Here is a 113942-nt window from a genome sequence, read left to right as displayed (position 1 = left end):
CTGTGGACTGCATTAAGAAAAAATTTTTTTATGACACCTGCCTCATGAACTCCTCAGCAGGGGAGAACCTGCAGGGTGACGGAATAAGCCATTGTGTTAAGATAATGCCTCCCAGACTTATAGTAGCACACGCTGCATCTGAATGTCAAACAAAATCTGCTCTTCAAAGGGTAAGCTGCCTCGCACGTGTCTAAGGAGATCACATGTCATTCAAGTAATGTGCACCTAAAGCGTGGGAAAACGTGCTGCGTGACAATGACGGCGCGTAGAGAGAGAGAGCTCTGCAACATTTTAGGCTGTGGGGTTGTTTCTACACTGAAAATCAAACCTGCTCTCAGCGAGGGAAGCTGCGCTGTGCTGACTATCAGTGATTGTGTGTCAGCTCCATAAACAGGTTATCAGCTGGATCTCATCTTGTATATGAAAAAGGAGAAAATGACTGTGCCTGTACACCGGCTACAGCTTGTAAACTGACATCGTAATCATTTTTTATGGGTGTCAACTGCTATCTTTAAACTGCCACTGACAGAAGGCTCACCAACTTAGCCTTTTTCAATCCCATTCACGAAGATCAAAAGGTGAGCCGACCCTTACAGAATTATGCTACTGGAGATAAAGTTAGAGGGGAAAGTTTGAGGCCTGCTGTGTGTCTCATGCGCTCCACAGACTATTGTTTGCAGTCACTTTCTACTGATGTCAATATGAAACAAACAGATGGACTAACAGATGGACAGATTTATTCATCCATCATGTCATCTTTCCCTGACCTGTTGCTCTTCTCTGACCCAAATTTCCTGAAAATTGAATGTGAGACCAAAGGGCACAAGCCCGTTACCCAACGAAGAACTCTGCAAACAGCAGATTATCATCCCTGCTTATATTTTCAAAATGGCATTTCATAATATTTAGAATAACTAAATTGGAAGGTAATCTCTTCATAATACTCAGTGGCCTTTGTCATGAAATAGATGGATAGAATTAATTCCCTAAAGCCCCTTTCAGTGTAATACCTTATGGTGTAATGTTAAAAGTGTCATTTCATACTGTTGTTGAGAACTAAAGAGTTCAGAGCAGGATGACTGCAGCTACTGATGCAGAAAGAGGCTCTGTTGCACTTTGTGGACTTTTCTCTGGCATTTGACAACTTTTTACGACTATAGGACAAGGTGCATTGAATTTAAGTATCTGCAGTAAGAGCTGCCGTGTGCTTCTAGAACATCTCATCACTCATGCAAACGAATGACTCGCAGTCTCTCAAATTCAGGTGCTTCATGAATATTTTACTTGCACGTAAAGTTCAAACAAGGTGGGAAAAACTGCATAGCACCTTGATTACCTGTAATAAAATAAAAAAGAAATTCTGTATATAGCAGTAAAACAAACATTTTGGTGGCTAATATACTGATCCATTCTTTATTTAAAGTACACAGGCTTACGTGGCAGTTTCAGTTTGTTGTTGTTGTTGTTTTTAAAAGAATACCCTTTACAAAATCACAGAAATCACAAAAAAAGACATGGAGTTTAAATTATTTTATTTTCAGAATCAAGTGAAAATCATCTCCAATCCTGCTAACCCTGAAGAACATGGATATACTCCAGATGGGTGACAATATAAAAAAGTACTTAAAGTGTCTTAGTTAGTTGTTGGGCCACCTTGTCTTGGCAGACCAGCTTTAATACACCTTGAATCTGAGTCTCTGCAACTACATTTCAGTGATAAACACCAGTCTTATGAAGGATATTCTCTCAGGTGGTATGTTGATGATGGTGGTGGAGAACGCTGTCTCATCTGTCCAGAATCTCCCATAGGCGTTCAGTTTGAGATCTGGTGAAGGCTAGAACATAAGAACCACATTATTTTTGTTCTCCTCAAACCATTCAGTGACCCATCATGTCCTATAGATGGGAGCATTGTCATCCTGGAGGAGACCAGTCCCATCAGGATTGAAAAGTTTCATCATGGCACAAAGGTGATCACTCAGAACACCTTCTTCTGAGGGGACAAGTGGATCCAAACCATGACAGCAGTTACAGTAGCAAAGCCACCAGATCTGCTCTCTGCAGGAGACAAGGGTTCAGTTTTTCCTTTAATTTGTTACCCATCTGTGTGTTTTGGACTTTGATAGTTAAAAACTAAACCATGAGATGTTAAAAAACAACCATTTTTACATATAGATAAACTTTCTTTGCATATTTGTAAGAATTACAGACCAGTGGATTAGTTTAAAGATTAGTTATCAACTACAATCAAGTTTGCATATTGTAAACTTGATGTTTTTTAAAAATATTTTTTTTGATTTTGTTAGTTATAACTGCCTACAGATGGACTCAGTTATGGATACAAAGAATGATGCAAAATTAACACTTATCTGAGGCTGTATTAGTACCAAGTAGCAGCCCTCAGAGGAGACATGAAGCCAACAAGTAAAAGCCAAAAAGTGCAGTCCCTTAAATGTCCACTTGAGGCTATATTCAAAGGCAGATCATCCCCATAGACCCGAATGTTAAAATGTCCGTAAGAAAAAGCATCTTTACAGCCTGGTACAAATACAGTTTTGGCCTCTGTAGCTAACTTCCCTGTTCATGACATCTGTACGGGGGTAATTTTAAATAATTCACCTATTTTAATTTTATTAGGGCTTAAAGTTATGGATAATTAAGGACATGGCTGTTTTGGATAACATGCTGTTGCTCTCACAAAACAGTCCATGGCTCACCTCAGCGCCACTCATGCTGTACCTCTTTGTTGACAGGTGGAGCCACCACACTGAACTTTAAAACCGCTGTTCAGGAAACTACGGGTAATGTCATGAAGGAATCGTCCATCTTTATATACAGTATATGGTTATTACATGCACTTACTGTAAGTGCTTGAAAGTATGAAAGTGTGTTTTATGGGAATAAATTGTGTCGTCACTATACTCCTCAGGTAACTGATCAGATAATGGACAGGATTGCCTTTTCATTGGCTGGATTTGCTTTCACATTACTTTAAAAAAATGTTAAAAATGTTACCTGTTGCATATTATACATTTACACTATAAGCTCAGTGTTGTTCTTTCTTCTTTGATAAAGAAAACTTTCTACTCAGTCGTCTCATGTGTACAGGGCTTTTCTATCTGCAATGCATTATACATGAGGAAATATCCAAATGTAAAATAACATAAACTGTTGCGGAGGAAGAACCTTTGTGTTTGTGCTCCAGGAGAATCAAGTGTTATGGTTGTTTGAATCGGGATTTAAATGCAGAACCTCATTATCATCATCTCTATAATGCATTACCAGCTGACCCTCACAGGCACAAGTGTGTTCCTTAATGCATGAGAGCAATATATGAAGAGGTAGACTACAATGCAAAGCCATGGTACCTTCATCTTTTGCAAAATGTTGCCGGGTAAAAGACCCTGAAGAGCACTGGCCCAACCTTTTACACTACACTACTTTAATGGTGTTTTCAACCACCTTTTTCCCATTAGGTTCATCAATGTTTTACTACCTCTGCCTCTGTTTTTTCATGTGAGTTGATTTTAAAAGCATAATTCAGAGAATTTTTTATTTTTTATTTTTTAACAAAACACAATAAAAATTTCGGTTTGATTATCACATTTTCAGTTTTTAATCATCAGAAAACTTCAAGAATCTCCACAGTTCTCTGAGCATTGTCCAGCAGAGGCTTTACTAGCAGAACTTTTACTGAAATGATCGTACACAGGCACGATTAAGAATCATGATAAGTTAAGGATCAACTTCAAGGAATCAGCTTAACACATATATAGCAATCAGAGCTTAGTCAACACACAGCCCTTCGGCACAGCAAAAGACAGAAAGAATTGTGGTATTTGAGTCACAGAAGCAGCAGGGGATAATGTGCCAGATGTTTTGGGACCAGCCCTCTTTCTTAGAAATATTTACCTGCTACTGGGGTATTTTGTATGTTCTTGAGATAATTAAAGCTGCCGATTTAGACGTCAGAGTCACTGTAAATTAATTCTGCTTCAACCCAAGCTAATTATTTAACTATTTATTCATTTCTAAACTGTGTTTCAGTGGGATTCATCATGCTGCAAAAAAGCAGGTCCTTCTCTTGCTCTATTATTCAGGGCTCAGTCAGTCACAGACAGTCATTAAAGTTTCATAGTAAGCAATTTGGTGGCTCAGTTATTTGCAAAGTGAGGTGAGTGCATATGTGAGTACCATACCTTTGTTGTTTGTAGCCAGAGTTTGTATGCTTTTCAAGCCAGGGGAACAACATTCTGGGCTCTCGTGTTGTTGACTTGTTCTTGAAGACACCCAAGGGAGCATTATTGTACCATAGAAGCCACCAGGTCACAAAATACAAACACAAGTTTGTTTGACAAGCAGATTTCAGCTGTAAGTAAGATTTAAAAAAAAAAAAAAAAAAAAAAAAAAAAAAAAAAAAAAATATATATATATATATATATATATATATATATATATATATATATATATATATATATATACATATATATATATATATATATATATATATATATCAAGAATCACATTAGTAGAGCTAAAAGAAATTAAGGTAGTTAGAATCCTTCCAGTGTTAAAAGTTGACTATCTACTATCTACTGTGAACCTTAATTAGTGATCAATGTATACCTGCACTGCTTGTATTTGCCAGTTAAAGCAGATACCCAGCAAAGCTGAATGTAATGGGAAAGTGGGTCATGTCAGATTTGTTCAACAACATAAATAAGAATTTATGCACAGACCACAGGGAATTCAAAAGAACTTAGCATGAGATGATTGCGGAGCAGCAACGTGCGCTGATTTATAAATACAACAGGAGAGAGCTGGTTATTCCCCGTAAGGACGTTTGTTGATTTTACATGTTTATAAATTACAATGACCAGTACTTTTATCATTTATTGACAGAGGCAAAAAAGAGACCAAGGAGATCAAACTCATAATGGACTGACTGGAACTGGGCAGTGGACTCTTAATAATTACAACCAGTTTGGTTAAAAACACAGATGTGTGTATTGTTTTTTTACTTCCAAGGTAACAGTTGCTATAATAGACAAAAATAGTAGCCTCTCAAACAATGTATCTGACCAAGAATCTGCCAACAAAAATAAGGAGAGACCTTGGGAGATGCTGTTTCTTGATTAAGATATAATCACATGGTAATGCTATTTTTAACCATTTCATATCCATGTAAATTAGATTTTAAAAAAATGTCTCTTCAAAATTTCCATTTCAGTTCAATGCTGTTTAAATGGGCTTTGCTAGCATGAGAGGTTCAAGAACTATCTATATCTATATCTGCATCTCCATCTACATCTACATCTGTATCTGCATCTATATCTATATCTGCATCTATGTCTACATCTATATCTATGTCTACATCTACATCTACATCTGTATCTGCATCTATATCTATATCTGCATCTATGTCTACATCTACATCTATGTCTACATCTATATCTATATCTATATCTATATCTATATCTATATCTATATCTATATCTATATCTATATCTATATCTATATCCCAGTCTTGCTGCCAAAGCACCTCTGACCCATCAGGGCCTGGACACAGGATCTGCGTGGGTTTCAGGATCTCACAGCTACAGATGATCAAACACATTGAGATCAGGAGAGTCTTCAACTATTTGTCGTGTTCCTCGACGTGTAGTTATGAGCAGTTTTTATGATGAGGGCTCTAAGCGTTGTTGCCATGAAGTGTGGGCTTCATTTGAAACAATGTTTAGGTGGGTGGTATGTGTCAAAGTAACATCCACATAAATGCAGGACTCAAGGTTTACCAGCAGAACTTTGTATTGTAACAAGATAAACAGTTTTATTTACTGTCAGTGGTTGTAATGTTGTTGCAGATCAGTGTATATGTACAGTAGATTGTATGTGTGTGTGTTCTTTTCTTGAGAAGATTTTTTAAATTTTAGAAGCACATCATACTCTCTGAAACCTTGAAATTATAGAGCTGAACGTGTTCCGTATTTCAGTAAATGTTTTACACAGTAGGAGGAAATATTTCTGTCTTAGCATCCACCTGTTGAATGGTGACCGCACATTCTCCTCTGATTGTCTTTTCCAATTACTAGTTTGTGTTCACTGAACCTGTAGGATCTGCTTCTGCTTTCTATGTCTGACAGTAGAGAAATATCCAGCTAAGTCATGTTTTCTTTTTACTGCCAAATAACATTCTAATCTACTGTGGCTTTCAGATTGTAATGTTTCCAAATAAGTATCTTTACATTGCGCTATAATTTGTTTTCCTCTGACTGGTGTTGGTAGACAGTGTTGTTGTGAGGTTGGTCAGAGAGTGTCTGAGAGGGGGCACAAAGTCAGACTGACATAAGGGACTCTTTACTGGGCTCAGCTAATGGGTTTGAAGGGCTTTGGAGTGGAGGATGTCTAAGGAGCTGGATTTAAGGTGATTAAAAACTTTGAGTGCTCTCCTTTGAATGTTAATTATCAGTGGATATGTCCTTGATTCTGCTCTACATGTGTCTGTTGGTGTTTTTCTGTGCAGAATTCTGTACGTTGAGAATCGTTGGATGTTTGTCCAAACAGGACTGAGGCGAACTAATACCTCTCTGCCATACAGGGGAATGGGCTGGATGACACTATTACTTTTCAATGTATTTTTTTTTATACTGTGTAGTGGGGCCTAATGAATGACAGGGATTCACTGTCATGAGCCACATTCTCTTTGAGCCCTTTAGATTTCAGAAGATGCATCTGAGTATCTTTGAGCAGAGCTGACCTTCCTGGCCAGTGTGACTGAGAGAATAGAAATACTTCACATCCTTATTCATACCCTTTAGAAAAACAAAAAAGCATTTATTGATCTCTCCAAACGTCTTAACATACACTTACTGTATGTCTAAAACCTTAGAGATGCAAATTGCACTCTGGGAAAATAAGCTGAATGTTTTAAAATGCAAAAAATATCTCAAAATATAAAAAAAACAAACCTAAAAATTTCTGTTAGACAAAGGTCATAGTAAAGTCAATGATGTTTGGACTCACAGCTAAGTCGGCAGAAGCTGTATTACTGACTAAAATAGCAAGTATGGCCAGAAAAGCAGTGACATCTCACAAAAACTTTTTAAAATTTCACTCCTAATAAATAAATTTTGCATTTGCTGTCAGTTTAATTCAAATTATTGCAAAAATAGGTCAGTGGTCACGATGGTAAAAAAGAGAACAAAACAAAAACAACTCCTTATTACAAGTTCTATGCTGGATAACGAATCCCAGATAAAACCATCATTTACTGCCCATGTTGGAATTTAATTTCATGCTCGATTATGCTGTTCTGTGATTGATTATTGTGTATATCTTCTTTAGAATATCTACACTACCATTCAAAAGTTTGGACACACCTTCTCATTTAATGTTCTTTTCTTTATTTTCATGACTATTTACATTGCAGATTCTCACTGAAGGCATCAAAACTATGAATGAACACATGGAATCATGTAGTAAACAAAAAGTGTGAAATAAGTCAAAACATGTTTTATATTTTTGATTCTTCAAAATAACCAACCATTGCTTTGATTACTGCTTTGTACACTCTTGGCCTTCTCTGGATGAGCTTCATGAGGTAGTCACCTGAAATGGTTTTCCAACAGTCTTGAAGGAGTTCCCAGAGATGCTGAGCACTTGTTGGCCCTTTTGCCTTCACTCTGTGGTCCATCTCATCCCAAACCATCCCCACTGGGTTTAGGTGTCCATCACTCTCCTTCTTGGTCAAATAGCCCTTACACAGCCTGGAGGCATGTTTGGGGTCATTGTCCTGTTGGAAAATAAATGATGGTCCAACTAAACACAAACCGGATGGGATGGCATGTTTCTGCAGGATGCTGTGGTAGCCATGCTGGTTCACTGTGCCTTCAGTTTGGAATAAATCCCCAACAGTGTCACCAGCAAAGCACCCCCACACCATCACACCTCCTCCATGCTTCACAGTGGGAACCATGCATGTAGAGACCATCCACTCACCTTTTCTGTGTTGCACAAAGACATGGCAGTTGGAAGCAACAATCTGAAATTTGGACTCATTAGACCTAGGTACAGATTTCCACTGGTCTAATTCCTTGTGTTTCTTGGCCCAGACAGTTCTTCTGTTGTTCATCCTCAGTAGTGGCTTCTTTGCAGCAATTCTAGCATGAAGGCCTGATTTGTGTGCTACTTGAACTCTGTGAAGGACTCATGTGGGATCTAATCTGAGGTGCTGTTAATTTGCGGTTTCTGAGGCTAGTAACTCTAATGAACTCTTGGTCTTCCTTTCTTGGGGCGATCCTCATGAGAGCCAATTCCATCATAGCGTTTGATGTTTTTTATGACTGCACTTGGGGATAAATTCAAAGTTCTTGAAATTTTTCATGTCTTAAAGATATGATGGATTGTCGTTTCTCTTTACTGAGTTCAGTGGTTCTTGCCATACTATCAGTTACAACAGTAGTCAAACAGGGCTATCCATTGGGTATTAACCGTAGCTCTGCACGACACAAGTGATGGTCTCAAACACATTAAGAAGGGAAGTAATTCTACAAATTGACGCTTTACAAGGCACACCTGTTAATTCAAAACCATTCCAGGAGACTACCTCATGAAGCTCACTGAGAGAATGCCAAGAGTTTGCAAAGCTGTCATCAAAACAAAAGGAGGCTGCTTTGAAGAATCTAAAATATAAAACATATTCTGGTTTGTTTGACACTTTTTTGTTTACAACATAATTCCATATGTGTTCATTCATAGTTTTTATGTCTTCAGTATAAATCTAGAAAGTAGAAAATAAATAAAATCAATAAACACCATTGAATAGAAGGTGTGTCCAAACGTTTGACTGGTACTGTATATATTAATTTAATCTTTTGCACCACACTATGTTGCATTTCAGTTTAGCCCTTTGATGCACAACATGGGTCAAAAGTGACCCCTATTCAATGGAAAACAGGTATCTCTTGACCCATGCTGCCCATCAAAGGGTGAACAAAGCATTCAGGAACGAAGGATTCTGAAGCATCAGCAGGTGATGATGGTGTATATGGATCATGCAGGATCATCTGATGGGACAGATGAGTGAGAGCTACACTGATAGATGGGCTACATTCAAAGCTGTGTAATTGTCATTGCCATTCTAGCAGTCACCTTGATGTGTGTGAAAATGTGTGTATGTGTGCGTGTGTAGATTTCTGCTCAGCCCTTTAACTCCAGCTGGCTGATTGATCTAACAATAAAAATTAAATCAAAGGCTGGAGCTGAAGTGCTACATGCATCCCTTATATTTTTGTTTCCAGTCATTTCTTTGTCACAAACTATCTGTGATTTGTGCTGAAACGTTCATTAATGTCCATTACTGGTAATTACGCTCCTCATTAAGTGCAGGGTAGAGGGACCCATTAGGAATGATGACTCTGACCCTGACTCAAAGTCTCATTATGAAGCCTTGAGAGCTCCCTTTGTTTACGCATGACACATTTCACTGTCAATACGCAACAATGGGAGGTGAAATTGTATTGACTGAGTTTCTGTAACTTTTTAATTTTTTAGAAGACAATAAACTTAATATGAAACCAAATAAAAACAGATACTGCAATTCGTCTGTTTGCTGAGCCCATACAGGCAATCTGATGTTTCTGAGTACCACTTTAGTATTCTGGTTACATTTTTTTAATTTAAAGATTACTGCAAATACCTCAGAGAATATGAGAATATTAAGAAGTGATTGACGGCTTCATTTCAAAAGGCACAAATCTGCATCCTATAGACTCCTGTAGCAGCCAGTGTGCATTGTGCGCTTCATTATAACACAAACTTAGCCTTAACAAGCTGACCTTTCTGTTAAAACCCACCTGCCCAAGAACTAATTAAGAAAAATATCTGAGATTTTCCCAATAGTTCCTTAGATACGGGCTCAAAGTAAAATTCGCCGCATAATTAGGCTTCATTATCAGTGAAGGAAACATCTGAGTATATTTTTGAGGTTCTTCTTTTTTATACTTGAAAATTTGCATTTTCTTGTGTTCCACTGCCTTCTAATCATCTACATGTATCTAAAATAATTAATGAACACATAACGATGTTTTACATTCAACAAAATATGATGGACTTCTCAAATATGATACATTCTGATGAGTATAAAGAAATAAATCAGAGTAATATCAGTTTGACTACAACCACCTCCAACTTCCAGATACTCATTAAATGGTGACACAAGTAATTACAGTCAAACAACATATTAAATGTTGTATAATGCATGACTAAATAGGTTCATAAGTGCCTCTACTTTTGTTACAAAGTCATAAGTAGCTGTGATTAAAATTCAGGGCAAAAAAGTTACATAACATCTCTCATCTCCGTGTAATTTTTGAGTTTGAGCTACATTTAAAGATGTTCAAGTGGTGGCTGTTCAGAGGCGTGTTTCAGTGGCTGAACATCTTAACAAATATCTAAATGCAGAGCAAACGGTGTTTTCATTGCTGGGCTTTAATTGATATGCAGGCTGTGTGCGTGAGAACAATGAAGTGTGCTTTGGTGTGGGCTGCGGAGTGCCACTCAGTGACCAGGAGAGGGCATCTCAAGTCCTGAAACCGAGCACCACTGAGCTCTGTAGAATCCTCCACCAACATCATTCCTGTTGCTATACAACTGATTTATTCTTGATGCCACGGTCAACGTGTGTAATCCACAACAGACTGCGCCTTTTCCCTCCGCTGTCCGCGCCTGGACCAGGAGACCGACCAACTTGTCGCGTCTGGACCACAGTTTCCCGTCAGATTTCTGCACTTGGTCGTGTTTCCAGTCTCTTTTTCTTGCCACTTAACCCAGATTCAACAATTGGCGACTCGCTGTTAGAATGTATTTTATCAGCTTCCCACGACAAGCGTTGAACAGAGTCATTGTCAGGAGGCTGCGAGCCTGAGCGCGTCCGTTCCAAGGGCTTCTGTAAGGTGGCAGTCAGAAAGAGAGAGAGAGAGAAAAAAAATATGCACGATCAAGCTGATGTGCGGTAAACTACACACAGAGGTTGATGCACACCTTCTGGAGCTGCTCTCTTCTCCGACAGGTGTGCGGCTGTGAGCAGAGCGGTTCTGGCTGCGGCGCAAAGTGCGTAGATTTTCCGCGCAGACGGGCGTCCTGGTGGCGGAGGGTCCAACTATTTGGGCAAAACGCCGAGTGCGTCTAACATGTGGACCAGGGACGCATGCAACAGAGAGCCCCGAACATGAGGAGGAGCCGACATCGCGCAAATATGGGTACGTACCCGCCATCCACAGCTACTTACGGCGTTCATTTATGCGCAAAGTCTGTTCGCCTAATTACAGTTCACTTAAAGCTGATTTTTGCTGCTGTCTTTGCCCCCCCCCGCGGTGTTTGAATGATGGCTGCAGGCTGGAGAGGATCTGAGGGAGGCTCTTCTCTCATCAACTATCTGACAAATTATGCCTGATCATTCACCTTTCCAGTGTCTCCAGAGCGTGACTTTGACAGTGACAGTGAACAAGTGTGTGCAGATTTGCCACAAACACCGGGATGCAGATTTAGTGAGCTGAAAATAACCCCCCCTCTGTTAACAAATGCCTCAGAATACAGTGCGGGTGATGCTTCTTGAGTCAAGTAAATGTGTATTGTGTGGATTTTATTCCACTCTGGTCTGTGCATCATGTGTGTGCTCTTTAATCTCCTACTTTTCTGTGTGTCTGCAGGACTTTCAGTGCTTTTCAGATGGATTGTGTTCACAGTGGTGGTGCCCGCCTGGCTGCTCGCTGTTCCCAGTGGCATCCGTGAGCGTCCCTGCCCCCAGAGCTGTAGATGTGATGGGAAAATAATATACTGCGAATCCAATGCCTTCCGTGACGTGCCAAACAACGTGTCTGTCGGCACACAGGGCCTGTCCCTGCGCTACAACAGCCTGGCGAACCTCAGAGCCCACCAGTTTGCAGGCCTGAGTCAACTAGTTTGGCTCTACCTCGACCACAATTACATCAATGCCGTGGACGGCCAGGCTTTCCACGGCATACGGAGGCTCAAAGAACTGATTCTCAGCTCCAATAAGATCACACAGCTAAAAAACAACACTTTCCACGATGTCCCCAATCTGCGTAATCTTGACCTTTCCTATAACAAGCTGCAGGTTCTCCAGCCGAATCAGTTTGTGGGTCTACGGAAGCTGCTGAGTTTACACTTGAGGTCAAACTCCTTAAAAACTGTCCCAATGCGAGTTTTCCTTGACTGTCGCAACCTGGAGTTTCTAGATATTGGCTACAACAGGCTTCGGAGCCTCACCCGTAATGCCTTTGCAGGACTCCTTAAGCTCATTGAGCTTCATTTGGAGCATAACCAGTTTTCGAAGATAAATTTTGCTCATTTTCCGCGCCTGACTAACCTGAGGGCCCTGTATCTGCAGTGGAACCGTATCAAACTGCTCACCCAGGGACTGCCGTGGATGTGGACTTCCCTGCAAAAGTTGGACCTGTCCGGAAATGAGCTCCAAATGTTGGATCCGAGTACATTTCAATGCCTGCCTAATCTTCAGACTCTTAACCTGGACTCCAACAAACTCAGCAACGTCTCCCAGCAGACAGTGGAGGCTTGGATCTCGCTCACCACCATCAGTCTTGCTGGCAATTTGTGGTTCTGTAATCCCAACATTTGTCCTCTGGTGTCCTGGCTCAAAGCCTTTAAAGGCAACAAGGAGTCTACCATGATTTGTGCCAGTCCCAAGGAGGCACAAGGAGAGAAAGTTACTGATGTGGTGGAGACTTATAACATCTGTACAGCCACGCCGAGCCCCGTCCCCTCGACGAAAGCGCCCCTCACCTCTGTGTTCCCACCTGAGCTGCTGCCTCTTACCACAAAGTCTGTGTCGGATAAAAAGCTGATCTGGAACAGGACGGCTTCTCCGACCCCCACCGAGGCCTCCCCCACCATCCCCCTGCCAGACACTGAGTACGTGTCCTTCCACAAGATCATAGCTGGTAGCGTGGCCCTCTTCTTATCTGTGGCTATAATTCTGCTGGTTATATATGTCTCGTGGAAGCGCTATCCCACCAGTATCAAACAGCTTCAGCAGCGCTCAGCAGTTAAAACGCGCCAGAAAAAGGCACGGGAGACTGAGCGCTCCCTTAATTCGCCACTGCAAGAGTACTATGTGGACTACAAGCCTTCACACTCAGAGACTATGGATGTGCTGGTTAATGGGACAGGACCTTACACATACACCATCTCAGGCTCCAGGGAATGCGAGGTATGACTGTTGCCCTCCAAAAATCCATTTCCACTGCGAGGCATGAGAGGTAAATTTTCTTACAATCTGCGGGGAAACACACTTGTTTTCTCCTGTGCTCTTGTCTGTGTGGGGATAAGGAGGCAAAGGTCAGTGCATGGTGACTTGCTTGGCAATATGCTGGGTTAGCTCTGTTCCATATGATTACCCAGCTGTTGTTCTGAATCATGCAATTTTATTGCTAAAATATGAACCCATTAGCTGAAACTGCAGTGGCAGCTCCTCTTCCTGGGTACCTTACATACGGTGAGATGAATTATACACAAAGTAGCTTCAGCTTTCATTCCTGACATAAAAAGAGCTCATTGATGAATCTGTGTGTTATCAGCCAGCCTTTTATTTATTCACAAAAGGCTCGCTGTCCTGAATGGAATGATAAGAATGTATTCGATCAAGTCACTGTGCAGGTGGTCCCCTCCTATCCTGTGTGTTTGCTACTACAGCTGTAGTAGCAAATATACAAGTCATGTGAGTCTTGATATTTGTATTCTGCTGCATTAAATATGTAAATATTTACAATCATAGCAGCTGATCATATATCACATTCTGTTTTCCCGCCTCTGGCAATTGTGTACTTTGGTTTTTAGTCATTAGTTTAATTTACAAAGTTCAAACAGTCACCGCAGGCTGGGGAACACTATAAAGGCCTGCAGCCAAATAAAAGTTAAATTATGCATTTGGGCTCGATTTCTCTCTGGTATTTGTGTAACTACTGCAGTGAGAAACTGCATTATGCTTTTGTTTAATCTGGGGAATATATAGAAGCTGCTCGGCTACATGAGTGAAACTTTCCTCTAAAGAGTTCAAATTGAAATTCTCATCCTCAAGCCGGTCTCCTCCGCACGACTGACTCTGAGCCACTGTACGGCACGGAGGGATTGAGACAGAAAGCCTTGACAGAAAGACTAATCAATTTGCTCATGCTTAATTAGGTGCTTTTTTGCCTGTATATTCTTTTTTTTCTCTAATGCCCTGCATCTGTCTTCCTTTGTCCGGCGGCTTTTTCCCCCCTTTGGCAATATAGCTAAGTGTGATTAACAGGACATGTTGTAGTGTCAGTGGAATCTTTTGCTGCACCTTTTGTAACACTGACCAGACATGTTGTAAAATACAGGAGGCACATTTCCTCTCTGCTGTATCTGTCAATGAGTTTTATCTCACTGCCACACAGCTCAGTTGCTCTATTCTACATGGAGCCTATAAATCATATAATATGTTTCAAGTCCATGGATTGTAGTGTAGCACTGGTTCTCCTCCTGCTGTGTCCTTTACTAACATCGCTGGAGAGGCTGGGAGAGTTTCGTTGTTTTCAGTAATGTCACCATAGTACAAGGTACACGGGTAGCTAAATCAGCTCTTTGTCAGATTATCTGTGGCAGAGCATTTCTCAAACACAAGGGAAGCTGGAGGTGAGATGGTCGGCTTATCAATCTTGTAGCTTTCATGTGAGAATGTGGCGTGGGAACATTAAATGGCAGACCTAATGGGGCTTCTGCTAGCTAGAATAACTAATAGCCCATCAGAGGTAAGGAGCCGAGACTTCCCTCAGCTTTGTTATTCCTTGCCCTCTGCAGCGCAAGGGAGCAGCTTGAGTTGTTAAAAATGTAATGGGATTTTTTTGTGCGTGTGCATGGTTGTGTTACATTTCATGCCAAACACTGCAATTCAAAGTAAGAACACATACTACAGCTGGACACTTTTGAAACTACCTGCAGGTTTTTCAGAATGTTTAAGTTAGATCCGTGTGTTTACACAATGGGCTCCATTATTCGACCAAGTGGAATATTATTATTATTTTTTACTATTATTAGAAATTTTATGTGGATCAGAATCCAGCATAGATTACAGCACAAGAAGCCTATGATGTGCAAAGATAGTGTCTCTGGCTATTTGCATCACAATGCAGGCAATGCAGCACAATCTCTTCTGACATGTGAGAAGGCTTTTCAGTTTATATTGAATACACACAGTGCTGAGTGTCAAGAAAGATGAAAGTAGGAGAGATGTTGTATCCGAAAAGGCTGCTGCAGGGCTCAAACCCACACTCAGGAGCATATTGGAAATGCCAGCACCCAGTGCGCCCCCTGCACATTATTTTAGCTATCCCAGATAGAAAGCACTTAAGCTATTAACTGCATTTTCAATTAGGAGTAAGAGCTTTGTAATTGAAGCCTGTTATCTTCTGCACATGCCCAGACCAACAGACGTGGAGTTAATTTGTTTCTATAGATTTCCTCCAGCACGGCTCAGCAGGTTGGCTCAGACACTGCAAACTGAACTCACGGAGTGTTGAATTTTGATGAACACTTTGAACTGTGCGCTTCTATGGTCTTCCTGTGGCACAATATTTTTTTTTCCCTTGTATGTCATCCACTTCTGTGCTCACAGAGCAGCTGCAGCGGTTGCCGTCCGTCCACAGATCATCCTCTGTAAAGTTAGTTCAGAAAATATTCAGGTGAAAATCCCACCATCTCAGCCAAAGGCAATTTTTGCACTCGGATAGAATCTGCAAGCATTAATAAGGTGAGGAGATCCTGCTCATAGATAATTAAAGTGGGCTCTGGGAAGGCAGATGAAGTGAGGAGAAAGGAAGGTGTGCCACCGCTGCTGCATCGGAATGACACAAGTGTTGTGTCGAAAAGACAAGACTGAAATAATTACAGCTTGAAACTCAACTAATTTCTCAAGCTGGCAGAGTGAGAAGCATTGTAGTGTCAACACTCTGATGAGTTTGGGCCGGCACAAGCCTTATTCATGCATGAAGTTGTTTTCATTTTCTGCTGCCTTCTCAGAGTGTGACACCATGTGTCTCTCTCCTGGTTATATATTTAAACCTAAAGACTCCTATGGATCTAATCAGTGTTTGCGCAGGATAAACCCCCAAAGCTGTGGGTACATATCATTCAACAAACATCAATTTAATTTGTAGGCACTATGATTAGAGCCCTGCCTTTAAAATGTCAGAATTGAAAATCAAAGATGATAGATGATCAAAATACATAGTCAATACTTGCCAAGATAGCAGCTTGCGCTTCATCGGTGCGTAAATGCACAGAAGGCAGGCTTCCATCAAGTGAAGGAAGCTTTGACAGTTTTTAATATTTGTTGCCAAATAACGGCTAACCACATAAGTAGAATAGCCTATAAAAAAGAACATGCTATTTCTGGAAATATCACAATGCACATATGCTGAGGGACAGCACACGATGATGCAACTTTTTTGGCACATTTATGACAATACAGCACAATATGCCGTAATGAAAAATAACCTGCATTTAGTGTGACAGATGAAACATCATGCTTGCTTTAAACTACTCCCTAAAAAAGCTGTACGTTTTGCTATTAATTCTCATTTTGCTTGGTTGTCTTGCTGTGTGGTGGAATTGAAAATTACTGTTACTGCAAGACTGGGTGGCAATGATCCATGGATCCACAGAAGTAGACTACTTAGCTTTTATCATAGCTGATGATTTTGTGAAAAATGGGCTCTGGTCAATTCCATTCAAACTCAGCTGTAGCAAAATGCAGGAAGAAACAGCCTATTAAGTGAATTGGCCATAATGGCTATTACACAACATCATTTTTTAGTGTCTCGTATCACATGGTGTTTTGTGAGTGGTGATGTACTTTTTTAAAAATCGATAGATTTTTCTATCTGATCAAGCATCTCAACCTGGCTCAAGGTGCTTTGTTATACTGGGGATATGTAGATAATTATGAAAATGTGTGATTTATATTCAGTTCATATTTTTACAGCAAACAAGCCAAATAAATTGCTCTTGAAAGCCACAGCAAAATAAAGTGTTACATAACATATATATTTTATTATTTAAAGGAATAGTTGGACATTAATGGAATCACACTCATTCACTTTCTTGCCAAGCGTCAGATGAGAAGAATAATGCGACACTCTTATCTATAGGTACACACACAGACACACACTTTTGTCATTTCAGCCGACAGTCTGTCTTTGATGTTATTGTCCAGCAATCACAGTTCAGATGAGAGATAGATCTGAGTTCCTAAAAATGTTGACACCCACATCTGAGTCACCTTCAGTTGTTACAGTGCATGCTCAAAGCAGTAAGTTTAACAAGCAGCACCACACTTCCCTGCCCTGAATCTTACCTCTCAGGCTGCATACAGGCAGTCCTGATCAATGGTACGTGTCCACAGTTTTTGGATGTTGGGGGTTGTTCTGCTTCCCAGCCTTGGATGCCTGGCATACGTGGTGTGAGGGAGTGTCACAACAGAAGATTTACATTTGCTCTACATGAGGAAACCAATACAGACAACACCCACCTACGCCTGTGCAAACATTGGCTGCAGCTGATTGGATGAAGGCTTCTCTCAAGGGTCTGTCTGCTGCTGGTTTTAATACATGATCAATGTGGTGACTTGTACGGAAATGGATGTGTTTCTGAAACATTTGAGATGAGAAATCAGCAGAATCTGGCGATCAACAAATTAGTTTCAAGTTTTTCTGGTCTTTTCTGAGGTGTTGAGGGGCGGTTGGACACCCCTGATTTGCAAAAAGTAGGCTAAACCTCAAATTTATGCAAATAAGGAGCAGGTGCAACTCAATGCATGCATGACAACACTGCCAGAATGCATTGTACACCTGCTTATACAGAAAATATTGTGAATGCTTCACAATATTTTTTAAAATGAAGGATTCTGTGGATATGTACCATTATTCCTGGAGGTTGCTGGACAGTATGTAGCCTGAACATAAGCTGTAAGAAGAACTGTGACCAATAATTTATGTTTTAATTTGCATTTTAGGTACAATATGTAACATTTTCACATTAAAATGTCATTACACAAGTAGACTAAAGATTTTCAAGCTGTTGTTTGTATTGCTCCCTTGTGATGGATTACACTTATTTTAGTATGATTGTGCTGAGCTACTTCTGAAATGAATTCATCACAATTCATCAAAAATTCATTGTAGGAATGCAATGACAATAAACATCCTTGAACCCTTGAATCACATAATGTTGGTCAAAGTGCTCAGTGTATCTAATGCTAAGGTATCTATATTACATTAGCTAATGTCACTGAGGCTTTTCCATTAGAATGAAATGACATGAGGTGAATATAAGTGGCTAAACATAACATCAGTATTACTTTAATACTTTATCTTTGCCTGAGGTACGTCACATTTTCATCGACAGGTGGTAGTTAGGACAAAACTCCCATGATGCCGTGTTGCTATGCAATGTCATCAAACTACAACTTTTGTTACTGTTTTGACTGAGAGACCCCTAGGGCCAGCAATCACATTCTGTGCCTTGACTATTCCCCTAAAACAAGCAAAAACTCAGCATCAGTCAAAAATACTCCTGCAGTAAAGATGTATTTACAACAAATATCCATTAAAATGTATCAGGTAACAACAGGAGAAACTAAAAATAGTTTCAAGTTGATATAGACAGTAGGTTTGCATATCATTTCTAGTTTTTCTTACTCAACAATCTGCCAGACTATTTTTGGCTTGTTTCCAAGCAACCTTATAGTCACAACAGACTGTTTCCAGTGTTTATGCTAAGTTAAGCCATCATCTAACTCTTGGTGAGACAGCAAAACAAGTACATTCCCAAAAATATCCAGGATTTCATTCAGCGGAGATTTCCTACTTTGCTATCATCTGTGATGCTCACTCATTCAGCATAGAGACTCCATATCATACCAGCCTCTGCATATGTCAGTGTGTAAAATGTATCTGAAATGCACATAGCTGATCCTAGACAGTATATCCCACCTCGTTCCAGTCAAGGCTGCGATTTCAAGCTGAGTTAAAATGTTGCAGAGGGATTCATTATCACAAATGCACATAATCAGACCTCAGACCTATCTTTGGTTAAGCACCTCTCAGGCTGCTGTGTGCGTGGGGTAAGATCTCCTCCAAATAAATATACGCTGCGAAATGTGTGATTCAGACTTCTGACAGATGTTCCTCTTGGAGGTGTGATGTCTGCTCTGGTGAGGAGGTGGAATACATTAAGAAAAACTTAGCAGCACAGAGAGGAAACAGGAGATCTGTGCAATAATAGCTTGTCATTTAGCATGTCCTGTTAAAATGAATAAGGAAATGTTGTTGTTTGATAATAATTAATCTTAGCATCTCTTCTTTCATCCAATTGAGGTTTTCAGGATTTTGTTATTCTCATTAGGATGTGCTAATAGCACATGTCGCGGCCAGCTAATAGCTTAATCTGGCACAGGCGGAAAATATGATGTTCTTCCTCCACGCTTCAACACAGACAATATTGAATTTCACTCAGGGTTAGATGTTCTTATTTACAGAACATACACGATAAACTGCTGTTTGTGCCTCTTGCCGATCATTATACATTCGCATAAAGGCTTAAAGCCAGACAAGTGGTGGATCATTGAGAAAATATTGTGCTGTTGAGGACAAAAGAAATGAAAGTCATCACTATGTTGGCCTCCAAACCTCCGTTTTAAATTGAGGTCAGCATTGATTGACAGCATCATTAACTCCGATATGCACTTGATATTACACAATAACCCAGTCCTTCACTTAAAGCCAAGATCAAATGAACTTATCTGTTAGAAGCAAATCAGGTGAGTCAGTACATGTTTGGACTATAACTCTACTATTACAAAGATGTGAAAATTATTAAATGGAATTAGAAGCCCCATTTTGACCCAAACTAATTTGGAAGAAAATGAAAAGACCACAAAGATAAGCCAGACTAATTCATCCCTTCCCGTCACACAATCTCCAGTGGTCTTCCTTTCCTGCAGCCACACACAAACCATCATGAATATTTAATGTGATATTAAACACCCCCACTTCTGTTTTGTGTTTGAGGCCATTTTGTTCATTCAGTGGCGAATCGGCTAAAACCAATTTTCTGTTAATTAGAAGTATGTTTTGGTGGAAATTTCACATTCCAATCAGTGAAAAACAGCTGATGTCGATCATCGGCCGGACTCATCACTGAAGACAACGGCTGTGCAACAACAGCAAAACACAAGCAACAGACTGCGTCCATGCTGGAAGTCCTGTCAGAATGTATGTACTAACAGTAGTGCTCTGAGCTGAATGCTAACATGCTCATAATTACAACAACATGGTGATAGTTTTGTGTTTTTGCATAATGATGTTTACAAAGTTATCACTGATTTTTATTAGGGTTCATCGTCAAGGGACCAAGAATGTCGGTACTCAGTTTCATCCACTAGCTGCTGACATTTCTGTCTGGAAATGAACAAATGTCTCCTGTGTTTATTTTTTCTTGACCCAGCTAACCTCTTCACGTTCCTCCCTGACATCACAGTGTTAGAATATTTGCTCTCAGCATACAACAGTCTTCCTACAGCCACGAGCAGTCTTTATCACTTAGTGTCTTTTTCAGGCAACCTCGTTTTTCCATTTTAATTCACCTTGTTTTCATGCGAGGACAATCTGCTAAACTGAAGTCTATCAACTGTCAATCTTATCTGAAAAAGTAACCTCAGCTTATGTCTGGAGGAAGTCATCGTGTAGTGTGGGACAACCTGGCTGGGTCCTGTACTAAAGAAGACCAGTCCCAGTGCTTCCAGTAACTCCAGGCCAGTAACGTTGACCTCACACATTGTAAAGGCTTTTGAAAGACTGGACCTGGATTCCCACTGGTCAAGCCTTCACTGGATCCCTTCCAGTTTGTTTGATGACCAGATTTGGAGCTGAGGATGCCATCATATACCTGCTCCACAGTGCCTACACCAACCAGCACAGGTCAGGGAGCATTATTAAAGTCGTGATTTCTTCAGCACCTCTTACATTATTAAGCATGGATCTGAGGTATGATACGGAGACCTGCAACCTGCAGAACTTCTCAGATAACTCTGCAGTTGTAGGATGGTGGTGCAACACAGTATCAGCATAACAAAGGAGCAGTGATTGACTTGAGGAGATCCATGACTCCGAATGCCTGTCTTTACATTAGGTAAGAGATAGTGGACATGGTACAAAAGTACAAATATCTGGGTTTTCACTTGGATAGGAAACTTGACAGAGACAGAAATTGCAGTTTATGCTTTTTCCTGCGGAGGCTCTGGTCCTTCGATGTATGTGGCACCATGCTGAGAATGAGTCTGTGGTGGCCAGAACCATTTTCTACGCTGTTTCTCTGTGGGACCAAAAGCCTGAGGGTTCACGGTACGAGAGGACTCAACAAACGTATTCAGAAGCCAGGCTCAATCCTGAGGTTGGACGTAGACAGCCTCCATACTGCGGGGGAGAAGTGAATGTAGTGGACGAATCGACTGCTCTCACCCTGCACATAGCCACAGACAGTCTGTCCATCGCACAACCTGTTTTTTATTTAAATTTAAATCTTTTCTTTGGCCCCCAGCTCCAATGAGGGTGCAATTTCGACTAACATTTTCATGCTGTTACTACAGCCTCATAGCACTGACAGAACACTGCTTGTTCCTCAACAGCGCTGGATTACACTGATTCACTGATTGTTCCTCTTTGTCCTGAGTGAGCGTCTAACCTCCTGTTTGTATCAGTAGTGCCCCCTACAACCCAAATCACAATTGTGACAATCCAGAGACTCTTGTCATTGCAGTTCACCAGATCAGTAAGGACAAGCCTCCTACACAGGTGTGTGCATCTATGCCCTTATCACACACCATATTGTAATTCCAAATTTAACCTTTTTTAATTGTCTTTCCTTCAAGATAGACAGATTTCAGTTTTATTCATTTAAATTAAGGAGCATTACTCACCATAAAAAGTTGGATCAACTGAAAGTCTTGGTAACTCAAACAGATCCTGATATTGCGGTTTTATCTGAACTGTACTGTGAGTGTTCCTGAGGTGGCTTTGAATGACTAAAAGCTTTACTGAATGGATAGAAAACACAAGAAGAGGTGCCGTGACCATTTATACAAGAGCTTGTTTTGCTTGTACTGTTAAAAATGTTTTGAGTTCTTAGCCCTGCAAGCACAATAGTTCTGTTACTGAGGTTTTTTGAGAGTGTGCAGACCTCTTACTGCTCCCTCCTCAGCTACTGAGGAGAAGCTGATCTTTTAGCTCAACAAAAAAAAAACTCTGACATCTGATTATTTGATCCAAATCTGTAGCAATGTTCGTCATTCACAGATAAATACGGACCTTTACAGGCTACATTTAAAAGACACCTCAGAGTCATTACTGATTGACTTCATTTTAACAAACAGAAGAGAAAAAGAAAGACAGAAAAAGAGTATTTTTTACTCTGTTTCTGTGATCATTGTCCAATAGCCTAATTCAAAAGATCTAGGATGAAAAAATATGCATGAATATGGTGATCAAATGGAATTTTGACACTTTGATGAACAGGCCTTCTTGAATGATCTTTCGGCAAGTCATATTCATCCTGCTAAAATTCCAGATGTTGAATTAGCTCTTGTCCATTCATTTTTGTCTTTCAATTCAGCCAATTTTAATTTACCTTTTACACAACACAACACAGAATAGGTCAAGTCCCTGGTTCTCAACAGAAATCTCACCCTTAACTACAGTCAGAAATGAAACCTGGTCTCTTGCCAGGTTTCCCAAGGACCTCTATCACTGGCTTCTTTTTAGTCAGCTTAGGAAAAAAAATGCACATTTGCAGGAAGAGGAGCTAAATCTATGATTATTTATGTATTTTATTTGTGCATTATTTATGTCAAAATTCTGGACGGCAATGTATTACCCATAAGTCTTCCCTCCCATTTCCTCCTCTCACCATAGATGATGGGTGTTCAATATGTCAGACCACAAAGAGATTTGTGTAGCCTGGAACAATCATTTTGCATCTGCTGGTAACTTAAGTCATATAGGACCGCTTCTGTATGCTACTAATCCTCATATACAGGTAATATGAGGCCTCATTTTACCTCACAGCTGCTCTGTCCTTGTGCCATTCCAATTGCATTACTAGCTATAGATTAAAAGAATATGCTTGTTGAGGATACATGTGATCCCTGTTTCTTTAAGCTTGCTGCTTGAAACTGTAGTCAGCCACATTAAATGCATCTTTCATTTTTCAGTTTTAGCTGGTTTTAACAATTCCTGGTCTCGAAGGCCACTTGCATAACCTCTTTACATAAAAGTGGTGAAACATCTGACCCTAACAATAGGCTTACCTCTAAATTATCATGTGTTTCAAAAATCCTTGGATCTCTATTAAATAATCAGCTCAAATCAGTCGTCTCAGTGCTCTGTATTTCAGGGACACGCCAGTCAGGTTTAAGAGAAAACAGAGTGTTGTTATTGCTGTCACTCTTGTTTTAAATGATTTTATTACAGCTTTGGATAGAAAGAAACTCTTTATCGATCCCTTAAAGGCAGTTGATCATGCTGTTATTTAAAAAAAAAGGCTTCATTGTGTTAGATTTGATGAAATTGCTACATCTGAATTTGAGAAAGAAATGGAAAAGGTGTTCCACAAGGCTCAATCCTGGGGCCTGTTTTGTTCACTCCTTATATAGATGATAAAACCTAATGTACATCTCTGGTGATGTTGTCTTAAACTTTTGTGTGGATACTGTTTATTCTGCTATTCCAGTCCTGTTTTTCAGAGGTAACAGTTGCACTCAGTCAACATAATTTAGTTCTTAATGCAGGCAATACTAAATACATGATCTGCACCAGAGCCAGAAACACTATTTATGATTATCTTGTCATATCTACAAATACTGAAAGGGCTAACAAGTACAAATACCCTGGAATATGACGGTGACTTTTAAATATCATGTGAATAAAGGGTGAGCAAAACAAGACAAAGTAGTTTTTGAAAACAGGAATAAATCATGTTTTGTGCTGCATTATAGAAGGACGTTTATGAAAGCAACTGTTCGATAAGCATGCATGCCTGAGCTGTGACTCTTAAGCTCTTGGACACTGTTCATCACTCTGCACTAAGATTTATTACCAGTGTTAGCTAGAATACTCATCGCTGTGAGCTGTACGCTGAGGTTGTGCTGCCCTCCCTCTCTCTAAGGTGTGATAGACACTGGGTTTTATTTATTTATAACCATTTTACATTACTTTGCTGCTCTCTTTTAATGTGGGTCCTTATCAAACAAGCTCAAATTATTGGATTACGCAGGTGCCGGCTGTTTTTTCTGAGCTTTGGAAATCCACTTTTACTTACTGTGCACCTGCAACCTAGAATAACATGCAGAACAATCTTGCCTCATTTTTATCTTGAGGGCAATTTAGCTTTTTAATTCCATCTTATCTCACTTCCAGCTGTTCTGTTTATAGGTGACTCATTTGTCTTTAATCTTAATTGCTCTAATTATTCTTAATGGTTTAATTATTCGACTAATTTTTAATATTTTTATTGCCATTTTCCAGGTTTCGTAGCTGTATGCCCATACTTTCTCTTAATTTGAGTCTTTGCGAGGCTACATTGTAAATGAGGCTTTTACCGCAATATTTTGCCAAGTTTAAATAAAAGTTGAATGAATGAGCGAATAAATGATGCTGTCAAAACTCCTCTCCATCATGGCAAACATCAGCGCTCAGAATAACCAGAGAAGCGTGTGAAGAAAGAGACCACGAATGACTAAATGCTCTGTTGAACATCACTGGAGCTCTTCTTCATGTAGCTATCCTGTTATATAATTTCTCTTTGGATGAATTTTATCTTTGTAAATTAGCTATACATTTTTTAATTTGTCAATTTTTAAATTTGAGCATCCATTATGAAACAGTTTCCCTGCCGGGTTAATTAAAGTTCTTGAAATGCCTAAAGGAGTTACTTTCTGAAGTAGCTTTAATGCTCTGCTGTTGAGGGATTTATTTTTGCTCCTCTGGACTGATTTTGTTGTTTGAAGATATAATGTCTCATGTGCTGCAACATTTCCACTTTGCTATAACTCCAGGGGTGAACTTCTAGTTTTGGTGTCAGACACTCTGAAAGATTGGCCCACAATTTTACACAGGCATTCAACAATCCATCATAAAGGCGAAATGCGTTTTTGAAGAGGCACAGAAACCAATTTCTCTGTTGACAGCAGCCTCAATAGACCACAATGCAATGCACCCTCACGATGTGCTGTGGTTTGAGTGAGGGGTGTGACTTTTTGACTTTCACTTTCTCCCAGTGACTGTTGCCGTACTTTGTCTGCCAACACATACGGCAGAATCGAACATAAAGATCCTCACTCTTTGGAAAGGCAGTTAGGGAAATGCAGGAAATCAGTAGGTGACGCTGGAGCGGATGTGGCGAGTTGAGGGATTGGTTACCTGAAAAGGGATTTCCATCAGGCCAATGTTAAATGACTGCTAGCATGCACCAAACATCATAGCTTGATGATACATAGCAGTGTATGTGTATCCAAGGGTGGATTTTTCCATCAAGTCTTCAGTGTGAGTAGAGTGGAGGAACAAAAGAACTATTTCAATTCTCAAGGAGTCCAGAGGTGTCCAATGTCTCCTCCTTGGAAAAAAGAATTTGCGTTTTATCAGTATATTTCTAATAACTTCTCAAAAATCTGAATCCCATATCGAGTGTCTTATTATTATGTCATATCTATCAATCAGTAATCACATGCCCTGGATTCCCTCAGTTTAAGCTTCTGTTCACTCAGTCAGCGACACTTCTACGTTAATGGGATTTGACAGCTTATCTAGCACTTTATGAAAAGTCGGGCACCGCAGACAGAATGAATAATATAACATGAAAATATTAGGCATAACATTTTATGCCATTTTATGGTCACAGCAGCAACGTTAATTTTTCAGCGCAGTTTGAAGCAGTTACTGCCTATTTAGCCCTTCATTTTTTATTATGATTCATTTAATTAGAGGTATTAAGACAGTTTGACTGAGATGCTGTAGTTCTGCCTGCTGTGTCACTTTGATTCACTGCAAAAGAACTTGAAAGCGATACTTAAAAGAGAATGAAATGTTGATTAGGCACGGTACTACGTGTCCTAGTAAGTTGGTGGATTACCATTTGTATCTACTCCCTCCTCTGTATGAAGACAGTACAGCTTCTTTTATCTATTTTTTTCTGCTGGGGAGGATTTTGATGTAATGTTCATGTCTACCTCAAGAATTGTACTTCCCCTGAAACTAAAACCCCTTCATCATGTAGCTACAAAATCTGAGTCTGTCTGATGGGACAAAATGGGGAGTCAGTCAGAACAAAGGAGACTGATGCAACATCTCTGCCATCTTCTCCTCGGGTTATTGTGAAATATGAATATCGACACACTGACAAGCTCACAGTGATGCTTCTGATGTTTGGAAGATATATTTGCCATGTTCGCTGTCTTAGTTACTGATGCTTTTCTTGCGTATTTGGAAATGCAAACATATTATTACAAGTTAAGCTAATCTTAATCGTGAATTTAAATGGTCCGGTAGGGCTGGATGATTTGGGAAAATATCTGACAGATAATTGCAGTTCAATTTGCAATACTTTTTTCCCCAAATCCTCACTGTGTAATAGTTAAAAGACAGCCTCCAATCCTTTTTTGTTCTTACCTTGTTAACATGTCCATGTGGCTGCACTGTACTGATGACAGACTAAAAACACAGATTCAGACTTCCAGGATCTCATATGTAGCAAATCTAGAAAAAACAGTCCTGTTAACTTACAGCGTGGGGCTTCCTGTATAACTCTTCTTCAGAATTGGTTTCTGGTTCAAACATGTATGGCTGAATCTCTCCAATATTACACCTTACCGTTGTGTAGCATAGACTAGTTGGGTCAGTATATAATTGAGGGACTTTTGAAGTCAATGGGATATATCGTCCCTAGATTTTTATCAAAAATAAAAACTCTAGCGTTTTTTATGTTCATTATGATCATGTCTTTTCAAATTCCATAATTATCTATTATGGAAACAGTCATTTATCAATAAGAAATGACTGGATATCACTAAACTGTTGACTAAATAACCATCCGAATTTAATAACAACCACCTTCTAATTAGCTAAACAATAATAACATGAGTTTATTCAAAAATTGTTTTGATTGTGTTCTTTATATTATGTTGAGATATTCATGACAGATGTATATCCAATTTTACATGGAAAATATCAAATTGTGTCTGTGTCCGAGAAATCACTTTCAACTCAGTTACCCATTCCAAAAACACCTCTCAATTATATACATAATATGAACAAGAATCTTTCTCTAAAAAAGCCATGTGGTGTTTGGTTATAGGCGGCCATGTTGATTTTAGGCCTGAAAAGAACAAAAGTGTCAGCTATGATACCTGTCAACTATGTTACAAAAAGTCCCACAATTATATATTGATCCAGTTGTACAGCGTTTGAACAGTCTTAGGTGAGCTGGTGTGATTGAGTTGCAGCAGTCGGTGGAAAAGAGGGTTGAGAAAAGAGTGGTGGCCTCATAGATCTTCATTCTAGAGGAATTAATGGTGTAGAGTCATTTTAAAGAAGCAAATACTTCTAAACATGTGACAGAAATGAGTTTAAGGGGTTAAATCAGTGACTAGCGAGGAACTTTCAACATGTGATGGAAAATTACCACGAGATACCAACAAAAGCTGTCACACAAAGAAGCCAGCATGACTTTATAAAACCCGCAGACACAACAGTTTAAACCTCGGGTTTGATGCATTGCATAATGTATATCCTATTGCAGGCTTTGTGATTATGTTAGTTGCGCTGTTTGAAACCAAAGTTTTGATTGATGATTGATTAATTGTTCAGCCCTATGAGACCAATTTTAGCTGAGGCTGTGGGAGGAAAAAAAACAGATTGCAAGTGCAAGTAGCAGAAAACAAGACTACGATTTGACACTAGACATTACACATAACAGTCTTTTGAGCTAAATGATGTTCGCTATTTTCACCATTTAAATTTAGTGCATCCATGGACTAGCATCATAAACTGTACAACTAACAAATACTGCTGAGGCTGATGTTCCTACAACTAATCAGTCATGAACTAAATAATTGGTGAAATTATGAAGTATACCACTCTCGTTCAGAAGTTTGGGGTCACTTAGAAATTTCTTTATTATTTGAAAGAAAAGCATTTTTTTCAATGAAGATAACATTAAATTAATCAGAAATCAAGTCTACACATTGTTAATGTGGTAAATCACTATTCTAGCTGGAAACGGCTGATTTTTAATGGAATGTCTACATAGGGGTACAGAGGAACATTTCCAGCAACCATCACTCCTGTGTTCTAATGCTACATTGTGTTAGCTAATGGTGTTGAAAGGCTCATTGATGATTAGAAAACCCTTGTGCAATTATGTTAGAACATGAATAAAAGTGTGAGTTTTCATGGAAAACATGAAATTGTGTGGGTGACCCCAAACTTTTGAACAGTAGTGTATCTTAAACATAGTGTTAGGGGTCATCAGCTATTACATTTAACCATGAGGAGGACGTCTGCACAACATTTTATAGAAATCCATCACAAAAGTGGAGACCGAAACGCAGACATGTCTGTGTGATGCTTCAGTGAACGACAGAGGGATCCAGAAATCAGTAGGATTCTTCTTCTGAAGACCATAATTATCTGTGATAAATATAATGGCGGTCCATGCAGCCGTTGTTGAGGTAGTCTGAACTGACAGAGAGACAACATCACGCTGGCAGAGCTGGAAGATCCAGCCTCATTCCTCAAATCTATCCAAGTTTTATTCAGAATCTTATTATCAAATCTCGACTAATTCCACAGCTGTCGCAGCACTCTGAGCAAATTGACTCGAGGAGGGAAATGTTGCCAGATCCACAAGACATTTCTGTGCGGTAACGCCAATGAATGCTATAGAGACGTTTAAATATTTGCTGGCGTATAATTTGTTGTGACATGTATTGTTCACAGGTGGAGGGGGAAGAGGGATTCATGTCTCCGGTTTCACTCTGAGCGCCAATGCATCCTTTTAAATCAAACAAATGGGTCAGCCCTTTGTTCCACGGGAATATTTTTACTTGCCCTATCTAAAAGGCATATAATACACTCGGATCAGCAGGGGGGTTGCTGCATTCTAAATTTAAAAGCATTTCTGGTTTTGAGTAGGCAGACAGGAGGTAAATATTAACCAAAAATTTCTCTTCAGGCTGGCCAAAAGGATGGTTAATTTGGTCATTCGCAGAAAAGGAAAACAACACTATCTATGCAATACAGTATGTGGGGCAGATCAGCCTGTTAGGATTATCTGTGCTCTGACTGAAGAGAATTTAAACAGACCTCAGCTGATTTCAGGCTTTCTTTTGCTTCAACTCTCCATTCCCCAGGTACCTTACTCCATGTTTTAGTGCCATGTTTTCTTTTCTCCCGCAACATCCTCTTCCAGCCATGCTTCCTCAGACAGTGAGAAATAAACATGTCAACAAATCAGGTAACCTGCAGCAGGTAGACAAACTGACAGACGGCTGCTATCAGCAGAATTTTACATTTGCCTGCTTTCTTGACAGTACTTCAGAGTAAATTTGGGTTTTTTTAGCCACTAAGACAAGAATCCCTGGGACTGCAAGTGGCATTCTGCAGGAAATCATAATAAAGGAACAGAAAAGCAGCAGAATTAGCCAGTTTACAGGGGATGAGCTCATTTTTCTCCTGCTGTTATATTCAGCAATCAATTTAGCTAGAATGACATATTGACATAAAATTAGATTCTGGTTTTAATGTTGCTAAATGGGAGAGATAATATAGAAAACATTGAGAGCAAGGGGGAATTTGGTTCTGAGGTGAAGTTGTCATTTATGCAAGTCATCCAACAACATGACGCATAGAGAAGATTTAATTTTGCCAAGTGAATCATGCTTCAAACACAAAAGCTGAATGATGTTTTTCTGTATGTATTTTTAAAAAATGTTTCCTGTAGGAAACCTGAAGCGTTGATGCTACACAAAACATTAGGGTCAGTGTAGCTTTTTTTTTTTCTTTTACAGCCTTTTGTTTAATTTGCATCATCAAAATGGTTTTGAAATTTGAATCGTCCTTTCTTTCAGTTGCTTCTAAAATTGATGATTTAATTAGTTAAATTCTTAATTGTTCACATTTGCATTGTTGCTTTGGAAGACGAGTTTCAAATACAGTTTTTTAAAAAGCCCTCTTTATTCTAATTTATTGTTACTCTGTTGGTGCTTGTGGTTGGACTGTACCATTAGCCCCTCAGGGGAATAGCCTGCAGCAGGCCATGGACCCAGTGTTTCAGTCACATTATGTATTATATAGCGCATCTCACTGTACAATAATTTATCAGCTACCCTATTTTGGGACAGTTTGGAGACATATATGAACATTACTCATAGACTGGAGCCATAGGCTAGTGTAATGTTGTTGTTCTGGCTGCTATTCAGATATAAAGTAGCAGCCTTCAAATACCTTTTGAGAGTACTTCTTCCAACCACTGACCCAGAGGGTGTGTGTGTGTGTGTGTGTGTGTGTGCGTGTGTGTGCGTGTGTGTGTGTAACCTATGTATGTAAAGCTCCTTTCAACCATGTATTTGCAAACACAAAGTTTTATCCTATAGAAGGTCCCAGCTGGTATCCCAGGCAACAATGCATGCTTGAATGGATTGATACAAATTCTCAGATGTAGCTTATAAGCTAATAAATGCATGAATGAATGGAAGAATGTGTAGCAAGATAAAGGAACAGAAAAACTGAGCGAAGACAGCATTTTGTTAAAGGCTAGTCTGACTCACTGGATGTCGGCTGCAGGAATAAGGCTGCCATCGACTGCTTATTTCAGGGCTGTGTTGCTGTGTTGCTGTTTTCAGAATCCGGAACAACAACAACAACCTTTGCAGAAACCTGCCACACTGAAAATGTTAAGTTTTTCTGAGGATTTGGATCCTTCAGTGCTAGTTTCTTCATTGAATTCTTCATTTCAATGACAGTGCTCATCTCCCTGTATGACTATTTTGAGAGGTTGTGGAAACTCTATCTTTCGCTTAGCTACACCCGGTTCAAATGTGATTGGTTTAAAGAAATACAAACAAGTGGAATGACTGTTAGGTGCAGCCAGACCATTATGTTCTACAGAGTCGACCGGCTAAGTGAGACTAATTGATGCCTATTATGTAGTGTAGCCAAAAAGTTCCAAATGGTCAGATGCTATTTATATTATTTAATGTGGTTGTGCAGCTGGGTACATGGTGGGCCGTAGGCTGTCCCGGATGCTAATGGTACAGTCCAACCACAAACGAAAAACAGAAATGGAAAACTAGAATAATCATCTGAATCCAAATCCTAAACATGAACAATTAAAAAAGATTAAACTGCGAGACGTTTATCCATTTGTGCCGTAAGCTAGATAAAAAAAAGATAATGAAGCCCATTTTTAATTTGATTCATTTTTATGGTGCAAAATGAACAAAATGAAAGTATCACATGGATTCAGTTAGTAGTCGGAGTTGACATTTACACATTTAAGGTCTCCTTCTGTTCACTTGTGCTCTTGTGTGTTTACCTGGTTGATGCCATTCATGGGGGCTGATGTGAAAGCTGTAGAAAGAAAATAACAGACCAAGACTGCTGGAAAGGAGGGTCGAGGTCAGTTTTAATCCGATCTGTGGTCTGACATCTAACTGACCAACCACAGAGTTTTATTATACCAGATCTGTGCCTTTAATTCTAAAGCTTCATCCATCTTCTCGTTATAAACTGTTCAGGAAGCGATCTTAGCACTCCGTTTAAATGATACAAGCTTATGCAAATAATGTTGGTCACCATGGTAACATGTGTGGCTGTCAGTGTTGGAGTGTGGGGACTTTCCTTGATCAATCAAGCAGTCAAAAGCTGTTAAAACTGCTGTTGAACATGTATCCTACTCTTTGTACTTTGGTACTTCAGTAGCTCTATTAAGACATGACAGAAACACCACCTGTTTATAGCATTAGTCAGTTTGAAGTTGGAAAAATTCTGTATTGCTCATAATGATTTCCTCATGACCTCTTTGTGCCACTAGACAACATAAATACACCACCAGTCCCATATGAGTGTTTTTATCTATAGCATAGTGTTACCGGTCAGTTATGATGGTTTGATCCAAATGTAAAACGTGTCTGTGTGGAGCACTTGAAAACATATTCCTGGGCTTCCTACCTGTTGGGCTTGTTGTTCATTGTTTTCTAGGAAATGTCAGCACTGGAAGCAGCTCCGATCACCAGGTGGTTCTACCTGAATAAACCACTGAATGTGTTCACGGTTGCACATCCCCCCATTACTGGCAGGCATGGCTCATGTCCAGCTTTGTGAACATCTTCTAGTTGGAGAGAGATCATGGTTTGGGTTGCGTGAAGGTTATTCGCTGCTAAAATAAAATCTGCTTGGTTGGACTCAGAGAATTATTAGTTTTAAAAAACAGTTGGATTTTAGGAATCTCAACAGCAATTGATGCCTCATTACCCCTGAGAGCAGAGACTTCCACCTGGATGTGCTATTTTATTTTTGCTTAATTTGGTCCTATTCTGATGTAATGAATAGATTTAGAACACAGGAGTAAATGAAAGGATGTCAGAACAAAGTGCAGCCATGTTCTGCAGAGCGCCTCTACCACAGATAAATCAGTGGGTGAGATTATCCCTGGAGCCGGGAGGAGAGGCATTTCATCAATTGGAGATCAAGACTTTGTATTGGTCTTTTGGCCCATACACGTTTGACTTTACTGAAACCTGCCTGTTTTCGGCAACTGTAGGATCTCAGTCAATCCCCATTTCCATAGAGCAGAGGTGTGAGCTCGCTGCAGTGGCAGAACTGGGAGGTCGTGTGCTTCTGTTGCTCCAGAGGTATTTTTTTCTCCTTTTTCTTCCACCCACCTGTCAAGCAGCTCTTCTTCTTTGAAATAGTGTAACTGTGTTGCTCAGATATTGTCCTCAAATGCACGACGATTTTCAGTCTTTATTCTTAGTTTTTTTGTTCTTGTCTTTGTCCAAACCTGATTTTACTGATTTTATGGTCTACTGTCAAGTCTAATCAAGGAAAATTGACCACTTTTAAATGGTAAATGTAGTCCTCTGTATTAAAGCAGCTTAATTCAAACTTTAATGTCTTGCTAAGGACATCATGGTATGATGGAAACTGCTTTTCTGCAGAGCATTTTATTGCCTGCAGTGCATTTTTATTGGTGAAGTTTTCCAACCACATTGAGCCTGTTACAGGGACGCAGTCCTACAGTTTGAAAAATATCTCTTAATGCTCTAACTTGACATTTCAGTGCCACAACACGCTTGAAATAGTCAAGGATGGGACTCAGCGCGTTTAGATGTCTCAAGTGAGCAGAAAACAAGGGTGCTGATATGAACCGTTATGAGCGGCAGCATTTAGTTCAATCTGCATCATGTCAGCTCACAAGTCAGAGACGCACAGTTCACACATAATGTTGGTGTCATGCATGCCTTCTCTGCTCTCTGGAGCGCAGTCATACACATCACACACTGTGACACGGTGGCATTCATTACCAAAGGCTTGTGGACATGGTGGCAGTTATATCCAACTGCAAAGTGGAGATTTTTTTTTTCCATTGTGGAAACTATGAATAAACTCCTCATCATGTCGTGTTTGACAGCGGTTTCCAAGTCAGGCGGCTGCTGGTGGTTTTTTCCAAACCATTCGCTGACATTTACTGCAACAGACACTGGAAGCACATGACAAGGCCCCAGAAACAGCCATTAAAACTTGTATTTTGGCAAAAGGGCGAGCTGACATCCTCATCACATCCCTACTAATGTACTTGCAAGATGCTGAATAGGGAGTCTCATGAATTTCTCTTGTGATTTAAAGTGTATTTATATTAACTGGTTACATTCACTGAAAGGCTTCTCCCAGCCAGCTATGAAAGCACTTGTAAGATTATGTGTGCAGTAAGGACCACTTTATACTTTTTAAAAACTATAAATGTTAATTTTTTTCTACTAATTATCTTTCAGACATTTTGTTGTTTTAAGAATTTCCATTAGAGTTCATTTTGCAGCAGCAAGTCCAACATTGCATAATTTACAATTCTTAATAGCATCCAGAATTTTTGAGTAACTGTAGAGACAAGAAAATCTCTGCCTGTGTTGGTATGACTGAGAAACTGGAAAAAAGAAAGTCCTAGTTGAACTTCCTGACATCTCAAAATTACTTCCATTAATCATAAGGCAACAACCATGGACTCTATTTACAAGAATCAATGGTGCAGTTTATCAGGTTCCTAAAAAAAGCTCTGCGGATCTTCTCAACATGGCAGAGAAACGGCAGGACACTGAGCTCTGCTCAGATCATTGAACTTCTCACCCTATTATGCAAAGTGAGCCCAGTCGCTCTGCAAAGGAACACCATTTGGTGGCTTGTGTTGACGAGGTTTAAGTCCCACATAGCTGAGGGCTGGAATAAATAGTAACCAGTGGAGCTGGAGCTTTGTTTGTGCCTCCACTTTGGTGACTCAACATTTATGACCACGGTTGATGTTTAACCTAACCAGGTGTTTCTAATTATGATATTATAACCAAACATTTTACTTCTTTACAAGCTGTTATTATAAGAGGAAAAGAAATATGACTTTGCAGTTTTAGCTTTTCATTATTAACTCAGTTTTTGGTTAATCAGGTCCAGTGATGAATGTGTCTATAAGTGGATGAGCAAAAACTGATATTTTAAAGAAGGACAGAAAAAATAGACACACATATACCTTAATGTACCTTAAAATTGCATTAAGCACCTATTTAACTGCTAGGAGCCGAAAAGACTCACAAAGACACACAAACAACCCTTGGCTCTGTCTGAAATCATTCTCTTGTTTTCTCATTCATTATTAATTTTACAATACACAAAACAAGGCACTATATCTGTGGCACCATGGAGGTGTTGGTTCAGCTGGGTCACATGTGTAATCTGCTTCGAGACAGAGTACTGGACCTTAGATGGACCACTTTCTGAACCTGCTCAGTAATGACAGAACTGTCCTTGAATGTGGTTTCATATTAACTGAAATGTTTAAACCGTTGCGTTCTCACACATTTAGCAGAAACAGGGCTGCATAAGCATCCCATTAGAGTTCTGCTTCTCACCTCTGACAATTACCTTCATTATCAATTAAACTAAACAATAATTTGAGCATTTTTTCAATGAACTGAATATTCATTTAGCCTGTAATATCAGGTGAGTGGTGACAAGTTCTTAGAGGCTACAGAGATAGCTTCAAATTAACTGCTTTGTTCAGCAGACAGTAGACAAAATACTTCAGTTATTTTACTTTGTCTCATATATAAAGAGAAAGGCAATAAATCCTGCTACATGAGAAGCTGCAACCACAGGATGTGACAGCTTTCCTTAATAAATATTTTAAAAGATTAATCCATTATCAAAATAGTTGCCGATTGCTTTCCTGAGCGTCAACTTAATAATTAATCAAGTGATCAATACAGTCTAACAACAAATGTTGCTATACCAATGTGGATTTATAGTTGAGGTTGATTAGATCAGTCCCTATTGTTTTAATGTTAACATTATTTAAGCAGATTCAGTGTCTGATCTGACAAGAACACTGCAGTGAGTAAACAAGACATCTATATCCAGATTCCTACTGGTTGGCTTTGTTTTCTGTTTTTCTCTTTTGCTTTTAACATTCATCTGTTTAACAGTAGTACAAGTGTACCTCATTATGTAAATAGCTGTCACAGTGACAAATAGTGCTTCTTGTTTACAACAATGAATTTTATCAAGCACACATGCAGCACACTTACACACAAACATGTAAAGGCTTAGCTGATATCATACACTACCTCCACGCCACATATGAATCTCTTTATAGATGCACGTCACAACCACTCAGGCTCTAAAACCGAGCCAGCTGCATTTATGAGTCAGGTGTGAATGACAGCATGACCGTCTGTGGTGCTGCTCACACCTGACATTAACATGCATCTTGGGTGATCCAATCACAAGTGGACAGCTTTAAGTGCAGGTGTGAAAGCACCCAAGATGCATTGAGGGTGCACTAAGAGCTGACACTACATTGGACCGCATCGAAGGACCGCCTACTTAACTGATGTTCTCTGCATGAGTGGAAATACGCACTCATTCTCAAAGCATGTAGTCTGACTCTGTCCACTATGTCTGAGAATTTAAAAAAAGCACATATAGATATATGAGCAGTGCATTAAACCTGTTGCCTGATTTTGGTTTGCCTGGAATACACCAAGGATTAGGACTTGACCCAGTTTTTTTTTTTTTTTTTGCTGTACCTCTTTTTAAATTTTCAGCAGACTTCGCGCCTTTTAGAAACAACTACACATTTGCTCTGTGAAAACTGAAATGATGTTTATTTGCACATTGAGCGGGGAAGTGAGACGCAATTACAAGTGGTCACTCAAGATGAATGTGAGGACTCATTCTAATGCCAGGTGAGAAATGACGCACTCAGAGGTGTTCACTTGTGATCACCCAAGATGCATGTTAATACCCGGTGTGAGAGTGTGTGTGTGTGTGTGTGTGTGTGTGTGTGTGTGTGTGTGTGTGTGGAGGCCTGTCCACTCTGTTTTCTGCTTTCTGCCTAAAGCACACTGGGACTGGCTCCAGCCATTGGACATGGATGGGACTTACAATGCAGCACAATGAAAACAGATGTATGCTGTCATTGTGGAGAGGTAGTACTGTCCAAACCAAGTGCATCTGCATACCGAGAAGTAAAACAAGCAGAGGTGAGAGCAGGGTGCTACAAGCAAATATGAATGTTGACAAATTGCATCTAAATATAATTATGACTGATGTGTCATGAAATACAGGTATATACAGTAGACAGATGAGAGAAAGGATATCATCAAAGGACGAAACATGCACAACTCTGTTTTGCAACGCTTTGTACATGAAATCGGCTTTAAAACATCAAATAGTGGGAGTATATATTTTTATATATATATAGAACAAAAATGAAAGCCAAATGTGTGTTCTGTCTAACAAGGCTAAGATGAAAACAGCCCCCTACTGTGGCCATCGCCCCCCATCGTGGCCGTATTTTATCACAGGGCTCAGTCATTAAAGTGTCACACATGCAGAGGCCACCAATCTTTAAAAAGAAAACCTGACAAACAAACGCCGCCCCTCTTTGTTAGCGGGTCTCTCCTTCAGGCACAGCTGGTGGAGTTTTCTGGCTGTAAGCAGGAGTGAAGTCGTGTCCTTGTTGATACAGTGACTCCTACAGGTCGGTGTGTGCAGAGTGAAGGAGATCTGAGGATACAGCCTGACCTCCCATTTGCTAATTAGCACTAAACGCAAAGTACATCTAAGGCTGATGACATTGTCAGGTGTAAATGGGGAGCTACTGTCTGCACTGCTGTGGGGGAAATATGTCGTTGACTCCGAAGCGTTCATCATCAACCTGTGCACGGATAATTAGCTCGCTTTGACAAATGAAGCAGCCAACAGAATTAGCTTGATCTCCACAGAGCTATTGATGATGAAGCCTTGGATCTTATACACTGTGACTCGAGACAAGATGAGTCAGTTTTCATCTTTTGTGCCGTTCACCTTAGCTGATTATACGGTAGCCAGTGGAGAGCCAAGACCACAGGGCTAATTGGTCGTTGTGAAATGATTTATATCAGAGAAATGGACACGTGCCAAATGAGTAAAGCCTCGTGATGACTCATGTGTTAGGATTGGGCCTTGAAGTTTTTAGCACTGTTTGTGGAGTACAAAGATGTCAGATAGCGAGAAAGAAAGACATTTGAGTCCTTGGTGACATGCGGGGGTTTCTCTATTATGAAGGCACATGGGGAGAATAATGGCATGTGTGGAACTGTTAGGATTGCCATAGTAGTGATGAGAATGTTTCTCCTTCAATGAATCTGGAATTTGTCAAATAGAAATCTTCTCCAATTTATCTTAGCAATGCAAGTTATCTCCGTTGTAAAACCACTTTCTTTCTGTTACTTATTATACGTATCAATAAATCAGAATTTGACTGAAGTGGATTTTAGTGATGCTGGACCCTACACTGACTGGCACAGTGTCAAAACAGATTTCGGTGGGTGATAAATACAACCCATCCAAATCATTTAAATTTTATGTAAGTATATTAGTCAGCAAGTAAATTTTAGAACGATGAGTAAATTCTATTTACAGCCACTATTTGTTAACAAGTGCAACAATAAAAATAGCACATACACTGTCGTTCAAAAGTTTGGGGACACTTACAAATGTCCTTATTTTTGAAAGAAATGCAGGTTTTTTCAGTTAAAATAACATTAGATTAATCAGAAATACAGTCTAGACGTTGTTAATGTGGTAAATGACTATTCTAGCTGGAAACAGCTGATTTTTAATGTAATATCTCCATAGGGGTACAGAGGAACATTTCCAGCAACCATCACTCCTGTGTTCTAATGCTACATTGTGTTAGCTAATGGTGCTGAAAGACTAATTGATGATTAGAAAACCCTTGTGCAATTATGTTAGCACATGAATAAAAGTGTGAGTTTTCATGGAAAACATGAAATTGTCTGGGTGACTCCAAACTTTTGAACAGTAGTGTATATCTCAAGGTATCGTCATGATCAATATGGTCTCCTGTGTCTGACACTATTTTTTCAAGCAATGCTAACTTGAATAATGAATAATCAATGTTGAATTAGTCATTATGCTGAATTAAAATCAAATTAAAATCAACAAAGCTTATGAATGGTCACTGAAATGTCGCACATGTAATTTTTTTGTATAATATATATATATATATATATATATATATATATATATATATATATATATAAAAATAAAAATTTCCAGATTTGACTTGTGACTATAGATGCAGTTTTTATGCAGCAGTGACCATTGAAATTGCAGTTCTTATTATTCATACTGATAGGGATCTGGAAATACCTGAGATAAATGCCCAGGAGTGTAAACTAAGAAACCTGCTGAGTCCAACTCACCTATAAGTACTTTGCTTATGCTGACTTGTTCTGTGTTGTTCCATCATATCTACAGTTGAGCTGCTCACGTCCTGTTATTTACCTTCTTGTTAGACTAGAATCTTTTTCACCATGAATCCAGGAGGACACTGAGTTGATGACAATTCCTGCATCAGTACAGATGTGTGCGTTGAGTCTGATGCTCTGTGTGTTGTTCAGAAAGGAGCTGCGAGGGGAAACTCAAACTGTCCTGCTGATCTCTATCAAGAGTGAGTCACCACTTGCCACATTATTTTAATTGTATTAGGTACTGGTAGACACATTCCAAACTGTATCTCATAAATTGTCCACCCCTGCAAATCATGACTTAATATTACTCATATTTTAGAAGTAATAAGCTGCGTAATGTATTAGGTAGACTTTACATCAGTTCTTTTAGTGTGTCATAGCTTTCAACTTTAGGGCCTCTTTCCTTAATACATAGCGTGCAAATCTACTCAAACAGACTGGGTGAAAATTGGTACATCAATTATTTTGAATAGTTTCTATAGGTTTGTTTTTACAGTGCACGTGTCACCAGTATTTTAGAAGAATTACACTAACTGGGGGGAGTTAGAGATTTAAAGTCCTGCCCGCAAAAACCGCCTGAACACACATTTCTCATTCGCAGCTAAACGTGACCCCAGACAAGAGGGCAGTGGTTGGTTTTAGTGACCCCTGCCCTGCTGCTGTCCAGTTAACCTTTAAAAATGAAAAACATGAACTCTGGCTAGCTTCACTTATATAATACTTTTCATGCAGCATAGTAGTTGCAAAAATGTAAAGGTTCAGAGATAAGGAACACTTCATGAATATCTGGCTGCATCTCATCACTGTTGATGCATCCTAAAGTAATGTACATGTCTTTTTTTCTCCCACTCTATGGGCTAATATATCCAAGTCTTTCCATTGCATTTCAGCTTTTAAAATAACACTGACTTACATAGTTTTTCCGACTTCGTAAGGCAGCTTGATACTCTAGTCGGCTAAAATTTCAAATGCAAGCAAGGGCAACTTTAGGACTTGTTGCTGTGCTTGTTGTTATTGTGCTGGGAATTCTCAGAAGCAACTGTATCTCCTTCAGCTGTCACTGTTTTGCTGCTATATTTAGTAACTCCAGCAGTGTCTCTGAATGGAACCCATTATCAGGTTTATCACCTCTGTGTGATTAGTTTAACACGATATTTAGCGTTAGTGCAATCTCCTTTTTCTGTGTGTACAGCACTGCACCAATCTTACATACATGGGAACATCTCTGAAACTGCACTGAGGAATTAATATTAACAATGCAGCAACGCGTAATCAAAAGGTGTTGCTTGTAGTGACCCACAGATAATTATTGCTGACATTTTATTGCCTTTCCGCCCATTATTTGGAATTTACAGCTCACGGCCTTACTTTTGGTTCACTCTCTCATCCAGCTTGTTTCCAGTCACAGCACTGAGCTGTTTTTCGTGGAAAAGCCCTGATAAATGCACTGTAGATTCCCAGCAGAAAACAACACAGTTGCAGTTGCAGCTGTATTATTTGGAGGCTGCTCACTCACTAGATACATTCAACACACTGTCACCATACTATATGCTAGTATTACAAACCCTGCTCATTTATATTGATTATTCAGCTGTGGATCCTTGTTAATAATGTGCACAAGGCATTATGCACAGGAGGGAGTTTGTTTATTGTGTGTGGCTTTAAGATATGAATACGTCCACATACAAGTTCTGCAACTTGTGTAACATCTGGCTGGCTTGTTTTCTGGAACCACTTCTTGTTGTAATCTTTTCTTAATGCATCTGAAGTGTTTTTATGCACGCGTTCTTCTGCGTTAATTGCTATCCAGATATAATTTGATTGCACGAGTTGGAAGTGTACCGTATGGTCGATATATTCAACTTCCACAGTGACGACTGTGAAGAGAAGATGACAGAATAATAACGAGGCTGTGCTCAGTGATGACACTGTGGGAAAGGTATGAGGGAGAGGAGAGGGTCAGCAAAGCCATAGATATCTTTCTCTTAGCTGTGCGAATTATCATACCAAGGACCAAGGTGGCCATCTCTCCACATGTAAAGAGGTAAAGCAGATCAAAGATTAATCTTTAATTCATTGCATAATCATTTGATTCTCTATTTCTTTCATTCCCCAGTGGCTGATGCTATGTTTGAGATAAACATGCAAATGATCCTTAGTCTGTAGCTATGTAATTAGTCTGCATCCTAACTGTCTGTTGTATGATTTCCTGAAATCATTTATTTCCGCCAGACAGTTAATGAAAAAGAACCACAGATGTGTCACTGCTCCTTCATCTTCTTCATCTTCATATCTACACTCTCCAATTTCCTCCTTTCATTTTAAGTCCGTTTAGCCCCTCTGAGGCGGGCAACAAACATTTTAGAGCCCCTTGTGGCTCAGGTACATGCTAACCATCTCATTGCCCCATAAAATGAGATCCGTGCCCTTATTTGCACCAAGGTCCTGTAGCTCCATCCCTGACACAATGGGAGAAAACAGCCACAAGGCTGGCAGATCGCATCCATGGGCAAGAGGTTCAATTACTTCAGTTGTCATGGAGCAATAAATGACAAATTAAGTGGCTGGCACCAAACACTGCTTGAAGGAGGCTGTATCAGAATACTAATGTCAGCTGTGTCTGACAGTGGGTAAAGAGATAGACAGCAAAAAAGCCCCAAGTTTGGCAAAGGAAAAACAGACTGCTTCTTTTTCCAGCAGCATATATTCTCTACTCCTTGACCTCAGTTCAGAATTATTAGGCCTCTTGGCTGCCTGGTTGTCTGAGAGATAGTATAGCGGTGTGTTAATTGCTATTTAAAAGAACACCTTGTTATTTATAGGTACAATAAACAGCAGACTACATTGTTCTGTTGCATTCGTTTGAACTAACACTTTGTCTTGTTAGATTCTTTTCTGCTGCCCATGATCTTTGCTACAACAGACTAGAACAGGCATTGTAATCCTGTAATTAATAGAGTATGCATACAGAGTTTAGTCCCTGGCTAATGAAAGTGCTCTGTTGTGCCAGTTTTCATCACACTAAAAATCTCTGCATATAAGCCACACGAGTGCAAGTCTTTAATGCACATTAAACACCAGGAAACAAATTCCACACATGTTAAACGGGGGAATTTTTGCTGCTCTCTGTCTCTAACCACTAATGGGACCAGATATGTTGACCCGATGATGGGTGCTGCAGGAAAAACTGTTTTTACCTAAATCAAAGGACATCATCAGACTCCGCATGTCAAGCTCAGCCTCATGTTGTCAATGTAAAACAGGAGCTGGAGCATATTTGTCTTGTGTAATGTGCATTACTGAGTGAAAGAGAATACATGGATGGCTGGCTGTGGTGAGATATGGAGCTGCAGAGGACTGCTGGCCACCACCCACACCTCTCTCCTCTGCCTTATTAGCTCAGGAGGAGGAAAACGAGGAATAAATGAATAAATTAGGCCCCAATCACATGCTTAGGAGGCAAAGTTTTGGCCAACTGAGATCCAAACGCACAAAATATCCCACTGCTGGCTATGATCCTCAAGTTAACAGTTCAGTTTGATCCCATGGGAGTTGTCCCTAATTAGCTCCAACTGAATAATTGCATGTATGTGACCCGGAGTTTAAAATGAGTCATCAAAGATTTGTGATGCTTTATAAAAGGAGAATATCCAATTTTGATATTATAACATAATGACAAGGATAATTATAATTATAATATATTATGTAATAATTGATTTTGGCATACATTTAGCAGATATAGATTTTACACATTGAGTAGATATGGAGAAATACTAAATTGGAGTTGTGCTTCTTTTCATTAAGACTGATATTTACTGTCTTTTACTCCTGTTTTAGTCTCAAATCAACTGATCTGGAAGAAACTATCCTTTGCTATCTCTAGTAAATAGGCAAAAGTCAGCTTGTCACCACCACTGTCTGTCTGCCATTGGTCTGGTAGAGTATAGTGTGTTTATCTGAGTTTTTTTTTTTTTTTAAAAACACTGCCCGTTGCTGAAATGAGTCTTGTGAGACTGAACCAAAACAATCACCGGAAAGAAGCTGGAGCTAAGCAGAACTGCAGAATCAGGTGATATTTCTCTGTGAGTTCATCTCTGCTGGTGATCCTTTTCAATTTACACAGCCACATGATTCATTGTTAATATAAAAAATATTGATCAGTGCAGCTTTAACTCACGTTTTGATTTAAAGGCTCCATCACACATAAGACTGGACCAAAATATCGTCCAGCAGTTCTACCGTCCTCACTGTCATGCCACTAGCACGGCTAAAAATACGGATTTTAAAACAGAGCTGCGTTGGAAGTTTGAGTTAATGTGATTGCTGAGCATAGCAGATTTAATCGGCTTGTTTTGTTTCCCCATTTTGAGCACCACCAAATAATAAAACTGAGACCAAACTGAACAACTAGATCTTTGTAATCAATTACATTTACCCTCTCCAGTCCTGCCGGGCTTAAAGACCAGATGCAGGGTTGTGCCTTTGCCCAAAAAAGAAAATCATTTTATATCACTGTTGGATGCAGACGGACCCCACTGACATCTGTTACACCTCCCTATCCTTCATCTGATCAGTGCATTTAAATGTATGTTGCTCAGAAAACATTGAGGTTGCTGACCTCCAGTCCCCCTGTTGCCTCCACTCCCTCCGCTTGCTTTTCTTATGTGATTTATTACTGTACATTCTGCTGGGTACATTGCACCCTGTTCAGCAGACAGACAGTGTAACTGAGTCATGCTGCAGTAGTTCTGTCAGGGTAACAAAACGTTAGCACTGTGAACTTACATCCCCAAGGTGACCTCCAGGGAGATCCTGTCAGGCTACCCAAGGTGACAGCCGAGCACCTGAGGTACGCACCGCACACGGGGAACGCTCTGCAGTAAAATGAAGGAGGGCATCACACGGATGAGATTCATTCATCTTAATAAAGTGGACCGTCAAAGTGATGTGGCTGCAGAGCTGCTAGTTAGACAGAGGAAGACATGCAGGGAGACAGAGAGGGGAGTGAAGAGGAGCAGACAGGCCTATGGGAAAGGCTTCTCAGCTGTAAACACAATGTTCCCTCCACAGCATCAGTCCCCTGAATAGAACAGAACCTGTCTACCTGTTGGCAACACCCCGGCAAAAAAAAGCTCATTTTGTAGAAGTGCTGCAAAGCGCATTTTAATTTGACACCCCAAATGCTTGACGGCACAATTGTTCTTTTAAGTGAAAATCTGTCACACTTTCATATAAATAAACGTGTTTTACTGCTCCACATCATTGGCTGACATACTGTAGCACAGCAGGGATTCAAAGTATAGTCACATCATGGAGGCTGTTACATTCCTGTTTTAAACACCCACGTCTGTGAGGTTTCTCCCACAAGATATCTGCTGGCATTCGGGGAATGATGCATTTTATGTTGCCAGCAGTTTGTCTGTAATAAATACTGTGTAGTTAGCCCAAGCAGCGAACGAACAAAGGAAGCAGCATCACCCACAGACACTGCAATTTATTCAGCTTTATCAGAAAATACAAGGACCAGGATGTTCCTCTTTGACTGACAAGTAATCTAGTGTAAAAACAAAACAATAGTGACAGCTTGAGTGGTTTTACTTACAAGAGTGATGGCATGGGGGAGAAAAGTGCACTGCATCACCTCTTACCTCCTCGAGCAGCCAATTCCTGTAATATTTAGGACTGATTTACTGACAAAGAAGGATCCAAAAATCCTTTATTATGATGTAGACTGATTTTTGCTTGTGAAGTAGTAGTTTTTATAGTGTTTGGCCCTTGAGCCCAGTAGAGAATTATGCCTAAGATTCCAGCTGTTTTAACAGTGTTGTATAACTCCATGACCAATTAAGAGTCAAATTAATTTTGGTTAATAACCGTCTTTGTAATTTCATTTTATCCATTGAAAGTCGGCATTAAATTGTGGCCTGACCCTTAATCAAAGCTGCTAAAACCCTGCAGTGTCAAAAACAGCGTGTAGCCATGCAAAATCAGTAGTTCTTAACTTTGTTCAGATTGATGTTCTTGTGGAAAAAGGAATAATACTGGATCCATCTGTGTGTGTTTATGTGTGTGACCCTCATTGTTGCACACATGTCAAAGTGAGTAGATCCCGTAATAAAGCGTTGCAGCAGGTTCATTACCATTAATTACATTTTTGCTGTCTCTACACAAGCATCAGGAGGAAAACCTTGGAAGATCAGTTTTATCATTTTATATTTTAGTCTAACATAAACAGTACAAATGCAGAGATTTTTTAAATATATTTTTTTTAAATTAAGGATCTGTTGAACAGCAAACACGTTGTGTCACTTAAGCCTTCCAATTCATCCAATATCAGTCAGGGTCACATCACTTGTAGAGGTGCCACGTTCACAAACAAAACGTGTCCCTAACAGAAACTACATGTGACCTGAAAGCTGTTTCCATTGTAGACTGTGGCCAGTGAGGCATGTGAGGGCTTTTTGTAACAGTGACTGGCTGGAAACTGGCTGGGAGACAACATATTTCAGTTTCAATTTCTATATTTGAAAAGGGATGGTGTACATTAATCAACATACAGATAAATATAAACATACCTGAGGTAGTTATAAGAACATTTTCATTTTCATCATCAGTCCCTTTGCCTGATGTTGCTTGGCATCCAAAATTAATAATCATATAAAACAATCTGTACAATGGGGGCTGCACAGTGAATCAATGGTTAGCACCATCACCTTGCAGCTAGAAGACCCCTGGTTCACGTCACGGCTTGGGATTGGGATCTTTCTGCATGGAGTTTGCATGTTCTGCATGGGTTTTCTCCGGGTTCTCCGGCTTCCTCCCACAGTCCAAAAACATGCTGAGGTTAATTGGTGATTCCAGATTGCGTGATTGCTTGTCTCTATGTGTAGCCCTGTGATTGACTGGTGACCTGTATCCCCTGCCTTCACCCTAAGTCAGCTGGGATAGACTCCAGTCCCTCCATGACCGAATGAGGATTACGCAGTATATGGATAATGGATGGATGGAATATGCACAATTGTTAAATCGACCTACATTCTAATAAAAGCATCGACAATACAGATAAACAGCATATCCAGTTCATAAAATGCGGTTAAATACAGCATTATACACTCAAAGACACACACATATATTGTATAATCTCATGGAAAAAGAGGGTGTCAGTGGTGAGATTGCTGGTTTTCAATAAGTGCTTTCTTAAAATGATGCTTAAAAATGCATACATAGACAGGGACTATTGAATTCCTCTGATGTGATGCTCTGAAAGAAAAGACGGTCTGACTAAATTCAGTTTTCCTGCGTGGGATCGTGAAGTCTCCCTTCTAGCTGCACCTCTGCTCTGCTTGCAGTAGATTTGGAATTTATGAAGAGGAGCAGCTAAACCATACATACCATTGTAAAGCAGACAAACATATTTGTGCTTGAAGATTTCAGAACAGAGCAGATTATATTTCTTTACAATATGGCAATCACGAAAAGTGAATCGCTTCAGCTCTGGTTTGTATCACAACGCCGGTGGCTTTAGGTTTTATACGCCTACAGCAAAGGAAGAACGAGAGTTTAATGAGACAGGCAGAGCTGAAGAGCTGGTGAGTGAGTGAGTGAGTGAGTGAGTGAGTGAGTGAGTGAGTGAGTGAGTGAGTGAGTGAGTGAGTGAGTGAGTGAGTGAGTGAGTGAGTGAGTGAGTGGGTTGAATGAGAGACTCAGAGAAGGCTACCTCTCGGTCATGACTGCTGAGCCGGGAGTGGGAGATGAGACGTGAGCCGGAGGAGTGACGGAGTTAGTGAGTGGGTGAACAGGAGACTCAAGCTACCTTCAATCACGACTGAACCAAAGACCCAAACCTCAGTCACGTGAATTATTGGTGACATGTTGCCTACTGCTCCCTCCGTTTATGCGAACAGGTGAAGAACAAGCATGTGAACAAATCAGAGCACATGCACTGCCTGGCCAAAAAGAAAGTCCCACACTCTAATATTTTGTTGGACTGCCTTTATCTTGGGTATGGCACTCATTCACTGTGGCATCGTTTCGATAAGTTTCTGCAAAGTCAAAGCATTTATTTCTGTCCAGAGTTGGATTCATTTTTCACCAACATTTTATATTGATGATGGCAAAGTCTTCTCCAGAACATCCAAAGATTCTCAATGGGGCTGAGGTCTGGACTCTGTGGAGGTCAATCCATGTGTGAAAATGATGTCTCATGCTCCCTGATCCACTCATTCACAATGTGAGCCCCATGAATCCTGGCATCGTCATCTTGGAACATGTCCATGTCATCAGAGAAGAAAAACTCCATTGATGTGTTGTGGTGTTTTGTGATTGAACAAATGATAAAATTAGACCAATGGGATGTATGAATTAAATTTAAGAGCTAACAAAGATAAGATTGAGAGACCTAACCTGTTAACTGAATAATCCTGTGGAAAGCAGCAACCCAACAGAAGACTGTGGAGCCCATATAAGGCATGAGACAGGAAGTGCACTTCATGAGTTGAAACCCAGGGCACGCTGAGCCAAGCAGAAATAATGCCAACCTAGCAGAAATACAAAAGAGGAGGTGGTCTAACTTTTGATATGCATATTTCATGTGTATCCCGATTGGGTCTTCAGACGATGGGTTGTGGCTTCCAGAACGGAAGAGGAGTGTTTAAGAGAAGGTATATAAGACGATGCAATGCTTTGCGTAGTCAGTTAAGATCTCAAGATTTTGCTCATGTTTGTTCTTACAGCCTCTGTATTGAAGAAACATTACTCACATCAGACTCTGAGGACTGCTTGAAGACTCTTTCTTGAAAACTTTTTTGAAGACTCCAAGTTTTGATCCAGAATTGATTTTTGACTATGTGTTTGACAAAGCTGCCTGATCATCACTGGTCCCTAGCAGGCGGATACCACAACAGATGGAAAGATCGGGTCATTCAGTATATTCAAGTAGTCAGCTGACCTCATTCTTTGCGCTTATAACGTTGATGAACCTGACCAACCCAGTAATTATCCAGTGGAAGGCTCTTACGTATTTGCTTAGTTAAAACCAGGTGGAGATTTTTTTTTTTTTTTGGCCAGGCCATGTATTTTAGATGAACAGTGACCAAAAAGATTGTTAGATTTTGCACAAGTCCCTTTTGGAGCTACAGAAGACATAAACTTTTATCACATATGCAATAGTGTTTCCAAAGAGCTGTAAACAGACTTTGATGTGTAACATCAGTGGATATCTCCCAGAAGCTAAAAGCATGTTCATCTCATGTACAGAAATAAAAGAGATGAAAAAACATGCATGTGTCACTGGTGCTGTACAGATCAAAGGTCATCACATCAAGTCTGTGTGAGATACATCAGCTGTGTAGTGTTAGCTTTGATACACGTGCATGTCCTCAGCTACATTGTGTCTTGTTTCTGAGGTTATAAACATTGTTCCGTCAGTTTACATGCATTAATCAGCCGTAACTGAGCACGCCATCAGATGCATGTTCCATCTCATTTAGTTACAGAACAAACAGCTTCATGCTCCCACTGCAAGGGCTGTTTCCATCTTGCCTCAATATCTTGTTAAGTTTTAAATGAATATTACATAGTACACGGAGAGTTAATAACCTAATTAAAGCATTTTTGTAAATAAATAAGTTGCAACCTGACTTTAGACCCCAGTACTGATGGAATCTTGCATTAATGGTGATGAATGACCTGAACATGCATAAATAAGGGATTTAAATAAGTCTAAAGTAATTTTGTTGAATTATTATGACCTTTTTGGTTTTTTCAAAAAATGACAGGATATTTTGTCACTTTATTATCTTGATGAGTTATCATACAGACAGGGGAAAAACAGTCAAGAATTTAATTCAATATATCAGCAGTTATTAATTTCTTGCGTGTTGCACAGTGCTTGAGTTGATGTGATGAAATCAACACACCTTAAATGTCAGCATGACAACTCAGAATATTTGTTTGTGTAGGATTTCTTGCTTGATGTGCTTTAGTGATGATATGACCTTCCAGTGATTAAAAAATGTCCATGAATTCAACCGGATTATGCTAGCTGCAAATGTTCTATTTCCTCATTTGGAGAAAGAAAAGGCAGAGCATTGATGTGGTGGACCCCCATTTCATATACTGTGGTGTTTTCTCTAGTGCACAATTGCACATGTTGAGCAGGTGAAAACAGCTGAATGACAGCACAGTTATCTACTGCTACAGGGATGCAGCTGCATGCAAGGACACCACGGTTCAAGATTCCTCCTGTGTACCAGGCCTGAAGGGAAGTGACATGAGCAGCGCCAGTGACACTGAATTAAAACAAAAACCATTAATCTCAGAGATGAGTTGCATAGAAATGACAGTTTGAGACTACTAAATGTGGGGCAACACTTTCAGTTAGTTTGACAGAGAGAGGAATGACACCATAATGTGATTCCATGCAGCAGCTATTGTGTCACAGCACTGGCCTCACGCCATGTCGCTGGAGTTGTATAATATCCTTCTGCAATTTTCACATCTCATCAAGGCAGAGGAAGCTTTGCAAGACCTTGGTCCTTAATATCAAGCTGATCTTCCTGGTGCAGATTGTTCTTCTGTGGAAATATCACGGGAGGCTAACAGCTGGCTGCAGTTCATCTCTTGTCGCCTCACATTTTCAGCCACATCAATATTGGACAAGTCTGTTGAAGTTCAGAGGCGGTTTCAAACTGTAGCACTTAGACAGATGGCCTTCCTCTAGGCCTCTTTGGAAGAGAACAAAACAGGGAAAAACCAGATCAGATTTTTTTTTTTTTTTAACTAGAGTTCATGGGCTTGAATAATTCATGCAGTTTTTTTCCTTATAGATATGTTGGTTTTTTTTAACTAGTCATAGGAAGGGAGGTCAAATCCAGAGCTGTGAAATTATGTGTATGCTTGTTTCAGTGTTGTTATCCTTTAAGATTTAACATCAGAGTAAAAACTAGAGAGAAGATTCACATTATGACAGCACATAAACTGTCATGTGGCATATACAGACACACAAGCAAGTGCAACGGCGCACACGTGTAATCTTCCGCGGCATTAAGAGTTAGACATACAGCCCATTCTGTAGAGTTATCACCATGGAAACTGGACAGAAGTGAAAAGCCTGTACCACGGTGCATGGAGCAACGGCATGACAACATCCTGGGTCCTACACCGTGACATTTATATGAGATGGTTTAGCACAGTGCATAAACTTTATCTGTCAACTTCTCTGAAATGCAAAACATGGAGATCCTTTTTCACACTGTTGGTTTATTTATTTATTTATTTATTTTTTTGCTTTGCTTCAGCCGCTGCAGTGCCATGGAGTTAATGCAGTTCACCTTGAGTTGTTAGGTAGGGGCCGGGAATGTAAAAAAAAAAAACCAAATGTGACAGTGGTAAGAGTAATGAAAATTTGCTGAAAATTCCTCCGCGGCGCTACTCAGTCAAATCAGAAGCAAAATTTGTTCTAATATGTTGCTTTAACTGTGAGCTCTCAGATGGTTGCAGGGTTTAATGCTCCAGAAAGTCAGCTTTTTCAGTGTATCCTTAAATTACAGAAAGCATTTTTCTTGCTAACCACTGACTCAAAAAAATAGTTGTCTAATCATGCAACTGAACTATTTTGTGTTGCTTTGCAGACTATAAAGCCCGAATTTTACAATTCAAGAGCTATTGTAAATGTGCACTACTTTTGTGTATTTGTACACAGATGGCCTTGCAAATTATAAAGCTGCTAGGATAAGTGTTTTTCCACTGACAATGGATGAAATAAGTGCATTCAATGTAAAAGGTGTCCTTTATAGTGTTCACACCTCTGCAGTTCTACAGAGTCCTCTCAGCCCTCTGTTTTGGACTAACAGCATTCAACTTGAACTCATTTCATTCACTGCCAGTCTTTCCAAACGCGCTACGTGCTACAAAAGCTCTGATAAACCCACTATATGCTGCCTTTCTGCGGCAAAAAACAGACAGCGGTTGCAACGATTTAGTGAACATAGTGGAGCATTTAGCAGCTAAAAAGGCAGATATTTCCCTCAGGAGTGAGTTAGAGACAAGACTAGAGCAAAAAGAAAAGACCATATAGGACTTAACCAAGCGAACAAGAACAGGTGTTGCTGCACATCTGCTGCATGACAACAGTTTGCTTACAAATTAGCCATGTAAACTTTATAAGGTGAGAAGATGTCAGTTTTGTGTTTACAACTTGATTTTACTGAACCAAGTGACCAGTAATAATCTGCTGTTTGAGAGCACATTTGCTGATTGACAGGAGACTAAGGTTTTGACCAATTATGTTTTTATAAATGTCTCTTTTTCCTTGACCTGGAAGAAAAACCGTCATGAGGTCAAAGGAAGATGTCAAGGAGAATTCAAAAGGAGATCAGAAAATAGCTGGGAATCCGAGTGCACTCTAGGCTACATAATAGTGCAACAGTGGATGTGGTGGATGTCTGTTGTTGATGGTGCATCCCTTTGAATATCGCTGCTGCAAGGAATAATCTCTGACATTATCTTGTTCTTTTTGTAAAGGGCCCTGTTCTATGCTAAAGGAGATAAGAAAGGAAGCGCTGAAGAACCTCTCCTCAGTATTTAAAGAATTCGACCACCTCTTATCAGTATCTGCCACTTAGATACTTCGGGGTCATTTCACTCAGTTAGGAACTTTCCTAAGAAAAAAAAAAACACTATCTGACCGCAACCCAAGCCTCACACTCGGTCGTGGTAGCTGCCTTGTTATATGCCTCCTCAGTCTTTCTCCTGTTTTCCCAAATCTGAAACTGCCAAAGCCAGGCATCAAAGCAGCACAGCATCCCTCAATCACAGACTGATTTCTGGCATAGGAAAGACACGTCATGTGCAATTTGAATGTCTTCAAACAATGAAAATCTCCAAATGCAGAACTTTTTTGCATTGTGCTCACCCTCTAAATATAGCCATACTGGAGGAGAAATGTAACAGTAACAGTTAGACTAATTAGCTGCCTTATGCACGATTCAGGTATTTGTCAGTTCTCCATAATTAGCATATAGAAAGCTTGACTGCTTCATGTTGTTGTGTCTCACTGACAATGGCAACAGAGACTGGAAAGGAGAGTGGAAGGAAACAGAAAGTTATAGTGGAAAAAGCCACTGGGTGGATTATAGCAGTAGTGTCTTTTGAGTCAGACTGATGTAGCCCCCCAAAGCTGAGTTTAGGTTCATCCCAGGCCTCTTTTTTAATCCTAAACCCCAACCCCTATCCTCTTCCTGTTAATACATTTGACTGTAATCCCCAAATTAACCCCAAGCCCAAACCTTCACTTATCCTTTTCACGTAGCATTTGGTTATGGCTGAACTCTGCAGACTTGTTGCCAACAAAAACAGTCACTTAATTGGACTATCTGTGGGCACATTTCCATATCTGTGATGTCCTGGAGTACCTGCACATCAGCAGATTCCTGCAGCGGAGGGCAGACCCCACATCCAGATGCTGTATCTGTAAAATCTTCCTATCTAACAAAATTTTTGCCAGGCTTTTCTGAAGCAGCCATCCACACAATCAGTGAGCATTCAGTGTGAACCAAGGTGATTGTATTATTTCCATATCCATTAAACACACGTCTGTCAGTCTAGTCTTTCATATCTTTTTCTGAACTTACTAAATTACCTATGATTTGCAACATTAGCTCGGTATCTCATCTGGACAGAGGAAGGCTGATAAACTCCAGAGATCCATTAGACAATGAAATAGCTTGGCCATGGTGCACTGGATTCCTTTAAGTCTTTCTTTTAGTGTATCTGACTCTATATATCTCTTGACAAACCATCTTTCTTCTAGTGAGTCCCAGAAATACTGTATCATGCACATAAATTATGCTCTACAGTTAATGGTCTGGCTTACTTTTATAAACCTCTTTTAGATACTAATATTTTATTAAGATAGACTGCACACCTCTCCTTCCAGCGAACGGGGGGCGTGTTCTCCCTGTGCATGTATGGGTTTTCACTGGGTTCTCCGGCTTCCTCCCACAGTCCAAAAACATGCTGACATGCTAATTGGTGATTCCAAATTGTCGGTAGGTGTGAATGTGAGTGCGCTTGTTTGTCTCTATGTGTAGCACTGTGATAGACTGGCGACCTGTCCAAGATGTCTCCTGCCTTCACCCGATGTTGACTGGGATAGACTCCAGCACCCTCACAACCCTGCAGAGGATTAAGTGGTGTATAGATGATGGATGGATGGGTGGAAGGATGGATGATTTGCACCACTAATAGGTCTGTATTATGCCGTGAGATATAAAAATTGGTGAATCTGGTTAGAATACCTTATTTCAGTCTTTTCAAACTATTTTTTGCGCTTACTAGAGGCTTCCCTGTGCACAGTAGCTCCATGCACTGCCTGGTAGTGGTTACTGATGCATGTGACATGTTTTGGGAAACTGGTAAATTATAGTGTCTATCGATGCATGTGAACTTCTGAAAACAACCGGGGTTACACTCTTCCCCTAAACTGCACATGTCTCTGCATGTGCCTCAGTCACACTAAGCCACCCACCACCTCATAATAAATTATCAACCTGTGGAAAACACTGGGAAATGTTAAAACAGCCAACATTATGCACGGCATTTGTTGCAAAGAGTGCAGCCAAAGCATGGCTGGGAAGCACTGAGGCTCCAAACTGAAATGTTAAAAGAACTAGAACTTGTATTGTGCTGTGACGGGTATGTGGTCTGCAGTGTAGAACCCTTCTCCACAGTGTTTCACGCGAGGAGTCAGAAATGATAATAAAATTTAACACTATTCATAAAAAAAGTAAAAGAAGCTATTTTCTATTAAGTTTCAGCTCCAGATCATTCTGAAAAAAAAAAACCTGACGAAATGTACAAAACATTTATCGGCACCTTTATTCGTGTTTACAGTAATTTGCATAATGTGTTAAAAAATGACAAATGTGCATGGGAAGTGACAAAAAAGGTTATATTTTCTATGTATTATTCAGCAGCAAAAGGCACAGTGAAAATTGTCAACAGTTGTTCTGGAGGCCTTGTGATAGTTATCGCTAAGAGTGGCCACTTTCACAAACAAGTAGTCACTGATTGTTAAAAAATATTGACTACAGCCTCATTAAGATTATTTTAACTGTCCAATGAAGAAATGTATTAAAGTACTTTAGTCATGTCTCCTGCTTTGGCCCTTTGGATTCTTATTTTAGACAAGAACTGTTCATAATTATTTCTCAGACTGTCCAAAGCCATAAAAGCAAATTATTACATTTTCCCCAGAAAATCAAAGTTGCTCTATTCATGTAGCCACTGTTCTAATGAAATAACACCACCATTGGCTTGGAGCATTCATACATACCAAAAACTCAGTTTAAATTCCATGATCTATAGTATATCCACTGTGGGCATGGCAGTACAGCATCTGCCATCTGGCTGAGCTTATAGATTGGATTACTTAAGGTTGCTGTCTGAATGAAAAAAAAAATCCTCTGCTGTGTTACTTTTTCCGCCTGTTATTCTTGCGCCAAGGACTGCAATATTTAGTCTTCTAATACAACGCATGTTACAGAATGAGAGCAGCATTTAGCTCTACGTAATGTGTGTCATGTTTGCCACATAAATTAAGTATGAATCTTTAAATAAATATGAAAGAATGTCACACTATGATACCATCACAGCTCCAAGTAAACAACTGTGATCTTTGAAGTGACATGTTTCAAATTTTTTAGAACTGAGGTTTTTAATGGCTGTTTTGACAAACAGCATCAGCACCTACTGTATGTGCATGTGTGTGTGTGTATGTGTGTGTGTGTGTGTGTGTGTGTGTGTGTGTGTGTGTGTGTGTGTGTGTGTGTGTGTGTGTGTGTGTGTGTGCGTGTCTGTGTGTGTGCATGGACTTAGGAATGTGTGTGGGAGTGTAAAGAAAGAGAAAAACAGTCATTGAGGGAGAATGAACCAAACATTGTAGCCCTCATCTCTGATTATTGTAGGCCTCATGCTGAATATGGATTAATCTATGCATCTATATTTCTTGGCTTCCGTAATCAGGTTACTTATATTTACATATATCAGGAAAGGCTACGTAGTGACTCATAAATTGTCCGTCCAGTAAATAACAGTAAATCTAAGCATACATTGCCAGCATTGATGAGCAGAAAATGGGATGAGCAGCATTAGGAGAAGATAAATCCCCACATCTGAAGGATTATGGTTATTTTGACAAATGCGAAACGCTTTTCAAATAGAAATGTAATTACATGGTGAATATTAAAGTCAGCAAAAGATGATCTTTCTGGAATTCCTGCACGCCCGGTATTAAACTGAACAACTTTCAGCTGCCTTTCAGATACATTCCAGTTTTTGCTCTCCTCCTTGCTAAAAAAATCTAACACTGAAACTGCTGTCTGGTGTAATGTGCGATTTATTAAATATCATGCTGTGCAAGATGAAATTTTTCCTCGCTTTTAATGCGCATTTCATCATAATGAACATGTATTTTCCTCTACAGTAGCCTACAGTATGGCCTTTAATTAAGTTCACTGACCACTTGTTATCAGCTGCATGTCCGCCCACCCTGAAATAATTTTTCAATTTATCCATGCTAAGCAACAATCAGGGAAGGGGGTCTTGTGGCTATTAGCATGCAATTCAGCATCCATGAGTGTGTAGCCTAATAGACAGCGATGATAATAGTGGCTTGTCTGTGCTCTCTCGCCGCAGCGTTGACCACTGAGTGAATTATCCAGCTGACAGAGAGCAGCAGCACAGCTCGGGCGGAGGATGTTGTTAATATGCCAATGAGAGCTCGTGCCTCCCATGCCAGTCTGAGGCATGCTGGCATGGTGCAGCTGCCTATCAACTAATTGGGAATCATTTAGCTGCAGCTTGACCTACATTCAGAGCAGTGCAAAGGGGGACCACCTATGTGAATGTTTTCATTAGCAATCCGAAGCTAATAGCTCGGGAATTAGAATTAATTGCTGTGTGCTGTGTCACGAGAGTTTATATCATTGTCCTCTTCTACATCTGCTGCAAAGTGTTTTAGAGTGGGTCAGTCAAGTGCTTTATTGAGGAACTGTGGCTTTTTGTTATGAAACACCAAATTAAGAGGTAGTTTTATGTAACACCCAAAATTTCTAATGTTAGAACACTGCATAGAGTCAAGCGTAGTGCTCTTCTTTAGAACAAACAGGGAGACATCAATTTATTTCAATTTCATTTTAAGTGTACAGCATTAAAAAGGTCATCTGAAAACACACGCTGACAAACACAACAAATCCATCAGTTCCCTTTGACCAGGCTATTTGGTGACAGTAAGAAGGAAAAGGTCCTTTTTAACAGGAAGAAATCTGCGGCAGTCATCTGCCCTGACCAGGTGGGGTGAGGGTAAAAGGAGAAAGAAACAGGCAACCAATGCTACAACAAATAAGTGATACTACCAAGATGTCTGTGTAAATGTGACGCTCCTACCTGCAGCCAGTGGGCTTAACTTAGCATTAACATGGAAATCTGTGAGAAACAGGTAAACCTCACTAATTAGCATGTTTTATAATCTGTTCAAAAACCAGAGTGTGGAATCAGCTAATTTAAATGGTACCCTTTGTTTCCAGCCTCTGTGCTAAGCTAAATATATAACTATTCATGAAGCTGCAGCTGGATAGCATAGCTTCATATTTAGGTCACATTGACATGCAAATATCTGTCTTTATATGGGGTGTTCTGCCACAAGGCGAATAAACTTTATTCGAAATATTTTTTGCATTGACCTCTGTGCTGTTAGATCTGCTGTAGAGTTTTTAAAGTCAGACATTGTTAGTGTTACAAAAGAACTTGGTGCCACACCGACAACTTGGTAGCACAGCCAGAGCAGTCCTGTGCAGAAATGGCCACTCTTACTGGTGGTGAATAATTTGTCACTTTGCCCGAGGAGAGGATTTTAGTGCTTATGTTTTGCTGAGGGCAGACTAGAGAGTGTATGAAAACCACACTCCTCACGTCCCCAGTGATTTGTGGCTCTGCATTGGGTCTACTTTAATTTATTTTCCCAAACTTTTCTTTGAGGATATTCCCTCCCAGTCTTTGCTATGATTTTATCATTTATATTTTATCATTTTTGTTTTGTCTAACAATTCCATTTTCTCTCCCTGTCTCTCTTTTTTTAAGTGTTATCCACTGTTCTTTTTGTGTTATCAACACTCAACACCCAACACGCAACACCCCACAGCTAAACTGAAATAAAATAACTTAAGAAAAAAAAAGTGTTATTGTTTATACTAATAGCTGTCACCACTTGAAGTCCAAAACAATTCCCTGACCAGTTGAGACAGAAGATAATTTCTTAACACTTTAAACTCTAGGGATTTACAGTGATAAACAATGAGTCATTCTAGCTGAGAGGAAGATGAAAAAAGAATTAAAATGGAAATGGGATGTATTAACCTGAGGTATAAATTCACCGCCATACAATATGAACAATAGGGTAGCTGAAATGAAGGTGTAGTTTCCACAGGTAACAGAGCGGTACAGGACACAGTGTATTTTCTTCTCTTGAAATTCACTTCAGGCTATTATAGGTCGAGCTGTAGTTTAAACAGTTAACATAAAGTGAGGACAAGATCAGGCTGATGCCAGATGCCCGCTCTATTACCTTGGCCAGTGGCCAGTGACTCACTGAATAACGGCTTGCACTTGTCAAGAGGAAACAAGGTTATTCTTAGACAGCTATTGTAATCAAGAGATTTGAATTCATTTTATATTTCTCTGCTTGTGCAGCACACAGCTAGAATGGAAAAGGACTTTCTGAGCCATTAAAGTTGAGGAAAGGTGGCGATCATGCTTCAGGCAAAATCCGACTATATGCAGCGTTCAGCCCTAAGCAGCTCTGCTGGCAGATATCCAAGCTATGCTAGCCAATGACTCACCTCTCTAAGAGCTCCAACCATAACAGCAAGCATTTCCCCAATATTCCTGATTAAACCCGAATGCTCACTCAGCTTGGGGGGCCAGAAAGGCTTTTATTCTGTTCTTCTATGCAAAGCCATGAAACGGATCCTGTTTTAGTTCACTGTTTCAGAAATGCAGATATTTAAACTTCACCTCGCTCATGAGGAGCAGAGAATAGGCTCTATCTGTGAATGGAAAATGTTTAAAGATGATGTTTTGTTGAACTGGGAGATGCACTGTTAAAAATCAAAACAGCATTTATTACAATTTAATGGCTGTCAGCTGCACAGAGGCTTTATCACACTTACAAAGAGAGATGACATTAAGTTAATTGACTTTGTTTTGACATTTTGTATTTGTCATTAGTGGCTGCTCTTATCCAGAAAGACTGGAAATGAGTGAGGAAAGCTGTTGATATCTTTGATGAAAACAGCGGAGAAAAAAACATAATCAGTTATGTAATTGAAAGATATTTAACACATTGCATGAAGTGAAAAAGTGACCCTTGAGTTAGAGGACAGCTCTTTTAATAAGTAGATTTAGTGCAGCTGAATCACATAGCAGTCATTTTACTGGTCAGCTATGTGCACCTTTTCCTCATCTTTTTTCAGCCATGCTGTCGACATGGCTCTAGGGGGGTCATGTCGGTCTGTTCAACACCTCAGACTAAAATACTTCATCACTTGGATTTCTGGACTGGTTTTGAGTCAGTGTTTCAACAGCTGCTGCGTAAAGTGCCATGAATTTTGTTACATTCATGTTCCCCTCAAGATGAATTGTCATAACCTTAGTGTTCCTTTAACTTTTTATTGCTATCGGGTCAAATCATTAATTTGTGGAATTGTTAGTATGATTCCAGAGCTATTGGTAGTCCCTTCAGCGTCAGCTTTTATTTGTATTTACTGTCATGAAATACATGTTTGGTACCAAGTTAAGATGAATATGATACAAATTGAAGTTGCTGTACACATAGACTGTAATTAAAACATGGATGTCATCACTGTGGTGTCACCCATTGGTTGGTGGACCACCAATTTCACTATCCTCATGTTTGGAATTTGGTCGTTGTCATCTTGGTCTCTTAAAACCGGATGTGACGAGTGAGGAGCGGATTCAACTGAGAACTCGAGGACACTATTCACACCCATATGGTAGCAATTTCACAATCACAGTGAAGTTCCATCGTGAAGCAATCTAAATTAGGGCTGGGACTTTAACGCGTTAATTACGATTAATTAGTTACAGAAAAAAACGCGTTAAAAGAAAAATGCATTTATCCGCACCTTTCTCAGTTCACCAGTAAAACTGATGAACACTCCAGCCCAGTAGATGGCGGTAAAGAACCTAAAGTCTGTTTTCCAGCTGCGAAGAAGAGGAAGAGGAAGAGGAAGAGGAACAGCTGGAAGCACTCAGCGCAGCAATGTTGGACAAACATGGCGGCTCAGTTGCAAACTTTCTCTTGTATTATAAAAACCATTCAGTAAAAAGTGTTTCTGAAAGTCTCTGAAGCAAGAAATAAGCTGCAAAATGACAACTGGTGTTGCCAGCCCACAATAGACCACTTTTCAACACACTGAAAGTGCTTGAGTTTACAAAAAGTCTTAAAATGTTGAATATAATCGCTATAATTGTACTTTGAGTTTGCAGTAATCTGTGAATGTAGTAGACAGATGAAAAATGCAGATAAATATAAATGAAACAAACGTTTTTGCTGTTTATGTTCACGTATATGTCTATTAATTGATTCAGTCATCAACAAAATTTATTTGCTTATTGTGTCAAAATATTGACACATTAATCGTGACTAACTAAAGCCTGTAATCAATTACATAATTTTTTAAATCGCATCCCACCTCTAGTCTAGATATTTAGTAAGAAACATTTATTTGTAAGATGGACGTGATGCTGCACTGAAGGAGATTTGAAACTACTGATTGAGACCATTAATTTTTTAAAAAAATGTTTAGTGAGGTAACAGATGAAGTTAGAAGTAGGATGATTTTCGTTTAGACATCTATACAATCTGGCTTAATTTTGCAATCCCACTTCAGTCGCCATCTGCTGGCTATCCAAAAAAGTGCAAATTTAATGCACTGCATTTGCCTTCAGAGCCTAAGTCTGTTTTTTAATACACAGGCTATAGCATTTTGCTGTAGCATCACCACTGTGAGCAGGCTAGTGTTTAGCTCAGGAGCAGCCTGACAGTCTCAGGCTATGCCGAGGCCAACTTTGCATGTTGCATGTGATGAAAAAAAACGCAGCCCTTCAATCATTTGGTTAAAGCCAAATGGGCCAAGCAGCAGGGTGCCAACATGCAACAAAGTTAAATCCATCTCAATTTGCAGTGAGACATCAACCAACAAAACACTGCAATGGACAATCAAGTACATTGCTTTGTACCATGAATGCCTTATTTCTTCTGTTTACCTCATGACCAGGGGGACAGAAAGTAAAATAATTAACTAAAGCTCTGCAGTCTTTTGGGGTCTGATAATAGCCTTCAATTTCACAGATTTCACTCAAACCGGACGTCCTGGATTGTTTGTCATTTCATCGTCTCACTGATGCCTGAAAGCAAATACCCGCTTAGTCTTGTGAGACAGTTCTCATGAGAGGGTGCCAAAATATAGCGTAGAGCAAAAGATAATCAGTAAAGGTCATCTGAACGAATCATGCTGTAAGTGTGAACTCCAAGTTTCCACTTGCTGTGTCACATCTCACTACTTCACTCAGTGTTTCAGTGAAAACCATTGTCAGTGATGAGTGTTGAAGAGTTGCAAATGGTTCTGTTGCTCTTAACTGTGCAGCGTCTGTAGAACACCCACTGTAACAAACTCATATAATGAAATGCATAGTATTTGTGAAGTGCGGCTGTAGAGGGCTGATCTGGAGCAAGTCTGATGGGCTCAAATGTTTCTGTTTCACTTCTACTTTGCAGCATTTAAGAGAGAAGAGCTGCAGATATTCCACCCCCTGCTGTCAATGAAAAAATACCATGGAGGGCCTCGCTAAAAAATTAGAAACCCCATGAAAGAGGAATCATATTTTATTTCATGGTAAACGGCTCCATGTGAATAAGAAAGTGTAACTTAGTGAACTGCTGGCTGAGAGTGCACTTTATGTAAGCTACAGCAGGTGACAGTTCAAGCAAAGTGCTGGAAAAGGCAGCAGCTGACTAAAGTGTTTGAGGAGGAGGCAATAAAAAACAGAGGAAGGTTGCGATACAGTGTGGTTGTTTTTAAAAGATTTTCCACCAAACTTGCTGAGAGGAGATTTTAGAATCACACCAACGGTATTTGTTTTTATCTCAGTATGTGCTTTTCAAATGGACAAATCAAACATCTGCTTACATGCTTTTTTTTTGGTAACACATATTCAGTGTAGCCACGTCTTGCTGTGAGATGTCACAATGTTACAGCACGATGTCCAAGTCGAGGCATTACCACACATGTTGCATCACACTGCACCTCCTGGTCTAGCAGAGGAATGAATTTGACATTGGCCCCATTTGAAGCTTCGGCCGTTTCATCGGTGAACGTTATGGTTAATGTGTATGTCATATATGAAGGTACCAAACACCTTTTCCCACTTTTCTGAGTCTAGAAATTTCCAATTCTAAACACTAGATTGCAAACACAGAGAAAAATTTTGATGCACTTGCCTGAGACTGAACATAATGATAAAAAATGAGAACCTTCTTGTGTCGGATTCTTTGAAAAGGTTTAAATCAATCTGCACAGTAATAGGAAGCGACATGCACTCTGCTTTAAGCGCAGCAGAAATAAACTGACACAACAAGCGAGCAGGCTCTTTCAAAGCTTTGTGTTGCCGCCCTATTTTATATTCCAGTTTGAATGACATGAATCTTTCAAAAACGGCAAAACACTAAAACTGCTTGAGAGGTCAGAGGAATTTCACATCTATTTATGCAATCTGCACCATTCGTACTGTTTATCGTTAGGAGACCTATGTATTAATAGCATTATAGCTTTCTAAAGGTGCATTTATTTTTGTATTTACACATCTGTAGATGTCCCTGGGGCTTAGCAGTGACGAGCAAAAAAGCCTTTTATTGTCTCAGTAACTGCAGCTCAGTTTATTTTATGGTACCTTTGGATTTCAGCAGGGATTAACTGGCAATGTTAAATGGGGGAGGCAAGAAAGTGTTGAAGAGGCAAAGGTTGGAAGTGCTCTGCCAGCTCCGGCTGCACAGACTAAGAGGGCTAGTGGTTCATCCAAATTTATATTGACTTAACCGCTTACATGTTTGACTTTTGCTATTGCAATAATTGGAGAAACAAGTCCACATTATAGCCTTTCCCCTTGACAATCTGTACAGAGAACGCCCAGATCCAGACCTTCTCACCTAGCTCATTTTGCATGCGGAGAATTGTTGTTCATGAATTTTTTAAGTCCTCTGAAGTAGTGTGCAAAGTTCAGCTGGTGAATTACGCAATAGAGTGTTTTCAACTAATCTTCCTATTAAAGCGGAGAACAAACGGAGTCATATTGTTTCTGAAAGGGAAACCATAACCTTTAGCAAGCTGGGATTTAAATTTAAGGGTCTGAATTGTGGCAGCACTGTGTATCTTGACCTAACCAGATAAAAGAAAACCCTATCTAAAAGTCATTTTTGCATCAAATCAGCTTTGAGTAAATCCTTTTCTGATCCAATAATATAATCCAAGACAACATATTCAACTATAGATTTTCTGCCCGCAACTCAAATTTCAGTGTCTCGGATTTTTCTCACAAGCACTTATATGTTCGTTCTTTATCCTACACAGACAAAAAGATTATTGCATAATAATTGGAATTTGTTGCTCAGAAGAAGATTGTGAAAGTGATTGAAAAAATGCTGTTGCCTACATTTACATGAGTTCATGTGGTTTTTATTATTAAAGCTGAGGAGTTCATGCTACATTTGATCTGATGTATGTGAATGTTTCCTTGAACTGCATTATAGTCGCTTTGTTCATTTCGAGATGCACGAGTGCAACCATATTTTGTGTGAAAGCATTAATGGATATTAGGATATTAATATCAATATTACACAAGCTGTGATGCAGCTTTATCCCATTTAATTGACATAATTCAGACCACACCAGCACGTAAAACGAAGAGGGGTCTTTGAATCAGCAAAGTGCTTGTAATGTAATAAGCACTCCCTCCTAAATGGAGCCTTGACTCCATTTAAAAGAGGGCAGAAAATATGTGTGCACTCTTGCTTAAGGCTTTCATCTTGCATATAAATCACTCCAACTGAAAATGGGTGTCTGAGCGTCACAGATTTCAGGTCTTGGGGCTCGTGCTGTATCACCATCCAAGGTTCCATTAATGGCAGAGCTGTGCCATGACAGCATGAAGTAAATTAAGCCTGTTCCAAATGTTCTGAGAGCAGATAAAATGGCGAAACCGAGGCTGTTTTGGGTTGTTTTAAGAAGCCTTACATGTGATTCTGTTTTTTTTCTCTCTCTTCTTTCCATTTTCTGCTCTCTGCTTCCGTCTAGATTCCGCGGCAGCTGAGCGCTCTGACATTGTACAGGTGTGAGCAGTCGGTTCTGGATTACTGCCATGCCCACCTGTCGCTGCGCCTCAATGTGGGCATGGAGCCCTCCACTCAGGCGCTGGGAGGTCCGGGGCCAGCCTTGTACCACCCGGGCCTGATGGCTGCCCTCCCCTCCGAGCCTGTGCTGCCTTGCCCCCCAACCTACTCCCACCACCAGTGAGCCGTGCAAACTGCGAGGCTCGTCTCCAAACTACTGTATGTCTGCTGCACAGGATCAGTGGACTGCTCAAAGGAATTTAAAGGCTGCGTGGGAGGGAACTGGGACTGGTAAAGAAGCAAAGGAGACAATTAATCTACTGCAGAGCATCCTGGATGCAGGGTAATGAAAATGAAAATATTTCTCAGTGGAAATAACGGGGTGCAGCAGTATTGATTAGTGAGCTTCTGACCTGGCTGATCCTCAATGTCCTCAATTAGCAAAGGTGGCGGAAAAAGCAGCATGACTTTCCACGCTCTGCTTTGCCTCTTGAGGAGTATTAAGGATAATAAGTTAATGATTTGTTAATCTTATTAAACATATTTCCTCGACTTCTCATAATCTGGGCACCTCTCCGCTGTGCAGGTAAAGTAATCAAATGCAAAATGCTATAAACAGAGCAGGGAAACAGCATGATAAGCAGTCGAGTAGCAGAACAAATGAAAGATCGGCCAACCTATAAGGTTCTCTGCTGCTTTTCCTGATCATGCTGTCAGTCAGAGGTCTCTCTCTCGCTCAAGTCCCTGTAGCGTTTTTCATTTCAAGAAATTAGCCACTCCAATGAAATTACCCAAGACAAGAGAAACGAGTCAGAAAATATCGGACAGTAACTGTCATATAAAATGTACAGCCCACACATCTTGCCGGCAGTAAGTATAATTTTCATGGTGACTTTTGATTTCCTTAATGATTTGTGATGTTGATCACTTTCTAATTAATTTAATGGAGCTGAGAAATAAACAGATGAAAACTAAACACCAAGTACAGATCTTGGTGCTCTGGGACGTTGAGATACTTACGTTTCATCCTTCATTTAAATCACTCTTGTGGTTAATGGTTTTTGTTTTTATAATGTGTTATTCAAGCAATTATCTGACTGTGCACTCATATATCTACATGTGTGTGCTTTTTACGAGATGTTACACTATAATATATGGTAAATAAACTGTGGTAAATGACCAGTAACAGTGTCATTCATCAGGATCAGTGGTATGAGCCCAAACAACTGTCTGCTGCTGTATTTAGACAGCTGCGTAGGTGGTGAGGACTGAAAAGCACAGTGCTGAAGGCAAAACTGTATAATAATGATACGTGTCTGGATTTTGCCTTAGTGATCAAGACTTTGATGGTGAAATTCACTCGCTTTTCTTCTCTTTCTGTGGCCGTGTGTGACCGTTATCCTACGTAATACAGTAAACTCGGCTCTCTGAACTTACAGTCTTTTATGTTGCTTCTAGGGAAGGGAAGCTTGTGTACTAAACAACCCCCAATTAAGGTTCTGGATAATAATAGATTGTGGCTCCATGTTTTTCATATGCATACAGTGAACTATGAAAATGGTGGAAGCTAAATGTGATATAATTGAAGCGTTTGTCAGCTGGGAATTGACCGTTAGCTAAACCAGTCCAGTAAGCAGCAACTGTCAAAATCGTAGTTTAGGTACCACAAACAGGTGCATCAGGTCTGTCACACTTTGGAGTTTTCCACATGCTGACATACAGTGTATGAAAGTGTAAGGCCGATGCTCATCATTTAAAGAGTAAGAAGGGTTACAGGAATTATAGTTATAACTGTCATAACCATAACACAGTTTTAATTCTGAGGCTGGTGAGCATCCGTTAGTGTGGTGATGCATTTATACAATATACAAAAAGCCTCCTTCAGGATAAGCGCATCCACTACGTATGTCCCTGTCACAACCTCTTGTCAGTTGCGCATGCATAAAAGATTTATGGCACATAAGGTCCACCTGGATTATATAAAAGCATGGACTACCTTCTCGCAGCCTAGGGATGTATGCTGCAAGTGTAGGACTTTCACTGCTGATCTCAGCACTGGAGTGACTGGAACCAAAAATAATGTCTATCTTTATTCATAATAAGCTAGGATTGAGAAATTGCAGAAAATTCACACACACATAGATATTTTAATATATATATTATATATATTTCAAATTGTAAGTTGTCCGTAGGGGTGAATGCGAGTGTGATTGTTTGTCTCTATATGTAGCCCTGTGATAGACTGGTGATCTATCCAGAGTGTCCTCTGCCTCACCCTAAGTCAGCTGGGATGGACTCCAGCGCCCCCGCGACCCTAATGAGGATGAAGTGGTGTATAGATGATGGATGGATTATATCTGTTTCACTCTAAATAGGATAATAATTAACAAAATGAACATCATGTTGTATTGAAAGAGACTTGAAACAAGCAACTGAGACCATAAACTCATTAGGAAAATGTTTACTGAGGTAACAAATGCAGTCAGAAATAGAGTTTTTTCCACACAGACTTCTTTACAATCGAGCTTCTTTTTGCAAACAGAGACTCGTCCCCTGCTGGCTTTTAAAAAGAATGCAGGTTTAAACCACTTCACTTTTTAGACTCATTTATCTTTTTACAGTCTGTGGCAGTGACTCACAACATGAAGTGACTGTCCATGCGGTATTAAAGCGTTTCTTAGACACAAATACATTAGCAGCTCTGTCCTGCTTCTATTCTACTGTTGGATTTTCTTTCATTTTCACTCCTGCAACCCCTGTCAAAGCCACAGCCAGATATAGCTTCATATTCAGAAAAAACACTGACGTGGTCTCAAAAAACTCTCTTGCAGTTTTACAGATGAAATAATATTCCCAAATACAACAGAGCATAAATCAGCAAGGTAAGCTAAGCAGGCAGTAAAGGTGAGAATTTAAGCATACATAAGATCAGACTCAGTTATACCTGATATACCAAAGACTAGGACTAACCAGGACTGCAGTGTTCTTTGGTGAGGACACTGCATTGTTGCCTGGGGCCTGTACCTTTAGTCTCAGTGTTTTAGCAGGCTAGAATTGCAGCTATGTAGCCTTAACATTCATATTTAAGAAGTTTTTCCAACCAACTCAACCAATTCATAGATATTGCTAGGTAATAATAGGTTTAATAGGTAGGAAGGTGGCAGCCGCTAAAATCTTCCACCAACAGCTGTCACTTCATCTGTGTAAATCATCACTAGAAAGGAAACGCTTCCTCTGTGTACAAGGGTCTGAAATCAAGAACCCATTGATTCAAAAATGATTAAGATATCTTAGTTGTAAATTTGCCCCTGATCTAACTGTAATCTGTGCTGCTGTGCAGGAAGTGAGAGCTTAACATGAGTAGAAACAGTAGCTAAGGACAGGGATTAGCAAGCGGTCAATTGTGTGTTGCTGATGGGCTTTTTACAATATTGATTTGATAATTAAATGTGTGATATAACAGACTAAATTGTCTTAAAAATATATTTATTACACATTTGTTTTTTATGTGTTTTATAGAAAAGCCATTTTCCTGTATTTCCATTTCTGAAGGAAGGGGATATAATTTATCAAGGGATGTACAATATTCTGTCACATTTCAAGATTATGTTGAATAACTGTCTGTCTCCAGTCTTGCTTAAGCTGTAAGCTGAATATTTTAAAGCTGATTGCATAAAATCACCATCATAATCACAAGTGAATGACACACTGCTTGTGTACAGCTGCACACCTGTATGTCAGATTTTCATTGATTCCTCAATAACAGACATTTTGTAAATGCTGCGCCTGGTGTTCCTCTGTTCAAAGAAGAGTCAAATAGGCAGTGCAGGAGATATATCTGCTTATGACAACATGTTCTGACACATCACAGATTCACGCTGCTGGAGGATTTACTGCTCTGTACTCGCACACGTGAAACAGTTTAACGACACTGATAGATTGCACACAGACTGCGCTCACTTCAAGCGCTCAGAGGAGCGTTGAGAGAATCGGGACAGGAGGAAGCGGCAGATGCAAGAGAATAGCAGTCAGACTTATGTGTTCGCATGGATTTACACTAACAGGCTGGTGACTCATGATACTTCACTTGATAACTGATTCTGGAGAAGTTCTGTCTCCACAACTTTATCCACAAACGAGGAAGATAATTATCACCCACGTCACGTCTTAAATCAACTGTGTGACTCATAGAAACACAAGAGGCACAAGATAGTTTTGCCTGAAGTTTGGAGTTTACCGAAACCAGAAAGGTTGACGGATGATTTCACAGGTCACAAGAAGATTTGGGGATACGGCAAAACTTTTCTAATCCAAAGCAGCTGTCATCCGAAGCCTTGAAATGATTCAACCTGTAATAAAGTATTGACTGAAATAGGCTGAAAAACAAAAACATTAAGCTGTTCACAATTTTGTGCATGCACACTGTAGCCAGAGGGCCACTAGAGGAAATCACTCTTTTTAAAAATACGATGTCCATGCCTGCAGTCTGCAGGAACACAGCTCTGTGCTGCATACGGAGGCTGACAGACTGTTATTTATTTCCAATTTTATCCCAGGCTTAATTTCCAGAAATGAAAAGTGTCAAGGTAATAGCTGCAGATGTTTTTTGGTTTGTTATTCACTTGACATTTTATCTGTTTGGACAACACATTGGTCCTTTTGACAATCTGTTGGCACTTTCCTGGAAAGCAGAAACAAGCTGTTTTCTTCCTCCTCGGAGCTGTCAGAGTAAGCCAGACAATGTAACACTTTATAGTATGTGGGCTTAAAATCCTCTCATCCCTCATCCTGTTCCATTGATTTCATCCAGTGATCTTATTTCAGCGGGATTCAGGATGTCATCGAGAGAGCTCTCTACATTTACAAGACTCATAAAAGCACAATAAAGTAAAGGGTAGAGGAAGTGTAAAAAGTTACGACACCTGCTTCATTCGATGTACTTTTTATACTTCTTTCCAAACGCCTGCAAATAACTCTGTGTGTACTTGTTTACTCAAATGATCTAAAATCCAATAAAACCGGGCCAGATGTTTTGGCTCTTGGTGGAGTCTAACCCATATTCCTCTCATGGATGCAGAGCGATGGGCTTGACACAAAGTGAGTGGGAATATTTACCTTTTAAAGCAGATGTTGGGTTCATGTCAGACTTGCAGGGTGAAAGGTGTTCACGCTTTCATGTTCGGCTGCTCTCCAGGCAGCGGTGTGTTTATCTGGAAACACGCAGCTTTGTCTCACCCACTAGTTTACGGTGCATTTGAAGTATTTCGATTTGAGGTCAAACTGAAGTTTCTGTCTGTCTTCGGCCACTTGTGCGTTGCCCTGTCATTTTAGAGTTGTGTTGCGGCTGCCGGCGGGCAGGGCAGCCATGAAAGCTCTTGATTTCCCCTGAGAGTTACATTGCTGCTATGCCCACACTTTGAGATTACCTTTACCATCTCACAAGCCCAATATGACACTAGTGCTGCTAGTTTATTTTCAAACTGCCTCTCAAATCACAAGGCAATCGACTACTTTCCTGATCCATTTCAGGGTCAAAGGTGTAGCAACTTTTTAATGCTTCCAATGACTTATAACTCTGTTTGGCAAGCTTAAAGTTGCTTCAATCATGGAACCGATATAACTCCTTTGCACTTACTCAGCTGTATTGTAAATAGGGCCTGAATACCTCAATGTATTCTGAGTTCAAATAAGGGCTGAATAGAGCAGAACTACACAATCCTCCATTTTACAAATTAAAAATCCTTCAGTAGGCCAAAAATATTACCACATGAAGGGACGTCTATCCCCACATAACCTAGTAATCTCTCCTTATTCTCATTGTTTAGGCTCAGTAAAATTAGTAGGATGTGAGGAAACATGTAACACTATATAGTCAAACTGTTAGTACTTGTTTAATCATGTACTCAAATTTACATCTTATCAAGCCATGGCCACTGAAAAATCTGGATTCCTATTGGTTGGAGGATGTATATTATATCAGACACTGGGCAGTTTAACAGGATAACTGTGGCATAAGTGTTTGTTTACTGTTCTCAATGAATGCGCCAGTATTAAACTGTAGCTAAAGACAGCAACAGCAGAGCCTGAGATAAAGAGCTTGGAGCGAGAATTATTTGTGTAACCAACAACAGCCAAAAAACAGGATAAATAGCTTCTCAGTGAGAACCACGCATGTGTAATTTTATGTGTGTATCATATTTGAGTGAATCCAGATCAACTAACAGTAGGGAGAGGAGAGAGGACTTAAATAGAGGAACTAAATAACATTAGTGAAGCCGCCCCACCGTTAGCCTGATGGCCTGAGCATGAGGGACAGCTGCAGGGGGAGAGGAGAGAAATACAGCTAAACCTGCCCAGAACATAAGGACATGTGGAGACATCACCTGTAAGAGTGAGAGAGACGTCCAGTCAGTGACAGAGAGGAAGGCTGGCTGAGTAACCTTAAATACAGTTTTAATAATGACGGAACACATTCACTTTTTCTCATTTTGTGACTGAGTAAAACGTCACTTTCCTAGTTTTGAACTCCTGCTCAAGTCTTACAAACCCCTTATTTTCATAGATGCAGCCTTGCAACAAGAGAAACAGTGAGGCTCATACTATATTTTGTGATGTTTAACCCAAAAAATCCAGATCAAAAATGAGATAAGCCCAAAATTATTCACATCAGTACCAAAATCATTTTTTAATGACCAATAGGTTTTGTTTGGCTGGAAAAAACAAGTGAAAAAAGACAATAAGATATTTTATTAGAGTTGTAATGTTATAGTTGAAATATTTCTCCATTTTTCTTTCTTTTTTTACATTATTATTTAAAATGCCCTGTGAAAGGTTATTCATATACCTTAAAAGCACCTCAGATTTTTAAGAAAATGTCATTTCTAACTCATTCTAAGAGGTCCAGGTAATTTCTACGGTGTTCTTAAGCAATCAGATGCACTATAAATTCTACTACATATATAATATACTATACAACATATGGTATAAATGCTATAAACTATGCTGTAAACATGGCATTTTAAGTTAAAAAATAGTTGCAGTTCAAACATCAAACATCTCTATGTCACTTGTTCATGTCATTTCCAGCCAGAAGAAACCCATTTTTCAAATGCTCTTAATCAAAATTTGTCACAGGTATGAACAGTTTTTGTATTAATCTGCATGTGTAAATTTTAACATTTTTATAAGTGGCATTTTGTCAGTGAATGTCAGTGGTCTAAATCTGATAATTGCCTCCTAATTCGTATGTTTAATGATTGTAATAGATGATGCAGGCCTAAAATTCAACTGACATGAAGCAGGCTGCTAGTTGGGCATTATCCCCTCCATATTTACCTCTAATGAACCTCTAATCTACTTGTAATGTGCACTACCAGTGTACATGTTCATAAACGTGACACTCTCTGCATTGGAAATTTCACTTCTGTGAACCACAGCATGAACAACAGTTATCTAAGTAATTGTTGTTATTAGATGAGATCATTAACTGTATTTCAAAGGACGTAAGTAAGATTGTTCTCACCCAACAACCTCCCATCCTTCCTTTACTTACTTCCTCACTTTCAACCAAAAAATAACCCCAAAATATAGTTCCCTTTTCCAAATCTTCCATCCACCCACATAATTTATGTATCGTCCGTTACCCACTGTGTTCTTGTTATGCAGAAAAAAGCATTTTCATCACTTGAAATAATAATAAGCAATTCACATGAGGATGTAAGTATTATTGGATGAAGGTTTAATATCTAAGTCCAATACGCAACGTAGCTTTTCCTTGATTCCGCAGATTTCTTGTACAGAACCGTGCTTTCCAATTGGGAATAGACTTGTTGACTAAAAACAGGGTTAATACAGGATGATGCTTGAGTGAAAACAAATTCAGTGGCAGTGGTGATTGAAATGCAGGGTTTCCTTAAAAAAAAAATGTCAGTAAACAATGGAATTAAGTATAAAAATCTCAAACTGTAGCCACAGCTGTTTCAGCCACTGAAAGCCAGGGTAATGCATAGTCAATTGCTGCTATTTAAACAGTTTCACAATCAATCTCCCTCAATGCCACATTCAGCAGTGAAAATCAATTATGGTAAATAGAGCTATAGTTAAGCCGGTATTGTGCTGTATGCTTTGTATTAAGGGGTGAATGCCACTCACTTAGCAAACACATCCTCTCCTCGGTTACAGGATGTGGTAAGAACTCTCCATCAAGCCCATAAAAGTCTACGTTCACATTTAGCTGCTGTTTACATGAAAAGCAACCAAGCTGTCATGTTTCAAGGATTTCTACTGAGTGCATTCATTGCCACTGACGTCTATGCTGCCTCATAGTTGAAAATAGGTGTTAAGTTACTGAGGGAAGTTTCCAAACTAGTAAATTCGGAAGAGAGTCAATTATTCCCAAGCTTCCAGTTGTCCCTTTCACTGAACCGGGGTTTACAAGACTTGGCAGTGTGCTTCTGGGGAAGTAAATGATGTGAGAACACAGCCTGCCGTACCTTAAGTAGGATAATGTGATCATACCTCTGCTTTTTACCTACTGAGGGGACTGAAGAAGTGAACTCTGATAGCTAATTCCGCTGCTACCGAGGGTGAATCCGTGAACAATCTCAAAAGCTCCGAGGATTATAGGGGCTTCCGTCATAATAAGAATGGGCATGATTTTATAAGCACTCGAAAAACCACTCGGACTACCTTGAAGCCGACATAAAGCCACGTTTCTTTGTTTTGCTTGAGTGTTGGTGAAGCCGCAAACAGCATCATTTGTCCCTGAACATGTCCTCACGCCCCTCTGTAGCAGAAGACACAGCTGACTGCGTTATCCTGTTTGAGACGTGAAAGGTTGTGTTCTCACATCCTTCAATTCCCACTAAAGCAGAGGAGGACACCTGTTGCATACAGCTGAATCTCAGACACTGGCTCAGTGAAAGAAATAACCAATTGTTCACATATTGAGACTAGGCAAACATTTAACTGTCATAAACGGTAATATGCCTCTGTTAACCATCCCTGTGTAATATTAGCTTAAAGTTCAATCATTTCTGTAAGTACATTGTTTCTTAATGTGTTATGTTTCCGGTTAGTCTCCCTTGCATAATAATTATACTGGTCACCATTCTGCGCTCTCTGTGCACAGATCGGTATTTGTACAGAGGAAAAAGGTTGCTAGGCAATCCACTGAGATCTAAGAAAAGGTCTGTATGAGATGTGGCGAAGACAGAGAGCTGGCAGTTGCTGGGTAAATTGCAAGTAGACAATCAAAGTCATATCACACTGAGCTGGGGAGCAGAATGAGAGGAGTGAGCTGCTAAATGAAGCTGTTTACCTCCTGTCCCCACACACAGCAGCAAGTGGTTGATATCATCAGGCTACGCGTGAACAATTGAGTACACTTCATAAATTAGTCAGTGATTGATTAGTTTATGGCCAAAAACGGAAAGAAAGATTTAACATTCATCACATCCTATTGAGGATATTACATGATTGCTTCAATGACTGGCATAGTTAGAAAAGGCCTGGGATGGGGCTTTGAGTGAACTGCTTTGATTCTGAGTGGGACAAGTGAAGGAGGTGGCATAATTAGGTTCGCACTCTGTGGAGACTGAGTGACGACCGGCCCTCCTCGCCTGCATGTGAAAGAAAAAAAAACTATCCAGAATAAATAATGGCCTGTTGACGAAACAGCACAAAAGTCTTACACCTGACCAAGTTCACCCACTGACATGCCACGATGGGGCAGATTGAATTTAGCTGTCTTTCAACTTAATACACAGGTGTGGCTGTGTGCCCTGCGGAGTGTGAGGGGATTTATGGCTGGGAAGACTGTAGCTGTCATGTCCCTGCAGCAGCACCAGCACCACCACTGCTCAGCATCCCTGCCAAGGTGCAGTTTACTCTGCCAGCACTAGCCTTGCATCCCAATGAGCTGCATGCAGGAAACGGCTAATGTTACAGCCTCTCATCATGCATCCTGGGATATGAGCTCAATTAACTCAACATAAGCACTGTCAATGGGGATCAAGACAGATACAGGCCACATATTCAGCTGTGTCCATAATTACAGTTTATGTAACGAACTGAGAGCAAAAAGGAAAGAAAAAAAGCAGTAAAGGGTCGATGTGATTGATAGCTTTGATGCTGAATTTCTTTGTTTCACACCTCTCCTTTTTGCTTGTAATCCATCTTTTAGTGTCTGTTTGTGTCGGCGGGGGCATTCAGGGTGATCTCGGGAGCCGGGAATAAAACCAGAGGATGCTCCATCAATTTTAGCTTGCTACACTGATTTACATCTCAGTGGCAGAAGGCAATTCATGACTTGCAGAAATGCAGCATTTCCCCCCTATTTTTCCACATGACTGGAAATCTATCATGGCAGATCTAATCAAGAGCTTCAAGAAAGGCCATGAAAGGATCTCCTCTGATCACGTTTAATCAGGGAGCTTGTAAATTTTATCTCATTTTTCTTTCAGAAACTGATTAGAAGCTGAACCTGAAGAGAAGATCTGTTGCAGTTAGAGCCTGATGATTTGAGGTCAGAGGAGCTTCAGCACCAGAAGTCCTTTGTAATTGGCAGGAATTCACTCACCAGTTATCTCTTTAGGCTGCACACAAACACCTGGCAGGAGGGAAATCCATTAGAGTGTCTCTGCGATCAGCATCATTTTAAGCTGGTAATGCTTTGGTCCCTTTGAAACCAGATCCATTTTTAAGTTCTTTGTGTATTCATAACAGGCCAATGACTCGTTTTAGAACTCATTTAGAAATGAATAATAGATCGTCAACTATTGAATATTTACTTACTTTTGTTGCGGTATCTTTTTTTAATGCCATATGTTATCATTACCTGACTGGCTCTGTAGCACAGTTCAGAATAAAAGCATTTGGAATAAACAAATGACAAATGTACTGAGAAGCCACAATGTATTGCATTTACAATACTTCTCTTGTAATAAAAAGCGCAATGAAGCTGTTAAATACAACTGCAGTTCTTTTATAAATGTGTCATTAGCCTGGAATGAATATGCCAAGCATTGAATGAGTTGCCAGAATAGCAGTCTAAATCATTTATTCATTTTGGGACATGAGGCTTTTTTCGCCCCCACATCCCCCTGTGCTTAGTACATTTATTCATTAAATTAATCTACAGCTAATCTCCTGTTTCTCTGTTATGTGGACGAGAGTTGCACAATTAATTTAGAATCACTTAGATTCATAAAAACGATTGTAAACGAGCAAATATAGCTGGAAATTATTCTTTTAATTGCTGTTAAGTCTGGCCATTACAGCTATTGGTTCATAATTCTGCAGCACCGTCCCAGGAATACAAATGTTGCCATGTACACTGGAGCAGAAATTAGCCTTCCTTAAAGAGACTGTTTAATAGTTGTTTTCTCATCTGTCTTTTCTGAGTCTTTGCTGGAGCATGTTGTTTGCTTGTAAAGCCCAGGGGCATCGTGTGTACCGCAATGAACTGATTTATTAAATTGTTTGCCTCACAGCAGCCACAAATATCCCCCATATTACAGGGGAGCTGGAGACTGTTGACTGGTGCATCGGTGCCACAAAATGATAAATGGCATGAAGAGCAGCCAAGTAAGATCCCTCACACACACACACACACACACACACACATACTTGTATTTCTTTCCCCGTGAGACCCCCTGACCAGGACCCTCCTCATGGGATCCACCCTTTCTGAATGGTCTAGAGACACCATTTTAACTCCTAAATTTTTTAAAAATTCCTGTGAGGTTGAAAATCACTTGAAACTTCAAACACTCTCACAAAAATTTTAGACCTGAAATTTTGTCCCCTCTGGGGTCCAGTCACCTCAGTCAGATTTGTAGCCCCCCATGGGGACTAGTAACTCCACCACCACCACTCAGTCATGTTACGTCTGTTAGCCTCACAGAAGCAGAGAGAAGCAGTTCTTCAGGTCTCCACTGATGGAACCAGAGAGAACAGCATCTCCTGTGACCATTAGAAGGATCATTCTTCTCTGTAAGGAAGTGTTACTGAACAAAAGACAGGCTTCTGAAATCAATCTGCTATGATTTTATTTTGTCCCCCATGTTACTCATAAGTAACCATGGTGATAAGTCAGCCATTTCACAACAACAGCTGAACTGAAAGGTACTTTAACAACACTAGATGGTTTAAGTACTATATATGTCCATACAGAGCTTTACAGTACTGTAACAACATCTCTTCAGTCCTCAACATGTCAACCAAACATGCACAATCAGTGCATACAGAGCTACACAGAACTGTAGAGAGGAGAGAGGACAGACAGTGGAGAGGTGAGACAGTGGAGAGGACAGACAGCAGAAACAGCAGGGAGGAGAGACAGAGAAGAGAGACAGGAGAGGAGAGACAGAGAAGAGAAACAGAGGAGAAGAGAGACAGAGAAAAGAGAGAGAGGAGAGACAGCAGAGAGGAGAGACAGCAGAGAGTAAAGACAGAGGAGAAGAGACAGCAGAGGAGAGACAGAGGAGGAGACAGCAGAGAGACAGAGGAGAAGAGGAGAGACAGCAGAGAGGAGAGACAGCGGAAAGGACAGACAGCAGAGAGGAGAGACAGCAGAGAGGAGAGAGGACAGACAGCGGAGAGGTGAGACAGCGGAGAGGACAGATAGCAGAGAGGACAGACAGTAGAGAGGACAGACAGTAGAAAGAGTAGAGAGGAGAGACAGCAGAGAGAAGAGACAGTAGAGAGGAGAGACAGCAGAAAGGAGAGACAGAGAAGAGACAGATGAGAGGAGAGACAACAGAGAGGAGAGACAGAGAAGAGGAGAGACAGCAGAGAGGTGAGACAACAGGGATATCGGAGAAGAGAGACAGCAGAGAGTAAAGACAGAGGAGAAGGAGAGAAAGAGGAGAGAGAGGAGAAGAGGAGAGACGTAGAGAGGAGAGACAGAGGAGAAGAGGAGAGACGGCAGAGAGGAGAGACAGCAGAGAGGAGAGACAGGAGGAGAGAGGGAGAGACAGGAGAAAAAAGGAGAGACAGTAGAGAGGAGAGACAGGAGAAAAAAGGAGAGACAGTAGAGAGGAGAGACAGGAGAAGAGGAGAGAAAGAGGAGAGACAGAGGAGAAGAGGAGAGACAGCAGAGAGGAGAGACAGCAGAGAGGAGAGACAGAGAAGAGAGACAGAGGAGAGGAAAGAACAGAAAGGAGAGAGAGGAGAGACAGCAGAGAGGACAGACAGCGGAGAGGAGAGACAGCGGAGAGGACAGACAGCAGAGAGAAGAGGCAGCAGAGAGGAGAGACAGCAGAGAGGAGAGACAGTGGAGAGGTGAGACAGTGGAGAGGACAGACAGCAGAAACAGCAGGGAGGAGAGACAGAGAAGAGAGACAGGAGAGGAGAGACAGAGAAGAGAAACAGAGGAGAGGAGAGACAGAAGAGAGAGAGAGGGGAGACAGCAGAGAGGAGAGACAGCAGAGACAGCAGAGAGGACAGAGAGGAGAGAGGACAGACAGCGGAGAGGTGAGACAGCGGAGAGGACAGACAGCAGAGAGAGTAGAGAGAAGAGACAGCAGAGACAGCAGAGAGGAGAGACAGTAGAGAGGAGAAACAGCAGAAAGTAGAGACAAAGAAGAGAGACAGATGAGAGGAGAGACAACAGAGAGGAGAGACAGAGAAAAGGAGAGACAGCAGAGAGGAGAGACAGAGGAGAAGAGGAGAGACAGCAAAGAGGAGAGACAGCGGAGAGGACAGACAGCAGACAGAAGAGACAGCAGAGAGGAGAGACAGCAGAGAGAGTAGAGAGGAGAGACAGCAGAGAGGAGAGACAGTAGAGAGGAGAGACAGCAGAAAGGAGAGACAGAGAAGAGACAGATGAGAGGAGAGACAACAGAGAGGAGAGACAGAGAAGAGGAGAGACAGCAGAGAGGTGAGACAACAGGGACAGCGGAGAGGAGAGACAGCAGAGAGTAAAGACAGAGAAGAGACAGCAGAGAGGAGAGACAGGAGGAGACAGCAGAGAGGAGAGACAGAGGAGGAGGAGAGAAAGAGGAGAGAGAGGAGAAGAGGAGAGACGTAGAGCGGAGAGACAGAGGAGAAGAGGAGAGACAGCAGAGAGGAGAGACAGCAGAGAGGAGAGACAGAGGTTTAGAGGAGAGACAGCAGAGAGGAGAGACAGGAGAAGAGGAGAGACAGCAGAGAGGAGAGAGGGAGAGACAGGAGAAAAAAGGAGAGACAGTAGAGAGGAGAGACAGGAGAGAGGAGAGAGGACAGACAGCAGAGAGGAGAGAGGACAGACAGTGGAGAGGAGAGAGGCCAGACAGCGGAGAGGTGAGACAGTGGAGAGGACAGACAGCAGAGAGGACAGACAGCAGAGAGAGTAGAGAGGAGAGACAGCAGAGACAGCAGAGAGGAGAGACAGTAGAGAGGAGAGACAGGAGAGAGGAGAGAGGACAGACAGCAGAGAGGAGAGAGGACAGACAGTGGAGAGGTGAGACAGTGGAGAGGACAAACAGCAGAGAGTAGAGAGGAGAGACAGCAGAGACAGCAGAGAGGAGAGACAGTAGAGAGGAGAGACAGCAGAAAGTAGAGACAGAGAAGAGAGACAGATGAGAGGAGAGACAACAGAGAGGAGAGACAGAGAAAAGGAGAGACAGCAGAGAGGTGAGACAGCGGAAAGGACAGAGGAGAGACAGCAGAGAGAACAGACCGCAGAGAGGCGAGACAGTAGAGAGGAGAGACGACAGGGACAGTGGAGAGGAGAGACAGAGAAGAGGAGAGACAGCAGAGAGGAGAGACAGAGAAGAGGAGAGACAGCAGAGAGGAGAGACAGAGAAGAGAGACAGATGAGAGGAGAGACAGAGAAGAGGAGAGACAGCAGAGAGAAGAGACAACAGGGACAGCGGAGAGGAGAGACAGCAGAGAGGTGAGACAGCGGAAAGGACAGAGAGGAGAGACAGCAGAGAGGAGAGACAGCAGAGCGGAGTTGATGTCTGAGTGGATGCTGGTACACACTTCCTGACTTTTGCGGCACCGAGTCAGAGGTAAGGGAGAAACACACACCTATAGCGGGCCCCATGCCGACTATGGGGGATGGGCATGGTCGGCGTGGGGCCCGCTATAGGTGTGTGTTTCTCCCTTACCTCTGACTTGGTGCTGGTACACACCTTTACTGTCTAGTGGTCCCCATGGTGACTATATCATCCTCCACTCAGTAATGACATGGCAAAGCTGTGTTAAGTTGCTGTTAAGGAAAACTTAACATTTCCTGTTGGTATTCCTTCACAATAAAAGTGATCCATCAGGGAACAAGTGGGATACTTCAGTTATGAAGAAAGCAACAGGAAATGTGATGTTTATGACACTAACTTAGCAAAGCTTCATTACTGGTGCTTTACTTACGTTAAAATGGGTCTAGTTATGTAGTTTTTTGGCCATTTTCTGTTGTTTAATCTGCAGATCAAGTTAAATATTGCAGGAGATCATAGTGCAGTGGGGATGAGCTGTTAGATGAAGAGATGCATTAAGCAGATTCACACAGAACGTGACCAGTATTTTCAACGCGTCAAACAGGACTTATTAAATGGCCATACATGGAGTGGAAAAACGAACAACTGGCCAAAAAGGCAGTACACAAAGCACCTCATTGTTTAAAACATTGCAAGAGGAAGGATTAATGCAAACATTTTCTGAAAATATGAGTGGAGATATACTTCAGCACAGAAGCTATACTTCTCCAGTTGTGCAAGACAGTCAAAGGTAAAAACCATAGCCATAACTTCAAAGTTAATGTGGCTTTTCATGTCAGTAAATGCATGATGTATGACTTGGTGTGGATGAAATTTATTAACCAGTCAATCTTTTTACCATGTCTGAATGCCCTTCTGCCAGTGGCATGTCAGGACTCTCCTTGTTTACATGATATTCATCTTGACTTACAGTGTAAACTGTTAAAGCTGGCCTATTGAAAATATAAACCTCTTGTGGTTCTTCTTCACCACACCATCACTTTGTTCATAATCCCTCAAATTAACAACAATACACTGCCATTCCCAGAATGATTGTTCTGTTTGTCTTTTGATTGAAGACCTGCTAACTATTGTGCAAACTAATTTTCTGGTTGCTTCATTTAAATCTCGCAATCAAATGGAGTACACCAGTACACTGCTTATTGTCTCTTTGGTAAAGGACATGTTCTACTATTTGCCATTTTCATATTTGTGGTTGGAGAAAAGATTTCTTACTTCTATAACCTTCATCAATATGCCCAGCTTGTGTGTCCATTTGTATTTTTAATAGACTAGTTGACTGCGTACTTGTTTTTAGTAAGTGTTTGATATGAAAGTGTCATTCTCCATTAGCGTAACCATTTCAATTCACTTCAATTCAGTTTTATTCATATAGCGCAAATTACAGGTCAAATTGTATCAAGACGCTTTACAGAAACCATATGCCTGAACCCCCAGAGCAGTCCTAATGGGGCAGTGGCAAGAAAAAACTCCCTTTTAACAGGGAAAAAAACCTTGAGCAGAACCCGGCTCTTTATGTGGGGGGACCCATCTGCTGCTGGCCGGACGGGTTGAGGGGGACAGAAGAGGTAGAGGAAGCGAGGTAGAGGGGTAGAGGGAGAGAGGGAGAGGTAGATGTAGAGAGGTAGATGTAGAGAGGTAGAGAGGTAGAGGGGTAGAGGTAGAGAGGGAGAGGTAGAGGTAGAGAGAGAGAGGTAGAGGTGGAGAGGTAGAGGTAGAGGAAGAGAGGCAGAGAGGGAGAGGAAAGGGGAGAAGGGGGGGGAGGGGAACAAGGAACATATAACATACAGTTGGATACATGTATGAATAGCTAGATGATACATACAAGGTACAAGCTAGCATTGAAATTGATTCATAGTTTACTGTTATGATGTATGACTTTGGCATTAAATATACAACGTATATAGCTGGTAAATAAAATTCAAGCAGTGCATATGTGTGTGAGCGTATAATTTCAACTTCCATAACAAACCCACATTTGTGTTTAAGGAGCCTTTTTGAGAGGTCTGTAGTTGGTCATGTACTCTAGCTGTAATCAAGGTTAATTTTTACCAGAGCATTGTATTCAAAATCTGAAATGCTCTTCTTCCTGGTTGTCCTAATTGTCTGACATGCTCATACCCATAACATTATGACCCACACTCCTGTTTGAACAGCTAGGCCCTGTCCTTGTGGAGTTTGCTTCTGCTCAAGCTAAAGTAGCACATCTTGCCATTTCAAATAGATTTCTTCAGTTTGGCTCAGCATCCCAATCTAATGGAGTGAGTAAGATGCAGAGGTCCCACCACTATGTTCCATAATTAGACAATATTTTATAGGAACCAAAGACTTCACACCAGATTTCGGTAAACATTAGCAAAGTTACCATTGCAACCACAGCTGGCAGATGAAGGCTATGCTAGGTTGGTAGCAAAATTCAGAAACAACTCAAAAAATGTTCATGCTTCAGGGTTCCTTGCATAACGCTTACTGCACAGGAAAGGACAGGTAAATGCTACATGCAATTGAGGTTGGTAGCTGACTTGAAGTGAGCCAGAAGACCCTCATGCTAATGGTTAGAAATGTGATGCCCTCAAGTCCCTCCACTGCTGAAACAGCACACTGAAACACTGTTAGTGACTGATATCCTGGCATGGTTAATCAGATGATGATCAGCTGTGATAGAAATGAAGGATGGGACTGAGTCTGAGTCAGTCTGCAAACATATAGGAAATATGTGGGAAACAGGGCATAACTATGGCCTCCAACATCACATCAGACTAAGAAATTGGTCAAAAGGCAACAGAATCATTGCTGTTGTTCAGACAGTTACAAGTGTGACTCAAGCAGAGCCCTGTTAAAGTGGTACAGTTAATGAATCAGTGTAAAAGTTTAAAAATAAGTAAAGGAAAAGGCCAGGATATATCCAATTGCTTTTTTAAATCTCCCAGCTTAGTTTTTTGAGTGATTCACCTTTTCCTTTGACGTACTTTGATATACACTGTAGGTGACTATTGTTGACAGACAAGCAGTGACATTGTACAAATACTGAATACTCAGTCAGGGAGGAGAAGGGCACAGAGGGCAGATGTTCTGTTTACTGCGAATTCAGTTTGTAGATATTGATATTATGTATTCCCAAAGGAGACACAGAGACGGATGCAGGTTTAGAGTTAATTACAAAAACCAAAAACTATAACTGAGGGAAAGCAGAGCTTAGTAGGAGATGGGGAAGTGGGCAAAATCCAGGGAGGAAAACTGGGTCTAATGAAGGTAGCTTCATTACCTATATGGAATTCACATTCAAGATACAATAAGACACAAAACAATGACTGTGTCTTATGGATTTAATGAGTGTGGGTTTGAGGCTGGCATGTGCTGTCATGTGCAGCCATGTGCTGTTTGGTGGCTTCTCCTTGCAACATTGGGTGAAAACCCTGCTGAGGCCTACAAGGCAGAAAGCAACAGTTTGAGTACAAGGATTAATTGATTGGACTTCATTTATAACTGAATGCCTGTAGAAGTGGGTGTGGGGCATTGTTTTGATAATGCATAAATTGAAAAGTGTGACATGACTCACCTGTCTTTTGTCACTGCAGGTGTTCCAGCCAAAGAGTCCCCATGGGCTGGAACATCTTTTTAAAGGTTCCGGGAGGAACCAAGTGTAGGTGAGGAGAGGGTGAGAAGAAATCTCTTCAGGTGATAAAATAAATGTATTGCTTGATGAGGATGTTGGTAGTCGTTTTTCGGAAATGGATATCCAGTTTTAATGTTTGTTATTATAGTTAAAATTAAAGACATTGCGTTTTTGGGAAACTCTTGTGTTTGATTATTTTGGTTAACCCTTATGTTGGTAGGCCTGAGGGGCTGATTAGGGGGATGCCTATAAAAGACTGGCAGTTGAGTGAGAGCGAGGAGAGAGGAAAGGAGCGACACAACACACCAGTTAACCACCTTTGCTATTTGTGTTCTTTTAATGTGAATGTTGGTGAACAAATGCCAGGTTGACCTGCATCTTATCTCGCCTCAAGCCTCCTGTTTTATCCAACTGTAAAACAGTCATCCTAACACTGGGGTGTGATGGGGAAGCAGTCTGAGTGAGGATTTACAGAACTGGAGGTAATAGCAGGGCTACAAGCAGAAAGAAACACACGAGGAAAAGAAACTGAACAGATAGCATGAGTGGATTTACAATAAACTGGTGGAGAGCGGAGGGAGAGATTGGTCTTTAAACTGCAGGTGTTGGGAGTGGCAGTTAGTGAGGATGAGCTGCAGGTGTGTCAGGAGCATGTTAGCAGGCACTGTCAGCTGAAGATCAGGCATTAGCCAGGATGGACAACCAAGAGAACAGGCTTAGAAATAGACATCACTCATGTCAACTGATATAGGAACATGAGAGATGTTGGCCATAAACTGACATAAATAGCATTTTTGTGAGACAGTGTTCTGTTGTTGACCTTTAATCTTTCAGACATTTGTGTGTTTTGTCATCATTAACAAATTAATTTGACGTGATCTCATAAAACAAAGCCAAAAACATGTTTTGTTAGGTCACAGTGACCTTGACCTTTGACCATCAAAATCTACTCAGTTCATCCTTGAGTCTATGTCAACATTTATGCCAAATTTGAAAGAATTCTCTCAAGCCTTTCTTGAAATATCTGACTATTAGGAATGAGCCTGACCTTTGACCTTCAGTGTTATACCTTGGATACATGTCATCACTTAATAATTTTTATCTCAGTTGGTTTTGTTTAACGCTTTGTCATAATTAATGTGAATTCTTGAGTCATAGACAAAAAACATGTTTTGACATCATTTGACCTTTGACCTTCAAAATCGAATCAGTTAATGTCCAAGTCTAAGTGGATGTTTAAATTCTTGAGGTGTGGCATAAATGTGAAGAAATTCCCTCAGGACTTTCTTGAGGTATGACATTCACAGTTTGCCTTTAACTAGTAGCATTCATTATATTTGTAAAAAGGATTCATTGCAGTTCTTGTGAGCCAGGTTGCATCCTCTCTCCCATGTGAGTGACATGCTCACCCCTCATGTCACCTCAGCCAACAGCCAATAGGACTGTTACGGCTATTGGTAGTGTATCTGACTGTAGTGGAGAGGAGACTGAAGCTGTGGGAGATACAGAGCTGCACAGAATATGCATGGAATGTGTTATATGTGAGGCAGTGCTCGATAAAGACGTCAAACTACAGTGGCATCTCCTCGTGTTTCTGACCGAACACATTGCAGTGGAACAGCACAACAACCATCCTAACATTGGATAGTGAGAAGATCCTAAAATCACTATGACAAATATTATATGAAAATATGTATTTATATTTACATATACATACTGCAAATAAAACGAATTGACTGCTATGACAGGATGCTATAGTGATTAAATTGATTCCTGAATTGATTTTAGGCAAAGTAATTCAATAACATTCGAGTTTAATCACTTGAAAATGCATAAATCTGTATGAAATATGAATTTTTTTGTCACACACACTTACACACACTCTCCGTTAATGGACCCCACGGATGCAAATTTACACACTGCAGTACCCACCAATGACCACTGGGGACGCTGTCCGACACACACTTTGTGTGAAGTCAGACTCCATGGGGTCCATTTTTTTTTTTCAAGAAAATTGCACCAGGCATGTCAGGAGGCCATTTTCTATTGATTGCAATGCTTGTGCCTGTGGGGCCCCGGTTTTGGGCCCCACGGGAAAAATTGGACCCCACGGCGTGAGTGATTTGTCAGGTTGTGGACCCCATCGAGATATAAATACAAACGCACACACACACACACACACACACACACACACACACACACACACACACACACTGCTCTGACACAGGAGCCCAGACACTTTGATTCTTCTTCACACCTGTACACAGAGAACCTAAAGAGTTTCTTGTCAGTTGAAAAAGAAATGAACGATAAAAGGGCCAGAGTTTAGTGCGAATAGTTCTTTTCATCCGACGTCTCTGGCGTCAGATGGGTTTATTGTAACTTATTTATCTCTTTCACACTTTTCTGCATATGGTATAATTTGACAGACTCCAGATGTATGCCAAGACTTGCATCTACCTTGACAAACATGATGATGATGACTGAGATAATTTCACTGCTGCACATACAGAACATTCTTTGATGCTGTTAAGTGACGGCCTCTCAACTCTTAGATGCATAAGTGGGTGAAAAATGACCCGGTGAGGTTGTTTTCTTGCAATATCTTTGTAATGAAAGGTTTTTATCATTTCATTTTCCAGCTATTCCTCAAAAAAATATGTTTTTGATATCATTCCATTTAATTTTTTAAGGTACCTTTAATGCTTACTATAGAAATTGTAATGTTTGTACTACTACCCCAAGCTCTTCATCACTGATAATATCATACAAGAGGTGATGCACAAACTTGGAGGGATGGAAAGCAGCAACAGCTAGAGAGTGGAAAAATGTCACAAAATGGATGTTGACATTCTCCTATTGCTGTTGTGTGATATTCATCTTTTTCAATTATCAAAATGCTCAAAATCTGTTATAAAGTGGAAAATAAACATATTTCAAACATGAAATCATTCTTTTGCAATACAAACAGCAATACACATTATTTTCTTAACTGAAATGACAAAAAATGGCATAAAAACATATTGATTCTTATACAGGTAATTTTTGACCCACTTATGGAAGTGTGTAGGGTCCAATCACTCGTGCATCTCATCCAAAGAATGTCATAGTATAGTTAACTGTCACTTAAATGGTTTTCTTCACCATCTCTGAATTGTTTTTTATTTCTATTCCACTACGATGCAGAGGGGAACATTGCTTGTTTCATCCCACATTATACAGTATATGGTGCAGCAAATGAAATGGTCCAAATGAGCAACTAGCTATAATTAAAGTAAAATGCAACGTATAAACTAAAGCACCAGAAATGCACAGTAGCAACATATGCACATACTTTGTCCACTGATTGCAGAGACATACCAACTCTCTCCTGTAGTGGAACTAACATATTATTATGCCTACTCTCAGTGTGACAGCTGACTGGCAGAGACAGATATAAAATACAAGCTTTTCAATCCACATATTCATTCAGCAAAATACGAAAACGATTTCAGCTTACATGTAAAACATCCATATTTAGCTTTATCTGACATTAACTTTTTGCCTGGTAGGTGTTATCTCCCCATCAAAGTTCAGTTTGGCTTGATATTTTATTTTAAAGCCTTTATCGGCTGAAGATGGAGCTGATATCATGGATCTCTAAAGAAAGGCATTGCATAATACATAAAAGCATACACTACCATTCAAAGGTTTGGGGTCACCCAGACAATTTCATGTTTACCCATGAAAACTCACACTTTTATTCATGTGCTAACATAATTTACACAAGCGATTTCTAATCATCAATTAGCCTTTCAACACCATTAGCTAACACAATGTAGCATTAGAACACAGGAGTGATGGTTGCTGGAAATGTTCCTCTGTACCCCTATGGAGATATTCCATTACACACACACACACACACACACACACACACACACACACACACACACTGCTCTGACACAGGAGCCCAGACACTTTGATTCTTCTTCACACCTGTACACAGAGAACCTAAAGAGTTTCTTGTCAGTTGAAAAAGAAATGAACGATAAAAGGGCCAGAGTTTAGTGCGAATAGTTCTTTTCATCCGACGTCTCTGGCGTCAGATGGGTTTATTGTAACTTATTTATCTCTTTCACACTTTTCTGCATATGGTATAATTTGACAGACTCCAGATGTATGCCAAGACTTGCATCTACCTTGACAAACATGATGATGATGACTGAGATAATTTCACTGCTGCACATACAGAACATTCTTTGATGCTGTTAAGTGACGGCCTCTCAACTCTTAGATGCATAAGTGGGTGAAAAATGACCCGGTGAGGTTGTTTTCTTGCAATATCTTTGTAATGAAAGGTTTTTATCATTTCATTTTCCAGCTATTCCTCAAAAAAATATGTTTTTGATATCATTCCATTTAATTTTTTAAGGTACCTTTAATGCTTACTATAGAAATTGTAATGTTTGTACTACTACCCCAAGCTCTTCATCACTGATAATATCATACAAGAGGTGATGCACAAACTTGGAGGGATGGAAAGCAGCAACAGCTAGAGAGTGGAAAAATGTCACAAAATGGATGTTGACATTCTCCTATTGCTGTTGTGTGATATTCATCTTTTTCAATTATCAAAATGCTCAAAATCTGTTATAAAGTGGAAAATAAACATATTTCAAACATGAAATCATTCTTTTGCAATACAAACAGCAATACACATTATTTTCTTAACTGAAATGACAAAAATGGCATAAAAACATATTGATTCTTATACAGGTAATTTTTGACCCACTTATGGAAGTGTGTAGGGTCCAATCACTCGTGCATCTCATCCAAAGAATGTCATAGTATAGTTAACTGTCACTTAAATGGTTTTCTTCACCATCTCTGAATTGTTTTTTATTTCTATTCCACTACGATGCAGAGGGGAACATTGCTTGTTTCATCCCACATTATACAGTATATGGTGCAGCAAATGAAATGGTCCAAATGAGCAACTAGCTATAATTAAAGTAAAATGCAACGTATAAACTAAAGCACCAGAAATGCACAGTAGCAACATATGCACATACTTTGTCCACTGATTGCAGAGACATACCAACTCTCTCCTGTAGTGGAACTAACATATTATTATGCCTACTCTCAGTGTGACAGCTGACTGGCAGAGACAGATATAAAATACAAGCTTTTCAATCCACATATTCATTCAGCAAAATACGAAAACGATTTCAGCTTACATGTAAAACATCCATATTTAGCTTTATCTGACATTAACTTTTTGCCTGGTAGGTGTTATCTCCCCATCAAAGTTCAGTTTGGCTTGATATTTTATTTTAAAGCCTTTATCGGCTGAAGATGGAGCTGATATCATGGATCTCTAAAGAAAGGCATTGCATAATACATAAAAGCATACACTACCATTCAAAGGTTTGGGGTCACCCAGACAATTTCATGTTTACCATGAAAACTCACACTTTTATTCATGTGCTAACATAATTACACAAGCGATTTCTAATCATCAATTAGCCTTTCAACACCATTAGCTAACACAATGTAGCATTAGAACACAGGAGTGATGGTTGCTGGAAATGTTCCTCTGTACCCCTATGGAGATATTCCATTAAAAATCAGCTGTTTCCAGCTAGAATAGTGATTTACCACATTAACAATGTGTAGACTTGATTTCTGATTAATTTAATGCTATCTTCATTTTGAAAAAAAGGCTTTTCTTTCAAAAATAAGGACATTTCTAAGTGACCCCAAACTTTTGAACAGCAGTGTAAATGAGAGTAACAAAAAAAGTGATGAAACCATATGTTGGTCTTTTGTAGTGAAAAGTAAAGATTTACCACATCTATTTCACTTGCTCCAGTGCTGCTGTGTGTAACATGCAAGAAATTCTACACAATAAATGAATAAATACTACTAATGAATTATCATATTATGGGGTTTTTGTAGTTAGCATCTAAAAACAAAATCCACATACTTCAAAGTGTCATAATAGCAGAAAACATTACATTACGTGTGATGTATGTCAAACTATTAGAAAACCACCACAAATTGAACTTCAGAAACACAAAGCAAAATGCTTTCCAAGGATTTAATTGTTTTTCTTTGTTTTCTAGGATGTTCACAAAGCTGTTTCACCAGCAAGCATAATTGCTTTTTAATTTTTTCCAGATGTGTGTGGGAGCTCATCCATTGCCTTTGCTCATCTGTGTTGTGGGACGATAGTTTCTATCAACAGCTCACTCAAAAATCAAGAGTTTTGTTGTTGTTGTTGTGTCTAATATGTGTCCTGACTGTTTGGATCAAACGTCACATTCTCATTTTTGTAGCGCAAACACACCATACTTACAGCTGGTTCAGACATGGTATATTGTATGGATTTGGGGACAGCCTGCGACTGTGTTTTGGTTTTGGCATCACTACCACCTGGGACCAATTCACAGGAATGAGGAATTAAAACATTAATGCTTAAAGTCCCTTTCTTGGTTTCGATTAAACCCCTAAAACTCATCTCTGATAATCAAAATTACATACTTAGAAGTTTTATTTGTGAATAAATCACAATCCCTTCATGTCTTAAGATGGCTTAGATGTAACTTTGTACCCACAATGAATATGTATATTAGCTCCCAGCTCTGTCTCCACCAACTCCTTTTCCGCTCCCCTGCCGCTCAAGCATGTCTGTTCATCTTCTTCTCTGCTCAAACACTGTAAAACTACTCTTCACTTCACAATGGTAAAGTGTAATATTGGAGCGGTTCAGGCGTACATGTTGGAACCAAGGGCTGCGGTGGTTAGCGCTGTGGCCTTGCAGCTAGAAGATCCCCGGTTCGAATCCCAGGCTGAGCCTGGGATCTTTCTGCATAGAGTTTGCATGTTCTCCCTGTGCATTCGTGGGTTTCCTCCAGGTACTTTCACTTCCTCACACAGTCCAAAAACATCTAGAGGGTAATTGATAGTTCTAAATTGCCTATTGGTGCCTATAGTTGTGAATGTGAGTGTGATTGTTTGTCTCTATATGTAGCCCTGTGATAGACTGGTGAGCTGTCCAGGGTGTCCCCTGCCTTCACCCTAAGTCAGCTGGGATAGACTCCAGCCCCCGCCACGACCCCAATGTGGATTAAGCGGTATATAGATAATGGATGGATGGATGTTCGAACCAGAAATTGTTTCTAAAGAACAGCTTTTAACCTCTTAAAGGCCCTCTCTAGTTATTGAGTAAAACTTTGCAAACTCTGCTCTGTGTGTCAAAGTTAAATATTCAGACAGTATTATTGCGCCATTAAAATAGTCTCTTCCTTCCTTAAGGCGGCTTACATGTAGCTCTACACTATTGTTTCCTCTAGAATGTGCAGATATACAAAGTCTTTACCTCATCTCCATTCACTACCTATCACAGCTCAAGTACAGCAGCTCACCTACACCTCTCCCTGTAAAGCTACTCTCCCCTACAAAATAGCAAGTTGTAAAATTGAAGTAATTTAGCCGTATATGTTATAACCGCAAACTGATTCTGAAAAACAGTAATGACACAGTGAGACCCACCCTGCAGCATTTCTTCCTTGCATTTGTTACATCTGAAACAGTGGAAGAGTAAATCTGTGTTTTTCAGACTGTAATTGGTGCTCGGCAGTTTCAGACTGTAAATACTCAGTCACGGCACTGACGGCTTATTTTGCACATGATGTGCCTCAGTGATTAAAAACACCATATGGACATCATTTTCATTCATTTAAAATGGGATTTGGACATTTGGTAATTAGTTACATCTCTGTGTGTATGTTTTACTATATACATATGGATGATAATTAATTGATGAATGCTTGGTGTAAAATAAATAATTATTTGTGTGGTAATCCGATTAATATTACATGTGGTGTGTATTTTGATGTGAATGGACAGGCATCCATGCGAAGGCCCATGATGTTAGCTTGGGCAGCTGCAGCAGTTCAACAAAAAGCGGATCTGTGGATGTGCACTTCATAATCAACAAGGGAATCTGCATCCAAGATGGCACTAAATCTCAAGGATTATCAGCACGTGTCCACACCAAACTCAGTCACTGTCAAATGATTCCATGTTTGCTCAGGTGGCTGTTACAACAAAATGTTTGTTTTTCCCAGCTAAAATGCTGCCTGTTTAATTTTTCATTCAATTTCAGAAATCTATTTTTAAATACATGAAATTTAATATTTTTTGTAAAACACCATGCAGGGTAATATCATGCGGAAAAGATGATTTTGAAAAATTTTAGTCATGCAAAAGGTTCAGTTAAAAAATGAAGCCATGGTGGTGACCCGCTAGCTGAATATGTTGCACACCACATGGGTGCAAATGTCTTCAGCAGCGAGCCCCCAGGTCCCAGTCCCATTTGCTGCATGTCATTCCCCTGCTCTCTTCCCCACATTTCATGTCTCTTTCCACTGTTGCTGTCAAATAAAGGCAGAAAATGTCCCCCTCAAAAAAAAAAAAAAAAAACAGCTTGGAAAAAAAAATGCAGCCATGCCATATCTTCTTTAGACACAGCCTTACATCAGTGGATTACAAGGATGGCATCCTGCAGGGGGAAAAAAAAACAATAAAATTTCACAGCTGTTAAGTGCATGTCTACACCAGCTAGAAAAAGGCATTCTTTCCTGTCAGAGGAAGAAAATCTAAATTGTCAGTCCTTCCTGAGTGCTACTACATTGTATTATCTATTAAACATGTTCCTACACAAGCTGCACAGAACCTCTCGCACCTGTCAGCAGCAGAGATCACCCACACAGTCTCTGCGTTTGTCTGTCTGCCCTGAGTAACAGCTCATCAGCTACCGGGCTCCGTGGACGACTACTACACCTCAAACACACAGATTCACCGCCTCCACTTCCACCCAGACCTGTGCACATCCATCATAATTATGCTCAGCAGGAATTCGAATAGCTCTCCTTATTTCAAAGCAGAGGAACATTGCACCAATTTTCCTGCGCATTATACAGCACAAACAAAACAAGGAACATAAAAATCTATGAGTTGTTTTTGTGTTGCTGACTATGGCATTGGAAATGCTTCGCTCAATTTCAGAAGAAATTAGGAAAAAAAATCTGTTTGTGCTTCCTGGAGTTTGTTCATCCACCTTATAAGCATCACCTGAAAAAGTTATTGAACTTAGAATTTGGGAAACCTGCAGGCTTTATTGAGTTACTACGCAAACCCGTCTCCACCGTGGCTCTATCATGACTCGTGTGGGATAAGTCACCTTTTCTGTGACATTTTTCACTCATCTAAAGAACGGCTTCAAGCGGCGCTTCCCTGTCAGACTCCTATCTGCTTTCTCAATTGCATCTGAGAGTTGACCTATGGGAACTATACATAAATCTCAACTGGTGTCACGCAGGCTTGTGTGGCCTCGCACAGGCCGGGTGTTATAGGGGTTAAAGGTAAAGACAGAGGAGAGACAGATGAAGAAAAAGTGAGACGGAGAATAGAGGATGAAACTGTGGCAGTGCAGGGAAAAAAAGGCATTACTCTCTATGCAAGCCTGCTTTGGATTCTTTTAGAATCCATTTACTTAATTACATCACCTTGTAGTATCATTTGTATTGAAAATGAAGAAATGATTTGATTTCGAGCCTTCACACACCAACATCTCCAGTTGTTTAAGGACAAGTCAGATTTGGTTGCTTCTGTTGGTGGGTTTGTATTTTATTTGTGCTGTACATGGCCTTGAGTAAACAGCAGCGTTTAGTGCAGACCATAACTGGATCAGTCTGGTGCAGACTAAATGCAGCTCAGTGAAATTAAATCAGCTTAGATTGGGCTGTTTATGTGCAGAGTTTGGCTACAGTTCTGTCTTGGGGTCATATATTTGGTCACAGGGCATCACATAAAACGTCCAGCAAAGAAAAAAGATGGGATTATTTTTCTTAAAAATCGGATTATTCTCTGCCTAAATTACTGCTAATCCATTTTGATATTTCTTTAAATTCAATAACCAAGACTGCATTTGTTTCGATTCACACTCCATCAGGTCGCTTCCTTCTTTACACAGTATGCTGCAGCAAGTCTATATATAATGAAGAAAAACGTACACTTGATGTCACCATAGGGACAGGGAAGGAACAGAGTAAGAAGGGAAAGATGAGAATCGTAAACCTGAATCACAAATCATAAAGTTTTAACTCCTTGAAAGTGGAAGGTTGGATGAAACTCGGGGGAGATTAAGTGAGATTAAAAATGCTTAATACCTGGCAGCTCATCATTGGGCAGCTTTCCATGAAGCTGTGACACGAAAGGTGACTTTGACACAAAGAGTAGAGCTGTGGATGACACTCTGTCTGGTGGGAGCGGGTTTTCGAATTTCAGCGCAACAATGCCTAAAAAGCTAAAAATGTTGCGGTCATTGGGTTATTTTTGTACACACACATTGATCCTAAAACCTTTGTTGGTCAATTTATGTCCACAGAAATCGACCGACTAGAAAACATACGGTATGGCCAGCTTTTCAACTCCCATGGTAAGAGTATTTACACTTAATATAGTATTTATCAAAGCAGCAATCACCTTTTGTTTTTACTTCTTTTATAAATTTCTGTTGAAACCTGTAATAAAAACCAGCTTTACTTTATAGTTGTCACTGATCCTGGGGGGCTGCCCAGTTCCTCCACACACTGTAAATGTTGGCTCTACATCTTAAGGTTTCATCGACTGGGGCGCAGCCAGTCCATGTTCAATTTCCCCCCACAGTAATGTTCCCCTTAATTAAATGGGCTTGCAGAATTGAGAATATAGGAAACCATTTTGGAGAGAGATAAAATTATTTTTGGTACAGTGAGAGCAAAGTGTATATCCTCTTCTAAGTGATTTCAAAGGTACAAAAATCAATAGCTCTCTAGTTGCATTTCTGCCAAGTTGATGGAGGTGGTTGAGTACAGGTGCAAAGATAGATCAAGTCGGAAATCAATCAAATCCGAAACATTCCATTTGAAAGGCAGGAAATGTAGGGCACTGAAGTGAGCAGGAGTCAATTTTGGAAGTCTATGGGTTCAGTCATGTTGGAAAATCATACGCCACCTCGTCTGGCAGGGTGGGGAGGTTAGTTTTTAAGTATTGCGGGTTAAAATGCTTCTCATTCATGTTACCCATGATCTCTTAAACAAAGCAAAGTGATCGATTTTTTAACCTATGCCTTTTAAAAATGTGCTATTAGAGCATTTATAAGATAATAATGCTTTCTGGGGGCAGCTAAGTGCATGAAGAGTGTGTAAATTAACCTCCCCAGCACCCAAACTGTCTCACAGGGAAATCGGCCTCAAGTAAGAAGATGGATTGCTTTGCTCTTCTGTTTGTGTTTCCTTTGTTTTGATGTATTTCAGCCAAGAATCATGCCTTACACTGTGCTGAATTCCTTTATGGCAGGACGCGACCTTTCAGTGGGTTGAGAAAAACACCAATACTTACCTGTGAAATGTCACAATACTATCCTGGATGTCGTTGTAATTGTGTTTTGGGGAGAGAGAGAAACAAACAAACAAAAAAAAAATAAAAGTATGACAGGTTTAAAAGTGGTAACTTGCAGAGTGAGAAAAAGTTATCTCATGTAAACACTGACTTGCAGCAGTCTTTTGTTAACTCCTGAAATACAGTTATTTCTATTAAACCCTGTAAGAACATTTTAGGGTTTATATTTTTTCATCACAGATTCAGTAAAAGTTGTATTATTCTAATCAACGCTGATGGCAATATCCACTTATAACTGAAGGTTAGTGAGCTCAATGTTTGAATTAGTCATCTAAATGTGTATAATATATAAAACTATAAGGTATTAACCTTAATACTTAAATTTCAGGGTAAATTTGCAACATTAATCTTATTTCCCCACTGGAAAGCACTTTGGTTAAGCATCCGTGGTTTTAAATGTGCTATATAAATACCAGTGACTTTTACATCCATTTGTTAGGACACTATGAACGTTTAAACACTATCAACACTCTCTGATGGACTCCGACGAATCCATGCATTTACAAAGGCTCTTTTGAGAAATAATTGAAAAATAATGATAACCCATTTTTAACTGCACCTTTAAAGGTAATTTTCAGATCATTTTGCTTTTCAAATTAAAATCCTGCATAGCAATTGAATCACTCGATTTCAATGGAACAAATTCATATTATGTGGTCAGTTTGCTTTTAGTCTCAACTAATCACACAGCATTCTGTGACTCTGGCCTCATGTCTGTGCCAGATGTCAGGCACCACCACTTAGCTGCTGAGGTCAGGGAAACTGAGCAGGTATGTACATGACAAGTACGAATAGCTGTTTGTGAGAGCAGGCATAATTGCGCAGATAGGAACCATTACCTGTCCTTCCCAGGTGAGATTATCAAGTCAATGGTCTTGAACTAATGACCAGAACATTGAGCCAAGACCTCTGCGAGCTGCTCAGTGACAGAGAATATCTCTCTGAGACGGAGCACCAATGAGCCTTTTCTGCACCTTCTGCTAGGAAACCTATGCATGAATTATTGTTGGCATTTACAGTGAAACTGCAAAAAGTGGAAAGTTAGGAGAAAAGTGACTCACAGTTTGAGTCATTCGACCACTGCAAGTGATAATGTGTTGCAATGGGTGCTAATTGGTAGCCACCAAAATGCCCCTGCTTCATAAAAGTTTATGCATATATAGGAAATCAAATGTTGACAGAAACAAATAAATGTGAATGTTTTCCATCCGTCGCTGTAATAGAATTCTCATTCAGCGCCACAGTTCCCCTCAGCTCTGCAAAATACTTGAACATCACAAGCTCATTGTTATGTTTATCAGCCCACAACTTTACAGTTTTAATGTGTGAGCTTAAATCAGTGTTGTTTTCAGACCAGCTGTTCACAGATACAAACCTGTAAAAACCAACTGTAATACCTGTCCAGCACCAAACAACAAACAGACAAAGTTAGCAAACAGTTGGCGAACATAATAGACAATGAACAACTAAACCTCCCACCAGCCAGCAGGTTGAAAGCAACCGATTTAAGCTCCTTCAAAGCCACTTAACACTGCATATAAAGATATAAATGCAGTACAGACATGCATAACACATGCATGTGATCAGTCAAGGTCATTTTGTTGGTGGGTACATTTATATTAAATGGACACATTCTATGTTGCCATGATTTCTGCCATGAATTTTTTCAAGATTTCAGCTGTTGGAAATGATACAACGACTAAGCATCCTTGGTGGAGTACTGCGCTCTCTGAGTGCTCTTGTTATTTATATGGGATGCGTATGTTAAACAGAAACTGGAAGATATTACCTTTCAAGTGAAGTTTCATACATATATTTTGGCATTACAGTTCTGTTTTTAAAGCTATTTCAACTGGGTATGCCATATTTATGAAATGTCAAAATAAAGGGTTGGATGTTCAATTCTGTCCCATAAAAATGACAGTCCTGTACAACTAAATTGCATTCTCACTTTGAAAGAAACATATTTTCTCCTTAGAAGGTCAGAATATGATATAGAAGGATAGGCTTCCAGTTTAAAATAGTCACAAAGTCTACATTAGGAGGTGGATGTATGAGACCACAGCAGGACTTTTAGCTAGACAAGTGGGGTTTCTGTCTCATGTGGGACCATTAATCTGAGACTTAAATTTTGTTTTCATTTATTGCTCACTAAAAAATCACAAAAAATATCATGGTTTGGGATAATTCGTGAATCCTTCACAACATGACTGAGGCTTCTCTTCCTTTTTCTGGGTCACCAGAGTGACGAGTCCCACCCCATCAAATATGCATATGATTGGTTAGCTGAGTAAAGCAATAAAATTAATCACAAAGATGTGTTGACAAGAAATGTGTGTTAATGTGTGACAAACAAATGTAATCTGAGAGAAAATGTGTAGCCCTCAAAGCAATTTTGTTGTACAGGAAGATAATAAAATAAACAGGGACGAGTCACTTTAAGAAGTTAAAAGCCAGACATCGGCGTTAGGAGTTAGTGGGGAACAAAGCTGGGGTAAAAAGAAAGAGATTATCGGACCTACATTTTCCATTTGATCTGAACTGCAATTTCAATCTATTGGATGTTGCAAGTAGACAAATAATCACTTGCAGACATATTTATGTGGCAATTATATGCAAGCATTGTGTGTCCAGCTTTTTGCACTTCTCTGCAGTAGGAAAAAAATTATTAATGCAGATTTTAAGGATTTAAAAGCAAATAGATTTATTTACATAGCAGTTTCATTATGAAGTTATATGAGCATTAGAAGAAAACAGTCCACTACAGCTGAGACATCTGCAATTGATAGAATCTAATATTAACGTCAAGGATAAAACATTCTCCACCAGAACTTGTTTTGTGCTCATTGTGAAGGTACTGAAGGTGCATTAGCTACAGAAAACAGCATGGACAAGTTTTAGTTTTCCACATTCAACAACCGTCCATCAGTGACTTAACAATGTTTAGCACATCGGCTGCTTTTCGGTGACACACAAAAGGCTGCTGAGTGTTAGGCTGCTAATGGACCTTTAGTCAAACTAGAGACCATATTTTTCTCCAGTGGTGCCTTTAACGTTATTTCCTTAAATATAGCAGTAACTTTTTAAGATCCATTTCAACAAAGCCATCAACTCAGCTGCCAGGTTTCGTGTCGGAGTCTTATAGACGATTAGATGAGTGATAAGGTTGATACAAAAGAGCAGCTTTTGAATCCGGCGAGGCTTTTGCAGCACCGCATCTGCTCACCTCAAAATAAGAGCAAACCATAATCTCACACCTGCTGTTGGCTTTCGCTCAACCGCACTGGCAGATAAATCTCATGGACTGGCACACAAATCCACTCATACAGACATTCACACACACACCCGAAGTGTCAGTGTGAATCCAGACGTCTGAGGCAAACATCTGGAACTAATGCTCAAGGAGAGTTTCTCTGATTTTATTGAATTACTCTCCTCCTAAGAAGAACTCTATTTGGTCGACACTTTAAGAGAGGGGTGAGACTCAACCCCACACCTGCAGTACATCGCCCTGAAGCAGCAGTACATGAAGTCTGTCTGTCCTGTTTTCAGGGCTAAAATGAATACTATATTTCCAAGGTAATCCTGTTAGTACTGTCTAATCCCACTCAGATTGCAGACTTGAAGACTGGTCTCAGAAGCAGATTGAGGATTACCCAGCTTGAGTCTTATGGATGCCATACTTGTTGGTTGCCATGTGCTGGCCAGGGCTGAGGATTTCATATTCAGAGGCAAAAAAACATGTCAGTCTATACAGAAAAAAACAAAGCAAATCAACTGTGGTCAGTGACAAACTAAAATCTTTGTTGCTTCACCACAAACATTAAGAGTTGACATGATGAAAGAATGAAGAAACTGAGGAACTGAACACAGCACGAGCAGCATGTGCCATCCAATTGTAGCCAAAACTCTGGGGGCCTGCAGTCTCGCATTGCTTCTGAAGGCTGTCAGTGTTTGATATTTACCAGTATGTTTACATCTGTTCCTCTTGTCTGTGCGGGTATTAGAAGTTTTTGTGCAGCAGTTGAAGTTTCACTTTTCATTCAGCCAGCTTTGCCAACATATCTTTCTGTCTGGCTTTGTGTTGTCCATTCCGCTGCCCACGAGAGGGAACAGTAAGTCTTCCAGACAGTGGTCTATATCATGTCTGAGGCTTAGGCTGACACAGAATGATTAAAACAAACAAAAAAAAAAAAAAAAACTTCTAGCACTGCTGAACATTGCAACTTCAAGTTAGGTAAAAAGCAGCTAATAAATTATTTTCCCTTCAATCCACTTACACAGCATTCATCAGTAAGTAGAATGCATTAAACCTAATTGAGCATTTTTGCTATTTGGGCTGTATTAATTGGAAAGCCATCACTGCCAGCCATGCACCAAATGACCGCATTAACTGTCAACATTATGTTTGACATCCTTCTAGATGAAGTAGTGCTTGGGGAGCTCTCAGGGGGCTCTTAGAAACACCAGGCGAGGAAGGAGCCATGCAAAGCTTGTGTGTAGGTGGTCAGGTCTAAAGTCAAAGAATAAATTGCCTCCTCTTTGCGTCACCGGTGCTAATCACCGACGGATGGATTTGCCATGTCATCCAGGATTTGTGTCTGCAGGGATGAGGCAGCCCAAACTTTCATGGTGTGTTGTTTGCTCAAATGGCAACAAAACAGAAAATAGAAAACGAGCCCCTCAGTCTATTTGGAGACGAGCGCTTACAAGCTGTTTTCCTCTGTTTGCTCCTCATTTCTGTACGCAGCTCATCTATCATGTCATATCTTCCGCCTGCAAGATATTTTCACCCTCCTTGTTCCTCGGGTCTCACCCTGTTTGCGTATCTGAGCTTGTGTTTCAGAACAGGTAGCCTGGGGAATAAAATGTAGATCCCTGTCTCCTTTGCTACTCTGTGCACTCACTCATGCACTGCTCTGTACAGTATGTTGCTGGTAAGATGACAGCAGTGCTTAATTTTAACATAAAGGTAGATGCCAGAACCCTGCAGATACTCTTTGACTGGAGTATTAGCTCAAGGTTTATTTGGCATTGTGTTCTGTTGTGTGTCCTGGAGGCAAAAAAAGCTGAAACATTATCGTTAAGCTTGCTTACTTTCTGGAAAATGTTTAAAAAACATATCAAGATGAATAAGAAGCCCGTGAAGATTTTACTTACAAAGACCAAAAAGCAAGGCTTAGATGCTGAAATGCAATTATTGTTAATGTTGTCAATCATAGTACATCCAGTAACACACTCAGTTAGAGCAGTAATATTGGAATGAAAAGTAATAAATAAATAAGTCAACTGTGTCAAAAAAATAACAAACTTGAGAATGAGGGTTATGACATAATCAGTTCATACAGTATTTCCCTTTCTATATTGACATCAGTATACTTCAGTAAAATACAGAATGTAAAACAGAACAAAATAGCTCCAGTGATAGATTAGGGCTAGTCTTACATTCATAGTGCAGCAGGCGGTGTTCTGTGTGGATGTTTCCCTGGTGTAAAGAAAAAGTTTTACTTAATCCCAGGACATTCCCGCAGCCCCCAAATGTCTCCTGGGAGCTCTTCATCTGAATATGCCTCCGAGAGACAAGTTCTGATTAGGCTTTCTCTGCTGAACCTCATTTCCATGCTGGCTTCTCTGGTAGTGGTGAATCATAACAGGCAGATGAAGTGCTAATGTGGTCACTTAAGGTGCAGGGCTGGCAGTGCACGGTGCCCAGCGGTGATGCTTTTTTGGTGTTTTTTTGTAAGTTAGGATTAGGAAGAATTCATTATCATAAATTATCACTAGACAAGTGAAACTGGACAAAAATCATGGGCATTTGCTTTATCCCTCTTAAAAGCAGAGCTTTCTGCATCATAAGGCACTGCCAGTTTTGTAATGGGGCGGGGCACAGAGAAACATCTCCGAAGAAGAAATGTTGGGGGAAGTTATGATGCTGACATTTAAACTCATATTTTCATTTGCAGATATTATGACACAATTCTGAAGAACAAACAAACCAGAAAAACAACAGAGGCACTGTGCTACCTGTATTTCCTTTGTTAAAGCCACAATGTTCTATTTTTACTGCAACAAGGAATGTCGTGGAGTTATGTGACATTTGTGAATCTGTCTGTCTGTCTGTGCACAACATTAATCACAAACGAAATAACAGATTTGGATGAAATTGTCAGGGAAGGTCAGAAATGACCCAAGGACCAACTCATTAGATTTTGGCAGTGTCCACAGTCCACATGCATAATTTTAAGCCTTGGTACATTTTAAACAAGTTAGTTATATAAAAATTCATCCCACGTAGAGTTATCACGAACAAAAACAAATAGCTACAGAGACCACAACCAATCTTTGTACCCGTCTGTAAATATGTTCATTTCTGCTGTGAATTTGGACATTTAACACGGGGCTCTATGGGAATTTGTCTGTTTGTGAAACCAGCCTCGAGTCTGGCTATGTGTAATATAAAGGAAGTTACATATAATTAAAAAAAAAAAAAAAGTTTTCTAGGTCATTGTTTTGGTTTTCTGGCTTGCAACTTTAAAGTTTTACCTCAGAGTTACCAGCCTCATTAGTCCAATTTACAGAAACAGTAAGCAGGTGTTTTTAACTAAGAAAGCTCCAAAGAAAAACAATGCCAACTGGCTACGTTGGCTGAGAATATCTAGTTTTGCTTACATATGCATCAACTTCAAAGATCAAAAGAGTTTTTAGCATGAGTGACCCCATGGAGCATCTCTGACCTTAAAAGTAAATATTTTACTGACAATAACAACGTGACTGACATGATACGTCATGTACTTTAATGCCAAATAAAGCTGAAGAATAAAAAACATGAAGATGCCATCACAGGCTAATAGACCTGCTTAAGCCTTTAGAAACACAGAGGTCCACAGACAATTTTCCAACAGCCAGATTGTAATCCTATTATATCAGGCACTCTGCACAGACAAATGAAATCATCTGCTGCAACTGGAGGAAGGCCAAGTTTACATAAATAAATTAAGAAACAGATTCACTTTCACCCCCTTCAGGGATTGCACCTGGATTCCCTAAGCAGAAACGCAGCATAATTTAACTGATAAGGGCCCCGAAAGAAATTGCACCCAAATTGTATTTGATTCAGAGGAGTCTTCATGTTTTGCTTCTTTAAAAAAATGTAATGTATTAGTCATTTTTTGCCAACTTAAATATGCAGCAGTTAATACAGTGGGAATATGTTGTTTAAAATGAATCAAGTGTAAATATGTGAATTGTTGGCTTCAATCACTCCCAGTAGCCTCAGTTTTGAGATTCAAGATGTTTGTTGCAACATTGCAAGTGCATAGACACACTTGAGCATCTTTTGAACGGTGGTGTATATCTACTTAATCAGCGGTGAATACTGCTAGTGTTAATTGTAGTGAGTTTTCATTAACAAAAAGTAATGAATAAACAGCTTAAACAGCGAATAGACAGTTTAATAATACTGAATTAACAGCTTAATAATCTCTTGTAAAGTAAATGGTTAAAATGTTGAAATAGTTCTGCAATAGTTGACAGTCGAAACAGCTTAAAGTGGATAAAATGCTGCATTAAATAAGCAATGTTTAAATGGTAAGCTTAAAATAATTCGCAAATGGTTACCTTTTTTAAAAAAACATACTACATAAATAGTTGAATGAATTTTGAAAAAAAGATATTTCTTAAAAGAAATTAATCAAAAAAATTGTAATGGTGTATACATGTACATAAAACATATAGATGGCTAAAAGCAACAAATAAAAAGCTGAAGATGTCTTGAAATCCTGGATTGACTATTATGTTCTTAACTGATCTAAAGACTGACAGTCAAACTGCACAGAAAATGTTATGTAGCCGTATCCTCTTTTATAAAATCAATAGTGTAAATAACATCAGATCAAACAAGCATGATGTGTAAGTAAAAGGGTCTTCGACTTTATCTGACAGGTCAAAAGGATTAGGAGCCACTGAATTCATACAAAATGGATCCATGTTGATAAAATGATGTTACTGTATTCACACAGACATACAATGGATGGATGGATGGATGGATGGATGGATGGATGGATGGAGGGACGGCCGGACGGACGGACGGATGGATGGATGGAGCCGTTTGATCGCTTGTTAATCAGGTTAGGTGCGCCAAGGCTGTGGTGTTATTGCATAGTGCCTATTCATGTGAAGAGAAAACTTTGCTTTTCTGAATTCATTAGACTTTCCAAGGACCCTTCCCTGCTGCTACACTATGAAAATTCTGGCACTTTATTACAGCCCCAATCCCTGCTGTCTGGCTGAGCTTTGTTCGAGGGCCTTAGAAGCTAATGTCCCTAAATGGCAGGTTATCTGGCAAGCTCTGGAGAAAAAATAAAATTCATTCTGTTCGGCTACATCTACACTAAGACATTTTCATTTTGAAATGCATAACTTCTGCTAAATTTACGTCCTGTGCCTATGCTACTCCAGCAGGCCACTAAAATGAAGAATTTTGGAAACGATGACAGCCACCACTGTGCTTTTTCTAAATGGACCTTAGCTGTCACTATATGGCATTCTCTGATTTGTCAGGCTCCTATCTCATGGCCGTTTCCTAGAAGAAAACTAAGACATCAGCTGTGACTGCCACTCTTTAGTTCAGCATAGATAACACATTACAGGTGTCGCTGACCTTATTGTTTTTGCTAGCAGCTGCAGAGCAGTTAAGGAAATCTCTGTTCTTACTTTTAGCTATCATTGTTCTTTCTCAACAGTGTTTTCAACAAATAGGCAAACAAATGGTTCATATGTATACAACTTATTTAGCAATAAGTGTTTTCAGGTGTGTTAGCACAGACAGTATTTCTGAAACACAGCTAAATGCTCATCTAGATGGAGATTTTTCTGTTTTAAAATTATATTATACAAGTGGGGATGTAGACTTATTTTTCTTAAATTTCACTGAGGTTTTCTTTTCTTTTCTTTTTTTTTTTGTTGTAAAAGAGACTGCCACAAAATATTGTATTTATTTGTCTCTGTCAACGTCTGTGTGCACCAGTGTTGGAAGGGCAAGAAATGGGTATGAAATGATAGCCTTTGTTGCCTGAAATAGTTAGCTTCATTTTACAAATAAGCTAAGAGAGATGAATGCAATTTTAATTTAAAATCCCTAAAAAGGGAAGAATATTTTGGCAAATATTTCATCATCCTGGCCCTAAAGAAATGATATGATGAATTAAAAGCAGGAATTAAAATGAGGGCTTCACTGACACTGTGAGAATTTCCATTAGTAACCATGAAAATGAAAGATCTTTCATCAAAGCCTGAGATGACAGCACTGTATCATTCACTTGCAGTGGCCGGATGTGTCTTTTTTTCTGCATGGACTTCAGATTACTGCTTATCTGTAATTCTACAATGAAATACTTGAGTTTTCTCCCCCCTATTTAATCTGATTATTTAGCGTGCCCACGGAGGACAATTTTCAACAATGAAGAAAGGAAACTCACCTCCTTTATAGTCTCTTATTCCACTGAGAGAGATAGTTTTACCTGGTTTAAAAAGTGGATTTCATCATGAGTGTAAACATTGTTGTAACTAAAGTACTTGTTTTCCTTTTTCTTTGTCCTGCAACTATGTCAAATGTGAGGTAATGATCCCAAGTGTATTACATTTTAATGGTGTTATTACAGCATACGAGTACAATTAGTTCATCAGCAGAAAGAGGAGATAATTTCCAGCAGCTCAGCTCCATTTAATGGCAGTCCCAGGGATGCTGGCGCAGCAGAATGAGACCCAGTACCAGAGGACTGCAACAGTGGATGACATTTAGAACCATAAACAGCTACATATAAGTTGTGACTCTGTAGGCAGTTCACCTGCAGAGCCGCTGTAAAAGCAAGTGGGAGAAAACGTTTAAATAAAAGAGCACTAAAGATAAACCATGTCTGTATTTTGATTATCTAGAAGTTCATTGCATTGGCTTTTTTATTCATAAAAATCCAGTAATATGTTATGCAAAGGTACTCTTGAATTTAAACTATATTTATCAGCATAATTTACACCTACAGCAACTGTTTCTGCACAGTCCTAATTCGGATGCTGCTGCTTTATTATATTCTGTAATGTACTATCATAAAAAGGTGAGTTGGCTGAGATCAGATGATGTATAGCTTCAGCAACACCCATTCCATGACATCAATTATTGTTTGACACTTTCACAGTTGTCGGCCACCCGTAATGATATCCGATGGGTCAACCTGAAATAGGACAGGTGAGATGCTATGTCATCCTGACATAAGGACAATGGAAACAGTATGAGCATTGATAGCTACCAGCATTGACTCAGAGGCATTTTTCAACAACATTTTCACTGAGTGTGAAGATGATTTCCAGCTGCTAAAAAAGAATTTGTGTTGTATAATTAGTAGCCGGGACCTGATGTATAACAGAGAGTCTTGTCATTATGAAATCTGAATGTAAAATGAATTTTCTTGGTGTGCTCTTATTCACAAGTGTCATGAAAATACAGTCAGACTTACTAGTGCTGGCCTTATTCTTAAAGGAAACACTGATTTTTATAGTATTTTATGATATAATATGATTTATAAATTGATGGTAGAAAATCTAACAATAGGCATTGACTGTAAATTTTAGGAAACTTGACACTGTTTTCAGAAAATGTGAAATGTGAATTATGTAAAATTTTAGGCAACACTGTATATAAATTTATTTCATTTTTAACGTGAACATAGTATAGCTAGAGGGGTACTTCAGAATCTCTTTAGCTTTAAAAGATTATAGTGTTTGTTTTATTCCCCAGACGCTGATGAATGATGATCCTTCACGTTTAAATGTAAAACTGTACAATATCCATATATGTTCTTACTGATGTGCTGCAGTCGGTTCACTTGAAAATATAGAATGAGCTCAGTTCCAGCTGTGAGAAGTTCGACAAAGCCTCAGACGCTCTTCTAACACTCATACGCATTCCTGAAAGAGATTGCCATCAATGCCTGAGCTGCCTTGGCTGCATAGCAAGAATCCCTAATGTTTATTTTCCCCACTGCTTTTAAAACTGCAAGACAGTTGATGCTAATCAGATTCTTTTATTACCATGAAGAATCATGTAGCCTTTGCTGCTGCTGCCTTGTTCTTGTCACTCCTTAAAAATGATAAATGATTTCGCAATGTATTAAATAAATTACCTTGAGTGTTGCGAGACAAGGAGAGCGCAGATCTGTGGGTGGGAGCTGCATAAAGGTGTCCTTGAGGTATTTCATGCAAGAAAAATTCACAGTGGATTAAAACAAAGTAGAATGTTTCAAATGCTGCTTTGCCTCTAATGATTTGCCTGCAGTATGTCAACTTCTACAGACACTTTAATACATCAACTGTAGACATGTAGTCAGCTTTAATGCATCTATCTGTGTTGTTTTGTAGAAACAGGTGACATTTTGTTTCTTTGTCTAGTTAATACGGTGTAAATAAAGCAGCAATCTTTTATCTATTTATTGTTTAAAGAAGCTTTGTGGAAGAAAGCATTTTATTTTGTGTAGACTTTATGGATTTTGACATATACCGCTTGTCTCACTTTAAGGATGTTTTTATCAATTTTTGATGGAGTAACCATTGTTTGAGATTTGGTTCCTGTTGTGTTTGCTGGCTGTGGCTCTAAAGGAAAGATGTTGTTGTTTCATATTCTGAATCAAATGTACATAAAGTCAGTGGTGGAATTCAGCTTATTCATGAACACATCCCTATCTTCCTTCCTATCTGTCTTGCTGTCCATTTGACTACAGTAACTTAGATTTAAGACTAAGTTCAATGCCATGCAAAAGTACTTGTCCCCCTACAGAAATCTATTTTTGCATATTTCTCACCCTTAAATGTTCCAGGTCATCAAACTGATATTTATATTTATTTAATATTAGACAGAGATAACCTACAAAACACAAAATGCAGTTTTTAAATTATGGTTTATTGAAGAAATATTAAAAACCTACACCACCCCCATGAAAAAGTAATTGACCCTCTGAACCTAATAACTGGTTGGTCCACCCTGGGCAGCAACAACTGCAGCTAAATGTTTGTGATAGCTTGTGATCAGTCTTTTACATCTCCATGGAGGAATTCTAACCCACTCTTCTCTGCAGAACAGTTTGAATTCGGCCAAATTAGACGGCTTTCAAGCATGAACTGCCCTTTTAAGGTTTTGCAACAGCATCTGAATTGAATTCCAGGTCAGATTTTGACTTGGCCACTAAAGTGTAATGTAAGATTCCAAACATCCCACTTGTGGATCTATAACTGCACAATCCATCAAATCCAAAAACAAAAAAGAGCCAATAATAGAGGTACTCAAAAGAAATGTTAAAATCAAACTTACAGAGTAAAAATATATAACTGTTAGCTTTACACCACCTTTGACTCATCAGTCCACAGGTTATCTAAAGTCTTGGAGCTCATCTCGATATTTTTTTGCAAATACTAAACAAACCTTTATGGTCTGTTTGTTCAGTTCTGGTTTGCACCTTGTCTCTTCCTCATTGTGGAATCATGTAGATGAACCTTAACTGAGGCCAGTGAGGTCTGCAGATCTTTTGATGTTCGTCTGGGTTCGTTTGTGACTCCTGGATTAGATGTTGATGTGCTCTTGGAGAAATGTTGGTAGGACGGCCACTCCTGGGAAGGTTCACCACTGTTCCATGTTTCTCCATTTGTGGATAATGTCTCTCACTGTGGTTCTCTGGAGTCCCAGAGCCTCAGCAATGATTCTGTAATCCTCCAGACTGATAAATGCCAATGACTGTTTAAATCTCTTTCGAACATCATGTGCTGTTTTGTGAGACCTTTAGCTACTTCACAATTCCAGACACGTTCTATTTAGTGATGTTTAGGTTCAAAGAGGCTGGCAGTAATCATATGTTAGTGTGGCTAGCGAAAGTGAAGCCATCTGCCAAATGAATTTGGTCATTTGGTAGATTGGTAGCTAAGGGTGCAATTATTTTTTCACATAGCTTGGCTGGACAGCATTTTTCTTTCAATAAATGAAATCATCATCTAAAAACTGCATTTTGGGTTTTCTATGTCATCTTTGTCTTACATTAAACAATGTTTGATAATCTGAAATGTTTAAGTGCGACAAATACGCAAAAATAGAAGAGTTCTGAAGGGGGCAAATACTTTTGCACTGCACTATATATGTGTTAATATTGAACTTTACAAAGGTTGATTGTAATTTTAAATTCCCTCACTGCCATTGGTTAAACCCCCAAAAAACTCATCTCTGTGAATGAAAATGGCATATGAAGATGTTTTTTTTTCCATGAAAATCATCCCTTCTTGATTTAAAAAACTTAGATGTAACTCTTAACCATTGCTTCTTCGAGAATGTGTGGCTCTGTGAAGAGTCCGCCTCTCTCCCCATGCATTTGTCCCCACTTACCACAGCTCGAGCACATCAGCTCACCTCTCAATAAACACTGTAAAACTACTCTATTCTACACAATGGCAAGTTGTAATATTGGAGTAATTCAGCCATAAATGTTCAAACTGGAAATTGATTCTGAAGAGGAATTATTCAACAGAAAGCCCCAGGAAACTGACAGGAGGTCCCTTAGGTTTGTAACATATGAAACCCTGGAAGTATGTATTGAGACTTCTGTCAATATATTGCAGTTTCAAGGTGAAAATACTCAGCTATGGTGTTAACTGCCTATTTCGCTCATGCTGTGTCTCCCAGCAAATAAAAAACACCATATGGACATGTTATGAAGATAAAAAAAAAACCAACCTGATTTTTACCGGAGGGGGTCTTTAAAGAAAGTTCCCTGGAAAAGATTTTGCAACACAAAGATTCAAACTTTGCCTTTCAGTCTAGTTGTATTTTATAAAGAGGATAGAATTACACAATGACTGAGACGCATTTTCCAACAAATAAAGGCCTTGAAACGCTGTTTTCTCTAAGCTTGTATGAGGAGTGGGAACATGTATAAACTCATGTTTTAGTCTAATAGCACTTTTTTTCTGTACACAGTAGGAAAAAGAGGATGTTGTGTACTTGTGCACATCAGTTGTCAGTCAGTCCTGATCAAACCTTAACCATGTGATCGTGATGAAGTTTTATGGGTAAACTATAGTGAAAAAATGCCCGAAGATACATGATAAGTACAACTGTGGCTTTATTAGCCATGACTATCTAATGATATTGATGCTTTCAAGCTTTCAGGGGTAGCTTTTAGACAGGAAGTCTGCAATTAGTGATATGATAACCACTGTACATGCTACCAAAATTAACTCCAATAACCATGTTTCTTTTTTCTTATATGATTAGTCTCATTTATTTAACCTGAATCAGTTTCTTTATGTGACCAGATTAAATTAGTTTTGCTATTGCTTCTTTATTGATTTACTGTAATATGTCATTTCATTGTCTTATGCTTTTATTTATGCTGTTGTGTGTGTGTTTTCATTGTTGATTTTAATAAAAACTTGATCTAGGAGCCACAAAACCATTGGGTGGTTTCTTTTTTTTTACATTTCTACCTGAGAAAGCATCCCCACATTTAATCAGTCACAGCTCCACAACTTGTGAGGTCAAAATGAGAAACCTTGGGCTCTATGGACAAGAGACACTTGGGAGGATTTTTAAATAGAATAAATCTCCTTGTCCCCATCACCAGGTCAGAATGAGATTTGAAAAACCACATTTTAATTCCACCTACTCAAACTGTAAGTTAAAAAGCCTGATAACAAATCTGTAAACACAAATCTAAATAAATCTCAACTGCAAATCTACCAAATGTGACATGACAGATACAAAGTACAACAAATGCTACATCCATTTAAATCAAAGTAGCACCAGCTGGGCTGTTCCGTGAATGTGCCACACTCGATAATACTGGGAAAATGGCATCAGTTTGTGCTTTAATAACAGATACAGGCTGGTCCCAGTACAGGTACATGTAGGGTGGAAAGAGTTAAATCAAAGGGTACCATACATATTTGAATTGTGCCTGAATGACTGTAGGATTCAAAGGACATCGATAGTCAGAGAATATAAAATAAATTGTAGATAATACAATGATAAGTATGACTTCTATGTGGCTGTTTCTCATTTCTATTTCTGTCCCCAATCCATCTGCAACTTGCTTTTTCTATACATTCCTATTTACCTTGGTTCAATAACATGTCACGAAGAATCAGTAAACTAAATAATTACCTGAGATATTCAATTCTTTTTGTCTTTTGCACCTAAAGAAATATGATCAGCCTTTGTTTATGCCACCATATGTGGAATGATGGAGTGTCTGTGGTTCTTATTCCTTTGTACTGTGCTCTTATTTTGTTTGAGTGTTTATTGTTGTCGCCTAAAAAATGGATTTCTGATTGGGCTGTGGAGAAAAAAAACACTGAAAATGACAGAAGACAGACTCTGTTTGCAGTGTATAGTTAGAACTAAATCACATAGTTCCTTGTCCAAGCAATCTGAGGAAATTAAAGGAATTGTTCAGCTTTGGAAAATTGCCGGCTCCCTAAAAATGCACATATCCCTGCAACAATAAATCTATATGTTTCAAAAGCCAATACTCAGAACCCCTGCGGTGATTAGATAGAGTTCAAGCATGAATACATTTTCTCCCTGGATTTTAGGACATTATCTAATAAGCCACAGCTAACTGACCTGTGCAGAGCCAACAGTTTTTTTTCAGTTTAAAACCAACAAACTAAAACGCCTACAGTGTAAATGAAAAAGTTTCTACAGTAATTTGTATTCAGGCTTTTTGGTTTATGGCTCTGTCACGAACAGTGGCAACTGTTACAAGATATTTTCGTGGCATAAAAGCGCCCACTCACACACATACACACACCCACACAAACACACACAGATTCACAAACAAGCACAAACAAAACAAGCTCAACAAACCAAACACATTTGCCCAAAGAAGGAAATCCACAAACACACACAAGCAACTGACATGCTTCTCTCTGTGGATGCCTAATATGATGAAACACGACTGAATGCACTGTCGCAGACTTCACTCTGCTCGTCAAGCCTGTTCTGTTTGAGATTTCAGCACTATGGACAGTACTTCAGCACCACGGACAAAGGAAGGCAAGGAAGTGTTCAAGGTCCATTCAAAGAGCCTGAATCCTTGCAAAGAGGCTGAAATTGGCGGATATTGCATACAAAGAAAGGTGGGTGTCACTTACGGTCCAATGAGCCGTGCGTCCTCTCACTTAAGGTCAATAAGCTTCTGGTCAGTTTTATGTCTCTTCCCACATCCATTAAGCTTTCAATAGTCTCCTGTTTGTTTTGGTTTTTCTTTTTTCTCCCATTTATATCTGAGTTTTAGTTGAGTGGAAACGACACAACCCGATGGAAACCTGCCAAAATGGGCTAAAAAAATAATGAATGGAACCATGTTTTTAAATTTGTGTACCTCACTTATGCTATAAGTTGAAGGTATCAAATGTAATATTCTGGAGCTCGTGGACTGTATTTTTATTCAGTCCCCTCAATGTGTTATTATGCACAAGTCAAACACCCTGAAGGAATCATAGAGGGCATGACCATATCTCAGATGAGAAAAGGGAGAGAGAGAAAGTTGCAATAAAACCCAAGTTAATCCCTCTGATACCATTTGGCAGACGCTTGCTTGATATACCTCAGGCTGGATATTAAAAATCTCAGATGGGCTGTCCAACTGACAACTTAATCCATTTAGAGACACTGAGTAAGCAGCAGGAAGCTGCGTCAGGGTCAGCGTACACAGAGGTCTGTCATTTCTCACGTGAGGCACAATAAGTTTTTCTCTGCTAATCTATTCCGCCCGCTTAGGACAAAAACAGCAGACAGGCAGGAGAAAAACCCACTCATCTTGTTTTGATACAATAATGATTAAAAGGTGTACCAGCATGGAAGTCTGCTCACACTGAGGTTACACGAGTACTTGAAAAGAAGAAAACCCATAGTGTATAATCTGCCATTTATAAAAAAGAAGGAAGCACATCGCTGACTTGATGTTTGGAATATGTTATGCACAATCTTTGAATTGTGAAAGGTAGACAAAATGACCTTTTGAAAACAGAGCAGTTCAATATGTTAATTAAGGCCATGTTCGAAGGCAGCGCAAGAATAGCTGGGGGCAGGGCGGTCTCAGCGGCTTTCTTTTTAGCATCCTCAGAAAAGTGGAGGAAGGTGCAAATGGAGTGTAGGAGCAGGAAACTGTGTTTTAGATGACATCAAAAAGTTAGAGCCAAAAGTTTGTGATGACTAAAGCAGCATCCATTAAAGAAAAGAGAAAAGTGACAGCTGTAAGGGGTAAGTACATATCCCCTGGATCCCCCTGAAATCTACTGTGTGTGTGACATAAATACTATACATCTGGCTGCCAGCTACTTCCTTTTTATGTGTTTGTGTCTGTTCACCTGTTTTTCTACATTTCTGTCATTTTGTTTAAAAAAAAAAAAAAAACTCTATATTTCTACCCAAATGGACACCTAACATTAACCAATAATATCAATATCTCTTGCAATATTACTTCTTCAATAGTATTTTCAATATCTGTTTCAGTACAGTGTGCCATATTTTAATTTCATGAGAAATAATTCATTATAATGTGCAATATCATTTTATTACTTCAGGATCATTGCTCATTACATCTTATTTTTCCATTTTAGTTTTATTTTAGCTCACTTTTTACTTTTCCTTCTGATTAATTTTTACGAATATATTGTACTTATCCCTGTGCTACTCGAGTAGAAGAAATGTAAAACTGTATCCTTACAATTTCTTCAGCAGAATTTAGTCCTAGAAGTAATAGACAGCACAGCTTCACTGTCCACAGTTTAACAATCAAAGGATGTATAACCTGGTAGCATTTGCTCGCTAACAGAAACACAGAAATGTTTAAGTTCTGCTGCTGAGCTCCTCATTGCTGATAAATATGGATGATTTTCTGTTGTTAGGTTGAATAAAGATTTTAAACACAATTTGTGATACTGTTTTGCTCTCTGACAAACATGCGAATTCACTTTTTTTGCACAGCAAAACCTCTCATTCCTGCACACTAGCTTAAATATCTAAGTAGAGCTAGCAGCCGGTTAGCTCAGCTCAGTTTAGCATAAAGACTGTAAACGTTGGCAGGCTATTTTTAGGTACAAAGGTGACAAAATCCACCTATTAGCACCTCTAAAGCTCAGCAGACATATTTACTCTTTGATTTAAGTATTTATTGAACCAGTGAGATATAATGAATTAATTTGTGTGCTAGCAGACAGACTTTGTTACTTGTTTTCTGGTGATTTTTGTCTTTATGCTAAGCTAAACTAACCGTCTGCAGGCGGGAGCTTAATTTCTATCATACAGATACAAAAGTGGTGTTGTCTTATCGTACATTCAAAATTCACATCAATGACCCTCATGTCAGAAAAACTATTGAGACAGTTGAGGAAAAGTTTATTAGCTTGATTCTTGGCATCATATACACAGAAACATGGTGGATCCAAGCAAATGTATTGTTGATTAATGATGTAAAGTCATGTATTGCACAGTTTTTTGCTAACATTTAATTTGTGATGTAGTTTTATGCCATGAACACATTGACTAACCTGGATTAGTTAGAAAAGTTATAATGCATGGTAATTTTGATTACAAGTTTTCTTTACAGCTATGAAATGGAAACAGTTATGAATATATTGTTGAAATATTCTCAGCAATAAAATATAACACAACTTCTGCAAGGCATCCATGTTGTTTCAACATTCTGATTTAAAAACACACGAACACTTCAACACCAGGAAACCAAGGTTGACTTCCATCCATCCATCCATCCATCCATTATCTATACACCGCTTAATCCTCACTAGGGTCGCGGGGGGGGGGGGCTGGAGCCTATCCCAGCTGACTCAGGTGAAGGCAGGGGACACCCTAGACAGGTCGCCAGTCTGTCGCAGGGCCACATACAAAGACAAACAAGCACTCTCACATTCACACCTACGGGCAATTTAGAATGATCAATTAACCTCAGCATATTTTTGGACTGTGGGAGGAAGCCGGAGTACCCGGAGAGAACCCACGCATGCACAGGGAGAACATGCAAACTCCATGCAGAAAGATCCCGGGAAAGCCGGAACGCGAACCAGGGACCTTCTCGCTGCAAGGCGAAAGTGCTAACCACTACGCCACTGTGCAGCCCTAGGTTGACTTCCCTACTCGGAAAATGGGATTGTATGAATGCACTACAACTACCAGCTGGAAATGAGAATGAGAATGAATTTCTTTGAAGACATTAAAAATGATATACCAGCTGCCCATCAAAGCATTACCAAACTTTTTAAAAGTAATTTCCTCATGTTTTTACGAGTCAAACAATTTCACTGTGGATAACTTAGATATGTGTTTTTTTATGATTTGCACAATTTCAACTGACAGTTTCATGAAAGTTTATTGTTGCTCAGAGAAAATCATTTTGTACAATGAAATGGTTCAACTTATAGATGCATTATTATGGGCCTAGGTCAATAACACTCTAATTTTATTGTTCCTTTAATATGAACCGTTGAAAGAGCTGACACATAACAATAGATAGATAGATAGATAGATAGATAGATAGATAGATAGATAGATAGATAGATAGATAGATAGATAGATAGATAGATAGATAGATAGATAGATAGATAGATAGATAGATAGATAGATAGATAGATAGATAGATAGATAGATAGATAGATAGATAGATAGATAGATACATCCAACTCTTTCATTATCCATCATTCTGAAAAACTTGACGTTAAATAAAATTTTTCAGGCCCATATGTGACAAGACACAGCACACAAGTTTGTTTGTGCCTTCCTTGATATCAAATCCTTCAAACTGTGCAGTCATACAGTTGGTAATGTTAGCTCACGATGACTCATGTATTGACGGAGGCACTCACAGTCAATTTATTGAAGATTTTCAAAAATATCAACTCTGACAGGTGTTATTGTCTGTCTTCTGACTTCGCCTCAACTAGAATGTGATGGAGAGACTGAGGGGGAGCTGAAGGAGAGGAACACTTATTGTACTGTCTCTGGTCCTTCTCAGACCACTTTACCGATGGGATGAAACTTGAGCCAGCCTGCATGAACTGGTAGTTCAATAGTGCCATCTTCTGGAAGAGGCTGTCCATGGTGCTTGTGTTTTCACATTTATTTTTCTGTATAATATCGCACCCCCTCTCAGTTTACTT

The 113942-nt window shown here is 39.7% G+C and overlaps 1 protein-coding gene across 2 annotated transcripts; it reads left to right on the top strand.

The window, feature by feature from the left end:
- The first annotated feature begins 10620 nt into the window (after positions 1–10620).
- On the top strand, positions 10621–64835 carry LOC111574311 (leucine-rich repeat transmembrane neuronal protein 4). Of its 2 annotated transcripts, none has more exons than XM_035952168.2 (3): positions 10621–11258; positions 11709–13249; positions 63619–64835. In XM_035952168.2, exons 1-3 carry the CDS (start codon positions 11207–11209, stop codon positions 63835–63837), a joined length of 1812 nt encoding a protein of 603 aa, XP_035808061.2. In that variant the 5' UTR covers positions 10621–11206; the 3' UTR covers positions 63838–64835. The 2 variants fall into 2 exon arrangements, with proteins under 2 accessions (XP_035808061.2, XP_023134613.1); XM_023278845.3 differs by having other exon boundaries at positions 10622–11258; positions 11709–13298; positions 63619–63756.
- The last annotated feature ends 49107 nt before the right edge of the window (positions 64836–113942 follow it).

Source organism: Amphiprion ocellaris, chromosome 6, assembly GCF_022539595.1.
Source record: "Amphiprion ocellaris isolate individual 3 ecotype Okinawa chromosome 6, ASM2253959v1, whole genome shotgun sequence".
In the NCBI taxonomy this organism is placed as follows: Eukaryota; Metazoa; Chordata; class Actinopteri; family Pomacentridae; genus Amphiprion; species Amphiprion ocellaris.
The sequence above is the reverse complement of the archived record's forward strand: the minus strand, read 5'-3'. Positions and strand labels throughout refer to the sequence as shown.

Bases quoted from the DNA above. Each gene is read 5' to 3' on its own strand.
- LOC111574311 (XM_035952168.2), top strand. From the start codon at position 11,207: ATGCAACAGAGAGCCCCGAACATGAGGAGGAGCCGACATCGCGCAAAT. The intron at 11,259-11,708 runs GTACGTACCCGC...GTGTGTCTGCAG, and splicing joins CCGACATCGCGCAAATATGG to GACTTTCAGTGCTTTTCAGA. The intron at 13,250-63,618 runs GTATGACTGTTG...GCTTCCGTCTAG, and splicing joins CAGGCTCCAGGGAATGCGAG to ATTCCGCGGCAGCTGAGCGC.